The sequence below is a fragment of the Solanum verrucosum genome, unplaced genomic scaffold (assembly GCF_900185275.1).
Source record: "Solanum verrucosum unplaced genomic scaffold, falcon-dt-bn FXZP01000088.1, whole genome shotgun sequence".
NCBI lineage: Eukaryota > Viridiplantae > Streptophyta > Magnoliopsida > Solanales > Solanaceae > Solanum > Solanum verrucosum.
In genome coordinates, this window is record NW_026020077.1 from 1,577,642 (window position 1) to 1,721,820 (window position 144,179).

Consider the following 144,179-nt stretch of genomic DNA (forward strand, 5'->3'; position numbering starts at 1 on the left):
TTAAGTGTTCAAGGGTGGTATCTCAAGTTTTGAAGTTAGGTAAGTGGCAAAATGAAAGTTGGCGAAAGTTACCGTAAGTTCCTTTTTAAAGATTTCTCTGAAATTTGGGTCAAATGTTTCGGAGGTTTTCTCCCAATATATAAAGATTTATGGGGCCTACGACCTATGAAATCGAAGGTCTACGAGTCTAGTTTCCAACGCATCAAACTATTTGTTCATACGACTTCAGAATAGAGAGATATTCGCGTTTTCGTGGGACTGCGCAAGCAAGCACGTGAGGTGGGGCCATAGGTCAGTGGAACTTTATATACATCTTCTTCTTTGACCTTTTCTTCATTTTTTAGCTAAGAACCAGAAAAATTAGAAAAACCCATTTCTAGGATCAACTAAAGTATAGATTTTCTCGACTTAAGTCCTTGACGAAAGTTGTTCTACGCGTTGGGCTCATCATCGTGGTATAATTTGTTTTATCGATTTCGTAGCATATCACACTTTAGTGTTGGGACAGCACGGGTTTGGACATATTTGAAGGTTTAGAGGCGTATTACGAACTTAAGATCGAGGTAAGACCCTTCTTTCATCGACTCTAGCTTTTATAAGTAGCAAATAGCAATTTGCGACGAAAATACATATCTTTTATCAGATTGTCGTGGTATCTTCAATTTTTGTGTGTTGATTATGGTCCTGCCTTGTCGTAGTATCGAGGGGATTATGAGTAAAAGTCGTTAGGCCACGTGAATTCAGCAGAAAAAGGTATGTTAAGGCTATTCCCTACTTACGGCATGTTTCCTTAAAGCTTAGGAGCAATGTAATTGGGTTGTTATCCTTGATATACTTGTAGCCGTTATTATTGATTGTTGGCTGCTCGAGTTTATATAATCCTCCCTTGTCGGGATTCTTATTCAGTTAGTAGCGTCCCTATGTTGGACACGACTTAAAGGCTATTTGTATAGGTTGCTTATAACTAAATTGCTCGTTTTAGCGATTGGATTGTTATTGTTGCCCTTGGGGCTATTGTGGTTAGTTGTAGGAATGTGATCTATGCCTAGAAGGGCTATGTTCTGCCTACGGGGCTATATGGATGCCTAAAAGGGATATGAGTTAGAGTTGCCTACGGGGCTATATTGATGCCTAAAAGGGCTATGAGTTGCCTACAGGGCTATATTGACGCCTAAGAAGGCTATGTGCTTCCTACATGGCTATGTTGTTGCCTAAGAGGGCTATGAGTTGTCTATAACCTATGTTGATGCCTAAGAGAGCTATGTGCTGCCTACGGGGTTATATTAATGCCTAAGAGGGCTATGTAACTGCCTACGGAGCTAGGGGACTACCAATAGGGGTATAAAGACTGATTGGCACCTTCCAAGCTTATGGGGGCCTGAGTAGGTGGTCTTGTCTGTTGTTTGTACCTGCCGAGCTTATGGGGACTTGGTTAGGTTGTTGTTTTATTATTTTTGATAAGTTTAGATTTAGGAGCAGGTCAGTACACTTATCTTATCCTTGATTTATTTATCGGATTATTCCAGTATATTAGGATACCTGCTCATAGTCTATTACCTTCTATACACCGTACATTATTTTGTACTGACGCCCCATTGCCTGGGGCGCTGCATTCATGCATGCAGGTCCCGACAGACGACCGAGCAGGTCCTCAGCAGCAGGATTGACTTCTATCTAGTTGGCTAGCCCCTTTCCTCCGGAGCTGCCAGAGTTTGGAGGTTTGTTAGCTTTTGTTGTATATATTTTTATGGGTAGGCTGGGGCCCTGTCCCACCAATCTTTACTACTCTTAGAGGCTTGCAGACTAGTGTGTGGGGTTTATAGCTATGTTATGGCTATGCTAACCTAGTTTTGTTGGTTTGCTGAAGCTTGTTAGTTGTGTGATGCATTGTCTTGTTATATACCTGCTTTCAGTTTTGGTATAGAGATCATGGTGGCCTTGACGGCCCAATCAGCACTTCTGTGCTAGTTGGCAATTTCTTTATATGAACTCTTGGGAGTAGCTGTTTCTTTTGCAGATCTGTTGATAGGGGTCTTGCCGGTTGAGGGCTTAGCTTTAAGCCGAGATATACTTGTTCGTTTTCTTGATTGCGTGTGGCTGCCATACGCTAGTAGCAAATGGTTCAGCAGGGTCGGCTTGAGCCTGAGTTTTGGCATTAGGAGCCAGTTGTGCCCCTTGAGTTTGGGGCGTGACATAATTAATCCTCATCTGGGGATAAACTTCATATTTATCAACACTGACTCCTTTGATGCATTTAAAATTCAGGCATAGAAGCTGAGAAGAGGTATCGTTATAGATATAGATAGGTATGGAATATAATAAGTTGGACTGCTTAACAAAGTACTCGTGAGCAAGATCTCCTTTCCTTTTTTAGATCAGTACCTCTTCTCAGCTTTTCTGATGATTGGTTCACACTATACAACAATCCTTATGTGTCGCACATAATGCTAAGGCATAGATACATCTTCAAAGAAAGTAATATTACAGTTGAAGGCATCCGCTAACTTCTTAATGTTTGTTTTTAAACTGGTAAGGTTGAATTCTTCAGCATTAAGGGTATGCTGGCTACCTCCAAAGAGGGATAATTACCGATTTCCTATCAAATCTATAATCTGGACTATATCATCTATACAAAGTTGTCTACACCAAAAAAGTAGAGATACTATACAATTCCATTTAACTTTGTGGATGGAATTGGATCTATCTTCAAAACATCTTCCATTTCTTTCTTTCCAGACTGACCACCATACACATGATGGTATTAGCTTCCACCATCTCTTTTGACTCTTACTGCCTCCCCTCCTAATCCAGCAACTCAACAGATCTGATGTATGTTCTGGCATTGTCCAGTTCATGGTTGTGACGTTGAGAAACAAGTTCCAAATTTGAGCAAGTTAAAGAGATGGTTATTTGTTTCCCTGTGAAGTTGCACAAAAAACACCTAGGAACCAGTTGTCTGCCTTTCTTTTGTAGAACTTCTATTAAACATGCTCTCTTTATCACTAACCAGGTGAAACACTTAACTTTTGTAGGAATGTCACTCTTCCAAAAGTAGTTCCAATTATATTTTAGGGCCCCTGTCATCCCCATTAGTCCTCTTTTGTAGGCAATGTTGACTGAGAAAACTCCGTCCTTGCTATGTTTCCACAGGATCTTGTCTGTTGTTGTTGTTATAATCATTCCAGCTAGTTTTTCCAGTAGCGCTGCCACCCTCTCCACCTCCCAGTCATTAAGTAGTCTTCTTAAAGATATGTCCCATCCCTGTTCTGTCCAATAATCACTCACTCTAGCATCAGGGTTCTCACATATTAGAAACAAATCTGAAAAAGTTCTCTAAGAGAGGTTTGGTCTATCCAACCATCTTTCCAAAATTTAGTTTTGTTTCCATTACCCACCTTAATATACATATTTCCTTCCATTTGTGGCCATAGGTTCTTGATTGTCCTCCATACCCCCACCCCCATATGGTTCAGAGGTGATTTTTGTACACCAGGGATTTAGTTCTCCATATTTTGCTACTATAACCTCCTTCCAGAGAGCTGCATCTTCCTCAATGTATCTCTATAGCCATTTCATCAAAAGGCTTTCATTTTGTAGCCTCAAATTTCTGATCCCCAAAACCCCCTCTTTCTTTGCTAAGAAGAACATTCTTCCAGTTGACTAAGTTATAACCCTTTCCCTCCTTATTGCTTTTCCATAGGAAGCTCCCTCTAAGCTTGTCTAGTTTTTTCACCACCTTTGTTGGGATTGGAAACAAGGACATCACATAGGTTGGTAAAGAGTCCAGAACAGAGTTTATGAGGATCAATCTACCCCCTAGGGATAGGTATTGTGCCTTCCATCTAGCAAGTTTCTACTCCGTTTTCACCAGAATACCATTCCATATCTCCATTGTTTTGTGTTTGCTACCCAGGGGCATGCCCAGGTATATGGTAGGCAAATGCTCCACTTTGCATCCCAATATATTTGCTAGTTGCTGGATCTGAGGGACCTCATTTACCGGAAAGAGACTACTTTTTCCCAATTTACTTTCAACCCTGAAACTGCTTCAAACAAAACCAAAATCACTCTGATGTAGCTAATTTGTTCTGTTGTAGGTTCACAAAAGATGATAGTATCATCCGCATAGAGCAGATGACACACTTCTTTTTCTTATACACACCTCAATCCACTTTATCCATTTGCTGCCAAATCCCATTTGTCTGAGAGTATTCAGAAGGAAAGACCAATTCACGTGGTCATAGGCTTTCTGAATATCCAATTTGCACATTAGACCAGGGGATCCTCCTTTCATTCTTGAGTCAATGCATTCACTAGCAATGAGTGTTGCATCCATAATTTGCCTCCCCTTTACAAAAGCCATTTGATGTTTGTTGATCAATTTCGACACCACCTTTTTTAGCCTTTCAACCAACAATCTAGCAATGATCTTGTAGACTCCCCCCACCAGGCTGATTGGCCTAAAATCCTTCATTAAAGATCTTCTCAAAAATCTGATTAGAATGAAAAAATTGAATTGTATTGGTGATGTCTTCACCCAAAAAGACTGGAAGAATACCATCGGATATCCATCAGGACCCGGGGCTTTCTCCTTTGCACATAAGTTCAAACATACCCTTATCTCTTCTTCCTCAAAAGGTCTCTGCAGCCATACGTTTCCTTCTTCAATGATCATTGTAGCCTCCTGCAGTCTCAACTCAGGTCTCCATTGTTCTGCCTCCTTGTATAGGTTTTTATAGAAATTATGCACGGCCTCTTTGATCACAGCTTAATCCTTAGTAACAGCTCCATCCACTTCCAATTAGGGGTGTGCATTATTCGGATTAAACCGAATAATCAAACCAAATCAAACCGAATTTTTATTTGGATTGGTTTTTTGGTTTTTCGAATTGGTTTTGAATTAATAAATTACTTTGTTTGGTTTTTTGGTTTGGTTTCGGATTTTAAAAAATAAAAATCGAAAAACCAAAAAAAACCGAATTTTATATATATATAATGTTTAGGTTTAGAATTAAGTTGGAGTTACTACTTTTGTCCCTTTTTGGTTATTGTCTTTCATGATGATTACGTTTATATTTTATGTTTGAATTACATCTATAATAGATATACTTATAAGTATTGTGTTTTAAGTTTTACTTATGATTTATGTTAGAAAGAATATTTAAGGGATTAAATATTATTACTTTGGTTATATATGTTATTAATTATTGACATAACCGAATAAGCAAATCGAAAAAAGCCGAACCGAATAGAGGAAAACCAAACCGAACCAAATTTATTTTGGATCGGATGGGGTTACACTTTTACAAAACTAAAAACCGAAAATCCAAACTGAATAGTGTAAAACCAAACCAAAAAACCGAATGCACACCCCTACTTCCAATTGGTCTATATAGTTGAATCTTTTATGAGATGTTGCAATTCTGTGGAAAATCGTGTGTTCTTGTCACCTTGTTTTAGCCATTGGATTCTTGATCTTTGCTTCCAAGCTAATTCTTCCTTCCTTGTCATATCTTCAAATTCCATGCCCAGATGTGTCTTTTGCAGCAATTCATCATCTGTGAGGGGCCTATGTTCCTGAATTGTTTCCCAATTAGAAATTTGATTGAGAATATCTTCCTTCCTTTGTTTCCAGTTCCCCTTATTATTTTTGCTCCACTCTTTAAGCTTTACTTTCAACATTTTTAACTTTTCAGCCAAAATATAACCTGGTCTTCCAGTCACACTAAATGACTCCCACCAATCTTTCACCTTCTCTTTGAAACCCTCCACCTCTAACCACCATGTTTCAAATTTAAAATAAGCCTTTTTCCACCCTTCATCTCCACAGGACAACACAATAGGATTATGATCTGAAGCAATTTTGGGGAAACTACTTTGAATTATCTATGTAAAATTCTCTCCCCACTCTGCACAATGTAGGAGTCTGTCAATTCTAGAAGCACAATTATTATTCTCTCCCTTTCTCCAGGTGAAAGAGCCTCCACATAAAGGAGGATCAACCATCTCCATTTCTTCAATGAAGGATGAGAATTTTGACATAGCACCAGTCAGTCTATGACAATTTTTTCTCTCTGACGGATATCTAGTGACATTGAAGGCACCACACACTACCCAAGGCCCGTTAATGTTATGCTTCAGCTCTAAAAGTTCTTGCCATAGCACTCACCTATTTATTCTGTTGCAGTCTGAGATACCAGCTGAAATCATCATTTACTCCTGAAAACTTTCCAGTTATACTTTGGTTTCCATTCAGAAACAACTCCCCCCTCCAGATTCTCCTATCCCATAGTATTAAGAACCCCCCACTACTCCCTTGAGCCTCCTTCATTAACACCCTGAGGGGCCTTCTAAATTTTCTTTTTGGAAATCGTGCCTGAGAGCATTTTTTCCCTATTAAAAATAGTATTATCCCAGAAGTGAACTCTTTAACTTCTTAATGTTGAATGCCTCACACCCTAAATAATCTCATACTTTTACATATTTATCCTCAACCTTGATATTGTCTGGAACCATAGTATTCCATTCTTAGGTGGGTGAACGAATGCACCTTTCTATATTCTGTAACATAAAACCAATAGATTATCTGCAAATAGCAACTCACATATCAATCTTTCCCACCGTTCTAGATGTACAACATCTAATATAGTCCTCATCACCAATGTATATGTCATCCTAATAAATGTATCTCATGTCCATTATGAACAACACCACAACAGGTATAAAAGGTCCCCTTGACATATGCCTATTGGTCTTCAGACAAAGTTTGTAGCTTCCAAAAAATGACCAAATTGAGAATACAACTGATATTCTCCAATCTCTTTTGAAACCATTCTATTCATCTTTCTCTAATAATGTTTCTCCATCCTAGTGCGGATAGAATTAATTGTCATTGTAGTGCGTCTTTTTTACTTCAGCTCATAGAGTAGTTCTACCTCCTCACTTTTATCATGTAATTGATTCACTCGCTAGCAATCAGAGTCATATCAAATGTCTATCTTCCTTCAACAAGCAGTTTTAGATGAGGTATTGTGACCTCTAGCACTTCCTTAGGTTTAAAGAAGGTACTTCTTTGAAAAAGTTAAAAAGTCTTCTGTTGGACTTGTAGGCCTAAATTCAATTGACATTCAGCCCGCATTCTTCTTCGACTAATCACAACAATGGATTAAGTAAGACTCCTCCTGAATTCGTAGAGTGAATATAATTTAGCTTAGCCCATTGACAATGCTCACCTCCATTTTGTTCAACATAGATAAAAGAATGTTGTTGTGAATCCATCCTGACTCAGAGCTTTATCTCCCCACACAACTTATGATTGCATGTCTGCCTCCCTATCCCCTCCTCCAAAACATCCAATATCAGCCACATCTCTCCCCTAGGTTACTAAAATCAATTCCCTCCAATCTTGTTGTCCAACCTACATCATGTGTATGCAATCATGTAAGGATTCCCTTAATAACCCCTCATTCCTCTCCTTTAACCCTTACCCCCTGATTCATCAACCCTATTGTATTCACAAATTTACTCATTTTATCACCAATAGCTTAACTGATGAAGGAATTATGTTATGATCTAATTTTTCAACCATAGCACCCTTGATTATTGTTTACAACTAATCACTCTAGTGTTTATCATTTTTTTAAGAAGGTAACAACTTGTATTCTATTCCAAAAAAAATAAGAACCTGCCACAACACAACAAAGTACAGGTTCTTAATTACAATTGCGGAGAGAAGCAAGAAGATCTTCGATCCTATAGCAAAATTTACAAGGAACCTAAAACATTGTAACTGATTCTGGATCTTCCATGTACTCCTGTTTACACCAAAAAAGAAACAAAACTAAGCAGTTCATCGTAATCTTCCGGATGGAATTACTCTTTTTTTATGACAAGGGAAACCCGCAGCCGCTATCCTTTGGGTGCGCACAGGGTAAAACCCCCGCTTTTATGCAATAGCTCGCAAACCACATAGGAGAGGTAACCCGCACTAGGCAAGCTTGGTGCGACGAGCTCGACCCAGAAGGCAAACCCCTTGCTTTCGCTGGCAAGGGGTTTCGAACTTGAGACCTCCAACATGGAAGTCCCAAGTTCAAACTACTGGGCCACCCTGAAGGGTCCGGATGGTATTACTCTTGTTTTGGAAGCATCTGAGATTTCTTTCTTTCCACACAAACCACCAAATGCAAGCCGGAATGATTTTCCATCTCTCTTTACGCCAAATAATGCTTGCATCACTGCTCCAAATCCTCAAAGTCTGGGTAACTCTCCTAGGCATAACCCAGTTCATACCCAACATTCCACAAAATGTCGGTTATCCTACGGTGAAGGAAGAGATGGGTGACAGTCTCTACTTCTTCACCACATAGGAAGCACCTAGGACTCAGATGAATATTTCTTTTCATATCAACTTCCATGGCCACCCATTCCTCTGACTGTTACAAGGATTAAACTTCTTGTAGGCTCTTTTGACACTGAAATTGTCTTGAATGTGATCCTGCCATCCCAAACTATCATGTGCATCAGTAGTTCCTTTGAACTGCCCCACGACCTTGTAAAACTCCACCAACCTATGGATCTCCCAGTCATTTAGATATCTTCTAAAACTTAGATTCCACCCTTGGCTTGACCATATCTCTGCCACAGTGGCCCTTTGCTACTGGTTTAGCCTGAAAATATCTGGGAACAAAGTTTTTAAAGATCCTTGTTCTAGCCATCTATCTTCCCCGAAAGAGGTTTTCCTACCATTACCCAATTTAATATTGCAGTTTCCTCTGAGCTTTGACCAATGGTTTCTGATGGCTCTCCAAAGTCTTGATCCGTAAATGCCGGTGACCATTTTAGTTATCCAGTGATCATCCATTTCATATTTGGCATGTATTACATCTTTCCACGGAGGAGCTTGCTCACTGGAGGCAAATCTCCACAACCACTTCATCATACAGCACTGGTTCTAGATTTTTAAATTCTTTCATCCCCATCCCCCCTACTGAGTGTTTATCATGTTAGCTAGTTTTTCCTTTCCCTCGTCTTTCTCTTTTTCCCATCCTACAAACCCTTCCTTTTCTACTAAACTCTATAATTCCATTCATCAACTCCCCCAACTTTATTTCTAACTCTTTCAAACGCCTTCCTAAACTTGATTCTTAAACTGTTCTCAAATAGCTTTAAAACAAAAAGGAATCTCTTGGACATGGAATTTTGGTTTCTCCAATTCCAACTATCTCCCCAAAGTCGCTTGTGACTACATGTTTTTAAACTCATTATTATGTTGGGAATATCAATATAGAATATAGAGAAAAGGAATTGGAACTTGGGTAGCAACAACTTCCAAGAAATTGACATAAGAAATGTGTTAAGTCTCAACCTTAATCTTCACAGAGTGAACATTCGCTCCTAGATTCTTTTGCTCTTATTAATTGAATAAAAGACAAATAGCAAGTATTCAACCGTTGTGATTAATGATATATTTCCCCTTGTTTGTTTTTGAGTAAGGATGCTAAGTGGACCTCGACTAATATAGGGGCAACCTGGTAAAACTCACAAGCATCGATAGACTGTAAACTTACCCTCCAAAACTAGGAATGATTCGCACTGTGTGTTGTTGCTGGAATTCAAGGTTCAGATACCAATGTATTGCTCCTACGCCTCAACCATTAAACCATCCATTCCATCAAGAAAAACATTGATGGTTTACCTTTTGGCTTTCATGTTCAAAACATCAATGTTTACCAAATTAATCTAGACATTAGCTTTCTCTTGGTTTCCCTCCCATATACTAGGGCTGCAACATGATCTTAAGCACTCTCTTTGTACCAGTTTATGTGGCATACTTTCTTTTATAGTTTGTCTCAAGAAAATGTCACATAACTACTTAGACTTATCATCCCCAGTTTACCTTTAAAAAAAAGTTCACCTTCCACGAGGGAGAAATTTGAAAGATCATGTAGAACTCTCACTACCTCTAATTTAATTGTTGATATTTAGCATACGTGTCAAAAACCTCTTATGTTTTCTTGAACCACAGGTGCAAGGAAAAACCGCCACATAAAATGGGATATATGAAGTAAAACCACTTCCTGCACATCAATCATTTATAGAACACCCTGATCATAGCCTTCACAATCTCAATGATGATTACCCAAATAAATCAGCGAGAGAAATAGAGAGGGGAGAGAGACAGCATTTGACAATCCATTTTATTTACTGTTAAGAGTGGGATCTATAATTATGGACCAGCTATCAGCAAAAGTAATGTGTTAGCACTTAGCATTAATTCTGAACACCAGAGATCAAATTTGCCAATGAATCTAAGTTTCTAATTTCAGAAAGATCTAACAGCACCATGTTATGATACCTTTATACTCGATCAAAGTAATTACTCATAAAAGAACAAGAACAGTATATCCAAAGATTTGCATTTTCTGCCCTGATAGGCAACAATGATAAATTCCACCAACCTTGCATTCAATCTGCCCCGGCCTCTCCTGGCTGTCTTCCCTTTGCTTCCCCTTCTCCTTTGTCCCCTGCTGAATAATTGACAGAAGAAGCTAACATCAGTTAAGCTTCAAAATAGAACCAATATTAAGACAACAAATGCAATGAAAACCACACCAAAGATAAAGTGACCTCCCTGTAAAACCAATAAATTGCAATCCTACTCATTGATTAGGAAAAAACGTCAACTAAAAGCATTACTTCAATGAGCATTGCAGCAGATAAAAAAGAAAGTAAATCACACCATTATCCTCTAAAAATAAGACTCATCTAGACCATACCCCCTGCAGTCAAATTTTACTAGATCGACCAAAAAAATGAACTTTGCTAACAAAGTAGCATCAATTCCGACTGCCAATCGTACCTGGATTCTTCTTCTGGAAGGGTGATTAAACTTGCAATTCGATCCAAATTTACACATCCCTGTTTTCATATAATAAGGACAATCCTGAGCATCAGGTCTTAAAGGATAATTAATCTTCCTCTTATTAATCCTATTAGCATTAAACCCTGCTTCCTTAGAATCCCCTTCATAACCATTTTCATTTTCCCCATCAATCTCATTGCCATTCCGACTTCCACTCCTGTTTTCATCACCATCCTCATCATACTGATCATAACCATATTCACCGACATATCCCCATCCATCATCATTCCCTTCAACATTTACAAGCTCATCTTCCAATTTTTCCTTGAGTTTTCCACTTTCTTCACGATCAGGTGGTGAAGATCTTGGTTTCCTCCATCCTCATCCATAACCTGGCTCAAGACCAGATTTTTAAGCTCTTCGCAGAGGGCTTGCATCGCCATCTCATCATCATCGTCACTCTCATCAGCTTTTGGCTGATTTTGATTAGGGTTTTGGAAATTGAGATCGGACGGTAACAACAATGTTTCGGAATTCTGAGACTCAATCCCTAATTCTTCAGTTTGATCTGATGATTGATTGTGATTTTGATTTTGAATTTGGTGTTGTTCAATTGCTTCCATTGTTGTTGCTCTGCATTTCAATCAGTAAAAACCCTAATTGAGGAATTCAGCAAAGTGAGTGTGTTTGAATGGGACAGTGGCTAATGAGTCAAAATAAATAGTACATCACGTATTTGTACTTGTTTGTTCTTCGCCTTTGCGTTAATTTTTCTGGTTTCCTCTTTTATTCTTTTAAATTAATTATTTTTTAGTAAAATTATTCTTTTATTTATTAGTAGTACTTTTTAAAAATTATGTCAAATCAAATTATAAATAAATAAAAATGAACTAAGAAGGTGTTAATTTAATGTGAACTTCATCAATCTCTTACATTAATAAAGAAAAGTACTCTAAGTAACATTTATTGTGTACAAAAGTTGTCAAAGCAAACTGAGTATTTATTGGACTCGCATGAATTTTGTACAAAATGTTTGTTAAGGGATAATATATTTATTACACGTATCCATGTTTTTTTTTGGCAAAAAATATAAGAATGTTTTATATTTCGTAAAATTTAATATAACCTTTTATGAAATAATCTCTCTATTTTATATTACATGTAAATTTTTTCTTCATAGCTTCCTTAAAAATATATAAATAAGAAGACCATTTTTACTAATTTACATTCTAATATATTTTACTTATGTGTCTTATCCATCAATATTAAGATTAATAATGAAAGAATTTTTTTGAAACTTTATGAGTAATATTTGTGCAGGCAACCAATATACTATTTATATGTTTAAAAAAAATTGACTACAAAACATAATTTTTTTAATTAATTCTACCTTAATTTTATAAATTAATAAGTAATTTGGAATAAATATTCTTAATAATGTGGACAAATTGGAGGGAGTACTTATTAAAGAATTTGTTTGAATTGACTTATTTTAAATGTTTTTAAGTTAAAATAAATTTTAAGCGCTTTCATTATCTTCTGGTTTATAAACTTAATTGAGAGATCAATAGAAGCACATTTTGATGAAAAGTGCAATCAGTGAGTTTTTTTTACTTTAAATACAGATATAAATATGGAATCCATTAAGATGTTAAGCATTTAGTAAGGCTTTTGAATTTCTTAAAAATAGTAGTATGTGACTTGGTATATATATATATTACATTTAAAATTGTCATACTGCAACTAATGAGTTTATTGGCCTAAAACATGAAAAAGATTCTTCAACCACTTTACAGAGAGGCAATTGGTAAGAAAGGCATTTTTTGCACATATCGCACAGCATGTTGTTATTTGTTATATATATATATATATATACATACTGTGTAGCACTGTAGTGGATGAAAAATCACATTTACACAATGAGTTGCAAGAAAATCGAGTATATGATCTCTTGTACACACTTACAATCTGAATTTAAAAAAATCTATGAAGATCTCATGTTATTTTATAGATCATTTGGTGTTCTTTTTATAATAAAATCTCTGGTTGAAAATATCATAAAATAACATTTTTAATGGACTACGATACTAAATATCCCAAAAATCAAACTCAATGGTGTTTAGCAAGTTATCAATAGCTGGTGTAGATATATTCAGAGTAAACCGGCTAATCTAGTGCACAATACATTCAATATAATCCGACAAGTGAAATATGAGGAAGGTAGAGAGTACACATCTTACCCCCCTTGGGAGGTAGAGATGTTTTCGATAGACACTCGACTCAAGGAAAAAACAATCAAAAAAATAATAACGGAAGTGAAGAAATCATGGCAAAATACCAAGAAAACATGACAGTGCATTCTGAAAAAAAGGTTATAAATGTAGAAAATTAATGACTGAATTCTTTGATCTAGTCTAAGACTCTAGGTGAAGATGAGCATGTTTAGATCTGTTCCACAAGTAAATATTGTATGATGATGTTGCTAGGACTTCACTAAATAAGATTGAACTTTTAGTCCCTCTATCTGTAACACAAAAGTAAAGTAGGAAACACATAAAATAAAAGAGCATAACCAAGAGTCCAATCCTGCAGCAACTGAACAAGAGAATGAAAAAAATAGAAGAATCCACTTCCACATTTCAATTTCAAATGTTAAATTCCTTGATTTTGGAAATAATTCTTACAGGATTGAAGCAATTGAACTACTTCAAATCAATGAATGGGGCCAATGAGGTACCTTGACTGAGGAGAGTTATCTGGTACCAAGAAAGACTTACAAAACGAAACTTGAACCTACACCTACCCCTATGTCTGTTAACTGGACAGTTCCATCAGTCATGTCAAATTACAATTTGCTTCCGTAGTCAACTTCTTCCCTTCTTCGAAACGTGACCTGTCTTCCTCTTGTGACGACTGAAATCTGACACAAAACGAAATGTCTGGCCACAGCCAGTCTCAGTGCAAGCATAAGGACGTGCACCTGTATGAACTCTTATGTGTTCAGTTCGAGCCCATGCCCACTTAAAAGTCATCTTGCAGCCCTTCCAAGGGCATTTCAGAGGACGGTCGTCCATATGAACCCGTCGATGCTGTACCAAATACTTGTGTGAGAAGAACTTCTTCTTGCACCCTTCCACAGGACAGACATTCTTTTTATGCAATGTAAGCTCCTGCTTTGAGCTAAAACTCATACTGCACCCTTCCAAGTCACAATGATACTCTCCTTCCTCCCTCATCCTTTTACCTATATTACTTCTAGGACCCTTCGTTACTGGTTCTTTCTTTGCATTGCTATTTGCAGAAGGAAGTTTGACCTTGGGACCTTTCTTGCTTTCGTGCTGCTTAGTTGGAGCTGGTTTGGCCTTCACCAACTTGGCGGGCGACTCGTTGCTCGGTTTTGGAATCCTTTTCCTCAGACGGGTGCTAGGCCCACCATCTGGATCATCATCAATGAATGAGCCAAATATCTTCTTCTTATCAACATCCTTTTGAGGTTCAGGAGTCTCATATTTAATCCTCTTACTCCTAAGATTAGTTTTCCGGTGCTGCTGAAGAATACTACTAAGTAAAGAATCATCATGATCATCTGCTATTATTAATTGAGCATTCGAAGCATTCCTACTTACTGCTGTACTACTCCTCTTTTTTCCAGTCTTGCAAGCTGTAGCGACAGTTTTACCAGTCGGAGTCCTTTCACGTGGTCTCTCAGACTTCACCTCAATCTTAATCTGGGCTGAGATGCTTTTGTTCTGTTCTTGTCCTTCATCAATAGTCCTCTCAGCAAGCAGAGGATGAACCTGACTAGACATCCAGACTTTACCACACCATTTCCCAGCAACAATTGCTCTCTTCTGCTTCCCTGACCCTCTCCCAGTATACTCTGATTTTTCTGGGGTATTATCTGGAGAATTACGACCAAATGCATTGTATATAATGAAGTTATAAGGCATCTGCTTACTATAGAGAGGAGAACGGCTTAGATTGGCACTGTAGAAGAGGTTGATGTCTAATTTCACAGTCCAATCCCCATTGCCATGTATAGCTTCTTCAATTTCCAAAGCTGATTGTATCATTTCCTCATCATCTTTAGTGGCCTCGCGGAATGAAATCTCTCTCCAGAAATGATCACTCCCCAACTCTTCAGCCACTTGTTTAGCTTGAGCTTCTAGCTTGGGATAGTCTGCCAATATCTCAAGATGTGTCAAGGATATGCAAAAGAATCATACCAAGTGATTGAACCACAAGATCAGAATAATTGGGTGATACCAATACTATCGCTACATGAATACATAAAATAAGAAGCAGTTTTTCTCCCAATCTTACCTTTCATGGTGCCAGAGTACAATTATAAATCACTTGGATGTTTTCAGTCACACAGTCTTGTATATTTCTCAAAACTACCTAATGAAGTCTATCAGTAACCTTTTCTTTCCTAGAGAATAGTAGCAGTTACACATCATCATTAAAATCATGATTGAAAAATATGAAAACAAATCAGTTATCTCATTTAACAGATAATTATTAATAAATACTCAGGTGCAACTGGGACCAAAACTCTGTTTTTCTCCCTAGACGAACATTGGATAGCCTTGCCTTACGAAAAGCTTGTTGCAGCAAGAGTAAGCTGTTTAGTCAGAAACCAAATTAGAGCTCACCTGGATGACAAAGAAGAGAAATACGTGCTCCACCAATTCGACGGAGCTGTTCTTCTACTTGTACAGCATGCTGGAGACAGAATACATGTATTCTGAAAGAGTCTTCATCAGATGTTGAAGTAAATTGCATACGTGCATGATCAAATGGAGCAACAGCATTGTTTTGTGCTATTTCTCCTATATTGGAAATACACTTTGCAGCGACTTGATGGGATCTTGGTTGATGGCTTGACCTACCTAACAAAGTATTTGATTCCCCTGATGGGTAACTTTCATTCTCCAACTGAACGGAATTGTCAATTTTTTGACAGTTTCTACCTTGAGATACAGCTCTTTTTTGTCTGTGGTTTCCGTAAGGATCAATAACTCGGAGAAAAACCTCATCCTCAGAATCTGTATGTCTGCTTTCACAAGCTTCAACAGGAATATCTGCTTCAACCTCGTCTTCATCAGAATCTGACGAATTGGCATAAGCTAAAGCCAACAGGCCGAGGGAAGAAGTTTCTTTGTGTGCTTTGGTCCTTGAAAACCCTTCTACACTTCCATTATTCAATTTCTGAATTCGATCAGATGACTCTACTGGGACATCAATCAAGGCAGGAGCCCTTTTAACAAACCGTCCTGCAATCAACACATAAAGCATAACCATAACTTGTCCTGCCAACCAGATATGTGAGTAAAAAAAAAAAGACAGGATTTAAAACATTAGGAATTGCATAATTTGCGACAGATCATTTCATAAAGAAAATACCAGAACTGGAATCCGATTCTGCAGCATTTGGGTCCCTACCAGTAGCAGTTACGCCACTTACACTTCCTGTCCAGTCATGGAAATTACTATAATCAGATGACATCAAATGATGAGCAGCTACTTCTGTTGGTCGAATTATGGCCACACACGTATAACATAGGATCCCACAAGTTGCACAAGAAAAAAGTCCTTGCTCCGACAGTGTATCGCATTTGTAAGTCATTCCTCTTGCAGTGTCCAGGTTCACCCTTTCGGTGTCTGGAGAAGATTGGGCATCATCCTTTCTGCCAGAGTCTGGCAGTCTGTTACCAGTGTGCCAAGAAGAGTACTTTCCCTTCTCTAAAGAGATGCCTGCAAATTGTTCCATCCCCTGTTTCCTGCCTAGTTTGAGATCATCATATGCGGAACCTTTTTTACTCTTCACCTCATGATCTGAACTGGATGAACTGGGGAACAACCTGGAATTTACCTTTGACTGGGATCCAGCTACTAAATTAGAGCAAATAGAAATCCCAGTAGAGTTTTGAGGGAGAAGTACAACAGGTGATCCTTCTCCAAGAATGTGAAGAAGATAATTGTTAGAGTTCAAATCCTCAACAAATAGTTCTTTGACCAACATATCTCCTTCACTCTTTTTCTTGTCCTTCAGGCGAGAACTCCTTGGTTCTATTCTAATGTTCTTTGGTACTCTGCAGTAGAAGATTAAAGATGCTAAAGAAACCAACACAGAGACCCTTACCTAACATACATGATGTTCTAAAGAGATTGTCAAACATATTCAATAGGTTTAAACCACCATAAATCAAGTGAAGCAGCGATTTAATCAAAAAGATATATAATCAGTCCGTGTGACCCTCTAGATGCAGGAATGCAAAACTTACTATTTATCAAGTTCAATTTAACATTCTTTGCAACTGTATGTACAAAGATAAAATTATCTGGAAGGATCCAGTCTTTTGATGGTTTCCTTATACTATAGGAGATTATGCTACAGAAAGAAACAGCAGCAATGGCAAGAAGAAATGTAATGCAGTAGGAGTGGGAGAACACCCTTAAATCCGGTAACCTCAGAAAAAAACTGAGAGTAAGACACAGTCACTCCGCACAATACCCGAAACTATCATTAATCATTGTCCATCCACACTCCCAAACCTCTTTATACTACACTAAAGCAGAAAAGAAGGATCGGCATATGACAGAACTGCATTGATCAGCTTCCTTAAAAGGGTCTAATTTCCTTGCATAGATTGGTAGGAACATTAAACATGTGGTCTCATAAAATAACCATCACAATACAATGTCACTGTTAAAAAACTAAATAAATAAAAGGTCAAAAAAGTAAAATTACTGCAATAAATTCCTAATCTTTTAAGGACTAAGGTGATCTAATAAGCATTAGGTCAAACATTTTTAAAAATATTGTCGGATATGGGCATAGGGTAATTACTTCAAAAGAATGGGAGATCCATTACTTCAAAATATCTAAGTTGCTCGGACTCTTCAATTTCGGTGCCGCACCTGTGTCACCACAACGTGGGTGTGGGATTTGTACCTGATTTGGTCAATTAATTTTGGGTATTTTGACCAAAATCAACAGAGAAATTCAAAACAGATACCTATAATTTATGTAATTAAAAAAAAAAAAAAAACCAAGGTGAAATTGAAGAAAATGGAATAGCGTGTATAGACAAATTTCTATGTCAGTCATCTTCCTTATATCTCCTTCCAAAAGGCTTGACAAATAGAATGTATTTATACTAGTAATCTATTTTTTCTTTGAGAAAAGTTCAGAGACCTCCCCTCGGGTTTCACTTCGTAACACTAACTTTTCTTGTGGTTTACAATACTACATGTACCTTCCTTGTTTGTATTTCTTTGTAACACTTTTTTGGGACTGAGGCGTAGCAGTTTTTGTTTTAATTCATTTAGCATTAATGTGAAAATTCTATTGTTTGCCTAATTTGCCCTTACTAATATACTCTTTGTTTAATTAATTTTATAAACATCTTTTTAAAATTTGGCAAATCCAAACCACCATCGTTATTTTAGTCGAACCAAGGCAACTGAACCCGAGAAAAGTAAGTTGCTTTTGCTGTAAAAAAAAAGAACAGGGAAAATGACTGTCATAATCACCCATCCTTTTGCTCTCTATGTCTCTCTCTTGGAAACGTAGGAGAGGAAAAGTGTATTGTCCCATGAGGATTTAACCAAACCCTTATTAGACTCAAGAGCAAGGCCGTTGTTGTACTTTTCGCTATGCACTATTCTCTTCTTCAATTTCCAACATCTATTATTTTCATATATTTCATTTACTAAAACACAAGTTCTGGTCATAGGAATTCGGAAGTTCGAACGCTAATTCTTCATTCTTCTTCCTTCCTCATCAAGCCTCTTTCCAAAACCCATTACTTTATGTTTGAAATGAAATTGGGGTATTCTGTAGTGTGTTTCCTTTCTTATTCCATAGGAAGCCTTCTTCATTTTAGGTAATGGAAATTGGGGTATTCTGTAGTGTGTTTCCTTTCTTATTCCATAGGAAGCCTTCTTCATTTCAGGTATATTCTATTATTTCTTTCATTCCTTGTTTACCTCCTTTTTTGTGTAATTCAGAAGTTGTTATAACCTGTTTATTATAATAATTCCAGCAATTCAAACCACCAATTTTTTTTAAATGATTTCTTTATAAAAAGATGTTAATCGAATTCATTAAACAAAGGAATATATTAATTAGTCAAATTGTTAATCTTTTACATCAATAATAAATGGGTTAAAGAATTGTCACAAACAAAGCAATATAGCAAAATAAAGAAGGTAAGCATAATATCAAAAACCACAAGAGAATTAGTGTTACGAAGCGAAGCCTGCGAAAGGTCTATAGGAAGTCTATTATAATTTACCTTAAGGTTCCAATAATTCGGGAACAATAGCATAATCAAATTTACCTATGGCAAGAAAACAAACCTTGAACACAGTGAAAGTGCTAGATCATAAAGCAACTGGAAATGTGACACCATTGGAGGACAATTAGTTGATGCTCTACGGATTGCAGCATCTTTTGCGACTCTCAACCACTCAGGAGTAGCAATATTAGAAGCCTCCCCGCAATTAAATCCTAAATTTTAAAATTGTACAAAGCCCAAAAATTGTCATCATCTTCCTTCACAACAACTACAGAGGAACAAATAGATCCAATATATAATTACATTTAACAAAACTGTCTTACCATGACTAAACCCTGAGTGATAGGCTCGTGGAAAGGTAACAACAAACTCTCCAGCATTTTGCACCAGCCTGAATTCAAATAGGACAGTCAGGACTTGAAATGGTGTCTTGTCACCAGAGAAATATAATAATATATCATGCATCCACAAAGATGATGTATCTACATTCATCTAATAGTGTTTATTGGGAAAACAATTAGAAGGCTTGAAACGCAATCCTTAATATGTCAGATATGACAAAGCTATTAGCCACTCTATAGTTGAAATGCTATTGACAGTTTTCCCCCAAAACCAGCAACTAATGGTTCCCATATAAGTGTCTTCTCCAGCAGAAAATACATTATCTGGCTCGCTCTTATTCCACTTTAGTTCTCTGTCATGAAACCTATACCCATTCAGCTTAAAAGCTTACAAAAAATATCCTCTATGTACACAAAACAAGAAGCAATTAAAACCCAGAGGCCATCACAATTCCAACAATATTAATTTGTAGATCACCAATAACACAAAAACGGAAATTGAAACACCAGTATTTCACCTGCAGCAAGGAATACCAGCACTAAGCAGTACTTCAGGTGACATGACTGTGGTCTTCTCCCCAAGTGTAGCAAAGGTAACTGAAAGAAAATACAAAACTATATAGTTCAAGCTCACTGTGTATACTAGTTAAAGATGTAATGTGACGAATATATAACTAGAATTAATCTAAACATTAACTGAGGTCAATCATCAAAAAGCAACAAAGTGATCAAACTTGTTGCAGAACAAAGTACTTGTTTAAGAATAACCATGTACAACTTAACAGAGAATTATATCCCTGGACATTGGTAAACAGAGCATTGTATTCTTTTGCAGTGAACTGCAAAAAGAGACAGAGTTGGGGAAATTTGTTGGTTCATAGACTGGCCAAGAGTAGAAGAAGCCCCCCATATTTAGTTCAATTTTGCATAATCCACTGCTGGCAAACAACTAAACAGAAGAAGGGTAATGACTTATATTGCTTCTCATAATTAAAGGTACAGATGACAGAAAACAGGACCAACACTTGAGCAAATATCAATACTTTCGCATACTAAGAGTGCCAATTAGACTCACCAAGAGGATTAGTTTCTCCTGCATAACCTTGGACCCTGATCACCTCTTCAAATGCCACAGCTGCATCCCTGGGCACACCATACCAAGTCTTCCCAGAACCCATATGCAGGTAATTCAAGCTATGCAAGTCATGATCCTCAACATGCCAAGCAAACCAACTAAACATCATGGCAAGATACACCATAGGGGAAGTTACCCCTGGGATCTCCTCTTTCATGAACTTCAGTAAAGACCCTTTTGACCTTGACACTCCTCTCATATTCCACTCTGTATCCGCCAGAGTACTCACTTCCCCAATACCCCCTGCTGCCAAAGAAGTCTTCTTTGGCGCAAATGCAGAACCTGGCATGTCATTTGCATACTCCACCGAAAAGGGTTTATCCACAGTGGCTTTCCAATAAAGGGTTTCAACTTCAAGAGGTGTCAATGCTCTCTTGGAATTCTTTCTCAAGTAATTCTTCTCAAAGGCTTTAGCTTTAGCCTGAAATTGCTGAACCGTATAGGTTTCTCCGCTTTGCCAAACGGGTTTCTTAACGGGTCGGTGCTTCCTTGGGCAAAACCCGATCTGCTGCTGCCTAGTAGTAAATGTTGGGCCATTAGAACCGGCCCGAGCTGACAGTGACCGGTTTAGGTTAGCAAGAGCAGTCTTCTTCGGTGGTTCAGGTACTGGAGGTACAATTTTGCAAATTCCATACTTAGAAGCTTCCTTTTCGATCTTGAAAATGTAAGCAATGGGATCTTGGAATTCTTCTAGGGTTGGATGATACTCTGGTGCCACTGGTAGGGTTTTCAACCATGAAAATACCTCAATGTTACCACTTGCCTCTGCCATTAATCAAATAATTAGTAATTTATTTTTTGGTATACCCAAAGCACATATATCAGTAAGATCTACAAGAGAAAAAACATTGTGGAAGGAGGATAAAGACACAGAGAGAGAAAGAAGAGAGAGAAATAGGTGTTGAGATTCTCTATTCTCCCATTTTTCTCTTTGGTATTTATAGCAGAGAGAAGTAATTTTTATACTAGCAGTTAGAGCTATTTCTCCTCTGTTCTTTGTGCCAAAAAAGAAAAAAACAGAGGATAGGGGCAGAGCAGGGGAGAGAAGTAAAACAAATAAATTGTGAGTGGGTTTTTTATTTGTGTTTCTACAGCTAACTCTTGAAAATGACACTGTGGTTTCACTATATTCACTCTTTTGCCAATCTAACAACACTCCTATAACTATCCGACTTCTATCAAAAAAATAATAGTCAGCAAATATAATTTTAGATCGATCAACTAAATATATAACTTGCCTAAAATTATAGCTTTACTATTCGAAATTGTTTTATTTTATTTTATTTTTAGTTTAGGTTCACTTCTAGACTTGTCGGTTTATCCTTTTCATTATCTGAGCTTCAACGTAAAATGAATAAGTTTCCACATGTCAAAATATTTAGTTACCGTTGGAAATCACTTTTCATTAAAATCATTAGACTTTCCACTGAGTTCACATCTACTCTTGGCTCACGCGCCTGTTTGACTTGTGATAGATGATAGACTTGTTTTTTAATCAAAGAAATTTCAGAATCATAAAGAAAGACATATCTTTTGGGACTGATTAGCAAATTTATTTACCTTTTTTTATTAATTGAGCTCTCGAGTAAAATGAATAAGTTCCTACGTTTCAAAATATTTAGTTACCGTTAAAAAATATTTTTCATTAAAATTGTTAGACTTTTCATTGGGTTCACATCCACTCTTGCCTCACGCACCTATTTGACTTATGAAACTATCGACTTGCTATTTAATCAAAGGGATTTCATAATCATAAAAAGACTTCACTTTCGAGACTAGTTGACCGATTTATTTGTCCTTTTAATAAATTGAGCTCTCACGTAAAATAAATAAATTCCACGTGTCATAATATACCTTTATTAAAAATTACTTTCTATGATACTTTAAATTGGAGCTTCTTTAGAAGTTAAAAAGGAAAAATGAAATTTTTTTTTTAATTGTGAGTTAAAATTAGACCTAATATATAACAAAACAACATAAACGCTTAACTTTTAGGAACAAAAATTAACCATCTTCAAAAATCTTAATAATTTAATTAATAAAATATCTGAATTTTCACCTCGTTCGATTCTTCACCTTGCAAATCTTCATTTTTCTTTTCCTCTACCCCTAACTAAAAATAAATAAATAAATTTGACCATCTTCACGATTTAAGGAGACCAATAATTACTGGCTTGTTGGCTCATTGAGTTTGAAGATATTCTAGTAATTATAAAATAATTAGTATATTTTATATCATAAATCATCACTCTAAGTGTGGCAATACTGGCATACTGCGTTTTACTGGCCGCTTGTTTACTATACATACTTTTTGAGGAAAAAGACAACTGGTTTAATAGGATATTTTTCACTGAATTAAAAAAAATTGAAAATATTATTTAAGAACATGATATTTAGTTGAGTTATCTCTATAATAATAAAAGTAGATAATATTGCTATATAATGAAACCTTTTTTTATAACAATTATTATTTATAATAATATTTCATTAACACGGAATCGATCTTTTATTGTTATGTAATATTTTATTTTTTTTAAAACAAAATATGTAACTATAGTAATTAAAAGAATATTGAAGCAAATGACATCATTATTAAAAAAAAGAGATTTTTGTTTTTTGGTTGGCAAACGGCATAAATAAATTTTCTTTTATGGAACTTAAGAAAGGTCAAACACGCAACTATAGAAATTAACGACCTTTAAATTTTTAACCTCGAGGAATAAATATTGTTTTTAACCTTAATTTATTTTTATATATATAAGCATCTATTTAACCAAAAAAACAAAAATGGTGACGTAGCTAATGAATAGTGCGTGCAAATTGCACAATAACATAAAATTTGTATTACGTATACATTAAAAACCATTTGTTTATTGTCGTAAATATTCATCTTTAGTGTTTATATCCAATTAAAAAATTTAACTTTAATAATGAGAATACATATTACTTACTCATAATTAAGCGGTAAATATGTACATAAATGACATATATCTTATAATTCATTGATTTGGTATTAATCAATTAATTGGGGAAGTGGGTATCAAGCCAATATGCTTATTTTGGTGGCCAAAAGAGCAAAGTAATTGGTTCTTTAAATCAATGAATATATTCCCCCTCAGAGGAAATTATAACCAAATACGTTTAGGTTTCTCTAATTAATTATATAAAATGAGATTTGAAGTCGAAATTAATGACAAAAATACTAATCATGAATGTCAAAAACAGTAAATCACCTGAAATTGTGGCAAAAATCTATGAAGTTTCCACTTCTGTTTTTAATTCTTTGATTTTTTTTTTTGGATATTCAAGTTGGACTTGCCATGCAATCTAAAAAGTTTTTTTTTTCTTCTTTGTGACTAAAAACATTATAAACTTGATATAACGTTATCCTTAAAAAAAAAGTTGCCTTAGGTAAACTAAGTACCCTCTGCATGAGAGAGTCAGACGACAAGAGTTTATTGTATTGGGTTTTAAAATGACAATATTGTGGTTTATCTAGTCATCAATATTAGGTTTAATATATTGTTTCTAATCATCAATGATGTCCTAACCTTGATTACTTAATGATAACCTGGACCTCCACTTAGAATAAAAATAAAAACAAAATGAACAAATTAACAAAAAAAAAACAAAACTAAGAATAGGAAAGGTTCTAAGCTAACATACAGTGACAAAACTTTCTTTGGCTTTGGCTTTTCCCTATAAAAAAATGTTTTTTTAATTATAAAAATTGTAACTTTGAGTATTTTTTGTAACGCTTCTAGTCTGTAAATTTGGAAGGAAGAAAAACAAGAAATTTTCACACTAAAAAAGACAAAACCATCATTATCAGTGTTCCAAATCTTGTCATTAAATTAATAGGAAAATATGTCCATATTGACAAGAAACCAAGAACTGAAATAATTAGGCTTAAACTAGGGGATTAGGAGTTGGGACTAGAAAATTACCCCTAATAAGATCAGCACGTTACACATTGGGGGTTTACCCCTAATAAGATCAGTGTTCCAAACCTTGCCACAAAGTGCTCACCCGAAGGGCAAAGGTTATAGTGAATGCAGGTTATGCTATGCTGGGGTTCAAAAAAAAAAGGAAGATCGGCAAGTAGTGTTTTAGCATGAAATATATAGTACTAAGCACTAGGGTCTAAACATAATCATTTCAACCTTGTTTGGTATCTGCATCATCCTTCACAGAGAGTTCAAGGGATACTGGACAATGGTCACTCCCATAGAAACCTACCATTCATACAACATATTAAGCTTTAGATATGCGGCAAAATAACAGGCATGAAGAAGAAAAACACACAGTTAACGACAATAACACCAGCTGCATACGTGAAAGATGCTAACGTTAGTGAGACTTCATATCACACACAAACAAATGCTACTGGTTTATAGTAGGAAGGATGAGATCCTAAAAATGAAAAATGAAGTGAAATCAGCTAGTGTAACAATTATGACGATCATAGAATATTAGTAAACGTTTTGAGGTCACAAATTTACTTCTTTTTGACAATTTCTTGGCAGCTGTTAGGTTCATGTATTGTTTCATTTTGAGATTAACTTACCATCCAATTCAATCCCTCGTCCATGCATCTCGCATGAAATAATCCTGTCTTTCATTTTCTCAGATACAATAAAGTAATCTATTCTCATCCTTTTCCCGCGATACCTGCAAGTAATGTTATCATCGGAACCATCAGTTCCTATAGAGGACCAAAGAATAAGAACGAATAACATGGTGGTAAAACAAAGTACTACTTTAACTAGAACATGTTCCCATGGAAGCACTTACGAATACAGTACAGTAAATCACTTACTTCCCAACAGGATTTCCTGACCACGAGAAGCCACATTCCATGTCCGTGTCCTTGTGAAGAAATCTATATGCATCCACTAGCTTTCCTCTGAGAAATAGGAATATCACATAACAGTACTTAACCAGACAATGGAATGAGATTACACAGGTTTTATCCAATGGAAAATTTCATTTCTTCTCAAATTAATCTTCCATCAGCTTACAGCCTTACACCACATAACCACACAAGATTTTGAACAATATTATGCAATCATGTGAGCTTCATACATGCTTCTCAACTGGGTGTCCGATAAGGTTGTGGATCTGGAGGCCGGATCCTTCATGATCTAAATTTTAAGATTTGGGGGTACGGATACGGGTGAAGAGATTCGTATAGAAATAGAGTTATATGTCTAAATTATGAGACGTTATGTGGAAAATTTATAAGGTATTCCGAAGAGAAAATGTTAATCAAGAGGAGAATTCCAAAATGAGATAAAAAGAAAAGGACTGACATAGAAATTTCTACATACAAGCGATTCCGTTTTCATCAGTTTCACCCTAGATTTTGTTTTTATCTTCTCTATTTTGCTCAAAGTACCCAAATTTGGTTGACCAAATCCGGTATGGATCCCACATCCACACCACGTCGTGTCGAAACGGGTGCAACACCGAAAGTCGGAGCAACTTAGCTTCTAACACTAACCATCAATCCATCATTTACATTTAATTTAGATCGGTGGTTAGATTATAAATTCATAAACGCTAATAGTTCAACATCTGCAATAGACAGAAGGAGGTGATAGATGCTAGTGAGCCCCAAAGAAAAAAACAATTTTTTTTAAAGAAAAAAGGGGAAATAAAAGGGTGATCAGAGAGGTAGAGCAAACTCCCTTATCAAAACAGGGTACTCAATTGACTTGCTTCTAAAATGAAAGCTGAACACAGAACACAGATCAGACAGCCAGATCTAGTTCCCTGCCAAAGAAAAAGTACTCAGTTTTCTTGGGTCTTCTCTAATGCCCTAGTTTCAGTTGAGATGAAATTTTTAAAACATTTCTTGAAAGATTTGTTACATTTGATAAACTGGTAGTACTAAAAGAAACACTAGTTATGTCTAGAGCATCAGCAAAGAACGAAAGGAGAAAAAGAATTGCAGATTTATTGTCACAATGTTACAAATATTCCAACAGAAAGTGAATATACAATCCCTAAGAAGTGATAACCACTTTCCATAAACGAAAAAGTGGATTGGTAGAAGCTATTAGTCATTTCACAGTGTAACAATAAATCATTATCTTCATGTTGCACAATCATATATGACATATTTAAGCAATTCAGTAGTATGAATAGAATTACATACTCTTTTAATATGGCACCAAACCTCCTCCTTTCAGCCAGGGTAAATCCAGGTTGACCACAATCCTGCATGATAACTTAAAGTCAGGATGTTAAGACATAACCACAAGATGATTGCAATTTAAATTATTCTAGGTCCTGCTTCGATCTCACCCAGGACTATTGGAACATACCCTATAAACTTTTATCCAACATAGCAGGAGGAACAGCCAAGTACGAAAGCAAATTCAGGAAACATAAGCAGATGTTGCATGAAAAGTTGAAAACTTCCAATTTTCCATAATACAGAATATTAGCACAGCACCACGAAAGAACAATAGGAGTAAAACCCTTTCAGACTGGCAGGTATGCTGATTTTTCAGTAAGACTTCTGTCTCGCAAACATTCTATCCATCTAAAATCATGGGCAATTTCCACATACATGATTTCCTTATTTCCTATGCCTGTAAGTGTAGCCAAGAGGATCAATGCCATGAGAGGAAATTTCCTCTGGGAGGGAAACTCAGAGAAGAAGAAGATACACCTGGTGAAATAGGAATTTTAATTGACAGTAAGAAGGAAGGACGCTGGGTATATCCAACCTCAAAGCCCAAAATCAGAGCCTACTAAGCAAGTGGAATTGGAGACTTGCCACAGAAGAGATCTCTCTATGGGTGGATGTAATCAAAGACAAATATGGGAGGAAAACAAACGGACTACGAAACCAGTGAATAATCCATATGGGTTTTGTGCATGGAGAACCATCAGGAAATTATGGCCAATTATTCTCAACAGATCCAGTTTAAAGGTAGGAATTGGAAGAAAAGAATCCTCCTGGGAAAATAGTTGGATAGGTCAATGTCCAATGAAGCTAAGTTATCCTGATAATTACAATCTATGCCAGAATCAAGAAGCTACTGTGGAAGAAATGTGGTCACACAATGGGTGGAATTTCAGCTTTAGAAGGCTCCTAAATGATTCGGAGATCGGTAGAACGACAGAGTTCCTAAATACCTTAGAGGGATTGATTGATAGTGAAGACTACATGGTGTGGAAAGGGGACAGCCAAGGAAGATTCTCAGTAAAATCAGCTTATAGAGATTTTAACAGATCAAACAACCAGGTGGACTGCTGGCCATGGAGTTGATATGGAATGTAAAGATGCCCTACAAAGTAAACTTCTTTGTATGGTTAATGGCAAACGGGACTGTCCTAACACAGGATAACCTAGTAAGGAGAGGATCTCAACTATGCTCCAGATGTATTTACGTGGAGAGCAAACAGAGACAATCAACCATCTCTTTTTACACTGTAAATGCGCAGACCATCTATGGAGAATTTTCAATAATCTGAGAGGCATCAAGTAGAGCATAATTGTTCTTATAAGTTGGAACAGAAAAGGAGGACTATCCAGTCAGAAAGCGAGATGGAGGATTGCCCCAGCATGTATTTGGTGGACTTCATAGAAGGAATCAGAGATGCTTTGAAGAAAAAGGGAACTCTATACAGAAGTTAAAGATGACATGCTTAGTCCTTTATTATTTTTGGTGTGAACAAGAATATATAGAAGAAGAAGAGTTATCTTTGATGTTTTAAATTAAATTGAGAACGCTTTTTAGGTCTTCCTATCAGTTATAATACAACTTGTGTAGTCATCTTGTTTATATATGATATTGTTTAACAATCAAAAAAATAATAATCATGGGATACTCATACCGAAGGTCACAGCTGAAATTACTAGTGGAGTAGTGGTTGTATTGCTTTTTTCACGACCACCTCGTGGTAATATTGTTTATACAAGCAACTGAAAAGTAACAAATATTAGACACACAAGAGATTATCTTTTAGTGGTATTTCTGGTGATTATATTTTCAGAAAAGAAACAGAAAGCTTTTTTTTATAAGAGCAATGGTTCTTCACGAGCATTTTTCTTGAGTAAAAATGTTTTTTTTTTGAGAATTAAAAAAAATAAAATGTTTTACAAGAACCTTTTTTTTTCTTCCAGAGATACTACAGGCCCTTTTTGATTCAATTGTGATTATTGGAGTTATCGGGTTATTAGTGAGAAAATCCCCTCTCTCCAGGTTATAGGGTCATTTTTCCAAGTTCCTTCGATGTGGTTCTCTAAAGTGCCTTAGTATATTAAACTTGTTTGCCAGGGGTCAGTTCACCTGGAGCATTGCCTTTGCTGGAAGTCTCAACCTTGTTGACTGTGACAAGAGACACAACTATAAACAAACTCTTGACATGTTAGGGCTGTACACTCTGCTCTCTCACTTCCAATCAAATAACTGTGGCCCTCCAATCCCCAAAAACACTTTTATTCTGCCTCCATAAACATTAGCAAACACATATATACTGCAAAGGTAGTGGGCATAATCACAATTGAGCTTTAACGATACTCACTTTTTTATAAAGAAAACCATATCTGTGTGGCATGATTGAAGGAATTGAAGTGAATATCATCAGCTTAACGATATTCACTTCAATTCCTTCAACCATGCAAACAGACATGGGTCCCCACCAATAACACTAGGTTAAGAAAATAGCTTAGCAATTCAGAGCAAGGATTTACAAGCCCAATGGGGGAAAAGAAAAAGAATCCCAGTCACATGGTTGAAGACACCGGACAGTCTTCAGGAGGAAAGGGGATATAGACGCACCACAATGATGAAGTCTTTGTAGTATTTAGTATATGCCTGTTGATTGACAATAGAGAAATATTGTTGTCATGATAGCATATTACCTCTTTGTTCGGTGGAGTGTAACCATTGAGCTTCGCTGCACTGAAAAATTCTGGATGACTTACATCAATATCCTCATGACTGCAGGGAAGACATTTAAGAAAAAGGATGAGTATCATAGAAATTTCCTGAACAAGTTTCAAATGTATGATGTGCAGTCATTTTTTACTGTCAAAATTCAGAAGTAATGAAACTGCAAGAGATCAGAAACATTATGACTTTACAGCTGTGTAGTTTTATAACATCAAGAAACAACTCATCCTTTGAACAAGATTCAAAAAGTATTCATGATAATTTGTTAGCAATGCAACAATCCTCACTTTTTCAAAGATAACATAAAGGGAGACAAAAAAGAACGAGAAAAGGAAAAAAAGTAAAAGAAAAATAATTATGTAGTCCAGTACTTAAAAACTCAAACTAAAGTGAAATATAAAAATCAAACAGAGCTGTACCTTACATTAAGATCACCGCACCAAATAAGGGGTTTATCTGAAGTTGCGAGAACAAACTCTAGCATTCTTTTATCCCATTTTCTTCTCCTCAGAAATGAAGATTCCTCTTCTTTCCACCCATTGTTTGGCACGTATGTGTTTAATATTCGGAATGTCTCAAATTCAGCCAAAATAACTCGACCATCTGGTTCATGCTTAGAACCTAAGAATACAAACACTTCTCAAGTTTATTATCGACTTTAGCCAGTTGAATCAAGCATTTTTATTAAGACAAATAGAGGAAAGAGAGACAGAGAGAGACAAACTACAAGTCAGATTGTTGTCAGTGTCAGTGTCTGTTTTGAAAATAACTGAAATATTTAGCATATAGCTGCATGACTCCTATTGGTGACACATTTTCAAGACTGGAGCTTGTTAGAAGTTAACACAAACACCAATATATATCTACTTTGCCTTCAAGTAGTTCCAAACATAAACATGATAAAGATCCTATATTGGAAAAAAAAACTTATATTGATAAGGTGAAAGAGTGTTTTTTTTTCTTTTCTGATAAGGGTAAGGAGAAGGAAAGTTATCATCACAAATAGAGTATTACATCAAGTTGAACATTACGTCCTTGAAGTACATAATATTAATGCCTTTCATTTCTTTGAAAGTCTATTTAAGATGCCAAATTCACAATGTGTATGGCGACTAGGAACATACTTCTAAAGCAAATTCCAATGCGACCTAAACAGAATGAGTATACATCTTTTTATTAGCTAAATGGAAAAATTCTTATCAAGCAGCTGCATAATACGGTGTCAAACTTTAGCAGAAGACGACCAAAGACCTGTCAATCTCTATAATTTTCAGTTTGTTTTTTTAAAAAAAAAAACTAACAAGAGTAGAAGGTAATCCTCATTGGGCTGATAAATTTTAGCAAGGAAAAAGGGTGAACTTGAAAATTGCCTAGTTGAAATTCCTCTGCAACTAGAGAAACAAACAGCAACTGCTTCCAAGTTTCTTTTGCTTCTTCCTCTAAACCAGACCTAACATCACGATTAGCCATCCACAGAAAATGATAGAATATCCCATTAACCAAAAATTCACCGATCAAATTGAAGTAGCAATTGATTGATATAAATTGTTTTTCTCCTCCACCGGTGTCAGTCGGGCAGGAGAGTACAAAGATTGCTTCTCCTAAAGGAAAAAAGCTTCATCATTGTGTGAATCTCCTAGGGCACCAAGAGCTGGTTTTATTGTATATTTGTATTTAATGTACTAAACATAAATGCTGCTCATCTTCATCATGATTTTCCCTTTGGAAATGAAATCACTTAAAAAAAATAATTATCTACTTATGGGCCACCTGTTGCATCAAGTGAAAAGGAGACCTTCTTTGGTTGAAAACACTTTTTGATGAATAATGCAGTTCCAGCATATTTTGAGTCGGAAAGAGACCACCAAACATTATAATTTTTGAATGGTGGACTTGATAAGGCTCGTGTCACCACCTGCATAATGGGAAAAGTAAACCCAATTAAGAAGTATCACTACCTCGTTATTACACAACAAGTGGAGAAATATTTTTCTCAATATCAACTAATGTAATGGAATCCTGTCTGGCACATAAAGTTGCTGCAAACAAGTTGAAAGGAAATATTCTAAGGAAACCAACAATTAAGCATTGATTTTAGGATTATAAGCAATAGTGCAAAATATATATGATGCTGCATCCAAATTACTTTAGTAACATGACCAGCAATGTATTACCAGTTTTTCTTCACGTGAAGCGCTGGTATCATCTTTTAACTCTCTTGGGTTCTTAGGTGCGCCTTTGGAACCAGCAGCTGGCATTCTTACTTCCTACCACCAACGTACAGTTAGATTGGAATTCATACCAATTATAAATGATACAAAATAACTTCCTCCAAGAATCAAATGAATTTCAGAACAACGGTTCAAAAGTATATCTCAAAAAATAAAAGATGGAAAAAATAAACGAAGTGAGTGAAAAAAAGAAGAAGTCACCAGCTAACTTAAACCACAAATATGTATTATAACATGAAATAAGGATGTAATATAATCAAAATAAGAGGACAACTAGAAACTTCACAAATTTATTTAATAGTGTGTAGTGTGTACAATCAATTTCCAGTGTAACATAATCTACTCATTCCACTTTATTTAATCTGTAAAAAGATACCCACAGTTTGAGATCATATAAGTTATTCTTCTAGCCATATCACCACTAAACAATAATATAGGGTACAATCATGAAAACACAAGTTACAAGATCATCCCCAAAAGACTAGGACCAGCATGACGTTTCCTCGGATTCAGATATAAACGATTATAAGAACATCTATAAAAACTACAATTCAATCACAAATTAGTTAGAAAATAAAGGACTAATCCAGAAATTATAGCAGTCATATTTCCTCTTGCTAAAGCAAAATCAAGCAGCAGTTAGTATGAAGGTCGCATGAATGTTGATGAAAAGGTGTCTTGGGCAGGGCACAAGAGAGATGTACTAAAATGGAGATGAAAAAAAGTAGGTACAAGAAACAAGTCAACTATATCAACTGGTAGATTGCCTCAACTGAATGGATTTCAAAAATTTACATCAAACTGAAATACTAGCATTACTCTATATGAATAAGAAAATAGGAATGTTCATCAATGTGTAACCATAGTCAGGTTGGCTAGTCCTCAATGATTCATTTATTTTCTTCATTACCCCTTTCAACAAGGGTTGAGAAGAAAAGGCATCAACTAGACCGTAAGGTTTATCAGTGAAAATGAAAGTAAAAGTCGAGAACCAAAGCTCTTCTGGAAAAAGGAATACATCTAAGTAAAGCATCAAAACTCTAGCTGATTGCATCGGTTACAACAACTGGAAGAGATCAGCACCATACCGTGGCAAATAGTTTACTTATTTACAAGACAATGGAGAAGATGAAGAAATCGACTGTATATGAACAAGAGCAAACAATTGGCCACTTATATGTTATGTAGAGTGAGAAAGATAATATGCAATTGACACTCTTGGGAGATGAATTTGCAGCCCATCTTTTACTGATCTCTATTCTGTTCAAATATCTACGCTCAATTTCTTTACTCTAGCTTTTGCTTCTTCTTGCATAGTCCTTCTATGTATTCTGTGTTTTCAAACTTTGTATCATCAAGCTCTTGTTTCCAGTTTGCAACACTTACTCAGAGATCATCCTATCCTTTGTTCACTGTTGGACTGCTTTTTTATAAAGGGATTACTCCATTTTATTGCAAATTAGGCATTGAAAAAACTCATTACAATACATCATTTTGGAATTGAAAATACTCATTACAAAATAGCATTCTGGCATTGAAAAAACTCATTATAAAACAAATTCTTCCATTCATCTTATGCTCAATCTTACACTTTTTAAGCTATAATGGATCTTATCCACTTCCTATTACTATGTTACATTGTTGTTATATAAAATATCCCTGGAAGAGGGGGAAGGTGAGAGAAGCTCAGCTTTTCGGACCGGACCAATCTTCCGTGCCCCCTTCCCCCTCCTCATAAAGTCAGTGAGGCTAAGGTTTCAATTGATAGAGAATTTTTGAGGAAGCAACTTCAGCAATTGGCATTTACCAACTTGTTAAAATCTGTGACCTGTGATACTTACTCCTTCCCATGGTGTTATCACTTTGCTTCCAAAGCTTTTTTATTTCATGTGATCAAAATCAGAAACACTTCAACTTAAGTTCAACCTCTCTCCTCAACATTCACTGCGTTGCAGAAATTAGCAAGAGTGACATAAGGATTGAGAAGGAACTGACAATGAAAAGTCACTTTTTAGACACAGCAAGCCTAGAGACTATAGATTTCAGTTTCAAAAAAAAAAAAACCTAGAGACTATAGACTATGATCATAAGAGAATTAGCACCCCTTTTAAACATGGGCGGAGCCAAGTAGGGCCAAATCCCTTCCGCAGAAAATTACAATGGTTAAACATTGTTAAAAGTTTTTTTTTTTTTATGTTGAAACCCCTTTAACTTCTTCCTGAAAATCGTAACTCCTAAATTTCTTGAAGTATCAACAATCAAAGTTTCCAAAAATAGAACACCCATTTTTTCCTAAAATCAAGATTCATCGACAAGGGCAACATTCAGAATGACAATAGCAAAGCTACTAGAAAAAAGAAGGCATAATTGAACAACCTGTATGGCAATGACATCAGGGTCAAGATTCTCAATGAACTTGGTGAACTCTGTCCAGTTGTTCTTGATTCGAAGAAGAAAGCTATTAGCATTCCATGTCAAGAACTTTGTTGGCTCTTTCTTGTTGTCACCAGCACTTTCAGAAATGGTTTCTGTTGTTTGTTCTCCATCTTTCTCCGATGAAGATACAGAAGAAATAGTGGGTTTCTTAATAGATCCATCTTTTTCAATTGGTTGGAAAAATCTTTTCATCTTTTTGTGTTCTTCTTCTTCAGCAGTGAACTCTGATTCTTGGTGTCCACTGTCCCGTGCAGTAAAGAGGAACGAGTGCTTATAAAAGGAGAGCTCGCACTAGAAAATGACAATACTACCCTTTGGGCTAAAAACGTTAGGTACGAATGAATTAAGAGAAAATTAAATAATTACGTGACTTAAAATAACATAATCTTTAAATATCTCTATTATTTGAATTAATTATAAAAATCTCCTCTTTTTTCTTCTTCTCTCTCAACATTAGGATACACCACTCCATGATACATTACAGCTTTGTTTCTGTACAATATATCTGGTATAAATATTATTATTGATACATAATCTCAATTATTTCAAACCTAAATCAATATGAATCTGGTTTATAGTTATATATGTGTGTTCACGGTTTGGATAAAATCGATCTAGACCGAAAAACCGAACCAAACTGATTTTATTTGGGTTTGATTTTAGATTTTTAAAAACCGATAGTATTTGAGTTGGTTATGATTTTGTTCACAAAAACCCGAAGAAATAACTGAATTGAACCAACAATATATATATATATATATTATTTTTATAAACAAATTTAAAGATCTTATATATGTTTTCATCAAAATTTATTTATAATTTACTTATGAAAGCAAAAATGTCAGGTGAGAATATTTATCTTATTTGTTTAATGTATATGAGTATCTATGACAATTATTTGTGGGATTGAAAATGTCACTATCTCTTTCAAGAAAAATAATGAATTTTGAACCTTTATTCATGATAAATTGGGAAAAGGCTCAAATATGACATCGAACTTTAAGAACAAACTCATTTATGTTATCCGTTAAAAGTTTGGGTCATTTATGTCATTTTCGTTTGAGAAAAGATTCATTCATGCCATTATTTTTAAACAGAAAATACAAATGGTTTTGCAATACCATTTTTCCACGTGGCCTCTTAAAGTTCGATGGCATATTTGAACCAAACTTTTAACGGAAATGACATAAATGAACCAAATTTTAACGGATGGCATAAATGATCGTAAGTTATGTAATGTCAGTCATTCTAACCATTTTTTTTGTTTTGAATAGATTGTTATCACTTTTTTCACGTTTTGAATGAATTGTTTCTTTTATTTTGTCTATGATTAATAACCGAACTAGACCATTCTAACTATTTTTTTTGTTTTGAATAGATTGTTATCACTTTTTTCACGTTTTGAATGAATTGTTTCTTTTATTTTGTCTATGATTAATAACCGAACTAGACAAAACTGAAACTGATAACAACCAAACCGATAAATATATATTATATTTGGTTTGATTTGATTTTGATAATTTTAAAACTGATTAAGTTGGTTTGGTTTTGATTTTGACTAAACCGATCAAAACCGATCTGTGAACATCCCTAGTTATGTATCTGAGATATAACTCATATATCTGATACATAACTTATGTATCAGGCGAAGGAGCAATGTATCCGCGAGTTTTGGAAAATTTGAAATTATTATAATTTGGAAAACTTTCGAAATATGATGTAATTATCTCTCAATTTTTTTTTCGTACTTTATACATTTAATTAAGCATTGTGCAAGTTACTTTAAATTGAAGCCTAACTTTTCAAATATATTATTGTCTTCGTCTCAATTTATATGACAATGTTTGATTAGATATACAATTTTAAAAAGAAAATGAGATTTTGATCCAAAATAACTCTTAGACATTGATGTGATTATAAATTACTATATCATTAAGACTAAAATGAGTATTTTTAAAAATATTTTTAAATATAAAAAATTGATTTTTGAACAAATTAAATAAAAAATATGACACATAAATCAGGAGATGGCAATATTATATATATTGAAAAAATAATATAACATATTTGGCCATTTTTTTAAAAAAAATAATAGGACTTATCTTTGAAAAAAAAAACTTATTTTGAAGAGTTTGTCTTATTTAACTGCGATGTAACACTTGCTTTGAAGAGTTTTTCTTGTTTAATTGCGATGTAATTTCAATCTCATTTTCAAACTATTTAGTGTATCCATCTGTTCCTTTGCATCAAATTATAATTGTCTCTCTAATGATTTACTTCTCCTCTTACTTATTTTCTATAATTTTTGATTTTTTTTTTATTTTCTCGATATACTGCTCCAAATTTGTTATTATCTAACCTTAATGCAAGGTAAGTTTTGATGCAATGATAAAAATAGAGAGGCCATGAACTTAAATTGTAGAATAACTTTTCATAGAAATGTATAATAAGGTTGCACACAATAAACTCATACAACTCTTTTTTTTTTTTAAACCCGCACCGCACCCGCACGTAATAGGAAGTTTGTGCACCGTTGTACACTTTTGTCTAATATGTGGCAATTTCTTGATATTTAAAAATCTATTGGGATCTGGTTAGGCTAGACCAATTACCAAAGTATCCCCATTTTATAAACTCAAGAGCCTACATTTGCTCAGTGTTATATAAAAAAGACAAAATATAAATTTGACCTCAAACTTTAGGATTATACGTCAAAATTTATGTTAACGTTTGATAAAATTCGTTAAGATTCTGTTATCCTAGACCAAAATTGTAGTGGAAATGATCTCTTATATGACTATTTACAAATTGAATAGAAGAAAATGAAATTTTCACATCTCTTATGTGAAAAAATGAAGATCTTATGTAAAAAGTATATAAAACTAAAAACATATTTATAAAGGACTACAAAACCAAATCTCCCGACAATATGGGGAAAAAATGCAACATAGTACTAATGTCCTCAAATAATGTTTTGATTACTATATATATCCTTATTGTAAGTTGTGTCTTTAAGCTATGCAAATAGTAATTTTATCATTTCTATCCACCTCCTCTCCACACTCCACAAAAGAAAAGGAAAACTGGAAGTTCATATATTGTGTTCGGAGAACAAATTTAGCAGAGAAGGCTTTAAGAGATGAAATGACATTAGGCTTTTTTATTGAACAGTCATTGGGGAGATACAGTACATGAACTGGTATGTGGTGAGTACAACTTGACATAAACAAGTGCAGTGTAGTCAATCACACTGCTTGATGCACTAACTGACATATTGTTTCTCAAGAAGGTTTCCGCAAAATGCCAAGTCAAACCGTTCCTCTGGAGGATCTCCAATGCAATCAAAAACTGCATCTGCATTTGAGAAATTCTCGTCTGCTGTGTACCTGAGGCAGTATAGAAGTTCATTTGCAATACCAAATTAACAGTAACAATATACGAAAATAATCAAATGATATTCACAACAGGCTAGATGGTCAGCAAGAATTGGTAAAAGATCAAGAGATCTAGCATAGGTGAAAGAGCAAGTTGCATAGACAAAAGATGCAATCTGCTACTTGTTCAGAAGGAAACCACCAAGGCTGTAAAAGCATTGCATCTGTCTTCTAATACACTATGGGAGCTCCTTCAAAAATAATCAATAAAACAATCGTACCTTCTTATAACTTAATGAGATGCTTAGCTCAGACACTGAAATTTTTCTTAATGAAAAGAAACTACTGACTTAGATCATCCTTGTTATCTTCCCTGTATTGATTAGGCATGTCCTTCCTTTCTATCTCCTCCATTTTACTAGATTAGACTATTTAACTGATCTAGCATAAACAGAAAGCAACTACAGCAAACACTCTCGTGCATCTAACAATTAGCAAGTACGAGATCAATCCAAAGCATTGGGACGTGAAAAGCTATTGTTAAACAAACGTAGTACTAATGAATTTGGGTTTGTAGACTTGGAAACTTCACAATTAGATATGATGGCAAAGGAAATTTTTCTGGAGAAAAATTCCGAAAAGCTATAGTCTTGTGCTCGTGTGATGGTTTGGTTCTTTTAAAAAACCCTATGGCCTACAAAACTTATGTTTTATGGAATCCATCTATAAGAGAATATAAAACTCTTGCATGCCCTTATTTTAACTACAAAGGCAAAGTTCCAAATGCTTGTGGGATTTTTTATGATTCTAGTGTCAATGATTACAAGATTATATTGATTTATAAGTGGAGTTATGGTATTTATTCTTTGAAGAATGATTGTTGGACGAAGAAAACAAGTTCATTTAGTCATGTAGTACGCCTACTACATAATTGTTCCTTGTTCGAGGGAATTAGTACTGGAGGTTGTATATTTTGGACATACTACGACAATCTTGGAGAAAGAAATTCTACAATTATATATTTTGATGGGTAGTCAGATGAACTAAAAGAGCTTCCAACACCAGATTTTGTAAAGGAGAATGATTTTTTTGGTTCGATGACTATTTTGAAAGGTTGTCTTAGTTTATATAGCGGCAATAGCCAGAGTCTAGTATTGGAATTAATATTGATTATGGAACGAGATGGATGGAAATTGTAAATGAAAGTATGCAACTTGCCCACTATTTGCAAAACATTTATAGAAGATGCAGCGCTATTGTGTTGCACGAGAAATGGTGAAATTGTCTTTCAAGGATGGACAACTTCTCGACTTTTTATATATGTTCCTAGGCAACAATTGCTTAGGAAATCTCAAATATCAAAGAACAGGAATCTTCGCGTTATTTCAACATGTTTGGATAGTTTATATTTTCCAAGTCTCAAAAGTCAAGAAGAAGAGAAAGAGAAAGAGAGGCAGCTACCTGCCTTTTTAGATGATAAGTCCTTTTTTTTTCATATGATATCCTAAATGGTATCCTCATTAGGCTACCCGGGTTTCAAAACCATGGAATGCTATAATCTCCGACAATGAACTCAAGAAAACTCATCGAGATCGATCTATAGTATTGTGTTCTGACTAACCACCAATGTGAGACTTTTGTCATTCTTTAACAGCCTCACCGCTAGAGCTAAAAATCAGCTTTTAGATATAATTAGACATGCAGAAATGTTGTCTATAAACCCTTTTTCAGGCCTTACAGAAAATTGGAAAATTGCCACCTCCACCATGTTCACCTGAGTGCTTAGAGGCATCTAATCAATAATTTCATTTTCATTGAGGAAAATATCCTAGGGAGAATGAGTCGGGTTTGCAACGTTAAGCACTGGAAACCATTGGCTTCCTGATCATACATCTTTTACTTCTTATTTTATTTTGAACTTCAAGGACGCCAGAAGTTTTTCTGATAAGCTCTCAGTTTGATTATTAAGTTTCTCAGGTTATGATGTTACACCAAGATAGAATTTCAGAAACCAAGAAAAAGAAGTTCTGTTAACAATTGAGAACCAAAAAATGCACCAGGGAGAGAGATGCTCCGTTGGTTCAAATAAAAAGCAACTTACCCACTCTTGGTCACAATGCACGTCATTCCAGCTGCTTTGGCAGCTGCAAGACCTATGCCACTATCTTCTACGACAACACAACTGCAGACCATAAAGGGCAGAGTTTAGCATTCAGAATGAAAATGTAAAATTATAACAAAATTATTTACTATCTTCTTCAGCTTAAAATCATATAACTTCTCTAAGGTGTCATCACGTAATTTCCCAATCCCAGTGCAAGTAATCTATGTACAGTACCTTGAAGGATCAACCCCAAGGGTGTCAGCTGCTAACAGATAAATGGCCTGCCAGGAAGAAAGTATGTGGTATTAAACATTTAAGACTTATCTTACAGCTATGACAGTACTAGAGACACATGTCTCCTCAAATTGAAGTTTTACTGCAACTTGTTAAATGAAGAGAAAGCACAGTTCATATGTTTAAAATATCTATACACTGAAGTTCACAGATTATCCTTGTACATTTATGGATATCAGAAAGTAAAAGAAGTATAGAGAAGGCTATTGGAACAGATTCCAAATTTCAGATCACGCAGATATGAAGCTTATCTCCTAATGAAGTATATTTTTGCTTCTTAATTTCTAAGCAAATGAATTTGTCTTCACTGCAAATGCATTGAACAGGCATTTGAAAGATAAATATTTACCGGATCAGGCTTCTTGCGAGGAACCACATCACCTGCAAATATCTGGATCTGTTCTGCTCGCTCTGGTCCCAACAAGCACGAGACTATGGCTGAGACCTAATATCAGCAGATTTAATTCAACTTATGATCACAAAACATTATCTTAGTATGGTGATAACAAATAATCATGCCAGTGCTTTATTTTCTTTAATTTTTCTTATTTCTCCCAGCGAACGAGCAACTCCAGATAGAAAACCAGAGGTTATCATCTTGTGCAGTAACCAATTCAATAGGAGCAAAAGGAAAATTTAACAATTCTAAATTCTAATATCAGATGAATTTTTCTAGGAGTTGATCTTTTCCAACTTTTTAGTGTCGATGGCTTCCCATATCATTTTCTAGGTCCAAGAAACTACATTGTCAATCAAAAGGCGAACTAAGGGTAAGTAGACATGAACAGGTAAATTGGTCAAATATAAGCCTGATGATTTAGTCATGAGTATTATTAGGATACACTAGTAAGCTCCATACAGTCTAAAAGAAGTTCCAAGAATAGCCGCAACCTTTAATAGCAGATTATTGTCAAAAGACTCGACATTGGCACATAATACTAACACTTGAGAACCTGATTACTCATACCGCCTTTTCATTGGAAGTACTGCATACTGCAACTTTAACTCCATTACCCAGAGCCTGATCAATCAACCTGTAACATTTAGTTTGAAACTCTTACAATTAGGAGAAGAATAATCTAAAGAAAAATTTATCCTGACTCTTGCAATTTTTGAATATATACACTGTCCCATAGGTCATATTTTAGTGAGTTTTTCATATTGAGATTCTATTGAAGGTCGGTACAGAATTTGATAATTATTCTATAACAATATCAAAATCAAATACAACAGATAGAAGAGTCTTCAACCCTGAAAATTTTGGTGCCTAGAAAGAACTTTACCCTTGAATAGTTGCATTATGTTCAATAAAACAGAAATAAAGCATGTAGTGTAGAGTCAGGAGTCAGGACGGCATTTGCTCAAAGAATAGAAAAATGTCTACATCTCAGAGGTAAATGAAACTCTTCATGATTAATTATGGATTACTGAAGCTCCAGAATGCATAGTTAAAGCGGACCAATTCCCTCATTGGTTTCTTCTGCGGTTAATAATGTCCACATTTAGTTCCAACTTCCAACATAAATGCCTCTGGTGGAATAATTTTATATGGCTGAATCTCTAAGAACCTTATACATATAGAAGTGACATAAATAAAATATGAAAAAATAAAAGAGCTTACTTTTCAACACCTGGCCGAAGTGGTAGCAATTTCTTCTCAATGAGAACCATGAATAATTCAGTCTTTCGCTTGTGAAGTCCTGCAATAAACTCCTTTCTTTCTTCTTCAGTTTTTGGTGCATTTTCTGGCCAACCAACTTTGTTAAAGTAGGCTGTCATCCTAATACCCAAGTCAACCACAAACAAAATCAATTCAATTCAAGTCTAAACTATATGAATTGCTGTTGCTCCTAAGTATATTTCTAGAAGAAATACCTTTACCTTTCTTTTCCACCTCCAATTTTGAGCAATTCTCCATACAAATCAACATCCCAAGTTACACCCAATTCCTTCTGTATACCATTGAAAATAATGGATTCTATGAAAAGTCATCAAATAGGGAAAAAGAAAAAGATCTTTACACAAATAACCTGACAGATTTACTGTTCACTTTTTAAAGTTGTATACACTTATCATGCACGACCATACCAATATTATACATATATTATACATCTATAGGCTATTTTTAGTTTAATCAGTAGTAGACCGCTATTAATTAGGTTTTTAAAAAATAGGGGAAACTCATTCTATTGAGCAATCCCGTTCTGCAAAACACCAATTGATCATTAAATTAGAAATTCCGCATGAATTCAACCGTTCAATAATATAAGCATACAATCAGAAGTGGAGCGTAGGTTATGGGTTCGGCCAAACATAACTTTGATCCAAACTTTGTATTTCTCTTATAAAATTTATTGAACAGGTACTAATTATTAATTTAGAACTCAGACTCTAATTCCGAACCTATAAACTTCAAATCTGTTTTCATCTCTGCAAACAATACAACACACTGAAGTGAGTTATAAAAAATGTACCTCAGCAAAGGTATCATTGAAAGAGATACGGTGACCATCTTTTTCAGTATCGACAAGTACACCATCGCAGTCGAATAGCAGTGCCTTTGGGAGGACCGAAGAAGCAGAACATGTCACTACTCCATTACGCCTACTCGTCTTGCTACGGAGAGTAACTGATTTTGTTCTGTCAATTGAAGAAATGGCTGATGATGACGATAACAGCGAGCTGTTGTTATTGGGTAATGTGACGGTTGAATATGGTAGAATCGAAGCAGCTCTTCTTTGTGATGAAAAAATGGCTGGAGAAGAAGAGACAACTCTCAACGCCATTGGAATCGTTAGGTACCACTCAAATTGTTTCAGCTTTCATTTGGTTGGAAAATAACGGTTTCCCAACCATGCGTTATCCGCCCAATGACCCCACTCTCCCAGCGGGTTGATTTGATTTGGTTTGATATGACCCCACTCTCCCAGCGGGTTGATTTGATTTGGTTTGATTTTCCTTTTTATTTAGTTTAATAACGGAACTAATTCAGAGTTAAATTTTTTTTATTTCTTGTCTATCTATTCTTGATTCTCAAGTCAAATTTTTGGATTCCCCGAATGAAATGGGTCGTTTCTGCCCATGAAATGAATGTTGATCCCGTTTTGAATGCTTCTACAATTCAAAAGTTTTCGAGAAGAGAATAAGCACATTATTAATGTGAAAGCTTATAATCAATCAATTGAATTACTAAAATTTTCTGAAAAAAGTGACATGTGTTACAAGTAGAATAAGATTTTTTAATTGTACTAATTGACTAAATTTTTAAAAAAAATTACTAATTATGATCAGGATCAGTTTTATTTTTTTAATAACATTCATTTTAAATTTAGAAAGTATACAATATTATTTTCTGAATAATAAAAGCAATTTTTATAACATTCATTTTTAGTTAAAAAGATGTAGAATATTTTTTTGAAAATTATAAGAATAACTTTTAAGAAAGTGAAAGAAAAAACTCACAGTATTGCGGGTTCGGTTCAGTTTTATTAAATTTTAATTTGGTGTTTGATTTTGAAAAAATGTGCACCAAATACCAAATCAAAATATTTTGATTCGGTTCATTCTTTTAGTTTCGATTTGGTTTAATTCGATGTTATTAAAACAGTTTTTTGGTGCAAAAAATAAAAAATAAAATGAGAATAAAATCATCAAAACATTTAACTAAACATAAAAGTTGAAAACTCGAAATAATCATTAAACATATTTAATAATTAAAGTTTCCAACAAAGAACTAAATTTTTTTTTCCAACACACTCTTTGTAATAGCAGCCAACAATTAAAACAAGTATCCAACACTTGAATCTTAAAAGTTAAAACAATACAAAGTCACAAATGCCTTAATATTCCACTTCAAGTAAAAAACAATACGAGTCACAACTCACAAACACAAGTTACCAAGTATATAACTAATAATATTAAAACGTTATTTTAAATTTAGTTAATAAAATTTCGATTTTTTGGTGCACAGATTTTTTTTACCCTTACACCGAATAGCGAACCGAAAAAACACCAAAACTGAAATTTCACTTTTTAGGTCCCACCGAGACTTGAACTCGGGTTACTGGATTCAGAGTCCAATGTCCTGACCACTAGACCATGGGACCAATCTTGTAAGTAACTCATTTAACAAATTTAATGAAACTTAGATCTTTAATTGGGCTAAGTATGTAATGGGTAGTGTTTTAAGGCCCAAAAATATTTCAATCTTCCTTTGAAATGGCGAGTATACTAGTTTGATAATAATATTGGAGTTATTTGAATCGTTTGATATGTGCTCTGAGAATTTATTTCGAATCTTTATTAGTTTTATAGTTCGAGGTATAAGGTAATTTTTTGTGATGTTTTTGATTACTTTTTGGTATTTTCAGAAGACTAGTATATATACATATACATATACATGATACTTTATAATATACATTAGAATGTTTACATAATGTTCTTCTTATAAACGTTTCACCAAATGGTGTAGTTTCTGCTTCTTGTTTCTTTGTAAGGAACTAAGGATCAATCAAGCAAAATAAATTTTAAAAATAAAGTAAGAGCAAAATTGTGATAGCAGAAAATCTCAGTACCTCGATTAATTGACTATTTGAACTTTTATCTTATTGGTGAGGATTTGATCTCCCGCCTTGTAATTTCCTCACCCACTTCCCCTTCTCCCACCTTATTTAAAGAAAAAAATGCGAAAAATAATAATAATTGCAATGACGAATTAAAAGCCAAATAGCATCGAATCGTTGTAGTTACCCAATTTAGGTGTTGTTGTGATTTACGTGGTCCTCCTTCTAAAGCAAATATTAGAAGCTGTCAATTGCAAGTTGCATAGAGCTATCTAGCGACCCCATTAATTGGATAAATATTGACATTTTTGGTGCATTCAACTTTTATAAAGGAAGTTGATGAATCCAAGTAACTTTTTTTTTTATTTTGAATCCAAAGTTTCAATTGCACACTCTTGTCAGATTTCTTACACAATCAAATCATTTATAAGTTTAATAACAAAAGCAGTATACAAGAACAAAGCTTCCCAAAAGTCTATCGATTCATTCCCGATCCCGTCTCGTTCACTCACCCTAGGTTGGAAGTGGGGATGCAATCCACATGACTAGTTTCACTATGCTTTTAAGTTAGAAAAAAGGATTTACCCTTAAGGAATCCAACTTGTGTTCACATATATGTAAGTGGTCCATTTGTACTTTATTCATTCCCTATCCGTGACCTAACATAATTAACTTTTTCTACACTAAATAAAAGAGGAGTTCCTTGATTAGTTATGTTTCTTCACCATATTAAAAAAGACAACCAAGTTGCACCTTCCCGTCTTCTTTACAACTATTGCTTTCATTCAAGAATGTACTTTTTCAACCTTTGTTTTGAACTTCACCTAATGGTAAATATGTACTCCTATCATTTTCAAAATAAGTGTCACTTTAGAATTACTTCATCTATCTAACAATAGTTGTCCACTAATAACTTGACACATGGATTAAGAAACAATAAACGATAGGGATAATTTTACCAAATCATTCTTTTTAAATATAAGTCATCTAATCTAAACATTGAAGAATGAATAATATTTAATTGCATTGGTAAAATAGACACAATGTGATAATTATTCATTGATTTTATAAACTGGACAAATATTATTGAACATCCTAAAATAGTATAGTGGATAAGTAAAAATGGACAAAAGGAATATATTCTTTCAATTATACCCTTATACACCATCTTCTTAATAGGGTTCAATTTTCAAGAGACAATTATTAAATAAAGATAGTTTAGCAAACTACATATTGTATTCATTGATTTCTTAATGATTGTGATTTTTACTATGTACTTGTTAAAAGTTAGGTTAGCACAAATGACATTCATCCAAATGCATAATCAAAGAAATGGAGAGGAGTTAAATTCAAGTGAAAATCAAAGAAATGGAGAGGAGTTAAATTCAAGTGAAAGAGATGACGAGAGTTATATAAGTCATATCCAAAGAGGTTGGAACAGATTAAAAAGAAAAGACTTTTACATAAATTGAATTGAACGTGTATAATTTATATTGTCGAAATAAATAAAGAATTATTAAACATGTTAAAAACCTAATGAAAATAGGATCACAATAACTAAATTTGTTTCCTTTTCCTACTTCTTCCTAAAAACCACTTCCGTATCCAACCCAAACCCATCAATGCGTCTCACCTCAACCAGCTCAGACACTTTGAACAATTCCTTAAGTGGGTCCACACTGTACAAATCATTAGCTGAATATTTATCAGCCCGTCTAGATAACGACACGTGTAACACACAAATTCCCCCGGGCTTCAACGTCCGTTCAATTTCTCCGACGAACTTCCATGGATAAAGTGCATGATCAAATACATTAGAGAATTCTAAGTCAAAACTCCGATCATCAAACGACTGACGATGAAAATCACCTTTGATTACTAACGGAGGATACGGCACCAGATCAATACCGATTGAATCGTTAACTCCAACCCGTTTCAATGCCGCTACTTCCTGCCCGACCCGTGCCCCGACGCAAAGCGCTTTTGAATCGTTCGATAAGAAACCTCGAAGTTTCAAATTGTCGAAGAATTCTGAGAAGACCCGAACCTTTCGGTCCCAATCTCGGGTAGTCCAAATTTTTCGGAGTTTCGGGTTGAGCGTTTTGTTGAGCTGACGATTGATGTATGCATCGTAGGATGAATAACCGGGTCGGATTCGGAGGTCCGGTGGAAGTGATACAGCGGGTTTGTGAAGAGAGTGAGGTGGAGTTTGAAAGGAAAGGAATGCTAAGAAGGAAAGAGAAAGAAAAAGGGAAAGGAGAAAAGGCTTGAGAGCGAAGGGTAGTTTCTGGAGATCTATCTTCATGCCTGCATGAATCATGATATATTTATATACACACACGTAGAAGGTTTGTTAATGGAGATTTTTTTTAACATAATGTGTGAATTCTCTGGTTTTGGGAATGGGTGGAGAGGGAAGAAGCGTGAAATAAGAAGAAGAAGAAAGCATACAGTTGTGATGCTTTAAGCAGAGTTTCGTTGCACTCAATATTACTTTAGGATTTGGTTTTATTTTTATATATGAACTAGAAAGTGATGCCCGTGCACCGGGCCTAAGTCCAACAATTTAATTTGTAATGTGTTTAAATATATAATATTTATTATAAAAAAAAAAAGGACCGAAAATATATCTTATCTTAAAGTTTTTGTTATTATAAATTGTATTAGCATAAATTAATAATGTCTTAGTACCATCAAAAAGATATAGTTGGTGCATAATTAAGTTCGTCTGACAATCAAAATAATTACACCTAAATGTTTCAAAAATTGATGTAACACATTGATTTCATAAAAAATCACTACATGGGAAAGAATCATCAACAATTGTAATTTTGAGAATTAACCAAAAAAAAATTCACACAATTTTTAGTTGAGAATTACACTACTAACATCTAACAATGCTAAGAATATTAATGATAGATCTTAAAAAGTTTCTCTTGATCTTGCAACTGTGGATAGTAATCTACCTTTCATTTTTTCAAGCAGATTTTTTTTCCACATGGATGTTGATGCTTCTTCAACGGTACATTTGTACTGTTAAAATAAAATAAAATAAAATAGGATTCAGGAGTAAAGTTTTCGTCTACCCATAAAAAGGAAGTGACTCTGATGGAACAATTAAATACCACTCTAGTTTTTTTCAATTTGCTTTCTTCATTTGTATTTGGTCCCTGACGAGGAAGGAATAACAGAGAATCAGGGATCATGACAAATTTCAACCGAACAAATTAACGCATTTTCAAATTACGTCATATAAGCCCATTTGGCCTCAAAAGTGTGTGTGTATATATATATATATATATATATATATATATATATATATATGGTGAAAAGGTTAATTGTATTATAGCCAATGAATGGGTTTGGATGGCTTAAATTTAGGGTGAAGAAGCACGATCCATATGTTTGCCTCTGTAGCACACATGACTTTGCTGGTTTTGGGAGACTTGGATTGTTAGTTTTTTTGGCCTAATTTTGAATTGCAATTGTAGCCAATTTCTTTGGAAAATAGTCACCATTGATAATTGTTATTGCCCTCAATTAATTGTCTATTTTCCCATTGTACATAAATTATTGTTATAGCTCTCAATTAATTAAACCTAAGTCATTGATATCAATATTAGACATGTGATAGTTGACACTCATTCAAGAAATAATTTGGAGAAATAACGATGATAGTTAAATCCCTTTCCTATAAATATGGTTCTCCTAACACTATAAGAATTGATTCCTAAATATTGATAAGGTAAAATAAAGGTAAATGTGGATAAAATATAAATAGTACAACTCACGTAATATATTGTACAATTAAGTACTGCAGTGTTAATCTTTTTTGTTGTTGGCTTATATATAATAAGGTAATTCGGTTTATCTTTTCGCTTCTCATTATTATTTTTCATTTTAAATAAGAGATTAAATTATGATTTGGAATTCCAACTCTTGATTTCAAGTTTTTGAAATATAAACTTGACTCGTAAATTTATATTTTGTAAAAAATAAAGTATCATTTTAAATTTTGCAACAAAAAAATAACTCATATTTAGTGTGAAGAAATTGTGTGGATAACGTGAAAAAATCATATTACAGAATAATATGTTAGTAAATAGTACTATCGTTAACTAATGAATTTTTATAAAATTATACATATTTGGAAATATTATCAATATGGGATAAAGAAATTTTATAATTCTTACGCTAGTAATCTCTTTAAATTAAAGAAATAATGTTCATCTCAATACTGTTTGCACCAGCGAAAAATGATCAAGTTACGTTGGAATATATTAGAAGATTTTAAATTTATTTAGATGTATAATTTGGACCTTTACAATTATCTAAACAAATTGATGCTTTAGGAATAAAAATTTGAATATTTTGTTCGTATACATGGCTCCAACTTGGCAGATGCCACAACAACTCACAACCGAGTTGGACGGACATCCATTAGAGAGAGGGACCGAAAGGTACACAAAGGGCAAATGTAAGCCCAAATCGAATACCTCAAGGATAAGTTTGAACTTTTTCCATATATTTATCCGGAAAATGATTTGATATACCTTTTAATTTTGCAATCTAGAATTGATATACATTTTGTTAAAAAAATGATTCACATATATATCATTACGTAAATGCCCCAAATATATCCCTTTTATCTAAGAAAGTGAAAAAAATAATATACTTTTTTGATTTTCTATTTTTATAAAGTCATAAATATATGTGAGTCTTTCTCAAAGTTATGAGCTATATTTGATTCTTCTCACACTATGAGGTTTTTTTGTTTGTTTTGCCTTCTTTAATTCAATAAATAATTTGAATGTCATCTTTTTATAAAATTTATCACAATTTTTTTCTTTTTTTATGGATACAAAAAAAAAATATAGCCCAAAAATAAGTCTTTTTCTTTCTTTTTATTTCTCATACTTTCACAATAAAAAATGAAACAAGAATAAGAAACTCAAATAATAATAAACAAATAAATTTACAAGGGACATATTTAAAACTCAAATTAATCGTTGAATCAAAAAGATAAAAAAAAAATACGTATGAAAAGGATCAAACATACCTCTAAACTTTGCTAGAAGGATCTAATATACCTCAATGTGATTTTATTTTTTTAATTTTTCACTTCTGGATATATCTGAGTTATTTGTGCAACTATAAAGGTATGTTTGAGTTATTTGTGTAACATAAGGATATATATAAACTGCTTTTATAATAAGAAATTAAGGATATATCAACTATAAATTGCAAAATTAAGAAATATATCAATCTCCCCCCACCCCACCCCACCCCTTTTTTTTCTTTTTTCTTTTTTTAATCTATGCTTATTTAACTGGAACAAAGCTTTTCAACGTAAGATATTAGAAACTGTACGGTATATATTTGCTAACTTTTTAGATATATCCTCGTGAGTGAAAAAGCTAGTATCATATTCCAAAAAGTAATCCGGTAGCCTAAAGATACCATTCAATAAAATTATATCCAGTGAATTAACTTGTCTATTGGGCACTTGTTAAGAAACAATCGACTCTAATTACCCAATTGCACTAAAGATTTAGAAGTTACTAATACCTACTCGAAACAAAATAAGAAACATTAAAAAGGGAAAAAATGCAATATTTAATTTCTGAAACTGATCATACCTTAAATTGTGCCAATATTGCACTTCAGAGTTCACTCTAATTCAATCGCCTGGTAATGAAGTATTATGCCCCAGTTTGATCAAGGACAACAAGTCCATCTACTAAACAAGAAACAAAATTACATATATAATCACAAAAGCAAATAAAGACGAAGACAAGTTCGTTCATATAAATAAACTTTACCTCTCTCCTCTTGCCGGTATATCTAGAAGCCAAACAATTCTGCAAACTACACAACTTGGGACACCAAAATCATTAACCCCGACGAAACTCTAAATCCAACACACCTTTTGGGCAGCTGATCGTTCCTCAATTGGTGCTGCTTCCTTTTCTATTAGACAGCAGTTCCTACCGTATAGGACCTTCAAAATGTATTTTGACATGTAACGATAATACAATCGACTTCCATCTCTCAAAAAGGAGTAGTCGCTGACGAAGAAGAAGATAATGAAGCAAATTGGAATCCGCCCTCATCTGCGGCGACGGCCTCTGTGGTACCAGGGCTGACCTATGAGGAGTATGAGAGAGCGATTCGACATGATCTTCGAAAGAAGCAAAAGAGCACTCAACAAGCAAATGGCACAAAGCAAGTTAACAATGTTGTATTGACCAAAATGATTGATAATGATCTGTACTATGGAAGGTAGCAAGGGTAATGCCGTATGCATTTACCACTACATTAGATGAACACTGAGAAGCCTAATTTTTACATCAAGAAATATCCATCATACAAGAAACTCAAAAGAAAGATGAACTAAGGAGGACTGGGTAGTCCGTGCCCATCTACCAATCCCAAATAAAACGGACTTGGAGAAGGCAGCAACGAACAGCATGCAGAGATGCAACAAGCTAATGTATCTGATTCTTCTCATTAAGATGCATCACGTAGCCCAAAAGACGGTAACAGCCAGCCTCTTTCTTTGGCATGCTCCAAATAAAACGTGAATTTATCATTTGCATTCGGAATGTCAAGAGCCAGATCTTCAAGCCCATCATTGATCCTCCCAAAGCCTTTAGTCATCTGGTTTATGGTGATAAGCCCCTCGCTAAAGCATGCTTGCAGCAAATCCAGTATCCTGTCATTCTTCTTCTCCATTGCCATAACCAAAGCTTTCTTCACCACCTCGTGATTGAAGAATGGCATTCCGAGCTCTCGTATGCACCGGCAAGCTTCACTGAGAACACCACTACTTTCAAATTCCTCCAGGAGCTTTTGTATCTTATCCTTTGCATCCTCCACAGCCCAGCCAGTCCCACCACCCCAACACCTCAGGATCCTTTCTCCAGCATGCCGTGCAGATCGAAGTGATTGAGCCGTACAGATGGTCTCCGCTCCACTGCTGCAATTTGGTGGCAGCTTGTTCGATATTTCCTCCAAATTCAGAGGAGCGAGGACATCATCTATTACAGCCCTAGCAAGGAAAAAAGCAAGTTCATTGGAAGCATCTAAAATGTCAAGTGCTGTATCTTCTGAAGATTCCAGTAGCATCACAAATCCATTCACTATGTCTTCAGTTGAAAAAATCTCAATATGAAGTGCAGAAAGCAAAACAGATGCCATTTCCTTTTCCTTGTTTTTCCTGTCCATGGCAAGGGTGATTAGCTTCTTCAGAAAAACGGGGTTAAACTCAGGTTGCCCCAAATCTTCCAAACTTTGGATTAGTTCTGGAATGTCATCCGAGAGAAAATATTCGTGGATTATGCTTACAATTTGTTTCTTGTATTGCTTCAATATTTCATCATCTGGACCATTTGCTTGCCCATTTTCCCCTGTGGCTTTCAGAGAAGATGCATCAAGCCATCCCTCAGAGATTGCCTGAGGAACAATTGACTGGAATGACGTTTTTGCAGAAGGAATATCCAGAGAAAGATCATCGATACTCTCAGCCATCCTAGAAAATCCCTTCACCATTTGACTGGAACTTATAAGACCCTCTTCTGCGGCCTCCTTTAAGAGTTTCAGAATAAGCGGTTCAGCAGACTGCATCTCCATGGCTAAAACTAAAGCTCTCTTGACAACTTCATGATAGAAAAAAGGAACTTCCAACTGTCTTATGCATCTGCATGCCTCAACAGTATCTCCACTCTCAACATATTCCCTCAATAGATCAGCAATCCTTTTCTTGACCTCCTCAACAGTGAATTGGGTGCTTCCCCCCCAGCGCCTCTCGACAAGTTCTGCATGGTGTGGAGCTGAGAGATAGCGCTTCTCAGCAGTTTGCAACACCTGAAACCCCTTAGAGGATTCTGGTACCATTTTTCCGACTCTAGCGATAAAAGCTGGTGGAAGAATGTCATCAACCACAGCACGTGCGACGAATAAAGCAAGGATATCAACAGTATCTGGTATGTCCACTGCCAAGTCATCAGCAGACTCCACAAGCATGTAAAACCCCTGCCTGATCTGGGTAGGGATGATGACATCGGCATAAAGAGCAGAAAGAAGAACTGAAGTCATTTCCTTCTCCTTGTCATGCCTATCCATGGCCATAGAAACAAGCCTCTTAATAATATATGGATGATACTCAGTCGAACCTAATTCCTTGAGATCAGACGCAGCCAGTTCCACGTCAGCAGTGCTGAAGTATTCCTCTATAATTGATACTACAGATTTCTGGTAATCATCTAATGGATCAGAGACAGCAGTTCCTACAAGCTCATATGGCTCCTGTTCATTTAGAGTAACGTGGAGACAGCATTAATATTAAACCCTGATAAAAAATTACTGAGCCAGTATCCTACTACACAGATTAATCTAGCAATTACAGGTAAAACAGACTACATCGGGAATCAATCGGTTCAGGAAAAATAGAATTGCCAGATAGAAAAGTAAAAATTTCTTTAAAAAAGATATGTTTTTGTGTTCTCTTCCCTTCATATGGCATTATAACTCCAAGGATTTAAAGTCAAAATACTGTTCATAACCAGTAATATTCTTAGCCCATTTTACTTGTCACGGTGATGGATGAACTGACGTGGCATATCCATGGGGAGGTACTAGGAGATATAAACTTAAGAACGAAGATATTCAACACAAGGTGGGACTGGCCTCTATGGTGGACAAGAAGAGGAAAGCAAGGTTGAGATGATTTGGACATGTGAAGAGAAGATTCAGAATTGCCCGGTGAAGAGGTGTGAAAAGTTGACCATGGTGGGTCTAAGGAGAGGTAGAGGTAGGCCGAATAAATATTAGGGAGAGGTGATTAGACATGACAGACCTGCAGCTTAAGGCCGAGAATTAGGGTAGAAGGTTAGTAGGTAGTAGAGTGTTGTCTAGTTTCCTTACAAGTATTATTACATTACTCTCCTATTGTCTTATTCTTTTTTTTTTTTTGAAAAGTCCTATTGTCTTATTCTTCGATAGTAATTATTACATGTGTTTCCTTTGTTTTGATTATCATATTATTTGTTGTTGCTACTATTTTTTCTCCATTATTTGCATCATGGTTTATTCACTATTGTATTCCCTTTCCATATCTGCTTTGAAATGCTTCACTTGAGCCGGGAATTTATCGAAAACCTCACTACTTTCATAAGGTAGGGGGTAAAGTTTGCATACACACCATCCTATTCAAACTCTACTTGTGGAATTACACTGATACATTGTTGATGTTGCCCACTGCTCACTACCATTAAAATTTAATTTAAACAAACAAAGAAAAATGCTGATTATATACTTCAAGGGAAATATTGGAGCCTTGGCCTAGCGGTCAAGTAGGTTCCTTAGTGGAAAATGTGTTTAGAGTCTTTAGGATTCACAATATTTTGGTATTTTACTTATCAGTAAAAAGCACATTTGAGAGCCACAAAAATCAGTAGTTGGGAGACAGATGTAAATAAACAGGAAAGAAAGCAAAAACAAATTAATAATGGTGCATTGGGTATACATTATGTAGCACTTGGAAAAATAACTCTGCGATCATGATATTAAGACTAAAATTGTTTTTCCTTTGCATTATCTTTCTCATTGCCGATTCCCTTCCCTCCTTCTAAATTCCTTTCTAAAATTCTAATCCACAAGTGCATAGTGTATATATTTTGAATGGTTTTAGAACTTGAGGGATGGTTGTGTTCTATTGTACAATGTAATATTACCAAAAAAATATTTAAGTACTCCAATAAAGAAGGATGTCACGTGCAATTTAACCCAAGTAACTTTCATTACCTAAGAAGTATGTTTAAATAAGTGGCAAGACTCACCTCACCACTATCATAGTTGGGATCATTTCTATCAAGATGAGATTCAACATCAGTATCGAGCAATTTTCCCCAAGTGCCTTTACCACCAGCACCATCTGTTTCTCACCATCAAATAAGGAGAAGCCTTCAGTATATGGACGAAGAAAAAAAAAAGAAAAGAACATACAAGTTGCATACTTCCGCATTCAAGAACACTGATTAAGTATGCAAGAGAAATTAAAGACATTATATTAGTCAGTTTCCAGGCTTCCATTATTGTAAAATTAGTAAGGATTCCAGAGGATGAGGCAAGACAAGAGGGATTACCAAAACCTAGGCTAGTACCTCACAAGTCTCTCAGCAAGAGCTGCACGCCTGTCAACAAACATGAGAGAGAGAGGGAGAGAGATTGGGGAACATGGAGAGAACCACAAAGAAAAACTCATGAACCTGAAAAACCTAATGTCAGAAAAATGTTTGTACTATCTCTCATGTGCCTAGGGCAAGGATGTACTAACAAACTTCAGCTCTTATTAGTTAGATCTTTGCGTGATGAACATAAACAGTTTTTTGGCATCAACAGAACACACTGCTCACATATCCATGAAAATTCATAAGCGGTGTCTCCCACCCCCTCACCCAAAAGTATATACACTACTCCATCTGCCCTACTTCATTTCAATGCCATTTGACTCAGCAAAGGTGATAGAGCTCTACTTCCCTTCTCCCTCCCTCATGTTCTGGGTATTCAACCCACTTACAAGTAATTAACTTGATGTGATTTATATTAGTAATAAAAGAAGTGGATGTTGAACAACTAACTGAGCCGAGGGTTTATCAGAAACAACCTCCCTCCCTCATGTTCTGGGTATTCCACCCACTTACAAGTAAATAACTTGATGTGTATTATATTAGTAATAAAAGAAGTGAATGTTGAACGACTAACTGAGCCGAGGGTTTATCAGAAACAAACTCTCTACCCCAAGGTAGGGGTAAGGTCTATGTACACCCACCCCTCCCTAGAGGCTCAAACTCCACTTTGTGGGATTAGATTGTTGTTGTTATTGAAGGACTAACTGAAAACTTGACAAGATAAGGAAAACATCACCTCAAGTTCTAAAAATGACTTGTCAAATGAATTAAAATCCTTGAAACTCGTGAAAAATCTTATGTGAACATTATTGCTAGGACAATGGTGTCAAACTAGATTGGAGATGTTTTGAACTTAGCCAAATAAGAAAAAATTACTCGGTATTTTTAAAGCTCGGCTTGAGTTTGAAGTACTTTGAACCTTGATCTCCAAGTAATTTTCCACTTCATTGATCCCTGGGCCACAGTCTTGAGCAAATGAGTACTCTCCTAAATTATTGGTATTGTGTGGACTTTGGAGTACAAATATAGGTGTTCACCGAGAACAAAGGCAGAATGGAGCATGAGTTCAACTGAAGTCATACAATAGAACTTACAGGAGAGGGCAGAATGGAGCACGAGTTCAACTAAACTCAGCATTTTTGACATGCAATGAAAATGTACAACACCAAGTGAAAACTGAAAAGTACCAACATTTCAACAACTATTAGATTCAACGGGCTAAGTGGTAAAACCTTACAGGTTGAACTCATCAAATTTAAATCCTTAATCAACCTCTTACAGGGAACTCTTGGAGTATTCAAGTGACATGAAAAAGAAGTGGTGCGTTATGTGCAATTCACTGCACTGTGGACTCTTTTTGAACTATAATAGCCTAACCAAGGCGTGATTGGTTTACACCTAAGAGCAAATTAAGTCCATTTACAAAGTACATTAACCTAGAATAATGTGAGAAAAGTTCAATTTGCCATATGCCTCCCTTCAAAAAGGCATTTCTATTTCAATTACCAAGTGTAAATTTTAATCAGTTAGACTATAACTTCTTTCATCTTAAGCTCAATAAGAAGCAGCAGGATGTAGTCTGGGTATTAAAAATTCATAGCCAGGGAGTCAATACGAAAACTTAAGAAACACTAAAACATAGTCATGATTGATTCATCCAAAAAGTAATACTACTCACCCTTCTTAACCCGTATATGTTTCCCTGAGTGCGTACGCCGTACATGTCGTACAGCAATCCCAGCCCCACCGCCTGGTGCCTTCACATGATGTTCCGACAAGAGAACGGAAGAAGATTTAGCACCTGGAGATTTCAACGTCGGAGACTTTGGAGAAGATGACAAAACCTCCACATTCACCGGTGCTATATCCAGCATCTCCCTCTGTTGTTCAGTCAAAAATCCCTCACTTGACTCCATTTCAATTCCCAAAACCTGCACACATCAAAACCATCAACTCTCCGCTTAACAACATCAACACAACTATTTTAATTCCTGTTTTTTTCACCTCTCAATTCCTCTGTTCTTGGCTCCTGATCGGTGAGCCAAGAGAGGAGGAGGATACAAAATCGAGAATCAGATCGTCAAAACAAGCTTCAAGTATATTGCTGAAACCCTAGATCAGTGAAGCAGAAGAATCAAAAATGTATATAAATTATATATGTATTAATAGATTTTGTGGATTTACAGATTGAGAAAGTGAGTTGAAATGGATGAGAATGTAAATAAAGAGTAGTATATAAATAGGGAGGAAGATTGAAGGTACACGTCAGCAACAAATGTCGCTATCCACGTGGCATTAAGTCTTGTGTCGTCTCTATTTATGGAGCTCCATTTCAGCGTGGTCCGGGTTAGGGTTTGGTTATTAGGAAGTTACATTGATTGCCCTAATTACTTGCGGACAAAAGTTTACGTGTTTAACTGGCTAATTGTTTTTTGGATTTGATTTGCACTATAACCACTTTTAGAAGAGTTGCTTTAGAAAAATACTTTCCAGTTGTTCTCTTGTCTTTTGATTAGGAAATTGGCATATATTAAGGATTTATTAATAATATAAGACTCTGCTAAGTGGTAATATGATGCATAGAGTTTGACACATGTCCGATGTTGAAAGATTGAAAATACAAGTGTTATAATCTTTGAATGGAAGCCTTGGTAAACAACAATAGTAACCCTAACTGTCCTAAGATAGAGAAATTTCATGTCGCATAATTAGTGATCTGCACGAATGGTGCAATGACTGCTCCGCTGTCTCCGACATGGACCTGGTGAAATTGAATTCTCCGTAAAGATGTGGGAGATCAACGGCTAGACGGTAAGACTTTTGTAAAGTATTTAGTAGGCATTTAGATTTTGAACATGTGATTTAGCCGTTCATTGAAGCTTCGATCACTGACTTTTTTATATCAAGTCAACAATTTTCTTAACCTTACAACACTGGACAAGTGTCAACCCTCATACATGGTTTTACGACTTTGTGGAGACTAGGGGTGTGTATCGATCGGTTCGGTTCGGTTCAGTTTTAAGTATTATCGATTCGGTTTATTGATTTTCGGTTTTTAAATATGCTAAATCGATAACCAAACTAATAAGATATTTGTTATCAGTTTTGATCTTTAACGGCTCGATTTTCGGTTTAACCAATAAGAAAATGATTTCAAAACAAATATATGACTTGTCCAACAATTTAACGCGAAATAAAAAAGAGAGAAATCTAATTACTCATTGAGTGCAAAAAATTTGCTTAGTGTACTAGGTCGTTTGGTAGAGTGTATTAGAGAATATAATGCATGCATTAGGTGTGTGTATTAGTAGTACCTTGTTTGATACATTTTTTCATGTCATGTATAACTAATGCAAGCACTAGTTATACACTCTATTGTGTATTACTAATACCAAGGAATTCTAGGTATTAGTAATACATAGCATTTTAACACTTGCATTATATTAAATAATTACAAAACTACCCTTAAAGCCTTTTCATTTTCTTTGTTGTCTTAAGTTTTTGTTTTTATTTTGATTTGCTTTTCGGTATTTTTTAATTTTTTGGTGTCTTAATAGGCTTTATGACCCTTAAGTATCTTATTTATTTTTTTAAAAAAAACAATTTCAATATAATTTAATAATTTTTTTTACTATTGTGACGATAAATTTGATTAAAAAAATTATTTGCCAACTTTCCACAAAAATATTTTGACGCAATAGTACAACTATTTAATATTATTTTTGAAAAAAAAAAGAAGAAGAAGAGTTAATGATGTTTTAGCAGAGAATTTTTTTTTGATGTTTTAGCAAAGAACTTTTTTGCAAAGGAAGTGTACAAATAAATAAAGTGTGAAGGGTATATTTGTAAACATATATTTTTTAATAGAAATTATGCAAGATTTGTTATTTCTAATACATCAAACCAAACAATGTATAAGAAATAATGTTTGCATAACTAATGCAAGTATTACTAATGCAAGCACTATTAATGCAAGCATTACTAATGCACTTTATTTTGCATTATTCTTATACACTTTACCAAACGACCCTAAGTATAGCAAATACTCATAATTCACAACCCTAGTTGTTGCCTAACCTTTGTCGTCGTCGTTCTTAGTTCTTTAAGTGTTTGACGTTGCGAACCTAAAGACTAAAGTAATACTAAAACCTAAAGGATAAATGCAGAGAGCAGAGTTAATTAAGTAATGTTAATTATGTAGAGTCCTTATAGTTATAGTCTAATATAGTGATTATATTAATATTTTTTGTTTGATATTTATGTATGACTAAGAATTAAAATAGTAAATTATTATATTCTTAATGGGTTATCGGTTAACTCAATAACCCAATATTAAAAAATCAATATTGAACCGATAACCCAATAATTTTTTTTTATAAAACCATTAAATAATTGTTAACCCAAAAACCCGATAACAATAAACCAATAACACTTTTTTCGGTTCGATTTATCAGTCGATTTGATTTTTGCACACCCTTAGACTGGAGACCTATGACCCCTCTTATTTGAGATGAGAGCTTGATTAAAGTAAGAACAAAAAATTGCGGCTAAGTACTTTCTCCGTTCGTTTTTACTTCTCCACTATACTAAAAATAAATATCCACTATTATTTATTCATTTTGAAAAATTAAGAAAATAATTCATTACTTAGTTCCTAATTTGTCTTTATTATTAACTATAGTTACTTTTTAACATTGAATTTACTATATTCAAAGATGATATAGTATACTTACTGTTTTATTAATTATTTTTAGAAAAGTATGTTAAGTTAAATTATATGAACAAATAAAAATAAACGGAGGGTGTATAAATTTTTCGGTAAAAAAACAAATGGATGAGTTAAAGAAGAGGGAAGGTAAGATTTACGTGTGCTATATGGTATCTTACAACACCTTTCTCCTGAGGACAATGTTCTTCTTCGTAGTTTGACAAGTCTCAGTCATTGTCCATGTTCCATTTTCTCTCTCATTCCTTGCTGTGGCAACTGAACTCAATTCTATGTATATTTTATCACAATGTCAACAGTCTTCTAGATTCGAACTCTCTAATCTAGCGTCATCATTAAAATTTAAACTTATTAAATCCAAATCCTGAGTATTTCTTTCTTCAGTTCACTAAAGCAATTCACTTTTTTTTATTTATCCAACAGTAAAACATAAACTCATATTAGCACGCTCTTGATGCAAACACACATTTTCGAAAAAACATAACACTTATTCTTCCATAAACATTTATGTTTAACAAAATAAATCGATTAAAAAAACTGTTGTCACTCAGACCTTCACTTCGTTTTTCGCCTTCTACCATTTACTCAAGAAGCAAATGACATCATGCATCTTAATTACGTAATGACTCAACAACAAAAAATTAAGCTAGAATTATGTAAATGATATGTACAAACATCATTCTAGAAAACAGTAAAGATTATGATAATGCGGTTTGTGTTCACGGAACACGAGAGCACCAACTTTACATCAACATCCATCGTTTTAAAACTTCTAATGAAAGAGAACTCTGAAAGGATTGGGTCCATCTACTCCCAAGTAAAAAGGTACGAGCTACACTACCAGAAGACAACAACGAACACCATACAGATGTATATGATTCTACTCCTCAAGATGCATCTGATGACCCAAAGGAAGGTAACAGCCAGCCATTCCCTTTGGCATGCTCCACATAGAATGTAAACTTATCCTTTGCATTCGGAATGTCAAGAGCCAGATCATCAAGCCCATCCTTGATCCTCCCAAAGCCTTTTGTCATCTGGTTAATGGTGATAAGCCCCTCATTGAAGCACTCTTGCAGCAAATCCAGCATCCTATCATTCTTCTTCTCCATTGCCATAACCAAAGCTTTCTTCACTACCTCATGATTGAAGAATGGCATCCCCATATCTCGTATGCATTGGCAAGCTTCACTGATAACACCACCACTTTCAAATTCCTCAAGAAGCTTTTGAATTTTATCCTTTGCATCCTCCACAGCCCAGCCAGTCCCACCACCCCAACACCTAAGGATCCTCTCACCAGCATGGCGTGCGGATAGAAGTGATTGAGCCATGCACACAGTCTCAGCACCACTGCTGCAATTTGGTGGCAACCTGTTCGTTATCTCCTCCAAATTCAGTGGAGCAAGGACATCATCTATTACAGCCCTAGCAACGAAAAGAGCTAGTTCATTGGAAGCATCCAAAACGTCAAGTGCTGTATCTTCTGCAGATTCCAGTAGCATCACAAATCCATTCACTATGTCTTCAGTGGAAAAAATCTCTATATGAAGTGCAGAAAGCAAAACAGATGCCATTTCCTTTTCCTTATTTTTCCTGTCCATAGCAAGGGTGATTAGCTTCTTCAGGAAAATGGGATTATACTCTGGGGCCCCCAAATCTTCCAAACTCCGGATTAGCTCCGGAATGTCATCAGACAGGAAATATTCATGGATTATATTAACGATCTGTTTTTTGTACTGCTTCACTTTTTCATCATCTGGACCATTTGCTGGTCCATCTTCACCTGAGGCTTTCAGGGAAGATGCATCAAGCCATCCCTCAGAGATTGCCCGAGGAACAATTAACTGGAATGACGTTTTTGCAGAAGGAATATCCAGAGAAAGATCATCGATACTCTCAGCCATCCTAGAAAAGCCCTTCACCATTTGACTGGAACTTATAAGACCCTCTTCTGCGGCCTCCTTTAAAAGTTTCAGAATAAGCGGTTCAGCAGACTGCATCTCCATGGCTAAAACTAAAGCTCTCTTGACAACTTCATGATAGAAAAAAGAAACTTCCAATTTTCTTATGCATCTACAGGCCTCAGCAGTGTCTCCACTCTCCACATACTCCCTCAATAGATCAGCAATTCTTTTCTTGACTTCCTCAACAGTGAAATGGGTGCTGCCACCCCAGCGCCTCTCAACAAGTTCTGCATGATGAGGAGCTGATAGATAGCTCTTCTCGGCAGTTTGCAGCACCTGTATCCCCTTGGAAGATTCTGGGAGCATTTTTCTGGCTCTTGCGATAAAAGCAGGTGGAAGAATGTCATCGACAACAGCCCGTGCGATGAACAAAGCGAGGATATCAACAGTATCTGGTATGTCCACTGCCAAGTCATCAGCAGACTCCACAAGCATGAAAAATCCCCGACTAATCTGGGTAGGGTTGATAACATTAGCATAAAGTGCAGAAAGAAGAACAGAAGCCATTTCCTTCTCCTTGTCATGCCTATCCATTGACATAGAAACAAGCCTCTTAATAAAATATGGGTGATACTCAGTTGAACCTAATTCCCTGAGATCAGACGTAGCCACTTCAACGTCACCAGTGCTGAAGTATTCCTCAATAATTGATGCTACAGATTTCTTGTAGTCGTCTAATGGATCAGAGACAGCAGTTCCAACAAGCTCATATGGCTCCTGTTCAGTCAAGGAGGAGGAAAACAACAATAATATAACAACTTTCATGAGAATTATTGAGGCAGTTTCCCCAATAAATCAAACAGCCATAAAATGAATCAATTAGTTCAGGAAAAATGGAGTTAGCATATGGAAACTCAGGGGGGTATGTATTTTGTGACATCCCTTCCTCCGTGTATCTCTATAATAATACCTAATTTTGAAGTCAAAATACTCCTCAAAACATTAATTTTGTTAACAACCACTGCTTAACCAATAAATTTGATTAGATATAATATGAAGATAAACGTGGACTACGACAAAGAAACAATTGTGGGCGCACTCCAGTAGGTTCCTTAGTGGAAAGGTTCATGTGTTCGAGTCTTAGTACAACTTCTTTGTTAAATTACTAAAAAAAGAAGAACAAAAAGACGTCATAACAAACTATTCACTGAGGAGGCAGATGTAAGCTGACAGGAAAAAGAAAGCAAATAAAGCAACCATGGTGTAAAAATTAGACAACTAGGGAAAATAACTTTGCATTGCTTTCGGCAGAAATATAGGATTGTTGTGAACCTTCACATTGGCTCTTCCCTATACAATCATGATATTTAGATTGAACTTTAATCTTCCTTCACACTGTTTCTTTCTCACCAATGATTCCCTTAATCATTCTTTAAATTGCCTTTTCTCCGTTATAACCCACAATTGTGTAATGCAGGCATTATGGGAGCTTTCTGGTGTATCATACAATGGTACATTGCCAATAAATGAATTTATTTGATCAATTATTCCAAAAGAGATATATGATGGACGATAGTACTCCAATAAAGAATAATGTAACGTGCAACATATAAGTATATAACCAAATCTAAAGTTATTTTATCACCAAGACCAGTCTAGTTTCTGTAGGACTCACCTCACCACTATCATAGTTGGGATCATTCTTATCGATCTGAGATTCACCATCAGTATCTAGCCATCTTCCCCAGGTGCCTTTACCACCAGCTCCATCTGTTTTAGACCATCAAATGCAGGAAAGCCTTCAGTATATGTGCAGAGAAAGAAATGAAAAGGAGAAAACATTTACAAGCTGCATGATACTTGCAATTGAGAACGCTGAAGGCAATATCAGAAGGAAGGAAGAAAGCAAAATTATACCAAGGAGGCAACTTGAACTACAAATAAAAAAAAACAAAAAACATGATACAGATGCATCTAGCTCTAATAAATGTAACTTCAGGCTTTAATAGAAAGGGGAAATAAACAAATCATACCCACGATCCTAACAGGCAAAACCAAATTAACACTACAGTTGCACCTGACAAATAAACTCAAGTTTTTGCATTCCCTGTATATTAGCACTGGTTTAGATTATCATTTGATGCTTCACAATGAGCTTCGACACTTCAACTTCTAATTAGTTAAAACAAAATTGGATATTTACTTGTTGGCTTCTATCTACCAACAACCATTGGATTTCCATGGCTCAAATGTTGATATACTTGTCAGACTAATCTTTACAACTCATAAAAGTGAAAAGAGATCTACCGAATACTTCTTCCTGAAAACATTCAGTGTTCAAGGCACACCTATTAAAGCTATAAAACAGCTATATCCTCTTAAATGTGTGTGAATAATTTGCACAGACAGCGTCACAAAAATTGTATGTAGCCCAAAAGCAGTGGTATTGGCATCAAAGTATAGAGCCACCAGATTCACAAGGATATCAAGACATTTCTAATTTAAAATGATAAAAAGCAACAACTATGCAGCAGTAAAGGATACATTGAAACATTTTGAAAGAATGTTGTAAATGGAGAACTCCTGCAGTCAATATGACTAGAACTAAAGTAGGAAGAGTTACTCTAGATGTATTTCACTTATCATCCAGTTTTATGACAAAACACTGACTTGAAGAAGTACTGACAAATAAATGAAAGCAAAAATATATCCGCAAATAAGGATTAATGTTTGATTAATATTCTCCTTTTCTAACAAAATACAAAAGAAAAGAACTAACCTACTTCTTGATATAGTCTACTTTATATATATGTGTGTGTGTGCGCGCGCGCGCGCACGCGCTTACCAAGAACTCTCAGAGCATCAAATTAAGATGAGAAAGAAGCATTGTTTTATACATAGTAAATGAGACCAAATCAATAAATTATGTAACATCATATGATAAAGCAACAAAATGCAAATAAAACACAAATTGTGTACATCATACTAACTCTTCTGATGAGTTTTGGTTTCTTAAAATGTATTCAAAATTAAATAACCTCATTAAAAGTGATAGGAAGCAATTTTTCTAATAAAGGGTACCAAACGATTACTAAACAAGTCATTATTCATTAGATTCTGCAAATCGTTCTTAATCAATTTCATTGGAGAGTAAGAAGATGAAAGGATAGAAAAACAAACATAGCACAACAACTAATTAGGGAAAAGCCAGATCCTTCTCAATACATCCAAATAGATTTTGTCGCAAATTTTACTGATACGATTTTGGAGTAATTGGTTCAACATTTTGTTAAGTGTTGTCCACCAAGAGGTCAGCGGTTCAAACCTGGATGGTGTATCATTTTGTAGATTGAATCGCAAAAACTTTAAAACAATAATAAATGTGGCCACCACAATTAGAACTCGCAACATCTGTATCGGAAACTACGACACCAGACCACATGAGCTGTGTAGCTACTTGTGTCAAGGAGTGTCATTTTACTCAATATACCCTCTATTTTTCTCTCTCTTCATTATATATATACATATTCAGTAAAATATTCCGTCGAAGCAGTGCAACGTGACACTGCTTGCCTTAAGGTAAAGCTGCCCCTGGCTAGGACATTTCTTTTCTTTTCTTTTTTGGTCACTTTTAAAGCCTATCCCTTTGTCGCCAAAATTACTAATACTATTTTGGAGTACTTTGTTCAACATTTGGTTAAGCATTAACTACCAAGAGGCCAGCAGTTCGAACCTAAATGGTGTATCATTGTGTAGATTGAAGCGCAAAAACTTCAAAACAATAATAAATGTGGCCACCACCATTAGAACTCGCGACATCTTTATTGAAAGCTACGGCGACAGACCATATGAGCTGTGTCGCTCCTTGTGTCAGGGAGTGTCATTTTACTCAATATACAGTGGCGGACCTATGCTATGTATTATGGATGCTTAAGCACCCATTGACTTTTGTGACAAACACTATTATTTATGTGCAAAATCTAGTATTTCATTGAAATAAATTAACTGAGCACCCACTCTATGTAGCAATTTCCAAATTAAAAATAGTTGAGCACCCGTGATACAATATTTCTGGATCTACCAATGTCAATATACCCTCTATTTTTTCTCTCTTAATTATATATACATATTCAGTAAAAAATTCCGTTGAAACAGTGCAACGTAACACCGCTTGCCTTAAGGTAAAGCCTCCCCTGGCTACAACATTTCTTTTTTTCTTCTTTTATGGTCATTATTAATTACTGATATGATTTTGGAGTAATTGGTTCAACATTTTGTTAAGCATTAACTACCAAGAGGTCAGCAGTTCAAACCTGGATGGTGTATCATTTTGTAGATTGAATTACAAAAACTTCAAAACAATAATAAATGTGGCCACCACGATTAGAACTCGCGACATCTATACTTAAAACTTAGGCACCTAACCATATGACTTGTGTGGCTCCTTGTGTCAAGAAGTGTTATTTTACATATTGTACCCTCTATTTTTGTTCTGTCTATAATTATATAGACATAATCCGTAAAAAAAGTCAATGAAGCAATGTCTCGTGACACAGCTTGGTCTAAGGTGAATCTGCCCCAGCTACAACATTTTTTTTATTTTTTTTTAAAACTTTTTGGGTCACTATTAAACCCTATCCATGACACGATTGTTTTGAAACTAAGTTCATCTAGAAAGTACAGCAATCCACATTCAAAGTATGAAGTAAGTAAATATTAGCCCACTGCCCCCCTTCATAAAGGATTTACAATGCCATTAGTGGTTCAACTACTCACACTAGATTAGAATCACTTCAACAATTTAATTACAATAAAAGTAGGTCATAATTCAGAACTTCAAACACCGAATTGAAACTTAAGAAGAACTACAATGTCATCACGATTCAGCATAGAACACTCACCCTTCTTAACACGGATATGCTTCCCTGAGTGCGTCCGTCGTACATGTCTCCCAGCAATCCCAGCTGTGGATGCCTTTCCACCGCCTGGTGCCTTGACGAGATGTTCCGTCAAGAGCACAGACGCAGACTTAGCAGCAGCACCTGGAGACTTCAGAGTCGGTGACTTTGGAGAAGATGACAAAACATCCTCATTCGGCGGTGCAAATTTCAGCATCTCCCTCTGTCCTTCAGTCAAAAATCCCTCATTCGACGCCATTCCACAGAACCTACACATATCAAAACAATCAGTAACAACACGAAACGGTTACAAAAAAAAATAAAAAAATCACAAAATAAATCAAGTTGTGATTACCTCTCCGCACCGAGTGGCAACAGTGAAGAGAGAGATACCAGTTCGAAACGCTTGAAAATCTCCCTCTAGCAAATGAATTCCTCCGTCCTTGGCTCGGATCTCGAGCCAAGAGAGGATTAGAAAAATCGAGAATCGGATCCTCAAATAGTTGAAATCGATACAAACTCCAGTGAAACCCTAGATCAATGGAAGACGATGAGTATAAATATATGAATTTGTATGTATAGGTGTTATGGATTTATAGATTGAGATTTGCTTGAAATAAGCGTGAAGAGAGTGAGTGGAAATGGATGAGAACGAAGAGCATAAATAGGGAGGCTACGGTTACATTTACACGTCAGCGAACAACATGAGTCTATCCACGTGTCCTTCGCATTTAAGCTGCGACTCTAGTCGTGGGGCTCCATTCAGAGTGCCCCGATTAGGGTTTTTCTTATTTTCGAAGTTACAATAATACCCCTCACTTGCATACTACTATTGCCAAACGTGACAAAAAAATCATATGTCTAGCCAAATTCTTTATTATTATCGGGGGTATTTCTGGACTAATAAGTAATAAAGAATAAAGATAATGTTCGGATTAATTTAAGCGCTTTAATACTATTTGATAAAACATATATGTATAGAAATTAGTTATATGACGATTTTGTTTGTACTATAGTTTAACCTCTACTCTATCATGATTATTTGTTGTTAAATCACACCATTTAATTGGGAAAATGGTTTAAATAGATAGAATTTATTGTAACATATTTATAATTTATGGATATTCTATTAATCTTAGATATATTTTAAAGCATTGTTTTGATATTTATCGGGTGATTAGGGTAAGAAACTAAACACACGTTCACAACGCGCGTATAACATTAATTGAAATTTTGTCCACCAATATGATTTATCCACGTGGGGGAAAATAATGGTAATTTTTCATTTTGTCTGAAATACATCATTCCTGACCTGGTATTTATCGAATAAGAAAATAACAAATTAGATTTTGTTATTCTGTTTGCAGACATACACTGAATGAAAAGTAAAAAAAAATATTGTCGTTATCGATCCATTTCGCTTTGAAATGAACTAAAATTAAAACGCTATCCTTCACGCTCTTGAAACAACCTAAATATTGAAACGGTATCCTTCGCACTCTTGAAGCAAACTAAAAATTGAAACCCTATCATTCACGCTCTTGAACCAAACTAAAAATTGAAACCCTATCATTCATTCTTCAGCTTTTTCATGAAAAATTTAGTTGAATATTTTCAAATTTAATCTCGTGAATTATTATATTCTTTTGTAAACGAGTTTTGAAGCGTGTTTCACAAGATTTTGGTTCAATTTTTTGAAAGATTTGAATAATTTACCTCTTCAAAATAACTTCTAAACCCAGAGAAGAAAGTGATTTTTTTTAGCTTCAATCTCGAAAAGGAAATGGATCTACAAATTAGAGACGATGTACTTAAAGAAAAAAATAATGAAAAGTTGCAATTATTTCTCTTTTACATGACTAAAATACATTGTCAACACAATTATAAATAATTCCTTACGTGCTTTGTACACGTGTATTAAATTTCTTATCCTAGCTACTTTATAAATGTCAACAAAATATTTTAAAAATACATTCAATTGGTTATAGAATTTGAATTTAAACGTTATTTTAGACACTCTCGCACCACCCTCCTTTGATTCACAAGCTTAAACGAGTTATTTGAAGAAAAAAAAGACTTTAATCCTTCTTGTATTAAGACAATAAATATACTGGACACCCGCACGCAGGGAAGATCCCCTCATTACAAACTCCATAAGCCCACAAGTGTTATACTGGTCACATATGTTCTTATTCAATGTTTTTACTTCCTCCCAGCAATTGATAGAATTAGTCCATCTCAAGAACTGCATTTTCTCTCTGGGTTCAGTAAAATTATCAAACTCAAGTTGTTCTTGGCTTTGAATGTGAAATAAATTGCGTCCATACCGACATTGAATATTGGTTTGAATTCCTAGTTATCCATGAAGGCAGAACTACCACTGAATCTTTGTCCATCTCCACTGGTAAAGACGTGTTTGTGAAGAATACTGATAGGTTTGAATACAAATTCCTTAACTCTCTTTAATTAGAATTTGAAATTGATGAAGTTGAGCATGATTTTGGGGGAAATAAACGATATGGGTGGAGAGTTTGAGGAATGTATCGGAGATTAATTAGGAGAGAGAGTGAGGGAAATAAGAATTTTTGTGATTTTTTTAAATGGTAGGAAATTTTAAAAAATATGATAAATTAAATTGTGTATTTAAGTAATTTTTTCATAAATACATTGTCTTAAGATGGAGATACTGCCCCTCCACTTTTTCATGACTATTCGTAATTAAATCACACCATTTAATTGGAGAAATGGTTAAAATAGATTGAATTTATAGTGACATATTTATAATTTACGAAAAATCTGTTAATCTTAGATATATTTTAAAGCATTCTTTTGATATTTATCGAGTGAATAGGGTAAGAAATTAAACTCACGTACTCAAAGCACATATAGTATTAGTTAAAACCCTGGCCCACCAATAACCAGTATGGTTTAGTCACATGGAAGAAAAATAATGGTAATTTTTATTTTACCTAAAGTACATTATTCCTAACTTGGTATTTATTGGGTGAGAAAATAACATATCATATCTTTTTCTTTTGTTTGCACACGCACATTGAATAAAAAGTCAAAACGATATTGTCGTAATCGGTCCATTTCGCTTTTGAAAAAAATAAAAATTGAAACCCTATCCTTCACTCTTCAATTGTCTATGGAAAAATTAGTTGTATCTCTTCAAATTTTATTTTGTGAATCATAATATTATTTCGCAAATCATAATATTATTTCGCAAACGTATTTTAACGCGTGTTGCATAAGATTTTTGTTAAATTTTTTCTAAAAAAAATTGAATAGTTTTGTTGGAGCTTACCTCTTCGAGACAACTGCGAAATTTAGAGTGAAAATAATTTTTTCAAACTTCAATCTGAATAAGGATTAAATTTACGAAATAAAAATATTGTACTAAATGGAGAAAATGAAAAGTAACAATTATTACATTTAAATTACAATTATTTCTTTCTTTGTGTACATGTGTTCAATTTCTTGCCCTACTCATTCCATAAATGTCCAAAAAGTATTTCAAAAACATATTCAATAAGTTATATAATTAAAACGGCAAAGGGCCAAATATACCCCTGTACTATATGAAATAGTTTAAATATACCCCTAGTTATACTTTTGGGCCAAATGTACCCCTCACGTTATACTTTCGGGATAAATATACCCTTATGACTAACATATGCCACGTGGACGACTGAGATTAAGTGAACTGTTCAATTTAAAATAAATCAAATTAGGATATAACCCTCCCCGCCCCAATAACTTGACCCGACCTAATATGTAAAATTAACCCACCCAATTTGTCTTTCAAACAAAAAAACCTACTGGGCGATTGAGTTCTTGCTCTCCAGCAACGTCTACAACTTGGAGCCTCTTCATCGCAAAGATTTTTGCTCAAGGGTATGATTTCTTTTCTTCTTCAAACTTTATAGCTGGTATGATTTCTTTTCTTCTTCAAACTTTATAGCTGGTATGATTTCTTTTCTTCTTCAAACTTTATAGCCTAAGATTTTGAGTATGATTGAAACTTTATAGTCTAGGGTTGTTTTTTTTGTATAATTTCTTTCATTGTTTGGAGTTTCATAGTCTAGGATTTTGGGTATGATTTATTTTCTTGCTTCAAATTTCATAGCCTAAGGTTTTGGATATGGTTTAGGTTTTTGGGTATTGATTCAAATTCAACATAATATGTTTATATATATTATGTTGGTTACTGTCTTGATTTGGTGTCGAATTTATTTGCACTAGTACTCTTGATTTGTGATCCCGAATAATTTAGAAATTATTTTTATTTGTGTATGAAAATATGTTAAATTTTTATCTTCTTTATTCTTCAACAGTTAGTCACTTTCATATATTATATTCTTCTACAATCATGAAATGTGGTCCCTTTTGTATTTTTTTTATCCTTCATCAGTCATAAAATATGGTATCTTTCACGTTTTCTATTCTTTTACAATCACGAAATGGGTCCCTTTTAAATTTTTAATTCTATAATTTTAAAGTATCTTTTTTTTTGTTTTTTAGTCAGTTTCTTTAATCTATTGTGGGGATGATTAAATATTAAGTATTTACACCAGAGTCTGCTATGTTGAAATGCTTTATACATAGCTATGAACTTTTGTGGTTTAATTTTACATAAAATTTGACCTTTCCAGATGATATATCAATATTATAGAAACTATTGTTCATGTTGATGTTTGAACCAAACTAAAATGCTTCCTACTTTTGTGTCTTAATTGAGGCTAAATATGTTAACTTAATACAAGTATTTATGAAATAATAGTGGTTCTTTTTAGAGTGAATGGAAATAGTGTCTATTGTTAAGTTTTAGTTGCAAAAGTTTGGATGTTTAAGAGTAATAGTTTATTCAAGACAAAGTGAGTTTGTGATTGAATTAATGCAAACAAGTTAATTATGGGACAGAAGTTGTACCATTATTAATTCCTATCGGTTCCCCTAACTTCACAACTGTTCTCTTTCTTTTGAAAATTATGTTGTTTATTTTGTTTTACCAAATATTTTCAGGCACTAAAATGGTTAATGTTGACATATATTTCAACTATGGAGGTGAATGGATTAGAGAGCCTATTGTCTTGTACAAGAAGAGGTCGTACAACCTATGGAGAGGGTATGATTCAGACCTCTTTCTTTTATTGATATCATCAATGAGTACACTACTCGATTTGGATTTGTGTGTGTGCAACAATTAATTGTAAAGGGTCCTTGTGGAAGATATTATGAAATAGAAGGAGATATTGGAATTAGGAAACTACTATCTCTTGTGTCCAATGAGTTCTTTATAATAAATATGTTTGTTGTAGAAAAGTGTGAACTATTTGTATCTGTTCCTAATATTGTTCAATATGCTGAATCACTTTTCTCATTAGTTACTGAAAATGGTACTGATTGTAGTGAGACTGAAAGTGAAGCTGTAAATGATTCTTCAGAATATGATTTTGAAGAATTAGAGGCTTTTGCTACTGAAAAAAAAAAGAAATATCTGAGGACTTGCATGATTATTTAGAGTTGTATAAGGGTATGTCCTTCAAGGATATACCAGAAGCAAGACAATGCATCAGACTTTATGCATTAGGCAAGAAGATAAAGTTAACTGTAGTTAAAAGTGACAGGTCCAAATTGAGGTTTACATGTAGTGAAGGGGCATGCCCATTTGTATGTCATATTTCTGGGGATGCTCATACTCCTGGGGTGAGAATTAAGACTCTAAATGATAATCATACATGTTGGCCAACATTTGATAATCATGTGGTTGATTACTCTATCATAGCTCAATATTTTAAGAAAAAGTTACAAGAAAATCTAAAATTTAAGATAAAGGAAATGAGGGCTGGTTTGCACAATGCTTTTAAGTTAAAAGCTAGCCAAGGAAAGTGCAAAAGAGCTAAAAGAATAATTTTGGAAACTTTAGAAGGTGGTTTTACTGATGGTTATAACAAACTTGAGGCTTATGCCATTGAACTGAAGGAATCTAATTCAGGAAGTGATATTGTGATTAATTTATCTAAGGAAGCACTTGCTCAAGGCAAAAGAAAATTTCTTAGAAGGAATTTGCACTTGTAGGGCATGGGATCTTGAAGGAATTCCATGTCCTCATACAATTAAAGCCTTGTTGCATAAAAGAATCAATCATTTAACTGAAATGAATTGGTATCACAACAATGAGGCATTTCTACTAACTTACAAGCATAAGTTGCAACCTATAAGGGGAATTTTTTTTTGAAAAATTGACCCTCTTCAAGCAATGGAGCCACCAGAGTTTGTCAAGCTTGTTGGCAGGCCTAGAACTAAGAGAGTTAGACAGAAAGATGAAACACTTAAGAGGCAAGGTGAGTGGGTTGTGTCAAGACAAGGTAGAGTAATGACATGTAACAATTGTGGAGAGCCAAATCATAACGTTAGGGGCTGTGACAAGGTAGTTTATTAAATAGTTTAATTAACAGTTGTATGGAGTATTTATATTTTCTAACTTTTTGCTTGTCACAGTCAAAATATGAAAAAATGCTTGCTACGAAAAATGGAAAGAAAAAGCAGCGTAAAAGAGGTTTAGTTGATGAGGGAGAACCTTTTTAAACTGAAGAGAGCATCAACCAAATAGCCCCTCAAGAAACACAAAACAATCAAAGTAACATGTTCTCTGACTATGAATATGATGAAGATCATTGTCTACATCCTACAATTATTTCAGAGCCTCTTACTAGGCTTCAAATGAGACAACAACAATAAATACCAACAGGAAGAAGGGTAATAAGCTTCAAAGGTGATCACAATGGTATAAGTGATCCAACAAATCTTTCAATACAACTAAAAAGCTTAACTTGGAAAGGTAAAGATACAATTACGATCAATCAACTGGAAGTTCAAAGTCAAGAAAGAATTGCAAAGTTGAAGCCAAAAAAGGGACAATATCAGTTTGGTTAACTTTTGTTAAGTTTGTGGACAATTTAATTTGATGATGTAACTACTGTTTAAACAGTACTTTTGGGAAAATAGCTTTTGTAAAGTTGGGAATGTTGCATCAAAACTTAGGTTGTATAAGTTTTTGGGGTTATATTGTGACATCCAAACGATATTTGATGATTTCATGTTATTTTATGTTGCATTGGCAGTTTAGTATGCTGAATATTATGTTAAATTTTCTAAAATTTTAATTGAAATCTACAGTATTTCGTGTTGAATCGTGCAGTCTAGTTTGTTGAAATATTATGTTTAGTTTTCTGAATTTTGGTCGAAATCGACAGTTTGTGCAATTTTACTTGATTTGTTATACTTGGCAGTTGCACTCTTATAAGAAATGTTGCTGCACTTTGAGGCTAATTGTTGTTGCATTTTGATGCTAGCATTGTTGCACTTTTGAGGCAAATCATTGCTACATCTTAAATCAAATTTGTGGCTATATTTTGAGACTAAATTTGTGACTATATTTTGAGATAGTGTGCTGCCACATATGGATGAAACTACATTTTTTTTAGCCAAACTCTTGCTACATTTTTTACCATTTGTTGTTATATTTTGAGGTGAAATGTTGTTGTGCTAGTTAGTTAGCATGTGGATGGAACTAAGCTAATATTTTTGGGCTAATGTGTGGCTTCATGTTGATGAAAATAGTTGTTGCACCTTAGCTATTAAACAAATGTTGCTAACTTAGTTGCTTCATGCTGATCAATATCTTCCTTAAAGGAAAATCGAGGTATTTTGTTTGAAATTGTTATCATAAGATATAAAAATAATTAGTATAGCAACAACACAACTATATAGCAGCTATATAATTGAACTATTTGAACTCATATTATTGAGATTATAAAGACCAACTAACTAATATGTTTTCCTAATATGTTTTATATGAGTTGACAAACTATAGAATGTGCTTACAGAAAATAACGATCTTTATGCTCTGAAAGCAGAAATCTTCAACACCAAGTTCTGAACTTTTCAGGTGGCACAAGCAAAGGAATTTCGATGGAGTTAGTTGACCGAGTTAGGCTGATTTTAACATTGACCAGTTTATCTATTTTCACATATTATACCTTCTGGGTCATCATTCTGCCTTTTGTTAACAACGATCATTTCGTGCATAAGTATTTTCTACCTCAAGAATACGCAATTCCCATTTCTATATATGTTGCAGTAGCACTAATCTGCTTCTTGAGCATCTGTATTGGATACGTCATGCTCGAGTCTAAGAAGAAGAAGGCATGATAAGGCAATGGCAAGTCCTTTTTTTGCTCTATCGAATTCATGATAATTGATAATTTTTTCTTGATATATTTTTAGCGCTTCTCGTTTTAAATAGCCCATGTCATAGATCACATAGAGTTTTCTGTATTCTTGAGTTCCTATGAGTTTCCTAGCTGAAATTTTTTATAAAATTTTCAAAGAACACTTGGTGTTACAGCAAGCTTGTCAATGATAATAATAATTTTGAAATTACATAACCAACATAACAGGGGGAACATTACCATGAGTTGAGCTTGATTATCAACAAATATTACAAGAAAATCAAGAAAATTTCCATAAGTTGAGCTTGATTATCAACTGTACATTACAAAAAAAATCAGGAGACTTAACCTAACATTACACAAGTTCACTCATTCATCACTTCATCACTCGCAAGGCAACATACCCAATAACAAGAGCACACAAAATCATAATTAACGTCTTCATCTTCTTCACTTTATCTTCCAATAACCTTGATTTGTTTACTTCAAAATTGGTTGAAGCGTTCATTGCATCCATTTTTTCCTTCAAGTTATTTCTTACAATCTTAATTGCGTCCAACGTCATGTTCAAGTATCAACTTTAATCGTAGCCGCATTCAATTGAGTCTTTAAATTATTTATTAGGACCACCGCTCTATCTGAAAACAAGTTGTCGTGCCACTCCCAGTAGCCACATGAATTTTTCTATGAAGCGTAATCAAAACAACTTCAATTTATCAGAAAAATAAAACAAAGGTTTAAACTCAACAATTGAACTTACTTCAAGTTAGGACATTAATAGAAATTTCAGATTTAGGACACTGATAAAATTTGAATCATACTCAAGGCTATAAAGTTTGAAGAAGAAAAGAAATCATACCTTTGAGCAAAAAATTTTGCGATGAAGAGGCTCCAAGTTGTAGAAGTTGCTGGAGAGCAAGAACTCAATCACCCATTAGGTTTTTTCTTTTGAAAGACAAATTAGGTGGGTTAATTTTACATTTAGGTCGGGTCAAGTTATTGGGGTGGGGCGGGTTATATCCGAATTTAATTTATTTTAAATTGAATAGTTCACTTAATCTGAGTTGTTCACGTGTCATCTATTAGTCATAAGGGTATATTTTGCCCGAAAGTATAACTAGGGTCTAGGGATATATTTAAACTATTTCATATAGTACATGGATATATTTGACCCTTTGCCGTAATTTAAATGTAGGCGTCATTTTATACATTATCCCCCCACCTTTTATTTATAAAGATAGGAGATTGTATTAAGATGGAAATACTAAATAAATGTTGGAATTCTTCTTCCTTCTCAGACGATTTTACACTCTTCCAGGCTACTAGTTTAAGAATGGAAGTAGCTACAAATGAAAGACCCTACAAATGATATTATGGACTTGGGTTATACAACCATTGGGCCTCAAACGTGGGCCTCAGATGTTTGATTGAATTTGTTTTAAACGTCTGGGCTTTAGCATATACACTCTCTTCTAGAGCTTAATTAAGGCATCTTTTATTATACAATTTCTGTATTTATCCATTAGTTTGTTAGAGGTAGACAAATTAGAAATAGTCACTTGTACAGTTAGTTAGCAGGATATTTGTATAAATATAGGTAAATTGTACAAAGCAGATCATCAATTCAAAAAAGAGAATTTTCCAATACAGTTTTTTTATTTTGACAATAGTGGAGAGGAAACACAAGCATTTGCTTGAAACTTCAAGAGCCTTGTTATATCAATCTCATTTACCTATCATTTATTGGGGAGAATGTTTATTAACTGCCACCTATCTGATTAACAGGTTTCCTTCTTCTATTTTGAATCACAAAACACCTTTTGAAATCCTTTTTAAAGATAAACCTCTTTATTCACATCTAAGATGTTTTGATTGTTTATGTTTTGTTTCCACTACTTCTCCTCATAGAACAAAGTTTGATTCAAGAGCCTTGCCTTGTGTATTCTTGGGGTATCCTTATGGGAAAAAGGGGTACAAAGTCATGAACCTTAAAACAAAGAAAATTTTTGTTTCTAGAGATATTATTTTTTATGAAGAATATTTTCCCTTTTCATCAGATCTGTCTCACATTTCTCATAGATTATTTCCAATTCCTCCCTCAGATATACATGTTTCTGATTTTCCTTTATTTACACCTGCACCTGACTCTACATTGTCCAGTGTTCCTGATACTTTGCCTATTCCTCCTTCCTTTCCCTCATCTGACTGTAATCTTATTCCTTCTCTTATCAGTACATCTCCTGATCCTCCCCATCCAAATCCTATTATTGATTCTCTTGTCAGAAAGTCTTCTAGGATTACTCGGACTCCTTCTTATCTTACAGATTATATTTGTCATGTTTTACAACTCACAGATGTAAGTTCTTCCTGTTTTCTTAGTCCTGTCACTCCTACTTCCCTTCTATTCAATTTTTTATCCTCTTCTAATCAGGTTATGCTCAACTCTGTCTCTAATATCCATGAACCTGCTAGCTATGAATAAGCAATACATGATCCTGCTTGGCAGGAAGCCATGAATCTAGAACTGGCTGCTTTGGAACTGAACAGAACTTGGGATGTTGTTCTTTTGCCTCATGGGAAAAAGGCTTTGCCTTGCAAGTGGGTTTACAAAGTCAAACAACATTCAGATGGTAATATTGAGAGATTTAAGGCCAGATTGGTCATTAGAGGTGATATACAAAAAGAAGGGGTGGATTACAATGAGACTTTTTCACCAGTGGTGAAGATGACCACTGTTCGCTGTATTTTGGCTATTGCAGTAAAGAGAGGCTGGGGTCTCTTTCAATTAGATGTAAACAATGCTTTTCTACATGGTGACCTCAATGTGGAAGTTTACATGAAATTTCCTACTGGTCTTTCTCCTCATTCTCCTAATCATGTTTGTTTATTAAAGAAGTCTATTTATAGCCTAAAACAGGCCTCTCGACAATGGTATTCAAAACTCACTGCAACCCTCAATTTCAAAGGTTTTAGTCATTCTCTCAATGACTATTCTTTGTTTTTTAAGAAGTCTACTGATTCGATTTCTATAGTTGCAGTTTATGTCGATGACATTTTATTGACAGGAGATAATCCAGCCGACTTACAGGAACTCAAGTTATTCTTGGATGCAGAATTTAAGATTAAAGATCTTGGTAATTTACACTTCTTCCTCGGTTTGGAAGTCATCCGGGAACCACATGGTTTAATTCTTTCTCAAAGGAAGTTCATTTTTGAATTATTAACAGAGTTCAATTGTTTGGACCTTAATCATGTTTCTACACCTCTGGATTCTTCTGTCAAATTGAAGGCCAATGAAGGTATTCTTTTGACGAATCCCACTCTATATCGACACTTACTGGGAAAACTGAATTACCTGACTTACACAAGGTCGGATCTCTCATTCACTGTACAACACCTTAGTCAGTATATGCAGGACCCTCATCTTCCTCATTTTACTGCGGCTTTACGAGTACTTCGCTATTTGCTCAATGATCCAGGTCTTGGGATTTTTATGTCCAGTTCGTCGTCCTTCCAGCTCCTTGCCTTTTGTGATTCCGATTGGGGAACCTGCCCAGATTCATGAAAGTCCGTCAGTGGTTTCTATATTTCTCTTGGTTCTTCTCCTATTACATGGAAATAAAAAAAGCAAGCATCAATATTACTCAGTTCAGCTGAAGCTAAATATAGGTCGATGAGGCGAGTCGTTGCCGAACTTACTTGGTTGGTCCGATTGTTCGTAAATCTCAATGTTCCGATCAGTTTGCCGGTTCCTCTTCATTCGGATAGTTCTGTTGCCATACATATTGCTAAAAATCTGGTCTTTCATGAACGAACGAAACACGTCAAAATCGATTGTCATTTCGTTTATCAGCAGTACCTCACCGGTCTTATTTCGCTCTCTCATATTCGATCTTCATCTCAGCTTGCAGATCTGTTTACAAAATCTCTCACCGGACCTACCCATCACTCTCTTCTTCACAAGTTGGGTGTTTCATCCCCTCCAACTTGAGGGGGGGTGTTGGAATTCTTCTTCCTTCTCAGACGATTTTACACTCTTCCAGGCTACTAGTTTAAGAATGGAAGTAGCTACAAATGAAAGACCCTACAAATGATATTATGGACTTGGGTTATACAACCATTGGGCCTTAAACGTGGGCCTCAGATGTTTGATTGAATTTGTTTTAAACGTCTGGGCTTTAGCATATACACTCTCTTCTAGAACTTAATTAAGGCATCTTTTATTATACAATTTATGTATTTATCCATTAGTTTGTTAGAGGTAGACAAATTAGAAATAGCCACCTGTACAGTTAGTTAGCAGGATACTTGTATAAATATAGGTAAATTGTACAGAGCAGATCATCAATTCAAAAAAGAGAATTTTCCAATACAGTTTTTTTATTTTGACAATAAACAACATCTTTTTCTTTAATATTTGAATATATAAAAATGATTTTATTTAAAAGTTAAAAAACATAAAAATCAAATAAATTACTAAAATAACGTAATACATTACATCAATAGATATTTTTTAGAAAATTATGTAGCAATTGGTGGTGGTTATATGTGATGATTGAGATTATGTAGGTTGATGATGATAGTTACAAGTAGTCGCTAGTAATGGTGGTAATTATAAATAGTGATTAACAATAGCTATAAATCATGGTAGTTGATGATAGGCTTAAGTCATCGATTGTCCCTTAAAGTTGTTCGCATAATTACTTAGACATCTTAACTAGGACTTGTACTTATTGAACACCTAAATTGTTCAAAACATGTACCTATTAAACACAAAACGCTGATATGACAAAAAAATGTGTTTTGCACTTTCCTGAAGCGCGTGAAAAAATTCAAAATAGTTTTTTTTTTTCTTGTTTTATTGACACTCGGCACTATAATTAACTTATAAGATTTTTTTCTTTTTTCAAAAAAGAAAAGCACCCCACCCCTACTAATCATCTTCTTCATAATTTAGTTTGCAAAACTTTCTCCATTTTAGCTCCAACATTGTTTTTCTTTTTCTTTTTTTTTTATAAAAAAATATATTATTTCTTCCAAATCTGAAGATAAATGAAAATCAATTATGAAGAAACCATACGATTCAGATTTGAAAGAAAGACTTTCGTATGATTTATTTTAAATCTCATAAAATAATCAAAAAAGAAGAAAGAAGATTAATGATTTTTACGTATAAAAAAGTAAGCCGATATTTATTTATCACAATTTTCGAACAGATATTTTTACTCAAATTCATATATAAATCCATTAAATTTATCAAAAATGATATTAAAAAATTTGATAGAATTAATTTTTTAGCTATCAATTTATTTTGTCATTGATGTAGAAATAAATAACCGTCGGTAAAATTTTCTTTTTCTTCACTCTTAGTATGAAAATATATATTTTTAAAAAAAATTAATCTTCAAGTTATTTAAAAAAGAAATTGTGTTTTGTGATTTGTGAAATAATGTGTTTTGGGAAGAAGATGAAGATGAAAGGGGGTTGGGTAGGGGTGGGGCTGGGTAGATAGGTTGACACTTGACATTTTCATTTTCATTTTTTAATAAAAAAATTAGATATAAAATGTGTTTGGAATAATTTTAAACAATTTTTTTTTATAATTTTAGGGGGTCATTGCCACATGTTATTTTTTAATTAGCCATTTTGTCATGTTAGCATAAATGTATCACACACTCTTCATATTTTTTGCTGATTATCAAAAAATGTCTAATAGAAACAATTTTTGAATAGGTAAAAGTGTTCAATAGATACTGGTCTTAATTTATTGTGTCTAAGTAAATTATGCGGATAATTTTAAGGAATTGTTGATGACTTAAGCCTTGATGATATTTAATAATTATGATAGATGATAATTGATAGTGTTAGTAAATGATGGTAACAATTGTAATATATAGATACGATTGATGATAGTGATTGACAAGTGTTTGGTGGTTATAGCAGCTACAATAACAATTTAAATAATAGTAATTAATAATAATAAAGATATTTATGATCGATGATAATTAATAGTGTTAGTAAATGATGGTAACAATCTAATATATAGATACAATTGATGATAGTGATTGACAAGTGTTTGGTGGTTATAGAAGCTATAATAATAATTTAAATAATAGTAATTAATAATAATAAAGATAAATTATGGTAATTGATAATAATGATTATGATTGAGAATGATAATTGTGGGGGGAGTGGTGGTAGATGTAATGATGGGGACAACACCGATTACTAGTGAATATACCATAGCGATAAATTGTTATATTTGTAGAATTATTTGAATAAATATTTAACAATATTAAAAAAAAAATTGTTTAATATTTTAGTAATTCAAATTTACTTAATGACTGTATTTGAGTGATTAAGGATTTGAGGTTATGGGATGAAGCTCTTGAACCTTCTTCTTAAAAAGTCAATCCAAATTCCAGTGAAGCTCAGAAGCCATTTTTAATGGCGCTCAAACACTCCTTTATCCCGTCTTCTACTTCCTGTACATTACAGGCAAATCACTACTACTATGCCCTTTGCCCTTTGAGAATTGGAAGAAATCCCATATCCTTAAGACCCTTCTCTCAATCATCCTCCCCTGTTTTCTCTAACTCTTCCATTCCTCGGTCTACACCTTCCTCCCTTTTCCTTTCTTTTCTTGAAGAAGACGAGGAAGAAGAAGTAGTAGACGAGGAAGAAGAAAGACTTATTCCTTCAGAAACCCAGGAGTTAAATCAACCAGACAATGACCCAATTCGCCGGTTCTTCCAGACTCGGACAGCAGACCAAGAATCTGACCCAGACCCAGGTAGTCTAGGCAAGTTATCTCTTCAAGAGAACCGTAAAACATCTTGGCACCTTGCTTCTATCACTGCTTCAACTGAAGACGATGACGATGAAGTCGAAGATATTCAGAAATCGCTATTCGATACACTCCCCCCAAGTCCTAGAGTTGAGGGGATTGTCAGTCAAATAGTGGAGAAGGCGAAGTGCTTACCGGAAAATGTGACCTTAGGTGAAGTATTAGGTGAATTTGAAGGGAGGGTTGGACAGGAAGACTGTGAGGAAGTGTTGGGTTTGCTGGGAAATGAAGGTTTGGCGATTGATTGCTTGTATTTTTTCGAATGGATGGGGCTTAATGAGCCGTCATTGGTAACACCTCGTGCATATAAGGTTCTGTTCCTGATACTTGGGAGGGCTGGTATGAGCAAGGAGTTACTAGTTTTGTTTAAGAACTTGCCTAATCGAAAGAGGTTCAGGGACGTCCATGTTTATAATGCAGCTATTTCCGGGCTTTTATGCTGTAGAAGGTATGACTGAAAGCTTTTTACACTTGTTTGATTGCGAAGCTCGTTCGTTTTTTATGTTTATATTACTCAGATCAGATGGTTTGATATGTGTAGTGCTATGTTTTAGTATATGTTTGGTGGTAACTGTCAATTATTTGGAGGACATTTTTGGTGTACCTCATTTGAGTTTCAAATTGGTTGTGCAAAGGAGCTGGCTACAGAAAATGCTCCTGCCTCCTAGTATATGTTGTCTTTTCACACATTTCATTTAAAATACTTGATATATAAGAAAGTCTTGCAATTTTGGTGTTCATTTGGTGTGTTTACATCCTGAGAGTAGTTCAGTTTTGTGTAAGCTTTTCGTTTATAACTTATGCTCCTTTTACCGGCTTAATTTGTTAAAGGTATGATGATGCTTGGGAAATTTACCAGTCCATGGAAACAAACTCTGTCCAACCAGACCATGTGACGAGTTCCATTATAATTACAATAATGAGGAAACGGGGCAATAGTGCCAAAGAAGCTTGGGAGTTATTCGAAAAGATGAATAAAGAAGGTGTGAAGTGGAGCTTGGAAGTAGCAGGTGCTCTAATTAAATCCTTTTGTGATGAAGGCCTGAAGAAGGAAGCTTTAATTATCCAGTTGGAAATGGAGAAAAGGGGTTTATCTTCTAATGCCATTGTCTATAATACTCTGATGCATGCTTACTGTAAATCTAACCAAATTGAAGAAGCTGAAGGTCTCTTTGCTGAGATGAAGAAGAAAAGAATTGCACCTACCTCGGCTACTTATAATACTTTGATGGATGCATACAGTAGGAGACTCCAGCCTGATGTTGTTGAGAAGCTGCTACAGGAAATGGAAGATGCTGGTTTGGAGCCAAATGTGAAATCATATACATGCCTGATCAGTGCCTATGGAAGATTGAAGAAAATGAGTGACTTGGCTGCAAATGCATTCTTGAGGATGACAAAGGTTGGTATAAAACCAAATTCTTACTCGTATACAGCTCTTATTCATGCCTATTCAGTCAGTGGGTGGCATGATAAAGCTTACACAGCTTTTGAGAATATGCAAAGGGAGGGAATAAAACCATCCATAGAAACTTATACTGCTCTTCTTGATGCATTTAGACGTGCTGGTGATACCCAAACACTCATGAAAATTTGGAAAATGATGATCAGAGAGAAAATTGAAGGGACAAGGGTGACATTTAACATTCTACTGGATGGATTTGCTAAACAAGGTTGCTATGTTGAAGCAAGAGATGTAATTTGTGAGTTTGGGAAGCTTGGGTTACAACCAACAGTAATGACATACAACATGTTGATCAATGCATATGCGAGAGGAGGGCAAGAATCAAGGTTGCCACAGCTTTTGAAGGAGATGTCAGCACTTAATCTAAAACCTGATTCTATTACATATTCCACAATGATATATGCCTTCATCCGTGTGCGGGATTATAAGAGAGCATTTTATTTTCACAAGCAGATGGTAAAAAACCGGCAAGTGCCTGATGCTGAATCATATGAGAAGCTCCGGGCAATTCTGGATGTAAAAGCTGCCATAAAGAACAGGAAGGATAAGAGTGCTTTAATGGGAATAGTTAAGAGCAGTATGGGCTTATTGAAAGAAAAGAAAAAGGGAAAGAAGGATGAATTCTGGAAAAATAGAAAAAAAGGATCAAGATTTCAAGGAGGACAGTAGTAGCTATATTTTTTTGTCTTGTCATTACTTAATGTTGTTTCAGTGAGTTAGCTTAGAATTTTCCTAGTATTTCTTTTGGTAGTTATCTGCTCTTTTGTACAGTTGTATTCTACCTTTTAGCATAAAAGAGGAGACATGGACTTAACTGCTTTAATACGTGAAACTCTACATCAGCTAGTCGATCATTTAAGTTAATTGCTTTAAGACTTGTGGAACTCTACATCAGCTAGAGAGTTGAATTACTAATAAAGTTCGTTCTGCTCGAAGGTAATGATTCTCATATGCAGTCAGAGAGACTCCTAATCAGATGCTTTTACGATTGATTCTTGCCTGTAATAGATTTATCCATTTCTTGTGCCAACTTTGTTTCTCTGATGTCTGGTTCTAGGAATTGTGTTTCAGTTGTCTCTTCTTTGTACTGATTTGATACATTGACATAACCATTAATTTGGTGCTTAGAACCTTAGACAAAGTGTTGAGCCGGTGCAGAGCACAAGTAATCATTGTTAGGGCCCGTTTGGCCATAGATTTCCCAAGTAAAACTTGGGAAAAAATTTGGCAAATATTGTTTGTCCATACACTTTCTCATTATTTGGCAAATTTTTTTGGCAAATAACCCAAATTCCCAAATACTAGTTTTTTCTAGTATTTGGGCCAAATCTCATTATTTGGAAAGTTTTAAAAATTCAAATTTAACACCAAACTTTTATCTTTTACAAAAACACTTTATTTATTAACACCAACCAACTCAATCAAATCTCCATCTGCTAACTAACTCAATTAATAAATTTTTCTATTATAAAGAGCATACATGTACAAGAGCTTTTATACCCAAAAAATTAGTTGAACAACCGTAATAAAAGCTTTGTGGCAATCCTCTGTGGAGAAACAAATTGAAGGTAATTTGTAAAAATCTACATATATTTTCTACAAGCTCATCGAGAAGAGATTGTTCATAGAATGTGGGAAGATTATATTAAAGAATAGTTTGAACTCTTCCAGAAGAGAAGGCAGAGGCGCTTCAGTGATTGCAATATTTATTTCCTTCTGTTTTCTTCTTCTTTTTCAAATTCATATTAGTTGTATTTTCATTATCATGATTTGTACTAGTCTTTTTTAACGATGCGACTATTTACTGTAATGATGCTTTTTGATTTGTTGCGGAAGTCATGAATCTTGTTACGCGACATTTCTATTTTGCTATGTAATACAAATTTATGGTTAGTTTTGATAGTTTTAAAAACTTATGGGCATAAGTCATATTTCTTAAAAAATTGAAATATATTTCCCAAATACTATGGCCAAACACATGGTGAAATTTCACTCAAATCTTCACCCAAATAATATTTGCCAAATATATTTGAAAATCTATGGCCAAACGCTAGCTTAGTGTTGTTATATGCTGGAGACTGTATACTTCTAGTTTACTGCCTATACTTCTTTGCTCATTTGGTTGAGGATAACATGGCCTGGTGAAATGAAGAGTTTAGACATGGAAGTCGGACTAATGATTATGATTGTGTTACTTTGAAACAGTATTCAGTGTTGATTAAAACTCCCTTAATATAATAAGAGTCATACTATTTGCTTTTCTACACACCATCAGTAAGTTATTTATGGGATGTTTGTCTGAATATCAATTATTTATTCCTCAAATTATTTCTCACAACCAAGAACAAAACATCAATTAATAGATAAAATACTCATTTTAAATATTATTATTATTTTTTAAGGCCTAAAGGACGTGTAAAATTCAAATTGAACAAGTAAAAGTTAACGGAAGGAGTATGTTGGAGTACCACCCACATATGTCTCTGTAAAGCAAGCAACTAAGAGAAAGAATGTTGACAAATTGGAAGATAATTTCCAAGACAAACATTCAACGATCACCGTTGATGTTAATTTTAACTGATAAATTTGAGAATACAATATTCTTTTAAGATAAATTATTACATAATTTGAACATAGGTAAAGATCATAAATGCTCAAGACTATTAAAAGCGTTTCATCAATTTTTCAAGGTTGACCCTCATGACCCAATTTTACAAGGTTTTATTTTCTTTCAGAATAATAGATTATTTTAGGATTTTTGCTAATTACAAATATAATTTTTCCCTTTCAAAACCCATCATTAATAAAATAGAAAATTATTAAGTCACCTGGAACTCGTAAGTTTCGGTTTGCTGCTCAGTTGAACGCCGGTAGACAAACTCCGAATTTCAGTCAATGGCTAGCGAAAACCAGGACCCGGCTATTCGGATCCTCTGCCGGAGGCTCCAGATTATCAAGAACGAATCGGGTATTCAATGGCTCATCGGCTCTCCATTCTTCCCTCGCTACACCGTTATCTCTACTTTCCGATGTATCCACACTACCTCCTCCAATCCTCTATCGCCGGATTTCTCTAAAGAATCAGGTAGTCAAAGCAGTCTAATTTCAGCTAGTTCAATTCTTCGGCTTTTATCTGTGTATGATTTTAACTATTTATTATTTATTGAAAGATGATATAAGAACATTGCTCCCCAAGGGTTTTGAAGTTATTGGAGCTTTAATTGTCGGAAAAGACTGTACTTTTGACAAAATTGCGAAGGAGGCGATTAATGCAGCTTGTAATATGAGGAAAAGTTTGTCCAGTGATGCAAATTTGGGGAATCAGGAGCTGATCGGGGCTGTGGTGGATTTGAATAATGCTAAGGATGTTCGTTTTTTCGTGTCCAAGGATGGACAATTGGACAGTCTTGAGAGTGTTAGTTCAATTGTGTATGAAGATAATCCTGAAAAGTTTGTTTGGGAAAGAGGTTGTTTGCTCCATTGTGCTCTTCAAGTAAAGTTGCCTTTATATTATCAGCCAAGCAAACCTAATGGTGAGTGCTTTCTTATTTTTTCTCCCTGCATAAATTCATAGTCCGTTCATCTCTCTATTTTGTTAACTCATCCATGCTTTTACTGGACACTATCAAATTCAAATTTTTATTCTAGCCGCTTCCTGGATAATTGTAGTATGTTTTCTACTGTGCTTTTCCTTTTTGCTCAAATTCAGAAGTCTGGAGTGAGTATTGGTAGTATACCAGTGTTGAACGTCTCCTGAATTGGCTGTTTATGGTCGTGAAAGTTGATTGTGTTAAATTAACAGTAGATGTATATAGAGCTGGATATTAATGCTAGTAGATTTTAGAAAATTGGAAAATTGCAAGATTCTCTTTTTAGTCTTAATCTGTTAACAATTCAAATTTGATCCTTCAGTGATACCTTAATGAGGGTGAATGAGAAGCATGTGGAAGAGCAATTATAGTAATCAAATCAAGAAAGAATTGTCCAAATACCATCCTTGAGTTTTCTTTTTTGTTGATGAATTAAGTACTAGAATGCTATCTGTGAGTGTTGATCCGAGTCACCAATTGAGCAAGGTGGGTAACTCCTAGGGAGGAAACAAAAGATATGTTTCTAGCTGAGAAATATCTAGAAGGATTAGGCAACCAAGACAGGTAATTTCTCTATCATCATTTTTGCAACTTTTTAGTTCCATTGCTTCGAGTTCCCAACCGAAGAATGTATGAATGAACATTATCTAAATGAAGAGATCTCTATTGTCTTTATGTGTTTCTTTGTATTGATTACAACTCTTCTAGGTAACTAAAATATATTTTTATGCATCAAAATGAAGTGATCTTTTTAGGCTTTGCTTTCCTACATATCAGAGGTAGTAGTGTGTAAGATGTGCATCCACAGCCTTGCAATTCCTAGTTGCTGACTATAGCTTGTTTTATTTAACAGATGTACATGAGATATATATGCGTGCAGCTGATGCTGTTGCTAGTAAATTCAGAGACCCACTAGTTACTTGCCTAATAGAAGCTTTAAATGAAACTTCTGGTGCTATTGTTCTTCGTGGTTCAGAACTGAGCACAGATAGTTCAAGTTCTTCCTCTGAACTTAAAGGTTCTGATACAAAAGCTTTGTTATGTTCACACTTCTCTTCAAGGAGCAAAGATATTACCTCATTTTCTTCAATAGAGGAGGTATATTTCACCTCAAAATTCAAATACTATTATAGTCAAAGTGCAAATGTGATTTCTTCAATCCTAGCTGGAAGTTATATTTAATTGAGTTTTTTAAAACTGGAAGTTATATTTAATTTACTTCAATTCGTTGCAGGCATGTATACAACTGTTTTAAAACATTTGCTGTTTAGAGTGCAGATAAAATCCAAGTAAGCTTTCTGCTGAACAAATCAATGAATTCTGTGAAACCTTCTGCACCTATTGCTGAATATTATCCAGGTAATGATACTTTAATAGATAACATGGCTTGTCTTTGTTTTATTTATTCTGCTTTTGTGGGGATATAATGAGAATAACTTGGTCTAGTTTGTGGTCCCCTAATCAGTTGGTGAATTGTTTTCTTTCAGCCACCCAAGAAACTCAACTTCTGGTCGTAGGTCATAAACTAGAAGTGCTTTGTTATGCATCAAAAGATCTTTCGCTGGCTTATGGCATTTCAAAGTTGGTCATCCCTGCACTAGTTGACCAGTTACACTCCATGAGGAAAGTTAGTATTCCTGACCTTTTAAAAAGGCATCCAGAGGTGAGCACACTATGTCATTTCTCCAATTTGCTGGGTGCTCCAGCTTTATAGTATCTTCTTCTTTTTATTAATTTGATGTTGAGGTTGCTTGGGATGTGTCACGACCCGATTTCTCGAATCATGACCCCCGGCCGCGCCACCTCGCGAGCGAGCCATCCTGCGAAAGAGTGAAACAAGTGAGATCTTAAGGAACCAATAAGACACATGCTGCACGAAAGTGAAACAAAAGAGGAAATCTTTCTAAGGACATCCTGTAGCCTCCCGAAGATAAGTTACGGACGTCTCCGCACCGATCCGCAAGACTCTACTAGACGTTAGCTCTGTACAAGTGAGACCGGTGAACCTGAGGCTCTGATACCAATTTGTCACGACCCGATTTCTCGAGTCATGATGGCACCTACTATACCCTACCAGTAGGTAAGCCAACCCGTAACCCAGAACATCAAGCAATGAGCAAAAGGGCAGAAACTAGCGAAAACAATAATCTAAACAAGGATAACAAACGGAAGCAACCCAAAATAAATATATACAGAAATCCCTCCCAGAACCTGGAAGTCACTAGTACAGAGCTATCTAATAAAGAGTACAAGTCCCAAAAGTGGACCACAACAGAGCGTGTCTCAAAGACAACAAGACTAGCTAAAACAAAAGAAGGAGACAGAACAAACCCCAAAACGCCAAGTGCTCGCCCTCGTCTCCGAATCACAACTGCAAAAGAAGGCTGGAACTAATCACCGCTGGTAACTGGTACTGGGACCTGCATCACGAAATAGATGCAGAGCGTAGCATGAGTACCAACACAACAGGTACTCAGTAGGCATCATAGGCCGACTGAGCAAAAAGGGTAAAAACAGTAAGAAAGGATAGAATCTAGACACAGAGAGGTCAAAGCGATAGAAAAGAAGCACACGAGCATACCAGAAACAAACTAAGTACAACTAGACTAAACCTAACTGGACCCCCATAAGCCCAGAAGGTACACTCGTGCACAAGTCAAATAAAACCTGAACGAACCCCCATAAGCTCGACAGGTACATGGAAAAGCTAAGTCTACTGAGAAAGAAGAAAATCGGGCTCTCAGCCCAAAGTAACTAAGATAATCCATCAGACTCCACCCAGCCAGCAGTGCACTCCCAGCCCAGCTAGAAAGAGTGACCCTAGGGGGCACCCAACCAAACAGTCCACTCCCAGCCCAGCTAGAAAGAGGGACCCGTGAGTGAGGTAGATATCGCGAGTCGTCCTACCGTGCAGTCAGCTCCCAGCCCAGCTAGAAAGAGCGACCCGGGGACACCCAGCCAGCAGCACACTCCCAGCCCAGCTAGAAAGAGAGGCCCGGGGGCGATCGCCGATATCACCGAGTCTACCCAGCCACGATACGTTCCCAGCCCAGCTAGAAAGAACGACCCCGGGGGTGATGGTATCTCCAATAGGATCCAATCCCACAAAACCACGTGGAACGCCGTCCACTCTAAGAAATCACAGAAAAGGCTCCAAGCCTATACTATCTCAATCCCACGCCTCTGTGATGCACTAAACCTTCGAGAATGCGTCGGAACCGCAGAATAAGAGGGAGAAGATACAGAAGTGCAACAAGTAGCGATAACGCCTAATCTAAGGCTCAAACTATCAGACTCAAGTCTGCTATTCCAGTCTACAAGGAGCTAAGTCATCCGAACGACGTCGGCAGAAAGTCAAGGCTATCCAGCCCACACGGGTCATAAGTCTAAGGCAATGCTAGCCTAACCTAGACTAAGGCATACAATACAAAGCATACAAGCATACAATAACATTTAGCACATAGACATGCAACTCTACTAAACCGGATAACATGATACTATACCCGAAATATGGCCAATCGATCCTAACATAAGGTATCTAATCAAAGTAAGGTAGTAAACTGTATCCACCCCCAATTCACTCCAATCGACATGTTTTTACACAATTAAGCTCAATCTAAAAAAAGGAAAGCCGTAGCCTACCTTAAGGCCAACCGGCGCTCTCCAATCACTTTACCGGAGCTTTCCCTTTCCGAACAGTCTCAAACGCTGCCCCGCTATCAAAAATAGAGTCACAACGTTACTATGGTCATTTAGACACCAAAATCACAACAAACGGAGACGGGTAATTTTGGAGTCAAAACGGGAATCGTGGGACCCGCATCGAACTGTCGAATTTGACTCCGTCAAGAGACCCTAAACACACTCCAAACTTGTGTTCCAAAATGGAACACAATCCGAGGCTCAAAACACAGCAAAACCAACAAGCAAGAAACTCACTTTAAACAACTAAAGAAACCCTACTGCAGCAGTCCAAAATCGAAATAAACGAAAATCAAAAGGTGCCCAGCACTCTTTAAACACTCTACAACGAAGTCACGACAATTCTCAACATGTGGGACTTCGAATCACCCAAAACCGAGCTAAAATGAGTGAGATATGACCAAAACAAAAATTCCAAAAACAAGGACTCGAAAACAGTACACAGTCAGGTTTTTCGCGAAATTACCTCAAACGGGAACCCCAAACCACTATCCGAGCTCACCAACGCGTTGCCCTCGAAAAATCTCACAACTTTGCCTTTTGAATCGCCCAAATCGGACAAAAGATGAGAGAGTTAAGAGAGTTTGAAGTTTGGGAATTGTTGCTGATTTCTGCATTTATTGCAGAATCTGCAACAATTTCCAAAAACTTAACTCCGACGGGTGCTCCGATCTCGTTCGGAACCCCGTGCACGCAAACGAGATATGCAACCATACCAAATTCGATATTCCAGACTCAACGGCGCAGTCGAAATTTCCATCAGAGGTCATTTCGATAAAAAGTGGGTCCCACTTCCAAAGGCCATTTTAAGTCAAAACCCACAAAAGGGCTCGGAAAGATATCGAAAACCTCGGGACACAAAAGAAGGGTCAATTAGACCAAACTCAACATTCCGGAGCTAACCGCACTGACGGAATTCTCATCCGAGCGCGTTTACTCAAAATGTTGACCAAAGTCAAATTTAAGCCAAAATTCAAAGGCTAAAACGCCTAATCACACCGACTCACACTGAAAACCGGATCAGTCACCATGCACTAGCCAAATGACCCTTCCGAGCTGATGAAACGTCAGAACTGATTCGATGTCACTCATGAACTTTGATCAAAATGATCGTTCAAGTTCAAAAGCTCAAAACAAAAAACACAAGAAAACAACGACCAGGTGACCGAACTGTCAGTCCCAGCAAGTCGTAAATGACTTGGGGTCGCTATAGGAACGCTCTAAACGACACACAGAAGGCAAGACACAAAAATGACCAGAGGGTCATTACAATATCCACTACTAAAAAGGACTTTCGTCCGCGAAAGTAAGGGTCAAGAAGTACCTGAAGGCTCAAACAAGCTGGGAAACTGCTCTCGCATCTCCTGCTCGTCTCCCAGGTAGCCTCCTCGACTGGACGATGCCTCCAACGACCTTAACAACAGGAATGGCTCTCGAGCGCAATCTCCTCACATCTCGGGCTAGAATGGCAACTGGCTCCTCTACAAATGTCAAACGATCATCCAACTCGACTGCATCATACTGGAGCACATGAGACTCATCAGGAACATACCGCCGCAACATCGAGACATGGAAAACCGGGTGGATGGCTGAAAATGCTGGAGGTAAGGCCAACTCATAAGCAACCTCCCCAACTGTCCGGAGTATCTCAAAAGGCCCAATGTACCTGGGGCTAAGCTTGCCCCGCCTCCCAAACCTCATCACGCCCTTCATGGGCGACACACGGAGGAATACCCGATCACCAACAGAGAATCTCAAAGGCCGGCGCCTCCGATCCGCATAACTCTGGTGCCTACTCTGAGCCGTCCTGAGCCTATCCTGAATCACCCTCACCTGATCCAGGGCCTCCTGAAGCAAATCTGTACCACGCGGCCTAGGCTCTGTAGACTCAAACCAACCAACTGGAGAGCGACAACGCCTACCATATAATGCCTCGAATGGGGCCATCTGAATACTAGAGTGGTAGCTGTTGTTGTACGCAAACTCCGCCAAAGGTAAGAACTGGTCCCACTGACCTCCAAAATCCATAACACAGGCCCGCAACATATCCTCAAGGACCTGAATAGTACGCTCCGACTGGCCATCCGTCTGCGGGTGGAAAGCTGTGCTAAGGTCAACCCGAGTGCCCAACTCATCCTGAAAGGTCCTCCAAAAGCTGGACGTGAACTGAGAGCCCCTATCTGATATAATAGAAACTGGCACCCCATGAAGTCGAACCACCTCCCGAATGTAGATACGAGCCAACCTCTCGGCGCTAAATGAACACTGAACAGGAAGGAAATGTGCTGACTTGGTCAATCGATCAACGATGACCCAAATGCTGTCAACACCTCTAGGAGTCCGAGGCAACCCCACAATGAAGTCCATAGTGATACGCTCCCACTTCCACTCCGGAATGGGTAATCTCTGAAACACACCACCAGGCCTCAAATGCTCGGCCTTTACCTGCTGGCAGCACAAGCAACGGGAAACAAAGTCAGCAATATCTCTCCTCATGCCACTCCACCAGTAATGCTGCCTCAGATCACGATACATCTTCGCTGTGCCCGGATGGATAGAGTATCTAGACTCATGGCCCTCAGAAAGTATCAACTGTATCAAATCCCCAACTCTCGGAACACAGATGCGGCCGACGAATCTTAACACTCCATCAGGATCTAAGGAAGCCTGACCACCATCACCCGCTAACACTCGATCTCTAAGGGCCACCAAGGCCTCATCCTCAAACTGACAACCACGGATCCTATCAAGCAAGGAAGACTGAACTCCCATATGGGCCAAGACACGTCTAGAATCTGAGATATCCAACCGAACCATGCTATTGGCTAAGAACTGAATGTCCATAGCCAAGGGTCGTTCCTCAACAGATAAGAAGGCTAGACTACCCATACTCACCGCTTTTCGGCTCAAGGCGTCCGCTACCACATTCGCCTTGCCCGGATGATAGAGAATAGAGAGGTCATAGTCCTTCAGGAGCTCAATCCAACGACGCTGCCTCGAATTAAGGTCCCTCTGGCTCATGATGTACTGAAGACTCCTGTGATCGGTATAGATCTCACATCGAACTCCATACAAGTAGTGCCTCCAAATCTTAAGTGCGAAAACTACCGCCGCCAACTCTAAGTCATGGGTGGGGTAGTTGCGCTCATGAATCTTAAGCTGCCTCGACGCATAAGCAATAACCCGGCCCTGCTGCATCAATACACAACCCAAACCAACGCCGGATGCGTCACAATATACCGTGAAGCCCTCGCCCTCAACTGGAAGAGTCAATATAGGAGCGGTGGTCAATAACTCCTTGAGCCTCAAAAAGCTCGCCTCACACTCCTCTGACCAAACAAAGGGAACATCAACACGAGTCAACCGGTCAGAGGTGCTGCCAAGGTAGAGAAACTCTCCACAAATCGTCTGTAGTAGCCTGCTAGTCCGACGAAGCTCCGAATCTCAGTAACTGAGGTGGGCCTAGCCCAATCACGAATAGCCTCAATCTTCGCCGGATCTACCATAATGCCCTCCTTAGATACAACATGCCCCAAGAACGCCACAGAGTCTAACCAAAACTGGCACTTTGAGAACTTGGCATAAAGCCGCTGATCTCTCAAAGTCTGGAGCACAACTCTCAAATGCTGCTCATGATCACCCCTACTCCGCGAGTATATCAAAATATCATCAATGAAGACTATGACGAATGAATCAAGATAAGGCCTGAACACACGCGTCATCAAGTCCATAAAGGCGCAGGGGCATTAGTCAACCCAAATGACATCACCAAGAACTCATAATGGCCATAACGGGTCCTAAATGCAGTCTTAGGGATGTCCGCTGCCCTAATCCTCAACTGGTGGTAACCGGACCTCAAATCAATCTTAGAGAACACTGAAGCTCCCTGAAGCTGGTCAAATAGGTCATCGATCCTAGGCAGAGGATATCGATTCTTCACTGTCACCTTATTCAACTGTCTATAGTCAATGCACATGCGCATAGTACCGTCCTTCTTCTTAACAAAAAGAACGGGAGCGCCCCAAGGTGATACACTAGGTCTGATAAATCCCTTACCCAAGAGATCCTGAAGCTGAACACTGAGCTCCTTGAGCTCTGCAGGAGCCATCCGATATGGCGGAATAGAAATAGGTCGAGTACCTGGCTCAAGCTCAATCGGGAAATCAACATCACGCTCTGGGGGTAGGCCAGGTAGATCAGTAGGAAACACATCTAAGAAGTCACGAACAACAGGAACTGACTCAACCGGAGGAACCTCCCTACTCACATCACGTACATAGGCCAAATATGATAAGCATCCGCTAGCCACTAGCCTCCTAGCACGAATAAAAGAGATAACCCCAACTGGTGTGCTACCACGAGATCCCTGCCACACCACCGGAGGAATACCGGGAATGGCTAAGGTACGGTCTTAGAAAAGCAGTCTAAAACAGCGCGATAAGGGGATAACCAATCCATGCCCAGAATCACATCGAAATCAACCATGTCAAGCAATATAAGGTCAGCCCGGGTGTCACGCCCCTGGATAGTAACTAAGCAAGATCGAAATACCTGATCCACTACTAAAGACTCACCCACGGGGGTCGACACACGCAACGGCGCTACCAGAGGCTCAGATATCATACTCAATCGAGAGGCATAGTAAATAGAAACGTACGAAAAAGTAGAGCCTGGATCAAATAAAGCCAAGGCGGGCTGCTGGCATAAAAGAATAGTACCTGTGATCACATCGTCTGACGCCTCAGCCTCCGCCCTCGCTGGAGCTGCATAGAAGTGGCTATGTCTGCCTCTGCCCTGACCATCAGACCTACCACCTGACCTGCCTCCTCGGGACCACCCCGTATACCCTGCTGACCACCTCTACGGTCCTGACCCTGACCACGGCCTCTAACTGGAGGTGCTGGTAAAGCTAGGGGAGCTGCATGAGGAGCGGGAGCAATCCGACTATGCTGAGGGCAGTCCCTGGCCCAATGACCCATCTCACCACACTCATAGCAACCCTGTCGAGGGCGACTCCCAGAAGAACGACTACCATGGCCTGAAGAACCCGACTGAAACACCTCGCGGCCCTGACTCGAACTAGCCTCACTCCGACCACCATCTGATGCCTGAAGAGAGGCCTGTGTAGGTCTGCTAGACTGACCCTGTCGAAACCGTCGTCCGGCCCTGTCATGATAATCTCTAGACCTGGGGCGTGAGTCACTGTAGCTGCCCTCATACCTAGCCCTCTTCTCGCTGCCCCCTTGGGCCTCGCGACGAAGATGCTCCATAGTACTAGCATGGTCAACTACGTCTAAAAAAGATCGACCCGCAGAAACTAAGGACTGGGTCTCAAGCCGAAGCTGCAATCTCAACCCACGAACAAAGCACCTAACTCTCTCCTCCTCTGTAGGTAATATCATCTCGCATGACGGGAGAGCTCGTGGAACCTAGTCTCGTACTCTGCCACCGACATGGAACCCTGCTCCAACCTGCAGAACTGATCCCTGAGGTGGTCTCTGACGCTACGAGGGATAAACTTGGCCAAGAAGGCCTCAGAAAACTCATCCCATGATACCAGTGGAGATCCAACTGGCCTGGTCTGAATGAAGGTGCGCCACCACTGCCTGGCTGGCCCATCTAGCTGGTAAGCAATGAAGTCGGCCCCTCTAGACTCCACAAGGCCCAAAGTGCGAAGCCTCTCATGGCAAGTAGTAAGAAACTCGTGGGCATCCTCACCCACAGCCCCAGAAAACCTCGGTGGTGTCAACCTGAGAAACACACCAAGCATCTTCTGGTCCTCAAGCGGCATAGGTCTATCCGCTGCCAAGGGCTGTACTCCCTCAGGTGGTACCTGGACCTGAGGTGCCTCACTGAAGGCTGATCCTGCGGTACTAGTGCTGGTGTAGCTGGGGCAGGTGGCTGTGCATCCCCCCAAGCACACCTAAGAGCTGAGCAATAGCGGCCTGGAGATCTGGAGTCAAAACTAGTCCAGGTGGCGGCTGGGATGGCCCTGGCCCCACCGACTGATCTGGTATACGAAGTGCTGAAGGGTCTGCTACTGGCTCTGGATCCTCCTCTCTCTCCTGGACTGATGCTGCGGCCCTCTCTCGATCTCGGGGTCGGCGTCTACCCCAAGCTCGGGCTCTGTCTGCAGGCCTGGGTGCATCACCCCCGGCCGCGCCACCTCGCGAGCGAGCCATCCTGCGAAAGAGTGAAACAAGTGAGATCTTAAGGAACCAATAAGACACATGCTGCACGAAAGTGAAACAAAAGAGGAAATCTTTCTAAGGACATCCTGTAGCCTCCCGAAGATAAGTTACGGACGTCTCCGCACCGATCCGCAAGACTCTACTAGACGTTAGCTCTGTACAAGTGAGACCGGTGAACCTGAGGCTCTGATACCAATTTGTCACGACCCGATTTCTCGAGTCATGATGGCACCTACTATACCCTACCAGTAGGTAAGCCAACCCGTAACCCAGAACATCAAGCAATGAGCAAAAGGGCAGAAACTAGCGAAAACAATAATCTAAACAAGGATAACAAACGGAAGCAACCCAAAATAAATATATACAGAAATCCCTCCCAGAACCTGGAAGTCACTAGTACAGAGCTATCTAATAAAGAGTACAAGTCCCAAAAGTGGACCGCAACAGAGCGTGTCTCAAAGACAACAAGACTAGCTAAAACAAAAGAAGGAGACAGAACAAACCCCAAAACGCCAAGTGCTCGCCCTCGTCTCCGAATCACAACTGCAAAAGAAGGCTGGAACTAATCACCGCTGGTAACTGGTACTGGGACCTGCATCACGAAATAGATGCAGAGCGTAGCATGAGTACCAACACAACAGGTACTCAGTAGGCATCATAGGCCGACTGAGCAAAAAGGGTAAAAACAATAAGAAAGGATAGAATCTAGACACAGAGAGGTCAAAGCGGATAAGAAAAGGAAGCACACGAGCATACCAGAAACAAACTAAGTACAACTAGACTAAACCTAACTGGACCCCCATAAGCCCAGAAGGTACACTCTTGCACAAGCTCAAATAAAACCTGAACGAACCCCCATAAGCTCGACAGGTACATGGAAAAGCTAAGTCTACTGAGAAAGAAGAAAATCGGGCTCTCAGCCCAAAGTAACTAAGATAATCCATCAGACTCCACCCAGCCAGCAGTGCACTCCCAGCCCAGCTAGAAAGAGTGACCCTAGGGGGCACCCAACCAAACAGTCCACTCCCAGCCCAGCTAGAAAGAGGGACCCGTGAGTGAGGTAGATATCGCGAGTCGTCCTACCGTGCAGTCAGCTCCCAGCCCAGCTAGAAAGAGCGACCCGGGGACACCCAGCCAGCAGCACAATCCCAGCCCAGCTAGAAAGAGAGGCCCGGGGGCGATCGCCGATATCACCGAGTCTACCCAGCCAGCGATACGTTCCCAACCCAGCTAGAAAGAACGACCCCGGGGGTGATGGTATCTCCAATAGGATCCAATCCCACAATAACCACCGTGGAACGCCGTCCACTCTAAGAAATCACAGAAAAGGCTCCAAGCCTATACTATCTCAATCCCACGCCTCTAGTGATGCACTAAACCTTCGAGAATGCGTCGGAACCGCAGAATAAGAGGGAGAAGATACAGAAGTGCAGCAAGCAGCGATAACGCCTAATCTAAGGCTCAAACTATCAGACTCAAGTCTGCTACTCCAGTCTACAAGGAGCTAAGTCATCCGAACGACGTCGGTAGAAAGTCAAGGCTATCCAGCCCACACGGGTCATAAGTATAAGGCAATGCTAGCCTAACCTAGACTAAGGCATACAATACAAAGCATACAAGCATACAATAGCATTTAGCACATAGACATGCAACTCTACTAAACCGGATAACATGATACTATACCCGAAATATGGCCAATCGATCCTAACATGAGGTATCTAATCAAAGTAAGGTAGTAAACTGGTACCCACCCCCAATTCACTCCAATCAACGTGTTTTTACACAATTAAGCTCAATCTAAAAAAAGGAAAGCCGTAGCCTACCTTAAGGCCAACTGTGCGCTCTCCAATCACTTTACCGGAGCTTTCCCTTTCCGAACAGTCTCGAAACGCTGCCCCGCTATCAAAAATAGAGTCACAACGTTACTACGGTCATTTAGACACCAAAATCACAACAAACAAAGACGGGTCAATTTTGGAGTCAAAACGGGAATCGTGGGACCCGCACCGAACTGTTCGAATTTGACTCCGTCAAGAGACCACTAAACAGCACTCCAAACTTGTGTTCCAAAATGGAACACAATCCGAGGCTCAAAACATAGCAAGAACCAACAAGCAAGAAACTCACTTTAAACAACTAATAGAAACCCTACTGCAGCAGTCCAAAAATCGAAATAAACGAAAATCAAAAGGTGCCCAGCACTCTTTGAACACTCTACGATGAAGCCACGACAATTCTCAACACGTGGGACTTCGAATCACCCAAAACCGAGCTAAAATGAGTGAGATATGACCAAAACAAAAATTCCAAAAACAAGGACTCGAAAAAGGTACAACAGTCAGGTTTTTCGCGAAATTACCTCAAACGGGAACCCCAAACCACTATCCGAGCTCACCAACGCGTTGCCCTCGAAAAATCTCACAACTTTCCTTTTGAATCGCCCAAATCGGATGAAAGATGAGAGAGTAAAGAGAGTTTGAAGTTTGGGAATATGTTGCTGATTTTCTGCATTTATTGCAGAAAATCTGCAACAATTTCCAAAACTTTAACTCCGACGTGGTGCTCCGATCTCGTTCGGAACCCCGTGCACGCAAACGAGATATGCAACCATACCAAATTCGATATTCCAGACTCAATGGCGCAGTCGAAATTTCCATCAGAGGTCATTTCGATAAAAAGTGGGTCCCACTTCCAAAGGCCATTTTAAGTCAAAACCCACAAAAGGGCTCGGAAAGATATCGAAAACCTTGGGACACAAAAGAAGGGTCAATCTAGACCAAACTCGACATTCCGGAGCTAACCGCACTGACGGAATTCTCATCCGAGCGCGTTTACTCAAAATGTTGACCAAAGTCAAACTTAAGCCAAAATTCAAAGGCTAAAACGCCTAATCACACCGACTCACACCAAGACCAAACGAACGACCAGGTGACCGAACTGTCAGTCCCAGCAAGTCATAAAAGACTTGGGGTCGCTACAGGAACGCTCTAAACGACACACAGAAGGCAAGACACAAAAATGACCAAGAGGGTCATTACAGGATGTTAGCCGGTTTGGTTCATCACATATTATGTTTAGTGTTAGCAGTAACATACTAGCATTTAACTAGGACAGTTCGTGTGTACAGAGCTACAAAATATGCAATCAAAGGAGATGTCTTGTAAACTTGGACTTCCTTTAGATTGGTAAATAAATGAATTCCTGTAACGTCAGACTCTGACTCAAAGCTATACTGTGTGTTTGTCTTCTTGGAAATTTCTGTTGTCTAATCATTTTCCATCGTTCAAACATTTCTTCAGTAAGAAGTTACAGTGTTTTAGAAATTCTATGATGAGTTGAATTTTAGATAAAGTTTTTCTGTGGCACTCTGGAATGGTAGTTGTGTATTTGTAATTTGAAATTTCTGAAATAGGAAAAGAGTGGTTCAATAGAGTAGGTTGGAAAAATATGAGGATAGTGTCGAGTATAGAGGAACATATACAGTTTACTGGGCGCTAATTCCATTAATTGCAACATAAACTGGTCAAAGAGAGAACATAAATAACAAAGAGTGGAAGGGGAAATGGTTTATCGATAGCAGCACTTACTTTTTTGGTTTTACTTCATCTGGTTTTATCCTTGTTATAATATTATGCATCTTCCTTGGCTCTTCGGAGTCCTTCACTTATCTTTTGACTTTAAGCAATGACTCTTCTTATTGGAAAATAATTTGTTATTCATTTGAACTTATGGATTTACTTGTACCTTCAAACAACTTTTCCTGTAACATTGTTAAACTAGCAACACTCCTGAATTTCCCAGAAGTTAACTGGTGCTGCTCTTAATTTTCTTGCAGTTGCATCCATATCACTTCCTTCCTCCAGGAATTTTACATCCGATTACAGTCTTATATGAACTTAGTTATGGTGAGACAGAACTGAAGCAAGGTGAAACCACTTGAAGCTTGGAATAACTGTGAGTGTTTAATTATCATTCAGCTAAAAATGTGGTTTGACAAGGCTTGTTTTATGGCAGTTGAAACAAGAAGATCCCTTCATTTGAGACTTGGTTTACCTTTTGATCGCCCTCTTCTAAGAATTTCAAATGCCATTGATATAGTAGGGAAGAAACATAGTAGCAACTTAGTCCAGAAAGGTGAGGTGTCAGTATTATATATACATATGTTTAACATGTCTGTTGACTCATGCTTAGAACGCTCTCCATCATGTCATGGCCTTATCAGGTTCTTCTTTTCTCAAGGATGTACATTTGACAATACCAAGTAGTGGTGGTGAGTAGTTATATTTGTTTCCTCTTTTGCCTACCCACTACGGAATTGTAATTGTTTTTATTTGTGCTAACAATGTCACACCCTCTGCAGTTTCCGGAGGTGTGGCTTCTCTGATTCAAGGTTCTTATCAGTACTACCATTACCTCCACGAGGGACTTGATGACTCGGTAATATATTCTTTTTTGAAGGCCCCATAGGTGAAATCTTTTACTGTGCACCCTCATGTGTTGAACATTGTCATACAATTTGGTTGCTGTACTTTTTGGTCAAGAAATCTCTTTTCTGTTCATTGTATGCACACTTTCATATGTATGTACTTTTTAGTTTTAATTTTTATTTTGTTTCCTTGGTTCTTAAGCTTTTCTTTCACTTTCACTCCACTTCTTGTTTTGGAATTTTTAAAAATCTAATTGTATGTTATTGCTTGATGAATCGATAAATGCTACTGTTGGATTACAGTATTACTTAGCTGGGTAGCTTATTTAATAGTCACCATTATATTTACACTAACATTATATACCTCACAGGGTTGGGGCTGTGCTTATCGCTCTCTGCAGACAATCATTTCATGGTTCAAATTGCAAAATTACACTTCAATTGATGTCCCATCACACAGGTAGCGTGAAGTTCCTTTAGCTACAGTGATTGAAGTGCCTTTTTGTTGGTGTGATTAGTTTGTCTGAACGTATTTACATTTGATGCCTTAGGTCAGTACTAATTATACATGCATGTGATTCTTAGCTTGCTCAGTGTTTTTTTCCTTGGCTCACAGCTCTCTTTTCATAACAAGAAACTGCTAGATATAGATCCCAACACACTCCATTTGCATTCACTTCAAAATAACTAAACTAGAGCACTGAAATACGGCCTCATTGGTTTGATGAAAATTGTAATTAGGGTGATTCAAAGAGAACTAAAGGAGGAGCCCCAACGAAATCCATTTTACAGGGTATAGCCTCTTTCCACTTTACAAGCGAGTACAATGTGACTTATTATCTTGCAGATTGCATCACTGTTCCGACAAAAGCAGCCTATTTCTATTTTCATAAATAGTAGTCCCTATGTTCAATCTATGTTCTTTGTTTCCTTTTTTAGTCTGTTTATAAAGAATGTCACTTTCTATTTAATGCTCCATCCGTCCCAACTCATGTGAAGGTGTTTGGCTAAGCATTGAGTTTAAGTGGGAAAAAAAGACATTTGGAACTTGTGGTCTAAATCAATCCACAAAAAAATTGATATAGATCATCTTATTAAAGGGTAAATGAGTAGCTCAAAGTTAAATTGTTACTAAATATAGAAAAATGTCATTCTTTTTGGGACGGATTAAAAAGATAGTCTTTAGTTCCACCCCACACAACTTGTTTAAAACCACAAATTTCAAAGAGCACTTTTGTACATTATACATATCCTTAGTTTGAGAACAAGATTTTCAAAAATCTTTTCTACTTAAACTCCGTGCCTAGTCAAACCAAGACATAAAATGAAAAAGAGAGAGTACATATTAAGCATGCATGTCCACTTTCACAACAAAGACATAGTGACTACTTTGCAGTGATTTAAACAGAGCACCAATTTAGCACCAACTAATCTTATAGTAATCACACTGCAATATGTGCTTATGTAGTCATAAATGAACATCAATATCTTCAGTAAAAATTTATTGTTCTGAAAGTGAATTGCATATTCTTTCAGGGAAATACAACAGGCACTTGTAGAGATTGGTGACAAAGATCCTTCATTTATAGGGTCACGTGAATGGATTGGAGCCATTGAACTGAGTTTTGTGTTAGATAAACTAATTGGAGTAAGTTTGAACCTATTTAGTTTTGTTTTAGATAAATTTTATGCTTTTGACTATCTTTTTCATTCTTTAGCTGTCAATTGTACTCCCCTTTAAACTTCTCAATTTCATTGCTTTACAAAACTTGTTTAACCTTTTATACACCCCAATTTCACGGGCCTATAGACACACTTGGTGAAATGTTTGGTGTGTAAAAGGTTCCCCATGAAACTGGGGTGTATTAAAGTGATTTAGCTACAAGGTCAGGGAGTAAACTATGTATTAAGCCTTTAATTTACTGTTGTGGATAGGCTAGTTGCAAAATCATAAATGTCAGATCTGGAGCCGAGCTTCCTGAAAAGTGTCGAGAGTTGGCATTGCATTTTGAGAATCAAGGAACTCCTATCATGATTGGTAGGTCATACAGTTATTGTAATATGCTTTTGGCTTTAAATGTAGTGGTTTTTGTGAGACCTACTTCAGTATCAAATTTTTTTTGTTAAACAAAATCAGAAAACTTAGCATTTTAGCATGCCTGCAGGTGGTGGTGTTCTTGCCTACACTCTCCTGGGCGTGGATTACAATGATGCAAGCGGAGACTGTGCTTTCCTTATACTAGATCCTCATTTTACCGGCAGTGATGATATCAAGAAAATAGTAAATGGTGGATGGTGTGGGTGGAAGAAAGCTGTTGATAGCAAAGGAAAGCACTTTTTCTTGCATGATAAGTTCTATAACCTTCTGCTCCCTCAACGACCTAATATGGTCTAGTTAATCTTGAATATACAAAAAGACCATGTTCAGATAGACAAACAGACAGAGCCAATCTCTCTGTGCAAGTGTGTTGGGGGTTGGCTGGACTTAATTTATCAACCTGTCTTTATTTTGTTGTCCTTAAATGAAAAGTTCCAATTTTGAGCTTTATGTTTTTAACTGGAAAGAGTGGACAAGGAATTAAAATATTCCCCACCAATGTATTTTGACATCCCACAACTTCGACAGATCGCATAGCCATTTGAAAACCTTCCTTGATACTCATAATTTAAAGCACAAATTTTGTCCTTTTGTGGGTTTGTGGTGGGATCCAAGTAAACATTTGACTGGGTTCACTAAATGCAGGACTGTGAGCTAATGTCAAAATTGGTGCACTGTTCAAGTTTGAAAGAGAGGGTTGTATGCAATTTCAAAGCATCACTTCAGAATGAATTGACGGGACGGGACTATATTGTTTGGACAAACAGTCAATTTAACTCAATTTAGATCTAGATGTGAAGCTTTTTAAATGCGAACCAAAAGTGTAAGATATGAGTTTGCCTTTTTGTTTGTTATAAAAAGAAGTCTCATACAACTAATGTTAGTCGTGAAAGACACGTTACTCTCCATAATTGATACTGGAATTTTTTTGGGGACCCAACACCAAGTGAAAGAAAATGGGAAGTGGGAAAATTGAATTTATCTTTTTAGTTTTGAGTGCAATTTCTGCTTGTAGATGCTATAATAGGAGAAAGTATAAGATGAATAAAAGCAAAACAAAGTGAATGTTTTATTTTATGCTTGCTTCTTTAGTATTCAAACTCTTTAAGAAGTAGAAAAGTTTGAAAATATTGTTTGTCTCAACTTCAAATAAAATACATTATCTCTTTTGACAATGCTTCAAACTTAAAGATGGGTATCTACAGTATTTTGGAGGAAAAAAAAAACAGGAGAAAAGAAAAGGCAAGGGCAGGAAAGAAAATATATTCTCCCTCATTTCTTTCTGTCACTTTTCTTTTTAATTCTTTTATGTGTTAGGTCAGCGTTTAAGTGTGTAGAAAATAGAAAAATATGAAGTTCAGGGGTAATAGGACACCCGTAAAATTGGAGTGTGTAGTTGGATTTCGGGTATAGGTTTGGGGGGTTTTAGACCATTTTCTCTTAAATTTAAGATTATAAAATTCAAAAGTCATAGTTACTTTCTTAAATTTCGTATTAAATTAAAATTAGATAAATACATTAATACGGAGAAATAGAGTAAATTTTACGCACATATCAAGGTGAAAACACGTGAGTTGCGTCATGAATATTGTGTCGATAACAAAGCACTTTTGTTCAAAGTGTTCAACAGTTACAAGTGAGTTCACATTCACATATCTAAGTTAATCCCTCATTCAATTTTATTTTGTGCACTTTACATTTTACGGTTTTTTAAAAAATAAAATAATTAATATAAATATTTTATTGAATCAAAGGAATACTATAGTACTATATATTTAAAAAGTCGTCTTTGTATTTTGTCTAAATTTCTACACTTAGATGACGATATTAATTGCTAAAGCTTGCGTCATCCTTGTATCTACCAAAAGAAAATAGAAGCAATCATTCACCAGTCAGTCAGCTTCTTCTTTTTAGAGATTAAAAAAGAATAGTTTTATTTTACTATATAAATATTTTGGTACCTTTTGTTTATGTATTAATTTTTATTTTTATGTCAAATCAAAATTCCTCGAAGGGAAAATTATGCTGGACAACAAATATTTAGCCTATATTATGTATTATAGTTTCAGTTTAAGAAGATTATAATTCACGGCTATAGTTTTTCCATTTTTAACTATTCACCTGATTTATATAAAATCAGAATTTGTATAATTCAATTCCTGATTGTATAAATTCAGAATTTTGTATATGCTTCACAGCTATAGTTTCCCCATTTCTAATTGTATAAATTCAGAATTTTGTATATGCTTCACGACTATAGTTTCCCCATTTCTAACCATTCGCTTGATGTATATAAAATCAAAATTTGTATAATTCGGTTCCTGATTGTATAAATTCAGAATTTTGTATATGCTTACCCTAATTATTTATATACGATTTATGAAAAAATCATAATAAATTACCTTATTTGTATATCGGCAATCGAAATATACAAACAGAGTTCTGAAATATATAATCGGGCCAAAATATACAAACTGCAGCCGCCATAATTGTTAAATTAGGGTCTTGTGCCTAACTCACACCCCAAAAGCTAGCTCAAGGGGAGGAGAATTGTTCAAGTCTTGTAAGGAGTCCACCCATCTCATTAACCACCATTATGAGACTTTTGTCATTCTTTAACAATAACAACAAAACTATAACTACGAAGCGCAATTATCAAAATTATAGCTTTAAGTCTTATTATGTCTGTCTGTTATTTCTAGAATTTTCTTATTAAAAAATGTGTGCGCTAACAAATTTGAAATTGCTGGCCCACACACAACTGTCGACTAGCGTCTAGTTTTTTTTTAAATATAAAACCTTCAATTAGGAGGGTTTCCTCTAATTGGATCCCTAAAATTAATCGAAGTCGAATTAAAAAAAGTCATATAAAGTCCATGAAGTGCGTGTGATTTAACACCTTGCAGTCGGACCAAATCCACCTAATCTAATATTAAAATATTATTAGTACTACCTCGCAAATATTCTTAGAATTCCAAGATGTAACCTTTTGAATTGCTAGTTGGCAAATATTAAACTAATAATGGATGTGTTAATCAACAGCTTTTTATACCAAAAGAATCACATGATTTTTTTAAACAACTCACGAGGTCAAATTTCAATTTCCCAATCACTTCACTGAAATATTCAAATTCTCAACTATCCATATGTAAAAATCATTCCACAAATTTTCTCAAAATAATAATTTCAAGAAGAAAAAAAAAATGAAATAAAATAAAAACACATAAAAGGCTCCCCCCCCACTAAGAATCTAATACAATTTACTTTGGGCTTTTCTGAGAATTTTTGACAAATCAAGCCATCCATTTTTATGATTAATTTCATTTTATGGTGTTACACCATGAGGTGAACCTCTAGACTCCTGAGGTGTTTGGCCTTCAGAACCTTTAGAGGGATCGTCGGAGGATTGTCTAAGACCATCATCTGTATCACCACGATTCATTTCTTCGATCATCTTAACCACCTCGGTCATGGCAGGTCGTTGGTCTGGCATGGTAGCAACACATGCCATACCTATCTGAAGTAGTTGTACCATCTCTTCTTCCACATTATGGTATCGCATTAGCTCAACATCAAACACCTCCGCGGTCCATTCTTCTCTTACAACACTTTGGACCCATCTAGGCAAATCAATGCCTTCTTCACCTAGTGAAGCTTGGTTTGGAGCTTTCCCCGTTAAGAGCTCCAACATTAACACTCCAAAACTATACACATCGGATTTATATGTGACTTTTCGAGTTTCAAGAACCTCAGGTGCACGATATCCTGCAACACGGTGGTTAACTGGTGCTGAGGTAGAGAAAAGAGGGTTCAATCCGTAATCGGATACACATGCATCTTGGTTATCTTGTTTAAGGAGAACATTCGAAGCCTTGATGTTTCCATGTACAACTTTTCCTGAAATATGGAGGTACGCAATGCCTCTTGCTGCACCTAACACTATTCTCATTCGACTATCCCAGTCAAGTGGCGTACGCCCTGATCCTCTACTACCTACAAGAATTAACCAAAAGTAAACATTTTAATTAGACAACCAAACCAATGACAACCAAAGGTAAGGATAAGGTCTATGTATATTCTACCCTACTCAAAAGTCAAACCTCACTCGTAGGATTATACTGGTTATGTTGTTAACAAACTAATGTCAATGCAAATTAATAAGTTGGATTCAAATTCAAAGCAGTTGAACTACTCAAGACTCAAGAGGACACATTGTATTATTAGCTTTTCTTTTGCACTTTACTTCACCAAAAAAAGAAGAAAATGGGTGACAGCAAGAATCAATGGACAATAGAGTAAAGCAGCACGTTATTTCAACAAAAGAAGAAAAATGGGGGACAGCAAGAAACAATGATGAATAAAGTAAAGCAAAAGAATCAAGATTAGATGAATAATAATCAGACAGTTATAACCACCAAATAGCTTAAAGCCAAAGTAATATAAGCTTTTTAAGTATATAAGTATTGTTTAGGCTTACAGCAATTACTACTAATTAAATCATGATTTGAAAATTGTGGGGTTAGAAAACCAAAGATTAATATTTAATTAATATCACCAAACTCCACAACACTTTGTTATTCCCTCCCCCATTTCCCCTATGTATAATAAATATTTTAAAATATATATAACTACAATAATACAAGTTATTTGTTGATAAATAGACGCAAGCAATGTAGCAAAATAAAAGGTAAATCTTTGAACAAGAAAGAAGCCTTCTTTTCCACTTTTTAAACTCATTTCATCATTTATAAAGGAAGGTATGTTGACGATCATGGTGGTCTGTTGCATTGTAACGTTCGTTTCATAAAAAAAGAAAGTAAAAGTGTATTTCTAACAAGTGTGTCAGTTAAGATAGAGATATTGTTTCCGATATGCTCTCGATTCAAGTAAAGCTTGATAAAAAAAAAAGTCATTGTTCCATTTCTCTCAAAAAAGAATGTTCTGTAGCTTAAGGAATTATAGAAACAAAATGCGCAATTTGCGGTTGAATTGACAATAAATGTACTAACGAAGTAAATTAAGTGGTACCAAACTTCAATAATTGAATGAAACAATAATGCAATGCCAGTTCAGAAGGGCTGTAAAACTATGGCTACAATGTGTACATGATCTGCACGTGTATTAGATTGAAGCCCCATCTATTCTTCCAAAAAAAGAAACAAAATAAAAATTCAATCTTTTTCATACCTATAACCCACCTAACCCCCTTCAAGACTCTTCAAGAATCAGAACAAAGTCACTAAAATCTAGCAAGAATTGAATGCTACTATCTTTATTGCCATTAAAGTTTTAAAACATTGGTGAACTTAAGTGTTGAGAGCAAATTTTAGACACAGAATTGCAGTAACATATAATAGAGCAAATTATACACTAAAACGAACAAGTTTGAGTTACTTTTAACTAAAAATAATAAGAGCAGCGTACCATGGAGAAGAGCTGATAAACTTCCAGCAGGCATATAATCAGATACCAACAATTTCTCATCTTTAGAATAGTAAAATGCTCTCAAAGGTAGCACATTTTCATGTTTCATCTTCCCCATTACTTCCAATTGTTGCTCGAATTCTTTTCTGGGCACAACGACATCTTTAAGCCTTTTAACAACAACTGTAGTACCTTCTTCAAGAACAGCTTTATAGCTTGTTCCAACACTCCCTTTTCCAAGAACCTCAGCAGAAGCTCTTAACAAATCTTCAAGATCAAAACTATACCCACCCCCATCAAAGAACACAAGTTTATTCCTTTCCCCTTCACCTGAACCACCGGTTAAATCGTCTTTAGACGACGATGTCCCTGCCTCAGCCGCTGCCCCTGATACTGCCCCGATAGCTCTTGATGCTACTGGAGGTTTTTGTACCTTTGATGTGTCGTTTTTTCTTCGTTTTAAACAGAAGAAAAGGAGTAACAAGAGTAAGAGAACCCCAATTATTGAACCTATAATTATTCCAGCAATGGCAGCTGTTGAAAGCTTCTTGGATTTATTAATTGACGGAGGGGTTTTTGGTTCTGTTTCAGGGGAAGGAGAAGGAGAAGGAAAAAATGGGGTACATGGGGGTAATGGGCCGCCACATAAATCAATGTTACCAGTAAAAGAGGAAGCTGGGAATGTGGAAAGTGCAGTAGGAATTGACCCATTAAGCTGATTATTCGAAACACTGAAATCCACTAAACCAGGCGGATTAATGCTAGGAAGAGTACCAGTAAAGCTATTGTTCTGCAATAAAAGTCCAGTCAAATGGGTCAGATTATTGATAGAGAAAGGGATAGTACCAGTGAAGTTATTCGACGAAAGATCCAGCCTGTTTAACCGGGTCAGCCCGGGAATACTCTCCGGGAACTCGCCGGAAAACTCATTTTTTTGAAGATAGAGACTACGAAGAAGCTTGAGGTTAGAAAAATCCGAAGGAATTGAACCAGATAGACGATTGGCGTGAAGACTAAGAACTCGAAGTTGACTCAGCCGGCCCAAACTGTTAGAAGGAATTTTTCCGACGAGACCAACAGCAGGAAGTCTCAGTGAATAAACGAAAGAGTTATTCGGGTCACATTCAACTCCGAACCAAGTACAAACAGAAGCAGAAGAATTCCATTGGACCCGATTCGCATGTCGGATCTGAGAGAAAAAAGCAAGGAGAGCTTGCTTATCCTGTGTAGGCTCTGAAAAAACCCGGTAACGACTCAATCCGAGTAAAGCAAAGAATAAAACACAAAAAACAAACCTTAAAAACACCGCCATTTATAAACACCCTTTGTTTTCTTGTTCCGACCCTTTTAAAGAAGAATGCGAATCAAGAATGTGGTTCCCGGCGGGAATTCTTGATTTTCCGGCGAGAAGCCATGAAAGAAGATGAAATTTTAGAGAGAGAAAAAACAGTCACTGTCTTTATGTAAATGCATGACTGTTTAAAGGGGAAGGAAAGAGTGAGTGTGGAATGTGGGGACCAAGGTGTCATAAAAAAAGCCACTAGATTCCTTCAAGGTGAATTTTTTTTTACATATTATTAAAATAATAATCAAACTATATTCTAAGACGATATTTTTTAAACTATTATATTCCTTATCAGTTCAATGTGAGTAGCCTCCAGTTCATATATATTAAAAAAACTTAGTATTAAACTTTAAAGCCATTTGGCAGGAATGTTTTTTCCTTATTAGAAGAAGAATATATAATGAAAATAGTAAGAGAATCTCATGGGAAGCATTCAATCCAAAATATTAATATTTGTTGTATTTAACGTAATCATACTTTCCATGTATGAAAAAGTCTTTAGTTTTAGTTTGCATCGACATAATTTTACTCCTTCCGTCTCATATTACTTGCACAAATACTTTAAGTAAAGTTGACAAATAATAGAGTATAACTTTTTACAAAATGGCTTATGTTGTACCGTGTCTAACAAGGTATAAACCTGGTCCCTATATATGTAATCACTATATCAATTTTTTTTATTTTACTTCACGCTTTTTATTTCATTAAATAAATAAATAAAAAACTTGCCGCCCTTATATATTTGGAAACTCTTTAAAATTGACGTAAAATATACTCTCTTTTTTTGGGCTTCCCATCTGGTGTCTGGATCCTCAACTAAATTTAAAGGGCAAATTACAGAAATCACAAACTTTTAAGATAAAATTACAATTTATTCCTTAAAAGTATATAATTATAGAAATCCCCCAAACGGATACAATAATATAAACGCTGATACAATAATCTGATGCGCGAGATACATTAATCGTTAAATAAGATACATTACATTTTATACATGATACACTAATCTGATGCGCGATACAATAATATAAGCGCTGATACATTAATCTGATGCGCAAGATACACTAATCTGATGCGCGAAAATGAGAGATTTCGGAAATTTGTAAAACTTATAGGAGATAATGGTAATAAGTAAACTAAAAGGTGAGATTTCTGTAATTTTTTCAAATTTAAATCGCACACTGCACACTTATTTGGATGTGGAGCTCCCAACAAGATTTTTTCATACACATGACTCGAACCCGACACCTCTGATTAAGGGTGACGCAGTCCCACCAAAAGAATAATACAACTAAAAAGTGGGTCTCATATTGTCTTCACGTGAATTAGTTGTACTTGTAGTTTGTAACTAGTTGAAAAACCAAAAATAACACACAAAAAAGATTTACAACAAAGATAAATGGACCACTCATTTGATATTTCTAATGGATTTCAATCCACAATTTTTTGGCCCAATAGAAGAAAAGACTTGAAATGAGCCAAAAAAACAAAGACATTAGCTTATAGGCCACATAAACCACAGCTTAAATTTGATACATATATAGTGGAGGAGACCAAGATATACTCAGGCCGTATATACACAAAGTTAACTAAACAGTTATTCTGGATTAGGACTTCTGTTAGTGCTAACTGTAACAAAAAATGCTTACTTAAATCATGAAAATGGATGAAAGTTACGTTGTAGCATCAGTTGTTTTCACTGTTTATGTTATATTTCCAATGGCTAATTTGCAGCAGAATAAGGTAGAATCCATTCTTGAGGTGGATTTTCATGCTGATGTCTCAGCTGCAAAGCCTGCATTATCGAGCATTATTGGTTAGTAGTATGAACTTTTGGATGTACAGATACATACTAAATTATGATTTCAATCAGCAATGTAAATAGCAACGGAATCCAAATGATTAAGCCAAATAGTACGTGGGAGGGAATATGTTCCTTTCAGAAGGCACAGTTAGGTGCAAGCTTGCATCTATAGAATGATAAATAATAAGGTACCACAGTTACCTTCCTGAAGGGTAACAGAGCAGTTCTCCAATAACGCGACCTCGACTCCTTGGAACTGTCGAACAAAAGAAAGACATTCTATATTTATATTTAATGTTGGGAAACAAGAACATAATACTGGTGTTAAATAGCTATCTTGAGAAACAAGCAATTCAATTTATAGAAAGATTCATGTAATGATTAGGTAGTCAGAAATGGTTTGTAAATCAGGCATTGCTACAGGAACTCTGCAACCATGAACTAAATCAGACATTTCACTTCAGGATTTCAGAAAACAAATTGCCCAACAAGGCATCTAGCAGTTCAAGATCCAGCCATATCTTGTGGTGTCCATTATTTTACCGGTCCATTACCAATTGCATATTGAGATTTAGGTTATAATACCAATAAGAATTTGGTAACATGTTGTGGGTTTCACCGATGTAAAAGCTACCCAAAAATTGAGATCACAAATGGATATATTTCTGAAGGAAGATCACAAATAGGATTATAGCACAGAACTTGCATTAAGAAGAAATATGGGAAAAATTATTTTGAGATATAAAATACTTACATATCTAGATTCCCAGAAGAGTGATTATTTAAACTGCTGCAAGGAATGTGGCTTTGACAAGGTGTCTTGCTGGGAATAGATAGAACCAAATTGCTTTGTGGTTGGGTAATCGAAAAAGTCATATGAGAAGCATTTGATGACCTTGATCTCTTTAGAAGTCCTACTGTTCTAGGAAAACAGCTTGTTTTTTTCTCTGACTCTATGGTAAATAAATCCCGGCATCTGCAACTACTTCTCTCTTTCAAACTATCAGATTCTAACTGATGTGTTTGCAGGGAACCATCTGTCAATAATATCTGGGGTGTATCTGATCCAATGCTTAGTGCATTTCCATCACTGTTTCTTATGGTCATAATTTCTCTACCATGACAACATATCTGAGAGTTTTGTGATAAACACTCAGAGGAACATGTTTCAACAACTTTATCCACCATTATGACTCTTTTAGAAGCAGAATCGGAGATTTCCGATGCATTACTTATACGTTCCATCTTGGAATGTGCTCTACCAAGAGAACAATTAAAAAGTCTATAAGAAAGCCTTTTCATTCTAGAATACTTTTTGGGGAACCAGCCGGGTACAAGATTGATTCTGATCTCCACATTGCAACATAATGTTCGTTGAAGTGCATTTGCAATGGGTTTCCACAATTTCTCAGCCTTGGATATGTCTTTCGGGCAGTAGAACTCCAGCTCAGCAATTGCCAAACCTGAACCATGGATTGGAACATATTCATGACAGAAGGAAAAGTTGAACTGTGTAAGGCAACATTCGATAGATTAAGAAGGCATATTGTTTGGCTTGTAACAAGTATTTTGACATCATGAAGTTGGAGAAACAATCAAAGAGGAACAAAAGGTGTCAAGAGCTTGATAATGTTGTTAAAAGGATAAATGAAAACAGAAAAGCAATAGGGATCATTACCCATGGAAAGCACATTTGGTGCCTTAAAGAGTGTATCCAAGTGGGAGTAAATGAGGAGGATAGAAGGATAAACTTGATCTAATTCTTAGGGTTTGTTTGGTTGGGAACAAGTTATCCCAAGATTAATTATCATGGGATAACTTATCCCACCATGTATATGGGCTAACTTATCCCATCACTATGGTATAAATGGTGGGATAAGTTATCCCAAACATGGCCACCAAACAAGACACAAAAATTTTATCCTAGGACTTTTTTTTGTTTATCCCAAGACTATTTATTCTTATCCCTCACACCAAACGACCCCTTAATGATATAAAATTCTAGCTTCATTTCATTACAGGAAATCATCATGGAGTTCCAACTCAAAAGTTGTTCCCTATTTCAACTTCTTTAGATTAAAGGAGCTTTACAAAGCTCAGTATTTGAAGCATCAACATTTACAAAAAATAGGATACCTGTGTGCCTAACGTTATACACCGGATTGAAGAAAAGAATGTAATCATGTAACGGTATTCACAGAGATGGCACAGCTGAAGATATATATGATGCAATAAGCATGTAAAGCAAGGGAACTGCTACCTTGCTTAAGACAAATTGATGACAACCTCCCTCTTCTCAAAAAGTTCGCAACGGAATTGGATCCGCACATTTCAGTAGCTCTACACCATATAGAAGCCAGAGTTTCTTTATCATCCTGCATTCCCCTTTTGCAAGAATCCATACTTTCACAAGCGCAACTTGTACGGTGCTTCAAACTCTCACTTGTTGATGATGTACTACACAGATGACCATCAGGATCTGACACAACATAAACAAAATTCCACTGCAATGAACTTGACGAACATAAAAATTAGCCTTGTCCCAAACAACAAGAAGTATAGGAGAGTGTCACGCAAATCATCCCCACCTTGTTCATATACCGTTCTCAAGCATGAACTTCCATCTTTGGCATCGACTGAAGAACTCACTGAGCTTAATTGTAGAAGCGCAGCAGTCAGCCATGTTGTTTGATTTTTCGACATCCTCAATTGTTTTTCAGTCTCAGAGAGTACTTTAAGTGCATGACTAAGTTGCTGTTTCTCAGCTTCAGCTATGATATACAGTAATAAAATGCAATCTTTTAGATATAACAGTCTTCCAAGACAACGAAAAAGTGAAGCACCACCATAGAGATTTAGAACACAATCTTAAAATAATTCTCGGAGCAAAAAAGTCGAGTTGAATAGTTTGATTTTTTTGTTTCATACCTATCAGGCATAATTAGTTCTAGACTTCTCATTAAAGAACATCATCACATAATGTGTAGATGAGTAAGAGCAAAGAATTATCAGATAATAGGGAATAATAAAGATGAATCAAACAGCAAAACAAAGATTAGAATTCTGAATTATAATGAAAAAGGATAGAATTAAGCAGATATTTTTTATGCTCTCACTTATTCAATAACTTTATCTGCTAAATTCCCTAAAGTAGTATTAAGGTGGCACGCGGTACACCAAAAAGGATTTTAGTCCAGAAGTACATACTCTGGTCACTATTATAATTTGCAGAATGGGATAGAATGTATGCTTGAACACTCGAAAATATTCCTCACCAACAGTCTATATGACCACACTATTTGCCAGATGATTTTGGACGGAAACACTAATTTAACACTGAATGAATATGGCACTTGCAAGATAAATGTCCATTTTCATCACAGAATTTGTAAACTGAAATAGGTACTAAAACCTAATCTCAATCGAACTAATCAAGCCACAAGCAACCTTAAAGATGATTTGGAGCTAGTACACCCCATCAGTGGCCCCTGAGCCCAGCCGATACAACTGGAGTAATCAGTCATCATCCAAGAAAGAAACTTGATTTGAGACGTGCAGAATATGCTTAGCAACATATAAAAGGACAAATAACAATAGAACCTTATACTTACAAATGTGTCCGCTGAATAGCCGGTCTTTGACTTCACAAGCACTTCTCTGACATTTTCCAGTGAGAATGTCCATTATTAGATTTGCCAGCTGTGACACCAATTGCATGGGATCTATTCTCGATCTCATCAGCTCTCTGGCTCTTTTAACTGTATTTGAAGTGTCAGATGACAATGCCAGATGCAGCAACTCCAGCAATTCATCATCAGAGACGGCACCAATCTGCAGGGAAGATGAATAAACAACATTACTTCTTGTTACTTTTATAAAACGAGGATATAGAAAAGGAAACACAGGGAAGTCACAAATGAACACTTACTAGCTCATAGACTAATGGCATTGTTATTCTTTTACCAAGCAAACTTAGCTGCTCAAGCATTATCTCTCCATCTCGAAGTGAACCATTTGATTTACAAGCAATGAAATCCAAAGCATCTTGATTAAAATCAATTCCTTCATCCTCACAAATTTCATGTAATCTGTTTGAAATATCGACTTCTTTTATTTTGGAAAAATGATATTTCTGGGACCGTGACACTGCACTACGAGGCAGCTTATCAAGGTCAGGGGTGATCATTATGAAGATCACATGCCGAGACAATTCTTCCAAGTGATTTAAAATGCTTGTCCATGTTTCCTCTCGCAATAAGTGGCACTCATCAACTATAAAAATCTTAAATTTGGATGAAACTGGAGGTGTCACTGCATTCTTGACAAGTAATCTAACTCTCTCCATTTTATTGATTTTCAAGGAATCTACTTCTTTAACATCCCTGCTTCTTCCTGAAAAATAGAGAACACAATCCCTGCAGAGGCCACATGGTTTCTCAGCATCAGGAGAAAGACAATTTAATGCAGCTGCAAATATTCTTGATGCGCATGTTTTCCCCGTACCACGAGGACCATGAAACAGGTAGAATGGATTTATCCGCCCACTAGAGATAGCATTCAACAGAGACCTTGATACCACATTCTGTCCAACCATTTCACTGAATGATTTTGGCCTGCACTTTTGACTGAGATTTCTAGGACTTACTGAATGTGAAGCAAATCCATTGTTATCTCGTGTCAAACTTCGTCTCTGTAGGGCTAAGAGTGTCTCACCTATTCCTGCAGACAAAAGTGGTCGCTCTTCCATATGTGTAAGAGGACTTGATCCCCTAAACTTGGGGGTGCCTAACCAGCAGGAGCTAATTCCACATCCACCATTATCAGATTCCACATTGTCAACATCTTCATTACCATACAGTGAAATGACATGGTTTGAGCTTTCGATTGGAGCATCACTTACAGAAAAGTACGGACTACCTGCACGACTCAAGATATCACCAGCTGCAGTTCTAGATGATCTATTATGTTTTTTATGTTTGCAATTCTTTTTTGTTGCATAATAAACATCTTTTGCCGGCACTGCACCTTCATTTGATTCTTTACTGGAACCATTGCCCTCCTCCCAGGCGTTGGAAGGTGTCATACCAGTCATTGCCATTCCTTGATCCCTGTAAAAATTACCTAATCTTTTACTTGATAATTTATTTCCTCTTTCTATCTCATTTGGTTGGCGTATGTTAGACATTTTGACATTCCCATTCCAACGTTCCATTCTAGTTGAACCCAACTGCGATTTGCCATTCCCCTTATTGCAGTTAAGTTCCTGATCCCCTGCATATTCCTCCCGGTTAGCATTCAAAACAAAGCTATTTCCCCCCAGGGCACTGCTATCCTCATTGTAGCCTACTTCTTGCCTATTCTCAAATCCTAAAGTAATAGCATTACTTGAATGTGTTTCCCAATTCAACTTATCAACCATTGCAGAAAACTTGCTAATCGAATTCGTAGTTGGATCCCTAAGTGACTTCACTCTTCGTAGTGCAACCAGCGTTTTCGATAGGGGAACATCAACTGAATGCCGTCTCCCATCCATCACTCAAAAATTATCAATACAACTGAAGATTTTCAAATAGCCCAGAAAACAATGCTGTAGTTTTTACCTAGAATTCAACAAGAACAAAAAAAAGTAAAAATAAAACTTCAGTCTTTTCTAATTGCTTCACAATGAACTAAAGAATCAAACTTTCCCGTAAGCAATAGTGTAAAGTCCTAAAAGGGTATTCAAAATTGATGAAAACCGCATCTTTCAAACATCTTCACACAACTAAAAAGGGGAAAAGATGCATTCCAATACCCAAAAAAAAATAAAAAATCGTATGATCTCAACCCCAGCAACTACATTCACAAAATGTAGTACCCTTCAACTATAACAAAGAGCTCAAACAAAAAAAACTCAAAACCCCATTTCCCATTTTCACCTAAAAACACTAAAACAACACAAAAAAAATAGAAGAAAACATACCTTTGTATATACAGAAAAATGAAGCAACAGTCAACATGAGCACATTCCCATACATATACATCGAAATACTCATATACCCTTTGAAAAGTATAACCCTCTATCGCTCAGCCCAAAACAATACTACTTTTTAATACTACACACGAATCTTTCAGTTCAAATTAAATTAGTAAACAAATACTTTTTCCACATTAGAAAAAACTCAAAAAACGACAAAATTTGAAAGAAAACAGACACATGAAAACACAGAAAACCTGTGGATTGAAGAAGAAGCAAAAAAAATAACAAAATGCACATCGAAGTTCACGAGTTTTGACTCATCGAAAAACAACTTACTATAACTACTTGTTGTTGTAGGCTAGATAAGGAGGTGAGTGGCAAAGTAGTAAATGTAGTTAATGTATAGGGGTGAAGATGATAAAACACGCCATCACATTGAATAGAGGAGAGGAAAGAGTGTACAGTGGCATGTCAAATAATTTTTCAGAAATTCTACTGTTACTTGCAGTGCAGTGTGTGTTTTGAGTTTTTGCAGAGAAAGAAGGTGCGGAAAGGGTACTTTGGGTATTTTAGTTTCTGACGGTTTCAGTTAGTTTGGGGCTTGATGGCTGAAAGCTGTTGCTAGTATTACTGTAGATGCTGCGTGGGGCAACTTTTTTTGGTTTTACTCATGTCCCCAACTCTTCTGTTCAATTTTATTTGTCTACTTTAAATTTTAAAAATATTAATTAAAAAGGTCATTGTAGTATTTAAATTTTATTTATGAATTGTAAATTATAATTTATGGGAAATTAATTATTTGTATCATTATTAATAGTTGTAATTATTGTTTTTAAAGATTACAAACAACTTAATTAATTAAGATAATTACTCCTTCGGGGTGATTTTAGTTGTCATATTATGTTTTCGAGAGTTTATTTGACTAACTTTTAAAGCTAAACTACATTATATTAATTTTAAATTAAAAAATAAAATATTTTAAAATTATGCAAAAAGTAGTATAAATTATAATTTTTCCATATTAATATGATAAATAAATACATTTTAAAATTTTGACAAAACCTACATTATTTGATTCTTGAAAAGAAAATTGTGACAAGTCAACAATAATGAAAGGGAATATATATCTTAATACATGTATAAGAGTAAAGATAGTTTTAAAAAAATCTCCTAACAAATACTTCTTTCGTCTACTTTTATTTGTTATGTTGCTTTTCGGAAGACAATTCGATTAATTTTTAAATTTGAATTATATTACATTAATTTGATATTTTAAACAAAAAAATTAGATATTAAAAAACTATACGATATGTACTATAAATTGCAACTTTTTGCATATCAATATGATAAAAAAAAATACATTGTAAAATGTCAGTCAAAATTTTTTAGTTTGACTTTAAATTAGAAAACTATAACAATTAAAAGTGAACGAAAATAGTATTTTATAGGGTTATGTAAAACACAAATACTAGTACGACAAATAATTTGAGATTATTGACGTCTTTAACTCTTTGGAACTAGAAGTACTCAATATTTAAAACGTCAATAATGGGATAATTTATATCCAAATTAAAGTGCACTTTGTTAGGTGTGTTATTGGTTAATCCATTCCTCTTGGTTTATGCATAGTTTGATTGAAAATAGAGTTCAAAATTAAATGATTGTGTTTTTAAATTAATGATTTATTATGGGGAAAAAATAAAGTATTCTTTCCGTTTATTTTTACTTGTTACATTTGGCTTGGCACATCCATTAACAAAATAATTAATGATATCAGTATTGTATCAAATTATCCCCTATTAAATGATATTTTGAAAAATGATTTCGAAAATAAGTATTTAATGCTGAGGGTAAAACATGAGAAAAAAATCATTGTTTCTTCTTGATATGTTAAAAGTAACAGGTGAAAATGAAATTTTATTTTAAGAATAAGTGACAAGTAAAAGTAAATAGAGGGAGTAAAAATAATGTTACTAAAATAAAAATAAAAAGATGTTATTCTTTTTAAAATCAATTATAAATTTTAATAAGGAAAAAAATCTTTGGGAAAAATTTGGCGTATTTTACCTTTTTGAACATTTTTACCATTTTAACTTTAGTATCTTTTAACTAAAAATAGAAAAAAAAATTAGTTTATTTTAAAATAAAAAATATATTACAGACTTTTAAATTTTCTGGCCAAATTTTCTGATCATTTAGCATTACCTTTTTAAAAAATATCAACATAAATTTGCCTGGAGTAATTTACATTTACATCCTAATTAAAGATTTAAAGTGCACTTTTTGATTTCTTGATTTCACCAATAGATACAATTAGTTGGATTCTGATTTTATATTTTAAAAATTTGAACCATGAAATTGAACCTATAACCTTACTGTAATGATTATATACTGTAGACTTGCTTTACTGCCAAAAGCTTACACAAACCTAAAACAAAATAATTTTTGAATGCTTGGTATATATATAGCTAGATAGGATTCACTTTTGTAGTAAATATTTATTTGCAGGATATCATATTTTAATGAATTGATGTTTTACTTTTGTTGTTTCCACTTCTTCTTTTTTTATAACAATGATGTTATTTTAACACTAAACTATCTTTTTTTATAATAAGGTTTTTAACTACTTTTAGTCTCAAATAATGTCTATATTTATTTTGAAAAGGATCAAAAGAATAATATTGACAAAATATCCTTCGATTAGTATCTTTTTTTTAAAATGTATCACACTTGTAATAATTCATTTATATTGGTCTAGAGAGTATATTATTAAACTAGCGTTAGGCCATAGATTTCCAAATATTTTTGGTAAATATTATTAGGGTAAAAATTTGAATGAACTTTATCATGTGTTTGATCATAGTATTTGGGAAACGTATTTTATTTTTTAAAAGAAATATGATTTCTATCCATAAGTTTTATAAACTATCATTACTTCCACAACAAGTCTATTAGATCTTCGTTGCAACAAATAACAAGTAGTGTTTATGACACTGGAGTAATGCAATAGTTTGGAGTGAGTGCAACAAGCATCATTCCATATATTGTGAAGTTGACGAAGCACACGACTTTGTTTTCTTGAACGGATTGTCCATCATTTTCATCAACAATCATATCATCACTGAATATTTCATCATTGTTTAGGTGTTCATGTAAAAAATTATGTAATATAACGCAAACAACTACTATAGAGGATGTTTTGTAAAGAATAAAAGTTTGGTAGAATTTGATTTTTAAAAGCTCTCAAAATAATGAGATTTCGCCCAAATATTATTTTTTCCTAGAATTGAGAGTTTGGATTATTTGCCAAAAATATTTGTCAAATAATGACAAGTTGCACGAACAAACTCTATTTACCAAAACTTTTCCCAAATTTTACTTGGGCAATCTATGACCAAACGGGTTGTAAAAGATTATAGTAATATGACGATAAATCAATTTTACAAAAATAAGTTGAGACACGTAGAAGATGAAGTTTAAGAGAATGTTTGGACATATAATATGAAATCGTAATTTAAAATTATAATATGAAACTAGAGTTCTATTTGAATATGCAATTTCAATTTTTAAAGGTGTTGCACTACTTTTTTTATAAATAAGTTTTCACGATTGAAATCAATATTTTGTATCTTATGAAGAAAAAAAAAACTATATTTCGAATCCCTCTAATTAAAGGAACAAAAACGCAAAAGTGCAAGAGACATATTTAGGCTATTATTCCCTGAACTTTATGAACACCATGTGCAATGATAGAAATTAGAAAACATGAAATCACAATTTGACGAACAAATCTTATCAACGTCAATTATCATCAACATTATTATTGTCAACAATAGGCTTAATTAGTAGTAATTGATGGACCAACCATCATTAACAGTAATTGTCATTGTCCCGTTTATGAAAAAACGACAAACATTATCCAATCAGGACAATATAATAAAAAAGTCTTCATATACCCCTTAATTCATGTATGCGTCTATTTTTATAAAACTGACTCATATATATTTTTATCGTTACAAAACTGATTTACATATATTTCTTACTGTAACAAAAACGGCTCACATATACATCTACTGTTACAAATTGATTATATTAATTTTAAATAGATAAGTGTCACTAACACACCTAAGCTATTTATTTTTTTAGTTTCATACCTAAACTATCACATATTAATTGAGAAACACATCAGTGGTGTGTATAATACACTCTATTTTATTTGCAAAAACTTTGCCACACTCATTGCACATGGATAAAATATTTCACCTTGACAAAATTAAATAATCTATTAATATTAGTTAAAAACTAAAGATTAAAGTACTACTATCCAATTTTGTTTTTTGTAAAAATAATTATTTCTGTAAAAAATAAAAATTTAAAATATCTTTCTCACCACACTCTACTCTCCCCCCCCCCCACCACCACCACCATCACCATCCGCCATCCTTTTATTTTTTTAAATTCTCTTATAAATTTTTTTAAAAATTCAAACCACACCCCCTCCTCACTTCTTTTAAAAATTTGATATTAATTTTTAAAAAATTTACCACCACCCCCGTTTAACATTTCGCTCCTAATTTATTTTTTAATTTTTTATATATTTTTCTCGTTTTGTAATAGATGTGTACATATATTTTTAAGAAATTATTGCATACCGAATATAACAGAAATACAAATTGTATTTTTAAAAAAAGTCTTGCGACAAGTAAAAAATTATATCTATATATATCTTACTTCTATTAAAAAAAAGGTATATATTATTTATTTATATAACAATAAAAATATATATGAATCACCTCAATACAAATGAATCTATTAATTATAAATGACAAAATCAAAAAATAACGAATGAATCTATCAATTATAAATGACAAAATCAAAGAATATATGAGACCTTTTCATGAGACTCTGATGATGGATTAATAAAGCTAAATAATGCAACCAGTATTATATATTTTCATATTATCTTTTAAACATAACATTAAATTATTAAATTTTGATATAAATATGTAAAGGCATTCAAAATCCATAGCAAAATGTTTGTTTGGACAAGTGTAGGTGTCTAAAATTTAGTCAAAGCTAAGTATAGATATTTTTTGACTATATTTTTTTAATGCCTTTTTGTTGGTTTCTCTGTCCATGATGTTATTTTTTCGAAGTATTTCTGACTTGATATTTAAAGTCTAACCCCTCCTAGAGTAGCCTCGGGAATCGTCCTGCTTTTTCCATTTTCTTTTTTTTTTTGGTTTTCTTATTCACAAAGATGTCAAATAGGGGATGGTTAGAATTGCGTATAGATCGATTCGATTCAAATTTTATTAGTTGGGTATATATCGATTTGATTCAATCGTATTTATTATTAATGTTTAAATATGTTACTCCTAAAATATTGATTAATTAATTATTAATTTATCAATTAGGTTAGAAAATTAACTGTTAATATTTTACTTGAAAAATTTTCTGGTTTGAAAATCACTTACAAAAGATGTGACATACCTAATTTAATAGGATATTTTAGAAATTATTAAGTAATTTTTGCCTAAAATTAAATTACATTAATTGAATAGAATCTATCAGTTTAAAATAAGTATTAGCCGTACATGATGTTAGAAGTATTACTCCCTCTATCGTCCAATAGTTGTCCACTTTGCATCCTTCTTAAAAAATTATAAATAAGAGAATAATTTTACAATATAACCCTTTGAATATATTAAATATAATATTTTGAAAAATGTAATATGAAAATTATTATAATTAATGATAAGGGTAAATTAGGAATTAAATGTAAAATTATTCCTTAATTTTATAAAGTGAACAAGTATTGTTAGACATATCAAAATAGTATAGTAAACAACTATCGTAGGACGGATGAAGTTATTATAAGTAGAAAATAACAAGTATAACATTTAATACAAAATGAATCAATTGATTTTACATAGCGTGACTCAATATATTTACAGTGGAGTTAGACGTACTGTAAATGCCAACTGAAAAATAGAAAGAAAAAGACATTACACTATGCATAGACTCATAGAGTATACCATATACTAATAATATTAATGTAGATGAAATTAATTTTGGGCGGCCTATGGAGTGTGACAATTCGAATTACACTAATTCAGCGGTTGATGAGATTTTAATGACAAAGGTGCTTTCATTGCGCTGTATTTATCTAGCTCACCCTTTCATGTCCTTTCATCATCGGTGTTCGATATTCGTTTTAAAGTTAATGTTGATTTATATAAATGTGAGTTATATTCTATTTAACAATCTCTTTACTTTTATGAGGTAACGATATTATTTCTGTACATTCTACTATCTCCTTACCTCACTTGTGTGATTTCACGTGTATGTTGTTGTTGAGTCGTATAATTTATTAAAGAGAAAAACATTCCTTATGACGGATTTGAGCGTTTGATTTCAAATCAGTGTTTTGTTTGTGAGTTCTACACAAAATTTCAACTTCAACTTCAAATCATAATATTAAATCCCAAATTTTCTAAAATGTTGGATTTCAAATGTTTTTAAAAATAAAACTTGACTCATAAACTTAGATTTTTTTCTTTAAAAAAAACTACGTAAAACCTTATGCTGTGCATTTTATTTAAGAATAGTTAGTTAGTATTACTATTGTAGCTTTATTGGAGTAGTGAATAATTGTAAAACTATGCATATTTAAAAATTAATAATAACATATAATCATAAATATTTATTCATTAAAGAAAATATTAAAATATGTAATCTATTAATTCAGCGCGTTAGAACTTCAAATCATTTATAAAACGAGGATGTAACGAAAAAAAAAAACAATTTGAGAAATTCAAATCGTATTTTTCAATAAAATTTCAATATCAAATCAACCTGATTTAAAATCACTTCATATCAAACATATTTATTTCCAAAGATCAAATCCGATATCTTTAATTTAAAAAAATAAAGTTTTTTATTTATTCCATCATGACAATCTATTAAAATGTGTAAGTGCTCTTTTATTATGGTATGTACGATGGTTGGTGTTGAATGAGTACAATTAGGATTACCAATAATGATGAAAACGTAAGTATGAGCCAATTGTACACTACTCATCAAAACAAACATGCATGATCCATCTATATAGTCCCACATAATTTTATTATAATTTTAACTATAGTACCAACTATACATGTACTAGGAAAACAAAAGTGAAAAAAGACAATGGCATAACCGTTGAACATAAAAGGCAAAGTTTTGCCTTTTAGTTTTAGCTTCAAATTATACATTGACGATGTATCGTCTCCATTCCGCCTCCTTTTTTGCTTTCTCTGATGTATTGTCTATCAACGAACAATTTGTCGTTGGTAGGTTCGACACCATTATTGTAATTACAGTCTATGAGCTAAGCAAAATTCAATAGCTTAGATTTGAACAATGTATTTATATTTTTTTCAGAATTTATTTAACATATATATATATATATATATATATATATTTATATATATATATATATATTTATATATATATATATATATATATATATAAATAATTAATACATGACTCACTAAGTAAATATAATTATGGGTCGGGTGGATTTCAAAAGCATTAGCCCAAAGTTCAAGCCCAATAATTCTTTTACAAACGCAACTGCTGGTCTGGGCCTTCCTTTTTTACAGGCTCAGTATGAACTACAGTTCAAAGCCCAAGTTTAAATGGGCCAGTTCTTGATGAGGGCCTAATACAAAAGAGTATGGGAGCCCAATAATCAAAATAGTCTCGTCACATTAGTGATTAGTGTCCTCTTTGAGGATTGGTATTTACTTTTAGGGAAAATTGTATATAATAGCAAACTATTAATTCAAATTAAATGCTATAAATATAGTTTGATTTAATTGTACCCCATAGCAAACTATTGCTATTTAACCTCTCTCCTGGTGAATCTTGCTCGCCACTCTCGTTCTCTCCCTCGCCTCTCTCGTTTTTTATACAAACGCAAGTGTATAAAGTGCGTTTGTGTTTGTATAAAGGGAGAGAAAATTGTATATATACATATATTTTCGTTCCCCTCTTCCAGATCTCGCTCTCTCACTAGTCTCTCTCACTTTATACAAAAACCGCAAATTGTATAAAATGCGTTTGTGTTTGTATAAAGCGAGAGAAAATTGTATATATACATATATTTTCGTTCCTCTCTCTCCCCTCTCCTAGATCTCGCTCGCCACTCTCTCACTTCCCTCTCTCACTTTATACAAAAACGCAAATGTATAAAATGCGTGAAAATTGTATATATACATATATTTTCGTTCTCCTCTCTCCCCTCTCCCATATCTCACTCGCTCCTCTCCCAGATCTCACTCGCCACTCTCCCAGATCTCGCTCGCTCACTCGTCTCTCTCACTTTATACAATTGATTTTTTTATATATATATACCAAGACAGATTATACAATTGCTTTATTTTGTATATGTATAGCGAAATATACATATTTATGTTTGCTATAGAGCGCAATTATGCAAAGTTTGCTATGGCATACAAATATGAATTTTGTGTTTGCTATATGTGAAAGTTGCTCTTACTTTTAAGAGCAACTTTCACATATAACAAACACAAAATTCATATTTGTATGTTATAGAAAAGTTTGCATAATTGCGCTCCATAGCAAACATATATATGTATAAGTCGCTATACATATACAAAAAAAACAATTGTATAATTCGTTATACATATACAAAGAAAGCAGTTGTATACAAAAGATCAATTGTATAATCTGTGTATGTATAAAACGAGAAAGAGAGAAAGGCAAAAAAAAACTGGGCAATAAAATATTTGTATTATATAATTATAAGTGTATAGGACTAATGTGTATATACAATTTTCTCTCGCTTTATACAAACAGAAAGTACAATTTATACATTTCGTTTCTGTTTGTATAACGTGAGAGAGGCGAGTGAGCGAGATTTGGGAGAGAGGAGAGAAAATGTATGTATATATACAATTTTCTCTCGCTTTATACAAACAGAAGTGCAATTTATACATTTCGTTTTTATTTGTAAAAGGCGAGAGAGGCGAGTGAGATCTGGGAGAGTGGCGAGTCTGGGAGAGGGGAACGAAAATATATGTATATATACAATTTTCTCTCATTTTATACAAACACAAATGCATTTTATAAATTTGCGTTTTTGTATAAAGTGAGAGAGGTGAGCGAGACTGCCACCAAACAAGAGTGGCGAGCGAGAATCCACCAGGGAGAGTGGCAAAAATAGCAATAGTTTGCTATAGGGTACAATTAAATTAAAGTATATTTATAGCATTTAATTTGAATTAATAGTTTGCTATTATATACAATTTTCCCTACTTTTAACCTCATCAAGAAAATAATGTACAATCACAATAAAATATTCAGTGAAATTTTACTAAGTTGAATTTGAAAAGGGTAGAATGTACGCATAATTTATCACTATCCGTGGAGATAGAGAAGTTGTTTACGGGAGACCCTGAGCTTAACTGCTCAAGTGCATCAACCCCAATTTTCAACATCATTTAAAATGGAAATATTTTGTGGAAAATCATATCATATCATATCATATATATATATATATATATTAAGCTAGATAAAAAAGAAGTGTTGTGGCACTTCTCTATGGCCTAGAAAACTAGTTATTTATTTTTTGAATTTTCTTCTTTCATTTTTTGCATTAATTATTTGTTTAATAATTTTAAAATATATTATATTTGTTATATTCAATTATAATTCATGGGTTACAAAAAACCTCCATCTTTTTGCATTCTCCACTTAAATAACTTGTCTTTTCAACTTCCTTCTATCTAATTCTTATGACTCAAACAATCTATAAATAACAATCATCTATGGAGTTGTTTGATATTCATTTTCATGTTTTCCTTCTTCTTTTTTATTAATATATATTTTTTCTCTTTTGTTTGCTTTTTCATCATTGATCATGTATTTAATAGCTACTAAAAGAGAGAACATAAAAAAAGTGATGTGGAAATATGCATGGCCACCATGTTCATGAAGATCATAGATATATTTTACATAATTTCTTTTTGTGTCATAGTAGCCACGCACGAGGTCATCAAGGTGAAGACATTTTTTTTTTATGACAGTGTCAGATTAGTTTTGTACAAGTTTGGCAATATGAAGAAAAAATTTAGTGGCGGTGGAGGTTTCATCAAGAGAGATGATCATATTAGTTTGATAGAATTGAAGTTTGAATGATTTAGAATATATAGAGATACACTTATTGTTGTTTATTTTTAACAATTTCAATTAGTTATTTTTTCAAATATAAGGTATGTATTCTCCAAGAACAATATTGTCTGATAAAGTTTGGAGTGTTACATATATAATTCTTTTTTATATAGAGCAAATGTTAACTTCTTCTTCTTCTAAAATAATGTGTTGATTTTTTTGGGAAAAAATGGTGATTCTTATAAGTCTATCTATCTATATAATAATTGTTGGACTAGAATAGTGTGGTATTGTCTCTCTTTACTTTGGTGATTTTTTCTTTCTTTTTCATCTTACTTATTATTGAGCTTATTATAAAAATAAATGTCTCAATAACATTATTTCTGATTGTCTTATCATTTTTTATGATTAATATTCATTATTTTGTGTCATAATGTACAAATGTCAAAGTCACATTCTTAATACTCTTAATTATAATGACTCTTCATTCTTAGAAATTTGTATATTGAATAGAGTATTTATTTGAAATATGAAATATACTCTTTAATATTTTTGCATATAAGCTAAGCAGAACTAGAAGAATTAGGAATTTGTTCATGCCATTTTTTTCAATTTTTCCTGCATAGCTAATCCTCCTTTTTGTTCTTTTTCTTTTTTTGTGTATTTTTAAATGTATTTTCTTTCATACCTTATTTTGTTTTTTTATTTTTATTTTATTTTATTTTTTAGTGATTTTGATATGATAATTCTTTAGGTTGGTGAACAGGCGAATACTAGAAAGTAAATAGTGATGAAGTTATAACAAAGAGGAGAAAGAAGTCTGAATTAAAAAAATATTAATGTAAAAAACTAATAATTTCAATTTAAGAGTATGTACCTTATAGATAACTTGGAATGACAATTGATACAAAATATAGATATATTTAATTGATTTTTCATAGCTTATCTTTTATGATTTATTAAAGTAAATTAATTGTATCAGTATAAAACTTTATTTTAATTCTTTATATAACCGCGCGAAGCACTGCTAAGTACACTAATAGTAGAATAAGTAGAAAGAGTGGTCTGGCCTAGGCTCATCATCTTACATCAAAAAGCAAAAATATTACAAAACACTACTAAAAAATTAATACTATTTTTTCACTGAAAAATATTCAATGGTTATTTCTTGAATTGGTGCAAAAAAGAAAAATAGTCTATTTATCATATGGAAAAAAATAGAAAGTTTCTCACTATTCAGTGAAAATCTATTTTCCATAATTTTCTTACTAATTCAGTGAAAAACCCTTTTCAACCATGGTTAATGGTGCTCAAGCTATCTTTAACACTGAGCTCTTTTACAGCACAACAAATTTGACTTTTGAGCTATCTTAACAGCACTGATTTATCACAGTACGTAAAATTGAGGTTTAGGAGACAGCTGTTAAATGAAATGATTCACATTAGAACTAAACCATATGACAAATAATGATTATTATGTATATTTTTTTTTTTTTTTTTTTTGCTCTTAGTGGAAAAAAGATTTTGAAATCATGTCATTATATTACTGTCGTCTACCCCTTAATTACTCTAGAAAAGTAACTCAAAGTACAATGAGTCATGCATCCAATTAGGGGCTAGTAGGCCCTATAAATTCTCTTTCTTTTTTATTCAACCCGATGTTTGTTATCCACACTAAAGTTCGGTTTAATCTAATTTATTCCAAAAAATCTCATATTTGAAGTAAAATACTTTATAATAAAAGCGATTTCATATTCGAAAATATAATATGAAAAAGTACTTACCATTCCATCAAAATTCTTATTGATATATAGTTTCTCTTACTCATATACTTCAAGGGTTAAAAAGAAGAATGCTGGCCCATTGTTTGATATCACTTGATTTTTTTTTATAAGAGTGAAAATGTCCAAATTTATTCTTGAAATATACAAAATGATTTAATTTTGTCCTTTCATAGTTAGGGTAAAATTAATTTTATGTACATCTTTCTCCTTACCTCTTGAAAATATGTATCTATCGGGTGGATTCCACCTATAAAGGATGTTAATTAGTTCGTTAGGTGCATTAGCTCATATTTCTCCTATATAAACTATAGCCTATATTATAAAAATACACTATTATGAATGTTGAAAGAACGGGAATTTTCCACATTAATTAACGACTAGGACTAAAAATACAGAAAAATACTTCTTCTTTTCCATGGAGCATGTCTTTTTATTTAATAAAAACGAATTGGATACAATTAAGAGACTCTTCAAATTATTTTTTATTTTCTGGTATTTATTTCAAATGTCACTAAATAAATGTCGTTATAGCTCTACTTTACTGTAGTGTGAGTAGAGGAACATCAAAGTGAATTGTCTTGTAAAAAAAAAAAACATATTTCACCCAATCATTTAACGACATATAACTAGCAAAACAATACTATATGTCCAAACAAAAATTAACGAATTTTAACTAGACTTTGTGAATCGGCCGTCAGATTAATTTTTAAAACATGTAGCTAGCTATCACAATATGATAAAAACAATCTTTTCATTTTCATTATTTAATTTATATTACTATTATGGGTCCATAAACAGAAGCAAGATATAGAGGAAAAAGGCAAATTAACTAAAAATCTATTAGTAGGACTTTGGCTTTTGGTTATGAAATACTATATAATAAGAAGAAAAGGCTATCTCAAATAAAGGAGCTATAATCTCTAGAACAAGTTTCTCCACTTGCACATTTAATTAATTTAAAGCTAACTGTGTCAAGCACATGGGCTTAGAGGAATTAAATACATTCCATTAAGATTTTTGAAAAGCATCCCATGATTCCACCAAATATATTTCCAGCCAATGAATCATGACTTCTTGGAAATTAGATTTGGAAAATTTAGGCTACCTTCATGACATACTAGAACTACAACCAACTGATAAAAAATGAATTTGAGCTTAACTCAATCTCAAAAATTTATTAAAAAAGAAGACAACTCGATGTAGGATTATTAACGCTCTCGATACGCTTACGTTTGATAACTAGAACTAGATAAAGATAATATGGGGGCCTGTGTAAAACAAGAATTGATTAAGCCTAATTCTGATCATACCACAATATGAAAAGAAAAAAAAAGGTTTAAACTTAACCCAACACAAAAAATTAGTTGGACAAGATAATATGGGGCCAACATCGAGTAAAATAAGAATCAAATGGTCTTAACCCTTATATCATGATAAACAAACTAGACATTATTGCAACCTCAAAAGCTAGTTCAAAATTAAAAATGAGAACTATTCAAAATCATATAAGGAGATAACTTATCATTTCTCCCACCGGTGTAGACTACTAACACTCCCAAAACGCCCTTGTGAAAACTGTAGCTAGTAGCTACACAAATAAAAAAGAGGGCTCAATGTGAAATCAGAATTGATTGAGCTTGACTTTGATATCAAGATTTATAAAATAGACTCTAGGCCTAAATTTGATTCCAAAACTAGAAACTAGATAAGATTATATCGGTGAAACAAAAACTTATATGAGCTTAACCATAATATCATTATAAAGAAAATAAATCTTGAATGAGAATTGCCAAATAAAATATAAAAAGATAAATTTTCATCTCGGACTTCACCTTGATATCGTAATAAAGAAAATAAATCTTGTATGAGAATTGCCAAATAAAATACAAGAGGACAAATTTTCATCTCAAGCTTAACATTGATATCGTAATAAAGAAAATAAATCTTGTATGAAAATTGCCAAATAAAATACAAGTGGACAAATTTTCATCTCAAGCTTAACATTGATATCATAATAAAGAAAATAAATCTTAAATGAGAATTACCAAATAAAATACAAGAAGACAAACTTCCATGATGTGTGGCTTCTAACACATCCTCATTCCCATTATAAGTAAGTATATATAGACAACATCTATCTTTATATTTTAATTTTTAGGCATCTATTTTTCATACCTTCATTGTTAAAATTAGCAAAAAATGACAACAACAAAAAAAGGCAATGTATAATTATTTAACCACTTGTTCATTTTTCATTTGGTTTCTTAATTTGTCTTTGATCAAATGCATATATATATTCTATTTCTTTTTGTCCGTGACATGCAACATCATAATCAGTCTATATAATTCTTTTCTCTAATAGATATAATAATTTTTAATGTGCACAATTTGTGGAATTAATCGTGGAAAAAGACAATTAATTACATCTAATAACTTGAGGTGAAAGATTCTGACTTTTTCTCCCGTAAAAGTGGAGAAAATCAGGGGGCTGTTATTGTTTGTTGAATTACTATCACAATTAGACAAAATGCATATTGAAAAATAAGTATACGAATTAGGCCAGATTATGACCGTTAAACGACGGGTTGAACTAAAATTTTATAGGTTAATATGAGTTGAGTTAAATAAATAAGCGGTGAGTCACTCTAACACCATCAACAAAAATAATCCAACGAAAAAAATAATAAAAGTACAAGAAATAAAAATTAAGTGAGAAAAATAGTATTCTGATGGGTGATGGTCTAATCAATGAGCCATAACCCAATCGACCCAACTCTTTCAAGTTTTAATATTTTTATTAGTTTTCTTATAATTTATTTAATTATTTGATACTTTCATATTATGGTTATATAGAAAAAAATCGTTCGAAAATACTTTAACAAGAATATCACCCAACTTTTTGATGAACTGAATAAATAAGTCAAAATATACTAAGTTAATAAATGAGTGACTGAATTACTTGTTCAAACTTAAGTTAAATCCATCCCTATTAATATGTTTTTCAATGTTGAATCTTATATTATGTTATATAATACGCTTCAATTGTTTAGGTTTTGATGTGGGCACGATGGTGTTGATCAATTGTCTTATACTACTATCATGAATTAATTTTTGAGATTCAGTTAGACTTTCGATCAACTTATAATATGAATAGCGTGCCCACTCGCATGTGCAAATTTGTGGCATCTAACCAAGATAAGTGTTACATCAAAGAATTCAAAGGAGAAAAAGAGGAAGTTATGAAGTAACAATCAACAAATGTCACTACCCTATCTATCACACCCAACCCAACAAGGCAACTTATAGACCTAAAAAACTAACATGGCTATGCCATTAATTTGAAACCCTACCAAACAGAATAAAAATGACCTTCACGTTAGTTTTGTTCCCCTATAGTAGAATCCACATTTTCACTCACAATCCATTCTTCTTCTTTTTTTCATTCGATGTTAGTACCTGCATTGGAATCGACTAATTTGGATTCTATTCGGGGGTAGCGCTCTCTACTAGGAATTTTTTTATACTCATGACTCGAACTCGAAATCTTAATTAAGAAAGAAACAACTTCATCCAGTGCATCATATCCTTCTACGGTACTCACAATCCATTTGATGATAGTACTGTATCCCTTTTATATCCTTTAATAATCTAAGGCTGATATTCGTCCCAATCCACCCAAAGAAGAAGAATCAGAATCCGGTGCTTTTTGAGGAATCAAAAGTATGATAGCTCACATGTGAGGATTAGTGTCGTACGTAGATATTTTTTTTTAAAGAATGTCAATATTTAAAAAAGTAAATGAATTAATATAATAACAAATAAAGTTATTTTTATACCCAATAGTTTCATTTTGCTTATATATATTTGGTCATATACCAAAAAAAATGTTTATTTTGAAAAGTAATTTTCTATTTTTTTTTATAAGAAGAATAATTTGTGTTTGACTGGTTAATATTTAAAAAAACAATTTTGTTAATAATAGAACAATAATTTATGTTTTGTCAAAATTCTCATTGTACTTTGGGAAAAAACACTTTTATACTATTATTGGTCATTTGGTTTGAAGACAAATCAGTTAGTTATGTAAGGATTAGTTATGATGAGATTAGTTATTCTGGTATTATTTTTTAGTGATCAATGTTTGGTTTATTGTATTAAAAATAATATCTATTGCATCGTTTTAAAAAAAATTATTTGCTTACAAAAATACCCTCCATAAGTGTAAAATGTGTGAAAAGTTATATATAAAGAAGGTTTGAGAGGATGTTTTTATTATTTTACCTGTTTTATCCTAGGTTATTCCAGGATTATTATTCCGTTCAAAAGCAAAAATAACTTAATTCAATACTAATTATTAATCATGAATTAAGTTGTCCCAAACAAGAGATAGAGGATACTAAAAAGTTATATTCCAAGACCATTTCATTTTATCCATTACACGAAATGTTTCCTTATTACTAGTCTACAACTACTACTTAAAATGGGAAAAAGGTTAAAAATATCCTTAAACTATGTGAAAGGAACAAAAATGTTCTTATCGTCAATATTTTGGTTCAAAAGGGCATTCCCTTTTGAACCAAAATATTGACAGCAAAGACATTTTTGGACCAAACTACAAACGGAGGGCATTTTTGTTCCTTCGCATAGTTTAAGGACATTTTTGAATCAAAATATTAACGATAAGGACAATTTTGAGTCAAACTATAAACAAAGGACATTTTTGTTTCTTTCACATAGTTAAATGACATTTTTTATCCTTTTTTCTTTTCATAATAAAAGCTTGATCAAATTCCTCACTTTTTCACAATAAACATTATATCTTTTTAGATATTTGACCGAACAAACTATAAATAAAACTTTTAGACGAAATAATATCCCTATACCGCTTGAGTGAAGGTACATGTTACTATCACTTTTTTCATTTAGAGGTCCATGGCCATGTGTCGTGTTTGTCATGTCGACGAGTGGCGGCTTTCGATTTGCGGTGTCAGCGTTAGTTGATTTTTCTCATTTTCCCTTTTGAATAAATGTGTTATCATAATATTATTGGTTTGTGAAGTCACGGCGAAGTTTGCGGCCAAGAAATATTTGAGGGAATTGAGGAAGAAAATTTCATTTGTTGTGTAGCTTACTATATATTGTTGGGACCATTCAACTTTGATTTATAGACCAAAAGCATGTGCTATAGTGTTTGTTATATGTATGATCTTATAACATGTCTTTTTCTATATATATGATTTAATGAATAGTGAGAATGGATAAGACTTTTAAGTGAGTTTAATTATAATTTGTATAACTATAATTAAGCTAGTTCGCACTTTGTGGTGATGAGACATAAAAAGTCTCTTTTAAATGAGGTGGGGGTAGGGGGGGAGGGTCTTTTTTTTTTCTCTCTTTTACACGAATGGGGTGGGGATTTATTTCATAAATGGAAATGAATATAATATGTTGTGGATTTTCAAAATTTAAACTTGCCAATGGAATTTTTAATATCCACAAGTTTGAGTAGGTAGATTTTAATACTTGCAAACCTAACTCAAAGTCATAAAATCTTGGTAGCGTAAAGAAGAGAGATTAAGATTTACAATGGTGATCATATAATACTAATTTTTTTTAATAATCGTGGTGTTTGGGCCAACTTTGGCGCACCTCGACCAGTTCCACGGGATACCTGACACCTCCCACTAACAACATGTACCAAGTAACTCTGACCATCAAAAGTAGGACAAATGGAAAGAATCACCTAGTATTTTTTGTCATACAATACTAACTAACCATTTAAGAATGGATCAAACGTGATTATTCATTTTAATGCATGTAAACATTATTCATTTTAATGCATGTAAACATTGAGTATGAGTAAATTTTTGCTAATATGTTTTTAAAGTATGATTGACAGTTAGTCTTTTATTTGGAAGTTTAAATACAGTTACCCCACTACAACAATAGGAGTAAAGAAAAAGTTGAGACAGAAAAGTGAAAAGCAAAATAATGCATTAGATTGCTTGTAAATAAAGGGTAAATGAAGACAAATGAATAGGGTCCCATGCAAATCTAGTAACTTTATATGCGTGATGCCAAATCATATTTATAAATAAAATATTGCTAGACTAAGTTGGCCTTGTTTAATTAGCTTTGGGAAAATAATCATTATAATAAATAATCATTATAATATTTTTCATATGTGCGTGGACGCATAACATGCCATGCACTAATCATTTCTCTCTTTTTCTAGTATTAAAGGATTCAACCACCTATCTTAATGTTTTAATAACGGACAATAACATCTTTTTTAAAAAAATAAAATTCAAACTTTGAACGAATTAAATAGATCATAACAAAAGAAAATTAATAAAGCAGATAATAACGGATGCAGAATTTTCATTAAGGAGTTTAAAAATAAAAAAAATATACAGTTCTTAGGATATGAACTTGAAACGTCAAGATAAATTTTGAACTATTAAATTACTGAGTCAACCTCTGACTTTATATTTAAGGCATTCAAAATCTATATATACAAAAGAGAAAAAAAAAAATACATTAACGTTACATATATAGTGTAATTTTTTCAAAAAAGTTCGAGTGAACATCTTAGCCCCTTCTAAATTCGCCCCCGAAGGAAGGTGTTCCCATCGAAAATTAAATGGAAAACGCAATTTATGCAACTAATCGCAGAGTGACATTATTAGGGTCGGTGACATTTTGCTATCCAGTGCTGGTCCATTTTTTTCCAAAAAGTAAAAAAGTCAAGCCAAAAGAATGTGCAATACATTTTTATTGGTCCATAGTAATCAAAGTTTTTCTTAATAACAAATTTAAACAATTTATCATGAAAGATAAAAAGGAATAAAAATGACGTATGTTATATATAAGTTGTCTTTCATTTTGGTAAATTGAATTTGTTCTCCATCTATCCAAATAAAAAAGGAACACTTTTAATGGTTATATTTGATTTAACTTTCTTTTTCTTAATTCTTACCTTGAGGAATATGATCCAATCTATCATTAACAAAAGTTGAGTACGCATGTATCGACATATAGTTATCTTATAAAATGCAGCTGTTGGAATATTATAATAATGGACAATTATGTATAGATTATGCATGCAACCCTTAATTATTTCTACACATTATTCCATGACATAGAAATTACAAATGATTTTGGATTTTATTTTTTTAATATATAGTAGCTTGCATGCGGGAGAGGAGCTATGTAATATGGGCTATGGTGATCAACTAATTTATTATTATTATTTTTTAAAAAAATTGTCTTTTGTTCTAAGAAAATTACATTATGATAATAGCCGATATTAATAGATTTTTACTTCACCGCTATATACTGAAAGAATATTTATAAATTTTAAAATTTCTCATTGTATTTCTAACATGGACTAATTTTGTATATATAATTTGAAAAATATTAAGGAATGAACGTCAAGATTTTAGAAAAAATAGAAATACTTTGACCATGACACTCAAACTGGAAACTTTGTTATGAGAAAATACTTTTCTTTGAGGTTTTTAAGCTACATAGTACATACACGATAATAAATGCTACTTCCTCTGTCCCAATTTATGTGACACTTTTCGTTTTTCGAAAGTCAAATAATTTAAGTTTGACTGGAAGTTTGCGCATGGAATTTTCAAATTTCTTGAAATGAAATTTATATATTTGTAAACTACGTAAAAAGTACGATAAGTCACAATAATTGATAATTCAAAATGTTTAAAGGATCTATGAAAAACTTACGGTCAAAGATAAATTCGTTTGAATTTTGAAATCCGAAAAGTGCCACATAAAATGAGACGGAGGGAGTATAAATTTTCACATTATTAATACTATATTTGTCCACTTTTAACCTTCATAGTTTCTTTTTAGAGTCAAACTATAAAGACTTTGACAAACATTTTACAATGTATTTTTTACATATTTTTCATCATATTGATATATAAAAAATTGCAATTTATAGTACTTTTCGTATAGTTATTGAATATGTAATTCACATAAATATGTTACTCAACGATGTATTTTAATTGGACATATACTAGAGTACTACTAATCATATGCTAACAAGAGGTAGATACTGTTACTTTAACAGACAAAAACTACCATAGTCTTCTCTCTAGCATCTAGGTAAGAGAGGAATCAATCTCCGTAAAACATGTAATCACGAAGGAACAAGGGACCCATCCCTTTTGTTTAATTACGCTAATTTCTCCCCTTTTTCCCTCTTTATAAACTCCTCCATGTCCCTCTCTTTTCTTCTCAACCCAAATCCTCTGTTTTCCTGCTAATTACATAAGACAAACAACAGACAAAATGGGCACTTCCTCTGTTTTCATACTATTCCTCATTTCTTTTCTTCTCCTTCTCCCGTCCCTCCTTGCCTCCTCTAATCCTCAACAAGTTGTCGATGAAGTACATAGGTACGTACATTTTAATTTGTTTCTTTCACATTAATTCCATATGTTGAACATGGACATTGTCAGGTAGGGGCAAAGAGTTCATATGAAAACAAAAAATTACACGATATATATATATATACTTTTTGCATAAGGTACTCATGTGGTACATTATTATAATGCAGGAGCATAAATGGTTCAAGGAGGAATTTAGGTTATTTATCGTGTGGTACCGGAAATCCAATCGACGATTGCTGGCGTTGTGATCCAAATTGGGAGAAAAACCGTCAGCGGTTAGCTGACTGCGCAATTGGATTTGGGAAAAACGCTATTGGTGGTAGAGACGGTAAAATCTACGTGGTGACTGATTCGGGTGACGACAATGCCGTCACCCCAAAGCCGGGGACTCTCCGGCATGCGGTCATTCAGACTGAGCCTTTGTGGATTATTTTCGCAAGGGACATGGTGATACAATTAAAAGAAGAATTAATTATGAATTCGTTCAAAACTATAGACGGAAGGGGCGCTAGCGTACACATAGCTGGTGGTCCGTGTATAACAATACAGTACGTAACGAATATTATTATACACGGAATTCATATACATGATTGTAAACAAGGTGGAAATGCTATGGTGCGGAGCAGTCCATCGCATTACGGGTGGAGAACTATTTCTGATGGTGATGGAGTGTCGATATTTGGTGGGAGCCATGTTTGGGTAGATCATTGTTCTTTGTCTAACTGTATGGACGGCCTGATTGATGCAATTATGGGGTCTACAGCAATTACCATTTCAAATAATTACATGACACACCATGATAAAGTTATGCTTTTGGGACATAGTGATTCATATACTCAAGATAAAAACATGCAAGTCACTATTGCTTTTAATCACTTTGGAGAAGGCCTTGTCCAAAGAATGCCAAGGTATGGAAAAAAATTCCGAGATTAACTTCTATATACTGACACTATACAAAAATTTCGATAGTCAGAATTAATGAGTTATTTGGAATAAATGCAGATGTAGACATGGTTACTTCCATGTGGTGAACAATGACTACACACATTGGGAAATGTATGCAATTGGTGGAAGTGCTGATCCCACTATCAATAGTCAAGGGAACAGATTTCTTGCCCCTGATATCAGGTTTAGCAAAGAGGTTAGTTAGTTATTTCACTTTTTTCAATTTACGTGGTACATTTTTCTATTTAATCTGCAAATAAGTTAACGAGTAATTTTATTATATATATGTAGGTTACAAAACACGAGGATGCACCGGAGAGTGAATGGAAGAATTGGAATTGGAGGACCGACGGGGACCTAATGTTGAATGGTGCATGCATTTTTTACGCGGTCAGGAGCCGAAGCTAGTTCATCAAGTTATGCTAAAGCTTCGAGTTTGAGTGCAAGGCCGTCTTCATTAGTAGGCAACCTTGTGTCTAGTTCTGGAGCGCTCAATTGTAAAAAGGGTTCTCGTTGCTGATTATTATTATTATTTTTATTACACGGAAAAAAAAAAGGAATTAATTATTTAACTTGGTTTTATTCTACTAAAATTTGGTTTTGAAAAAGAAAAAGGATGTAATTTGAAGAAAAAACCATGTAGTGAGGGTGAAAAAGTAAGGGACAAGAAGTTTAGGGTTGTGCTTTTAATATCTTTTTCACTCCCTTTATTTTTATTTTTACTTTTTAAGTTTTTTTGACTTGATTGTCAAATACAACCTCGGCCTGTTATTCTCAGCCGTTGGGACTTTTAGTTCTTCTTGGTTTTAGAGAGAGGCAAGCTAAGAAGTGTTGATATATATACATCAATGTATGTACTTATTTTTGAATTTTGTGTCTCTATTTGTCTATCTCGCACAATGTTTTATTGTTATATTAGGTAAACTAGATCGATAAATTAATAACAATCTTTTTGTTAAATAAAAAAGATGATTAATCAACTTTTATATGCTGACAAATGTAAAATAAATTTTAAATAACTATAAATGATTTCTATAATAAATTGTTGTAAGGAAATGTTGGGACAAGTTCAACTACAAAAATTGAATTCTATAAAAGGGTGCAAATCTGAAGAGGCACAAGAGGCAATTATTAAGTATTATGTGCATTATTTCATTTCAACTCCATACAAAAGGGAGCCCTTTGAATTATGCCAAGCAATGTAGCAAACTGACTTGTCAGTAAGGCTAGTTATTGTAAATTAGTGGACCACCATGCATGCAACATCAAATTAAAGTACTTATTGCTTTTAATATTCCAATGTTGACATGGCCAACCAATAGAATAAATCCTTGGATGTGTTAGGTATTAAGAAAGTTATTTTTCTTATGTAAAAAAAAAAATCGTAGAAAATGCTTTTCGGCATTTGGTTGGTGAGTGAAAATATTGTGTGAAAAATGTATAATTTCAATGGAGTAACATTTTTCTACTAACCAGACACAAAAGAATAGCTTTCTAAAATGATACTCCCTCCGTCCACAATTGTTTGTCAGAGTAAGGTCATGCACACCCCTCAAGGAAAATTTAATACAAGGTGTAATTTGATTAATATAACCCTACTATACCAAGAATACCAAAAGTCCACATAACTTTTCAATTGAACTACACTATCATTAAGGGCAGAATTGGAAAAAAGTGACTAATTATTTCTTGATTGTTTAAATTGACAATTAATCTTGGACATCTATTTTTAGTATACCTGCCAAACAATTGTGGATGGAGGGAGTAATTATTAGTTGACCAAATGAAGGGGTGAAACAATTGAATTCCTACTCTTAAATTCTATTTAAGGCATGTGAAAACTGCCGTGCATCAAATTTACTTTTGTAGTTGCTTAAGTTTAATTCTTCAGCATTGAGTGGTTGAATTTTAAACCCGGAAAACATAAGTGGTTGAATTTTAATTGTTGTATTTATTAAATCAAAAGGAAAATGTTTGAAATAACTTTAGGTATACAGTATGTAAAATTAGTTTTGAATCCTAGCTCGAGACAACGTTTGAAATTCTTTTGAAATTTGGTATATTTGTGAAAATATTTACACTTAGATACAAATTGGAGTAGGAGTAATGCTAAATGGCCAGAAAATTAAAAAAATCATAATATTTTTTTATTTTAAAATAAATTGATTTTTTTTTCATTTTTTAATTAAAATGTATTAAAGTTAAAATGATAAAAATATTTTAATAGGTAAAATACCATTCTGATCAAATTCTGGCCAAAAGAATTTTTCCTTCAAATATAGCGATGTCCAAATAGAATAGGAATCTTTTTACTTTTAAGGTCATAACAACTTCCAATTTCCAAGACACAAAATGGAGAAATATTAGGGAGTAAATCAAAAACCCCAAAGAAGAATAAAGATTGGATGAAAAAAGAAAAGCAAAAGGAAGAATGAATAAAAATTGGAAATTAACTTTGACCAAAAAGGAAGTTCAAATTTTATGGAGACAAGAGAAACAGAAAATGTTTGAAGCATATACTATCACTATGTAGGCTCAGTATCAAATACGACAATCATGTTACGTTATGGTTAATAGGTTACTTTCCCAACACACAAAAAAAAGTTCAGAGTCACATGTTTTGGCACGCCTCGTCTTACTAATATATAGTTTAATATTTTATTCGTCTCAAATTATTTATTATTATTTTTGATAATTATTATTAAGGATAAATAATTTGATGTAACTATTATTAAAAATTACGATAAATAATTTAAGTCAAGGAGCGACGTTTAGGAAAAAAAATAGAGTGGTTCCCTCCTTGTGGCACCTTAGCAAAACAAAATGATCTTTCAAATAGACATGGCCAAAAGCTTGATTGTTTCAAGAAATACAGTTTTGTGTAATAACGAGAAAACTGACAAAGAGATATATTATTATAGTAACAGTCAAGATTAGTACTAGGGCAAAGCAAAGGGCCATCCTAGATTTGATTATTATTATTTCAAATTCTAATTTCTTACAATAATTTTGGTATTCGAACGATGGAAACAATCTCTTATAAAAATACAAGATAATACTAGGTATATTAAACCTTTAAGGTTCGATTCTTATAAAAAGTTTTCACATAACAAAGCTAATGCATCGAATTGTCTATTTAATTCAATTCAATTTAAATGTGAGTGAATTTATAACTTATGCATTATATTCGCAACTTGGGTAATTAGAGCACAAAAAGAAAGTAGAAAAAGAAAAAGGTAAAATGTAAAGGAAAAGAGAAGTAGAAACGGGATTGTTCAATTTTCCCACCACCTACTGAAATAAACTTTATTTCGAACACCAAGGTATCGAGATAGTAACAAAGTTAAAGAATTTAATTAAGAATATTCAAAATTTTATATATGCATCTAAAAGAATAATTTTGATCTTATATCATTTTCTTTATACATAATATTACAATTTTTTTGATAAAGAGTATTTGAATGACCAATCATTATTATTACATGTGACTATGCAACTATGTCAAAAAACATGGTTGAGAAAGTAAGTTTGAACCACTTTTTTTTGAAGCAGTACTAAATCAAAGTCTACCGTCTCTTTTCCACTTTTTTTTTTGGTTGTTGTTATTTTTCATCTACCTTCCTTAATTAGAGCAACAACTAACAAAGGTCAACATTAATAAGCCGTTGATTTGGTTCAATTGCCTTAAAAAAGTCATCCTATATATGATTTAACCATGTGGAAGACAAAAAAGTAAAAAAAATAATCAACCAACTGGAAAACAACTAATTAAGGATATATAATAACATGACATAGTGATGATTATATTGCCTGCTTTATGAGACACATAATAATTTTGGTAAATACTTAGCTAACTCGTAGAAGGTATGTACACCTAATTAAACAATAAATGTTAAGAATCAATAAAGTAAATCTAAAATGCATACTCCTATTACTTAACTATGATTAAGTTTTAAGTATGTATATACATAACATATATTTTAAATTCATCGCGGTGGTAGGTGCAAATAAGTTTTTACGGTTCGTAATATATAGGTTGGGACACATTAATTACTAGTCTAGCTACTGACTAGGTGTTTGAAATTTGTTGCATTAGACAGGTCATGTTATTTATTCCATACGCACTCTATTCTTAATTACTTATCCACTTTAAATTAACACATCTATTAAGAAAACAATTATTAATATAATGAGTTTACCATTTTACCCCTATTAATTATGAAATATATGAATTAAAAATTTAAGATTTTCAAAAAATTCTACCTTTTTCAAAGTAATTAATTGAAGGTATAATAGGTAAAAAAGAAATTATCATTTCTTGATTTATCAAAATGAACAAGTAATTAGGAATAGAGGGAGTAGTTCATTAAACGGTGTCTCAAAGAGTTCTATAGTATACTCTCTAACCATAATTTAATTTGGAATGATGGCCAAATTTATTTGTTATGTATAAAAAAATTCCCTAAAAACGTACGCTTAGATAACTTATAGATTACACAATTACAATTATGAGAAAGAGAAGAAGTCATTGATTAGAATACAATTAAGAAACTTGACCTTCTATGCTACAATAAAAGATACATTTAATAAAATAACATATTTACTGTCGTAAAAACTTTTAGCGACAATTGAATCAATAACATTGCATCTAGATATAGTAACACTTATATTATTATCGCTAAATAATTATCGCAAAATTCTTTATTTATTGATTTGCAAGTACTCCCTATGTTCCCATGCCATTTAGTTTATACATTTTCTTTTAAGAAAATATTACTCTATGTATATAATAAGAAAAGTAATTTAATTAATATATTCTTATTTATTTTATATTCTTTAACGTGTCAATCAATTCTAGAACCGCTAATTTGCTAGCTCCATTGGAAACAAAATGATCAAATTTTCCAAACGTTAGTTAAGTTGTGTGGTGTAAGTTAGACTAAAATAGCATCCTACTCCCACCAACCCTATTGAGAAATTTAATAAAATAAATTATTAAAGTGTATTGTTTTGAAAAACTCCTCCTTTTACGTTTTCCTTTTAAAGAAAATTTTGATGGGGAAAATTAAACTTGTCTCCCTAAAATTACAGAAATTTTATTGATTCGATATGTTAATCAGTGAATATATTAGAATATGTCAAATACAACAGTTACATAAAATTTTGAAAGCATAAAAGTAAAACATTGGAGTTGTCATAAATACAATTTCCTCCGTCTCAAACTATGTGACATATCTTTTTTTTTAGTCAATTAAAAAAAAGGAGACGTTTTTATATTCAATTAACAATTTTACTTTTGAAATGTTCATTTGATCTTTAATGAGATTATTTATAGCTACGCAAATATATATGATTTGTTTAACATAAATTTAAAAAGTTTTTTTATTTTTTCTTCTTAATTTCCATGCCAATCAAATAATATTATATAAATTGAGACGAAGAGAGTATATATTTTTGGATTAAAGCCAACTTTAACCAAAGCATGT

General features: G+C 34.6%; 13 protein-coding genes and 1 non-coding gene across 16 annotated transcripts in view; 4 read left to right on the forward strand and 10 right to left on the reverse strand.

The window, feature by feature from the left end:
* Positions 1-11,572, reverse strand: part of LOC125823983 (zinc finger CCCH domain-containing protein 43) — a 16,151-nt gene extending 4,579 nt beyond the window's left edge. Inside the window, 3 exon segments of the mRNA XM_049503334.1 lie at positions 10,458-10,526; positions 10,859-11,214; positions 11,217-11,572. Of these exon segments, the coding sequence (XP_049359291.1) occupies positions 10,458-10,526; positions 10,859-11,214; positions 11,217-11,484 (693 nt within the window). The 5' untranslated portion in view covers positions 11,485-11,572.
* Positions 11,573-13,479: 1,907 nt separating this feature from the next.
* LOC125823972 (lysine-specific demethylase REF6) lies at positions 13,480-21,664 on the reverse strand. Its single transcript, XM_049503320.1, has 7 exons — positions 20,584-21,664; positions 20,027-20,105; positions 19,491-19,558; positions 19,229-19,379; positions 16,268-16,956; positions 15,517-16,137; positions 13,480-15,041 (listed from the first exon to the last, which is right to left on the reverse strand). The coding sequence occupies exons 1-7, from the start codon at positions 21,413-21,415 to the stop codon at positions 13,726-13,728; spliced, it is 3,756 nt and encodes a 1,251-aa protein (XP_049359277.1). The 5' UTR covers positions 21,416-21,664; the 3' UTR covers positions 13,480-13,725.
* Positions 21,665-24,729: 3,065 nt separating this feature from the next.
* LOC125823988 (DNA-(apurinic or apyrimidinic site) endonuclease) lies at positions 24,730-34,464 on the reverse strand. Its single transcript, XM_049503340.1, has 9 exons — positions 34,163-34,464; positions 31,730-31,822; positions 31,326-31,470; positions 29,975-30,176; positions 29,525-29,603; positions 26,804-26,865; positions 25,463-25,549; positions 25,211-25,314; positions 24,730-24,878 (listed from the first exon to the last, which is right to left on the reverse strand). Exons 1-9 carry the CDS (start codon positions 34,412-34,414, stop codon positions 24,802-24,804), a joined length of 1,101 nt encoding a protein of 366 aa, XP_049359297.1. The 5' UTR covers positions 34,415-34,464; the 3' UTR covers positions 24,730-24,801.
* A 2,754-nt stretch (positions 34,465-37,218) lies between these two features.
* LOC125823992 (CBBY-like protein) lies at positions 37,219-42,879 on the reverse strand. The gene is made up of 8 exons (XM_049503343.1): positions 42,469-42,879; positions 41,876-41,946; positions 41,616-41,774; positions 40,962-41,028; positions 40,344-40,439; positions 39,935-39,981; positions 39,698-39,778; positions 37,219-37,608 (listed from the first exon to the last, which is right to left on the reverse strand). The coding sequence occupies exons 1-8, from the start codon at positions 42,778-42,780 to the stop codon at positions 37,485-37,487; spliced, it is 957 nt and encodes a 318-aa protein (XP_049359300.1). The 5' UTR covers positions 42,781-42,879; the 3' UTR covers positions 37,219-37,484.
* Positions 42,880-44,028: 1,149 nt separating this feature from the next.
* On the reverse strand, positions 44,029-44,100 carry TRNAQ-CUG (transfer RNA glutamine (anticodon CUG)). Its single transcript has one exon. It is a non-coding gene; the product is annotated as a tRNA-Gln (tRNA).
* A 2,031-nt stretch (positions 44,101-46,131) lies between these two features.
* On the reverse strand, positions 46,132-46,945 carry LOC125823994 (uncharacterized). The gene has a single exon (XM_049503347.1). The coding sequence runs from the start codon at positions 46,874-46,876 to the stop codon at positions 46,133-46,135; it is 744 nt and encodes a 247-aa protein (XP_049359304.1). The 5' UTR covers positions 46,877-46,945; the 3' UTR covers position 46,132.
* A 4,087-nt stretch (positions 46,946-51,032) lies between these two features.
* LOC125823979 (MA3 DOMAIN-CONTAINING TRANSLATION REGULATORY FACTOR 1-like) lies at positions 51,033-56,946 on the reverse strand. The gene is made up of 4 exons (XM_049503329.1): positions 56,751-56,946; positions 56,425-56,677; positions 54,396-54,490; positions 51,033-52,863 (listed from the first exon to the last, which is right to left on the reverse strand). The coding sequence occupies exons 2-4, from the start codon at positions 56,660-56,662 to the stop codon at positions 51,067-51,069; spliced, it is 2,130 nt and encodes a 709-aa protein (XP_049359286.1). The 5' UTR covers positions 56,663-56,677; positions 56,751-56,946; the 3' UTR covers positions 51,033-51,066.
* A 3,205-nt stretch (positions 56,947-60,151) lies between these two features.
* On the reverse strand, positions 60,152-66,905 carry LOC125823977 (MA3 DOMAIN-CONTAINING TRANSLATION REGULATORY FACTOR 1-like). Its single transcript, XM_049503328.1, has 4 exons — positions 66,633-66,905; positions 66,281-66,546; positions 63,055-63,149; positions 60,152-62,156 (listed from the first exon to the last, which is right to left on the reverse strand). The coding sequence occupies exons 2-4, from the start codon at positions 66,534-66,536 to the stop codon at positions 60,360-60,362; spliced, it is 2,148 nt and encodes a 715-aa protein (XP_049359285.1). The 5' UTR covers positions 66,537-66,546; positions 66,633-66,905; the 3' UTR covers positions 60,152-60,359.
* Positions 66,906-74,254: 7,349 nt separating this feature from the next.
* LOC125823998 (dolichol-phosphate mannose synthase subunit 2-like) lies at positions 74,255-74,494 on the forward strand. The gene has a single exon (XM_049503354.1). The coding sequence runs from the start codon at positions 74,255-74,257 to the stop codon at positions 74,492-74,494; it is 240 nt and encodes a 79-aa protein (XP_049359311.1).
* Positions 74,495-80,880: 6,386 nt separating this feature from the next.
* Positions 80,881-83,517, forward strand: LOC125823976 (pentatricopeptide repeat-containing protein At5g50280, chloroplastic). Its single transcript, XM_049503327.1, has 2 exons — positions 80,881-81,809; positions 82,193-83,517. Exons 1-2 carry the CDS (start codon positions 80,962-80,964, stop codon positions 83,493-83,495), a joined length of 2,151 nt encoding a protein of 716 aa, XP_049359284.1. The 5' UTR covers positions 80,881-80,961; the 3' UTR covers positions 83,496-83,517.
* A 2,079-nt stretch (positions 83,518-85,596) lies between these two features.
* On the forward strand, positions 85,597-103,376 carry LOC125823981 (probable Ufm1-specific protease). The gene is made up of 13 exons (XM_049503331.1): positions 85,597-85,911; positions 85,997-86,359; positions 87,270-87,514; positions 87,688-87,775; positions 87,904-88,079; positions 100,145-100,235; positions 100,324-100,443; positions 100,532-100,579; positions 100,670-100,746; positions 101,107-101,195; positions 102,272-102,383; positions 102,671-102,773; positions 102,901-103,376. Exons 1-13 carry the CDS (start codon positions 85,722-85,724, stop codon positions 103,128-103,130), a joined length of 1,932 nt encoding a protein of 643 aa, XP_049359288.1. The 5' UTR covers positions 85,597-85,721; the 3' UTR covers positions 103,131-103,376.
* A 2,573-nt stretch (positions 103,377-105,949) lies between these two features.
* LOC125823980 (probable inactive receptor kinase At2g26730) lies at positions 105,950-109,736 on the reverse strand. The gene is made up of 2 exons (XM_049503330.1): positions 108,258-109,736; positions 105,950-106,826 (listed from the first exon to the last, which is right to left on the reverse strand). The coding sequence occupies exons 1-2, from the start codon at positions 109,567-109,569 to the stop codon at positions 106,159-106,161; spliced, it is 1,980 nt and encodes a 659-aa protein (XP_049359287.1). The 5' UTR covers positions 109,570-109,736; the 3' UTR covers positions 105,950-106,158.
* Positions 109,737-110,992: 1,256 nt separating this feature from the next.
* LOC125823973 (protein STICHEL-like 2) lies at positions 110,993-117,690 on the reverse strand. Of its 3 annotated transcripts, none has more exons than XM_049503322.1 (8): positions 117,601-117,690; positions 115,335-117,006; positions 115,018-115,237; positions 113,995-114,177; positions 113,667-113,885; positions 112,161-112,869; positions 111,608-111,662; positions 110,993-111,397 (listed from the first exon to the last, which is right to left on the reverse strand). In XM_049503322.1, the coding sequence occupies exons 2-8, from the start codon at positions 116,937-116,939 to the stop codon at positions 111,326-111,328; spliced, it is 3,063 nt and encodes a 1,020-aa protein (XP_049359279.1). In that variant the 5' UTR covers positions 116,940-117,006; positions 117,601-117,690; the 3' UTR covers positions 110,993-111,325. The 3 variants fall into 3 exon arrangements, with proteins under 3 accessions (XP_049359279.1, XP_049359281.1, XP_049359280.1); XM_049503324.1 differs by having other exon boundaries at positions 117,620-117,647; XM_049503323.1 differs by lacking the exon at positions 117,601-117,690 and adding an exon at positions 117,369-117,493.
* Positions 117,691-137,394: 19,704 nt separating this feature from the next.
* On the forward strand, positions 137,395-139,228 carry LOC125823985 (probable pectate lyase 18). Its single transcript, XM_049503336.1, is given in 5 exon segments — positions 137,395-137,754; positions 137,916-138,656; positions 138,751-138,889; positions 138,985-139,065; positions 139,067-139,228. Coding segments are annotated over 5 exon segments (1,215 nt in total). The 5' UTR covers positions 137,395-137,647; the 3' UTR covers positions 139,214-139,228.
* Positions 139,229-144,179: the final 4,951 nt, after the last annotated feature.

Bases quoted from the DNA above. Each gene is read 5' to 3' on its own strand.
- LOC125823988 (XM_049503340.1), bottom strand. From the start codon at position 34,414: ATGAAAAGATTTTTCCAACCAATTGAAAAAGATGGATCTATTAAGAAA. The intron at 31,471-31,729 runs GTAATACATTGC...CCCATTATGCAG, and splicing joins CTTCACGTGAAGAAAAACTG to GTGGTGACACGAGCCTTATC. The intron at 24,879-25,210 runs GTAAGTTAATCT...TATGAATGGTAG, and splicing joins ACGAGGGATTGAATTGGATG to GTTTCTATGGGAGTGACCAT.
- LOC125823994 (XM_049503347.1), bottom strand. From the start codon at position 46,876: ATGATTCATGCAGGCATGAAGATAGATCTCCAGAAACTACCCTTCGCT.
- LOC125823980 (XM_049503330.1), bottom strand. From the start codon at position 109,569: ATGGCGGTGTTTTTAAGGTTTGTTTTTTGTGTTTTATTCTTTGCTTTA. The intron at 106,827-108,257 runs GTACGCTGCTCT...TAATTCTTGTAG, and splicing joins TTTATCAGCTCTTCTCCATG to GTAGTAGAGGATCAGGGCGT.
- LOC125823972 (XM_049503320.1), bottom strand. From the start codon at position 21,415: ATGGCAGAGGCAAGTGGTAACATTGAGGTATTTTCATGGTTGAAAACC. The intron at 16,957-19,228 runs GTTTGTTTTCTT...CTTCTACTGCAG, and splicing joins GCACTTTCACTGTGTTCAAG to AGTACCAAAGAACATTAGAA. The intron at 16,138-16,267 runs GTATTTTCTTTA...TGTTGATTGCAG, and splicing joins AGAATCGGATTCCAGTTCTG to GACGGTTTGTTAAAAGGGCT.
- LOC125823973 (XM_049503322.1), bottom strand. From the start codon at position 116,939: ATGGATGGGAGACGGCATTCAGTTGATGTTCCCCTATCGAAAACGCTG. The intron at 112,870-113,666 runs GTAGCAGTTCCC...TCCATGGTTCAG, and splicing joins ATCAATTTGTCTTAAGCAAG to GTTTGGCAATTGCTGAGCTG. The intron at 111,663-112,160 runs GTAAGTATTTTA...TTTGTTCGACAG, and splicing joins TCTTCTGGGAATCTAGATAT to TTCCAAGGAGTCGAGGTCGC.
- LOC125823979 (XM_049503329.1), bottom strand. From the start codon at position 56,662: ATGGAGTCAAGTGAGGGATTTTTGACTGAACAACAGAGGGAGATGCTG. The intron at 54,491-56,424 runs GTGAGTAGTATT...GGTGAGAAACAG, and splicing joins ACATATACGGGTTAAGAAGG to ATGGTGCTGGTGGTAAAGGC. The intron at 52,864-54,395 runs GTGAGTCTTGCC...CTAAATGAACAG, and splicing joins CCAACTATGATAGTGGTGAG to GAGCCATATGAGCTTGTAGG.
- LOC125823977 (XM_049503328.1), bottom strand. From the start codon at position 66,536: ATGGCGTCGAATGAGGGATTTTTGACTGAAGGACAGAGGGAGATGCTG. The intron at 63,150-66,280 runs GTGAGTGTTCTA...GGTCTAAAACAG, and splicing joins GCATATCCGTGTTAAGAAGG to ATGGAGCTGGTGGTAAAGGC. The intron at 62,157-63,054 runs GTGAGTCCTACA...TTGACTGAACAG, and splicing joins CCAACTATGATAGTGGTGAG to GAGCCATATGAGCTTGTTGG.
- LOC125823992 (XM_049503343.1), bottom strand. From the start codon at position 42,780: ATGGCGTTGAGAGTTGTCTCTTCTTCTCCAGCCATTTTTTCATCACAA. The intron at 41,947-42,468 runs GTACATTTTTTA...AATGGTATACAG, and splicing joins TCAATGATACCTTTGCTGAG to AAGGAATTGGGTGTAACTTG. The intron at 40,440-40,961 runs GTATGAGTAATC...TGCTGATATTAG, and splicing joins GTACTTCCAATGAAAAGGCG to GTCTCAGCCATAGTCTCGTG.
- LOC125823976 (XM_049503327.1), top strand. From the start codon at position 80,962: ATGGCGCTCAAACACTCCTTTATCCCGTCTTCTACTTCCTGTACATTA. The intron at 81,810-82,192 runs GTATGACTGAAA...AATTTGTTAAAG, and splicing joins GGGCTTTTATGCTGTAGAAG to GTATGATGATGCTTGGGAAA.
- LOC125823981 (XM_049503331.1), top strand. From the start codon at position 85,722: ATGGCTAGCGAAAACCAGGACCCGGCTATTCGGATCCTCTGCCGGAGG. The intron at 85,912-85,996 runs GTAGTCAAAGCA...ATTTATTGAAAG, and splicing joins GGATTTCTCTAAAGAATCAG to ATGATATAAGAACATTGCTC. The intron at 88,080-100,144 runs GTGAGCACACTA...ATTTTCTTGCAG, and splicing joins TTTTAAAAAGGCATCCAGAG to TTGCATCCATATCACTTCCT.
- LOC125823998 (XM_049503354.1), top strand. From the start codon at position 74,255: ATGGAGTTAGTTGACCGAGTTAGGCTGATTTTAACATTGACCAGTTTA.